Source organism: Misgurnus anguillicaudatus, chromosome 10 (assembly GCF_027580225.2).
Source record: "Misgurnus anguillicaudatus chromosome 10, ASM2758022v2, whole genome shotgun sequence".
Taxonomy (NCBI): domain Eukaryota; kingdom Metazoa; phylum Chordata; class Actinopteri; order Cypriniformes; family Cobitidae; genus Misgurnus; species Misgurnus anguillicaudatus.
The window spans coordinates 41,947,530-42,091,708 of record NC_073346.2 but is presented as its reverse complement, the minus strand read 5'-3'; the positions used below and the strand labels follow the sequence as shown (position 1 = coordinate 42,091,708).

The following is a 144,179-nucleotide window of genomic DNA, read 5'->3' as shown; positions in this document are numbered from 1 at the left end:
CCCGGGCCCGAGGCGCCGGAGCGGCGCGGTAACGAAATTCGGATATTCGACCGGAAGTATCTTCGGTCCACGGGGTCGCACGGACTCGGGGCCGGCGTCGCCGGAAAGCCCCGGGAAAGACCTTTCGAACGAGACCGGTCACGCCTCCGGCGGACGAACGCAGCGGACGCTACGGGCGAGCAAACTCCGGACGAGCGGGTTTTTTTTCGAACCGCCGTATCTCGGCCGCGGAAAGGGTCGGAGGGTCGAGGGCAGGCTCGTTCGAAAAGTCCCCTCGGGTAGAGCGACCGACCCCGAGGGCGACGTCCTGGGACTTAAGGCGCCCGAGCAGCGGCCGTGGGAAAATCCGGAGACGGCCCCCCGTATCTCCGCCGCGGAAAGGGCCAGATACTCGCGGGTGGGCTTGTTCGAAAGGGCCCCTCCGGCGGACCAATCGACCCGAAGGTCGAAGGCCCCGGGCCCGAGGCTCCGGAGCGGCGCGGTAACGAAATTCGGATATTCGACTGGAAGTATCTCCGGTCCCCCGGGCCGACCGAGGCGCACCCTCCCGGCCGCGGACCCGGCGGGTTCCCCCTTCGCGGGGGACGGTAGGGCGAACAGGTGCCATCAGGTATATAGCTAAGTCGATCGGGGTTGACCAACTGTCGGAGAGGCGAAAGCTCCAGAACCTAAGTCGATGGCAGGAGAAGCGAACGCCCCAGAACCTAAGTCGATGGGGTTGACCAACTGCAGGAGAAGTGAAATCTCCAGAGCCTAAGTCGATTGGGGTTGACCAACTGTCGGAGAGGCGAAAGCTCTAGAACCTAAGTCTATGGCAGGAGAAGCGAACGCCCCAGAACCTAAGTCGATGGGGTTGACCAACTGCTGGAGAAGTGAAAGCTCAGGAGCCTAAGTCGTTGGGGTTGACCAACTGCTGGAGAGGCGAAAGCTCCAGAGCCTAAGTCGATTGAGGTTGACCAACTGCTGGAAACGCGAACGCTCCAAAACCTAAGTCGATTGAGGTTGACCAACTGCTGGAAACGCGAACGCTCCAAAACCTAAGTCGATTGAGGTTGACCAACTGCTGGAAACTCGAACGCTCCAAAACCTAAGTCGATTGAGGTTGACCAACTGCTGGAAACTCGAACGCTCCAAAACCTAAGTCGATTGGGGTTGACCAACTGCTGGAAAATCTTTCGGGTTGACCAACGGTTGGAGAAATTTTGGGGTTGACCAACTGTTTGGTTCTCCAGAAGGGCCGGGAGGATGGGGCTCAGTCCGGTGGGGGAGTGCTTAAGAGTGGGATGGCAGGGACCGAACGGTGCGCCGGGTACGAGCTCCAGGGTGTCCGTCGCGGGGTCCGAGGTGTGGGATTTTAATGTCATATGTTTTATTAATATTGTATTTAGAAGTGTTTTCAATAACCATTATAGTATGCTGAAGTAAAAGATTGTTTGTGTTTGTCTGAGAGAGTGGAAAGTTACTGAGAGGAAGCAGCCTCTGTGTTTGCAAAAGTTACAAGGTCGTGGTTGGATTAGTGAGGAATTTGCAGGTGGCAACGGTCAAGATAAAGAGAGAGGCTTAAAAAGGAAAAGCAAACAGACAACTATGTATTAAACTAATGCTTTAATATTCACAGGATAAAATATGCAATATATTTCTTACTTAATCAGTATTAATCATTGAATAATTTATGTAATAAAGATGTGATGTTGTCTTTGATAAATGTGTATTAACCAATGAAATGAAGGTTGCATACAGAATAACCTAATGGGGGGATGGCAACTCAACTTGGAAGAACAGAATCTCTCCTGCGCTTGTTCTTTGTGTGTGTGTGTGTGTTTTCTTCCCTGACAGATGGTTTTTAATAATGATTAAAGTGTTTGCTTAGAAGTAGTATTGCAGTAAAACATGTAATATGTGTTTATCTATCTAAAGAAGTTAATGTGTGCCTTATTCATATAACCAATTTTACGAATAATGAAATGATGTCATGATATTGAAATGTGTTTTACATAATAATCACTTTCATCTTACAGCTTATGTTTTCTGATGAATAAATGAATGTTTTATTAATGATTTGAAAGCATTATTATATTCTATGTGAAGTCAATCATATGTGAAGTGGAGGAGTACTGGGGAAAAGGTGACGGGCTGCATGGCTCTCAGGGATGAGCGGAGAACAGACTTTGTTTTTTCTTTTTGTATGTGTGTCTATCTCCTGCAGACTAAAACTGGGTGTGGTGATGGAGTCAGATGTACGAGGGGAACGGCCTTTGTGGGTGGAGACTCTAAGAAGAAAGATCGACGTCACATATTTTATAAATATGCATGTTATTTTTTGAGCTGGTTGTTCATTGCTTGAAATGACCCAGCGCTGTAAAACTTTTTCATATCTGATCAATAAATAACTTAATTTTAATACCGTGTCTTTCCTCCAATTATGAACATGCAGATGGACGCCTTAAAGTCCAACAATTGGTGACCCCGACGTTCTTTGGAGGGAAAGGAGAGAGTGAGCGGAAGAAGGGTTTCACATTGAAGAAACCAGACTAAGCGAGGATTCCCTTTCAACACAAAAAGAGCACTCTATTAAAATAAGGTAAGCAGAAGCCTGTTTTATCGAATTTTGCTATTTGGATATACCAAATTACTTGTGTTGATAAGGAGATCCGAACTGAATTATAAATTTACATTTTTGTAAATTGATCTGATTGAGTGAAAAACTTTTTGAAATCTTTGAATTTTGTTATTAAATAAAAGGTTGAGGAGTCCTTTAACGCATTAGGCGTTATAAAATACCAACTTGTTGTAGCCAAAAGGAGTGAAAGGCTCTTGGATGAAAGGTCCATAAATACTGTTAATGGCGGTGTAAGTTAACAGAGTTAATTAAAAAGGTTGGAGGCCTTTAACACATTAGGTGTTATAAAATACCGACTCAGGTTATAGCCTGTAGGGGGTGTACAGCAGCCCGTGGATGTAAGGTCCACGAATACTGGAAAGAAGAAGTGACGTCTTAATGTGAATAGTATTGTTGATATATTGTTGTTATTTTTGTGACATTTCTGTGAAAGTTGTATTGTGTTTGTATTGCGGGTGAAACTACTGAAAACTACTGGTGTATATATCTTTCTGCTAGAAAAGAGTGACGTGTTGTGCTTTTTGAAGTTTTGAATGCTTGTAAATTGTGTGAAAATGGCTAAATTTAAAAAAGTGTGATGAGTATGGTTGCCTAACAGTGTATGTGCAATGGCAAAAAGGCAAGTAGTTTGGAAAGGGACCAACTGTAAAAGACTCAGAAACAGATTTGAGAAAGGGGACGAGAATCGCTTTTGTTGCAGCTGAAGTCGAGACGATTACAAAGAGAAAAGGGGAAGTTGACAGTTGTGCTGTGAGCGAGCAAAAGGAAGTAGAACAAGGAAGCACTGAGCCAGTACCCTCAGCCCCACCCATGGCTCCTCCTCAAGTGAAGTCACTATACCCCTCACTGCACACACCTCCTCCTTATGAGGAAAAGTCTGTTTCGATCTCAAAGCAACAGCCGGTGTTAACAGTAAACAGTGGTGAACTAGATGTTGAATTTGATGAAATAAAGGCCCTGAAAAGAAAAATGGAAAGATTACAACAAACAATTATGACACAGGGAGAGATAATCACAACTCTATTAAGATTACAGAGAAATACAAATGATAACAACATGGGAAAGAGATCTTGTGTATTACACAGACAGGGCCATAAACAAATCACACAAACAGAACTTGTAGAGGTAGATAAGATTAAGAATAAGCTTTTGAAACTGCAGCTAGAACAGACTAAACAGGCCAACACAAAAAAGAAACAAATGCCCAAGCAGGCCCAACCAACACCAGTAGCTATGACAACTAGTGTCCCGGACAACGTACAATATCCCAATCAGCCCATAGATCCATATAAAGGCCCATCCTATACAGGAAACCCGTGGGAAGGATATAACCAACAGAGAAGGGGAGGGCCAAGAAGGAGTAGTAGACCAAAACGGGGAGGTTTTGTCAGGAATGCATGTTATGTGTGCGGACAAGAAGGCCATTGGGCCAGAAGATGCCCTCAAAATGGGTCACAGCCCCAATATTCCGGTGTAAGGTATCCACTTAACGCACCAAATGCAAGGGGATGGGGTCCCAATAGAGGAGGTGGCGGGCGTGGAAATGGTGGTTTTGCCAGGGGACCACCAGCGCCACACAACCCATCACAACCAGATTTAATGGCGCCTATGCACCCAACATGGGGCCAAAGGGAGTGATGCGGATGAATAACGGGGCACACAGGAACCCACCATGAAAGGAATGGCTGGACCTCTCATGGACCACTTAGAGCCCTAGTGGATAATGGGCCTAAATAGTCCACCGTAAAAAAAAAATAATAAAAAAAGTTTCAACAACGGTGGGGATAATGGGTTTCTGGTAAAATTAAAAAGTGACTATCAACAAATCACTACCCTACAAGGTAGCAAACCAGTCTAGTTTGCACACATTTCTGTATTCCTCCAACACACTTATTAATAATAGAAAGGGACCTAGAAATTACAATGACCTGTCAATGTTGTAATGTGCCCCCGGACGGATGGGGCACAAATGAATGGCTAATTAAACTATGGAGAGATAGAGCCTTATGTCTGATCCAGGACCAGAGACTTATGTTATTTTTTTTATATTTTTTGGGCCTTATAAACAACAAACAATAGATAATAAGGTATGTACCAATATATAAAACGGTGCCTTAGATAAAGTTTACCAAAAAATCCTGGCCAACCAAACCTGAAATTATGTCCATGAGGGTGTAAACTTGACTGACCTGATTACTGAGGGGATGCCACATGATAGTAAAAAAAAAAAAAAAAAAAAAAAAAGGGCACAACAAAATCAGACATAAGTTGTTTACAACACCACTGCCAACTACCCGCTACTAATTACGCTATTTACGGATGGCTTTGTTTTAGAGCATCAGATGGTACGCAGGTTTTGCAGTTGTTGAACAGGTTGAAAATGATTTTGTAACAAGACTGAGTGGTAGGTTGAACGGTAAACAGTCAGCACAGAGAGCTGAAATGATAGCGGTTATCAAAACCTTGCACTACACTGGTGAAGAGAGGGTGATTATTTATAGTGACTCTGCATATGTGATTGGTACAGTATATATGGAACTGCCATATGGCAGATAGGTGGGTTTGAAACCAGGAAAGGCCGGCCTATAATAAATAAATGCTAGCGAAGCCTGACATATAATAAAGGCTGTGAAGGTACCTAATGAAGTGGTTGTTGTCAACTGCCTAATAAACCACTTATATCCCCAACCATGGTTTCCCAAGACAAAGTTTGATCTGACAAACTGACAAACACGCACTGGAATTGACATATAGTTTTGGGGCTGCTCATCGCCCCAATGACAGAGCAAAGCTGAAATAATGAACATGACTTTGACATTAAAACTTGACTTGACAAAATCTGTGCACAGACAAAAATAACATGGCTTGACGAATTACCAATTGCATTAATGTCTATTAGCTCTTCTGTTAACAGGATTTCTGGTTTCACATCCTTTGAATTGCTTACAGGTCGACAGTTTCCAGGCCCACGGAACGTCTTGGTGCAGGATATAATCCTGCCACTAACTGATGATGTTTATTTCTACAAACTAACTGCTATGATTAAACATTTTTCCTGCCAGGCTAAACGACACCGGGACAACGACCAAGCTGTTACAAATGATGATTGAATGAAAGTGAAGGTGTTCAGACGGTGCTGGGCCGAACCGAGACGGTCCAGGCCACCGAGAGTAAAAGCAAAAACCTAACATGGTGTCGAGCTACAGGTCAAAGGCGACACCTGAGTCCATCTCTCTTCTTGTGTTCCATGTGATTCTCCCAGCAGGTCTCTCACAGAAATCGGTGTGGACCTGAGGACTCAGGTCCAAGAGAGGGAGAGTGTTGAAAGTGAAAGTAAATCAGCTGGAATACAGAGAGAACAAACAGGAAGTGAAACATCAGGGGTAACACTCGCACAACACCAACAATAAAGTCAACAAACACTCTGTAAAATTGTGCATAAAAAAGGTGACATTTTTTCCAGCCCAGCAACAGAACCACAAAAGGTTGTAAGACAGAACAAACACACAGGTGAATGTGCAGTTACCCATGAGGACGACGGCAGATTGATTTTTCATTTAACAAAACAAAATTGTACTGATTTACCAATATATGAGAATTTTACCCACAGCCTCAGATGTATGAGAGAGTGGTGTGAGAAAGAAAACATAACAAGTGTATCCACTCCCCGGCTGGGGTGTGGCCTGGATAAAGTGGATTTCCACAAAGTCAAAGTGCTGGAAATCCTGACAGAAGTGTTCAGGGACCTGAACATCACAATTACTGTTTATTCATTATAATCTGGGTAGCTATATACCATATTGACCTTCGAATTTCGAATTTCTTAAGTTTCTTATATAATCTTACATTTCAATGTTTCCTTTTGAATTTAATTTCTAAGTTTCTTATAAAATTTTACAGTATTAATTTTACATTTTAATTTTCTTTTTCCTTTTTGAACTTACGATTGTTATTTGAGTATTAGCCAATAGACATAAGTGTATTTTTTCCACAGGGATGAAGCTATATGGAAATTGGAAGGTTCTGTGGGTCCTAGGGGTTATAGCTGCAATTAAAATCACCATAATATTTGGTATTAGCAATGGAGGTAATCTGAAAATTGACAAAAGGTCCGAAACTACATCACAAGATTCGTGTGTACAGAGACATGGGGGAATTGAATTAAATTACACACACAAAAAAAAAAAAAAATTCAACGACATCATACACCTTTGATTTATGCAGTATGATAGACTGTGGAGGCAATAGTAATGTCTATAGTGGTGTCCATCGGAGTATTTGTGGCCATACTGGTCACTTGTGGATTTTGTTGTATCCCCTGTCTCAGATCCCTGTGTAACAGGCTGATAGTGTCTGCAATAGAGAAAAAAAGAAAATCCACCCCCATACAGCATGCCCCTATTAGGCCTACAGAACCTAGCGAATGATGAAGAAGAAAATGTGTGACCTCTTTCAGAGGTCAAGAGAGGGAATTGTGGGATTTTAATGTCATATGTTTTATTAATATTGTATTTAGAAGTGTTTTCAATAATCATTATAGTATGCTGAAGTAAAAAATTGTTTGTGTTTGTCTGAGAGAGTGGAAAGTTACTGAGAGGAAGCAACCTCTGTGTTTGCAAAAGTTACAAGGTCGTGGTTGGATTAGTGAGGAATTTGCAGGTGGCAACGGTCAAGATAAAGAGAGAGGCTTAAAAAGGAAAAGCAAACAGACAACTATGTATTAAACTAATGCTTTAATATTCACAGGATAAAATATGCAATATATTTCTTACTTAATCAGTATTAATCATTGAATAATTGATGTAATAAAGATATGATGTTGTCTTTGATAAATGTGTATTATTAACCAATGAAATGAAGGTTGCATACAGAATAACCTAATGGGGGGATGGCAGCTCAACCTTGAAGAACAGAATCTCCTGCGCTTGTTCTTTGTGTGTGTGTGTGTGTTTTCTTCCCTGACAGATGTTTTTTAATAATGATTAAAGTGTTTGCTTAGAAGTAGTATTGCAGTAAAAGATGTAATATGTGTTTATCTATCTAAAGAAGTTAATGTGTGCCTTATTCATATAACCAATTTTACGAATAATGAAATGATGTCATGATATTGAAATGTGTTTTACATAATAATCACTTTCATCTTACAGCTTATGTTTTCTGATGAATAAATGAATGTTTTATTAATGATTTGTTTTTAAGAAAGCATTATTATATTCTAGGTGAAGTCAATCATATGTGAAGTGGAGGAGTACTGGGGAGAAGGTGACGGGCTGCATGGCTCTCAGGGATGAGCGGAGAACAGACTTTGTTTTTTCTTTGTATGTGTGTGTCTGTGTGTGGTGATGGAGTCAGATGTCCGAGGGGAACGGCCTTTGTGGGTGGAGACTCTAAGAAGAAAGATCGACGTCATATATTTTATAAATACGCATGTTATTTTTTGAGCTGGTTGTTCATTGCTTGAAATGACCCAGCGCTGTAAAACTTTTTCATATCTGATCAATAAATAACTTAATTTTAATACCGTGTCTTTCCTCCAATTATGAACATGCAGATGGACGCCTTAAAGTCCAACAACAGGAACATTCTTGACCTCTCGACTGGAAATGCGGTTGAAAAAAGAACGTCACAGCGCATGCGCAACAATATGCGTTCTAGTTAGTTTTTTCTCCTCAATAAAACAAATACAAAATAGACGGCCAAGGCTCAATAATAATGTTCACGAATTTCATATTAATAAAATAATCATGACAAACGCAAAAAAATAAAATATACAACAATGCGTAGTTATCTGTCCATGTGAAACGTCATCAGCTGACTCGTGTGAACTTACGACAGCCACCAATGGAAGAGAACGCCTGCATAATGTTTGAAATATTACTCTTATTGTGTCACAAAATGTATATTCAAAAGCTATTTAGGTGAGAATGTATGTATTAACCGCCCGCACATTTGATCTTTTTATAAAGATAGCGTTTATTAAAAAATCTGCTCCAACTCTTTCGGAGTTCTGACCCAAACAACCACCGGATACTCAGCGCTCATGTACCCCGCCCAACGCAGCTTGATCTCGGCAAGTCCTTATGAAAATCCCCGCTGGCTGTTATGTGGTAGTAGTGGTTAACAGTAGATATATTTTGGTTAACAGTAGATATATTTTGGTTACCGGTAGATATATTTTGGTTAACAGTAGATATATTTTATTTTGTTACTTCGTTTAAATTAGGGCTGTCAAAAAATTAATCGCGATTAATCACATCCAAAATAAAAGTTTGTGTTTACATAACATATGTGTGTGTACTGTGTGTAAATATTATGTATATATAAAAACACACAGAATAATATATATATTTAAGAAAAATTGGTAATATTTATATATAGAATATTTATATTTCTATATTATATAAATTATATAAATGTATATACAGTATATAAATGCAAATATTTCATAAATATATACATGAATGTGTGTGTATTTATATATACATAATATTTACACACAGTACACACACATATGTTATGTAAACACAAACTTTTATTTTGGATGCGATTAATCGCGATTAATCTTTTGACAGCCCTAGTTTAAATATAAATCGTCATTAAATTACAATAATTATGCATTTTATTTTATGGTGTACTGGTAAACGTGTTTTACACATTCATTGTGTAAGCAGTTAAGCATAATATTTACACATTATGTGTCAGTTCTAACACAAAAATGTGTTGGAATCCTTTTACACATATTTTGTGTAAAATTTTGACACATCAATTTTAAGAGTGAGATAAAATGCCATATTGTGCCATGGGATCTTGTGTATCTGAGGTCTCAGGAAAGTCTCAGGAGAGAGTGACATAGAACAAGGACCAGGTAGAGCAGCCCTAACAGCAGGCCAAGGGGAAGGAGCACATCTGATGTCATCTGAGCCATTGCACAGCGTTCCTAAAATACCAGTCGGAGAGGAGGACAACAAAAACACGATACCAAGAGTAGAGCAGAGGGAAAAAAAGGTGAAACAAAAACACGATACAGAAGAGGAGAGCTGAGGAGCAGAGGAGAACTTAAACACAATAACAAAGAGGAGAGCTGAGGAAAAGAAAATAATAAAAGACATGATACAGAAGACAACAATAGAAAAATGAAAAGCAATCCAAGTCTACAAACAGATAAAGAACTAAGGACTTTGAGGAGCAATAACCAATGAAAAGCAGTGGAGTTTGTGAGTAATAATACCATACACAGTGACAAAGTTGGAAGTGTAAGGACATTCAAGGAATTAGCCATGGAAATTGAAAATAAAGCTAATAACCAGTTTGACACTGATCAGCAACATATGGTAAATTCACACGACTGCAGTCAATAATCAAACTTCTCATCAATAAACTTTTCACCTATCCGCAAGGATCAGTAACACTTCAGCGTGGACCGGAAACACTAGTGAAAATTTATTCTACAATAATCTCAGGGGGAACAAAATCTAGATAGAAGACTAAATATACCAAAACAACAAGGAGACAAGGACATCAAAAGAAGAAAAAGGACATCAACGGAAGGGAAAAAAATATTTTGGACATTTTATGGGAAACAACAAATACATAATGAACAGCACATTGCTTATTATGCTCTAAATCAAGGTAATAATAGTCAAAGGCAACATTATATTATAGGGGTGTTCAATTTGACAAATTCTGGTTTAAATATCCATTTTATAGGGCATATTTTGGTAAATAGGCTCAATTTGGAAAGTTAATAAAAGCATTAAAAGTAGAATAACTGCAGAAATAGAATTCAAGAAAAACAAATACTAAAGATTATGAATGCTACAGTAAACCTTATGGAACTAAAGATGAGGGATATTTAAATGAAATATTCTATAACATAAATCTTGAACAAATCAAATATAAAAATCCAAGAGCTATTATAAATCCTTAATAATTTTGGCTTAAGGTATGAAAAGGGTGGACAATGCTGTAATATAAGAAGAATGTGAAAATCAGATCATAGCAGTGGACATATGAAGATCAAACAGTAATGTTAACAGACTTATTTTGGTTTAATTTTGATTTGATGGGAAACGATAACTTATGGTAGTTTTGCAATTAGAAAGGAACTATGTATGTATGGTTCTAAGTTTGAACAAAATACTGGGAAAACTAATTATAAAACTAAAATAGCTTATCCCTAAATTGGTTTGGTATTCCCATATATACGTTACAATTTAAAGGAATAGTCTACTCATTTTCAATATTAAAATATGTTATTACCTTAACTAAGAACTGTTGAATCATCCCTCTGTCATCTGTGTGTGTGCACGTAAGCGCTGGAGCGCGCTGCGACGCTACGATAGCATTTAGCTTAGCCCCATTCATTCAATGGTACCATTTAGAGATAAAGTTAGAAGTGACCAAACACATCAACGTTTTTCCTATTTAAGACGAGTAGTTATACGAGCAAGTTTGGTGGTACAAAATAAAACATAGCGCTTTTCTAAGCGGATTTAAAAGAGTGACTGTATTGTATGGCGTAATAGCACTTTTGGGAGTACTTCGATTCGGCGCAGTAACATCCTCCCTCTCCCATTATGAGAGTGAGAAGGGGAGCGGACTTTTCAGGCGAGTCGAAGTACTCCCAAAAGTGCTATTACGCCATAAAATATAGTTCCTCTTTTAAATCCGCTTAGAAAAGCGCTATGTTTTATTTTGTACCACCAAACTTGCTCGTATAACTACTCGTCTTAAATAGGAAAAACTTTGATGTGTTTGGTCACTTCTAACTTTATCTCTAAATGGTACCATTGAATGAATGGGGCTAAGCTAAATGCTATCGTAGCGTCGCAGCGCGCTCCAGCGCTTACGTGCACACACACAGATGACAGAGGGATGATTCAACAGTTCTTAGTTAAGGTAATAACATATTTTAATATTGAAAATGAGTAGACTATTCCTTTAAGCAAGAGATTAGATAAAAATTATGGTTAGAATAAATATTGATTTAATCTAGAATTAATAAATTATATTAAATATAATCAACAAAGGTTTATTAACTTTAACAAATGATGCTTTAGCAATCTTACAAAAACAATGAGATACTACAAAGGAGTATAATTTTATTGCATGGAAATTAATGTTATGCTTACATACCTAACAATACAACATCAAAATTGCATTTATTGAAGCTATCAATAAACTTAAGAGTTTTAAGTTTAGAAACTGCAACTAATACAGAAAGAAAGAATCTAAATGTGGAATTGGTGTGATGTAAAATTAGGAGAATAGGGGATTGGTTTGTCAAATTATCACAGACATATTTTGGTATGTCAAATGATCAAAGGTATAGGTTAAAGGATGAATATTATCAAATGTAAAGGATGCAAATTATCAGAGGTTAAGGATGTGCAATTTTAATTGGATGGATTGTTGTTTTACTGCGTACTTCTTATATTGAAACAAATGTGGAAATATCAAGATGACAAGTTACTTCATATAAAAAATTTCAAAGTGCATCAAAAAGAGGTTTTACAAAAGCTAGAAAATGGTAATTCTACATCAGAAAAAGACAATGAAAATAATAAGTATTGAAAAGGTATTTGAATCATCTCCACTCTTACGATGAATATTTTTATGAGTTCTGATTTTGCAGCAACAATGACATAATGAAATATATTGCATGATCATGAAGATATGTTAAATTAGGGAGCAGGTTATTTTACTTCTCCTAGAAAAGATGTTTATTCCACACTCCACCAAAGTGCGGCAGCATGATTAAGTCATTGGTAAGGGAAAGATGGCTTAGTTAGGCCATTAATTAGCTAAACTAAATTAAACTGAATTATGAAGTTGCAGTTTGGGTGAGACTTGTGAAAGTCTCAAAGGGTGGAATGAAGAAGATTTTTTAATTCAGAACTATATCTTTGGTGAACATGGTATTCAGATTCAAATATGTTTTGCAAGTATACATGTCTCATGTGTGTAAGCTGAAGACTAGCAGTCTTAAAGACTGCAATGTATGCCGGGTTTAAAATATGGGTAACTGAGAGCAGAGCTAAAAATGCATAGGCTGACATTTGAAAGGAATGAAGTCACAACACCTGTCAAACATAAAAACAACTACATGGGAGGAGTTTCAACTTTTAGAGAACTGTATATTAGGTTGAATTCTGAAAAAGACTCTTTAGTTCATACATGGGCAATATAAGGCCCGGGGGCCGGATCCGGCCCGCATAGTGCTTCAATCCGGCCCCCGCGATGCGCTCACAATTTTTATGAAACTGTCATGGTTGCAGTGTTTCCCATACATTGATTTATCTGTGGCGGGCCGCAAAGAGCTGGTTGGATTAAACAAAGAGTTACTGGGTCGTGGGTCATTACTGGGTCGGTCATTACTGGGTCCCGTTTAGTCACTATTTTATAGACAACAGAACAGATAATATGTAAAAATAGCATTCGGTTGTGTTAAAATGCAATATAATGTGACAGATGAAAGAGTAAAACATGACCCAATGATGTCACATATATGCTAATTGGCATGTGACGTCATCACCGCCACAGTATCTCAAAATCATGTGGGAAACACTGCCTGGTGGTTAATACAAAATAAAATAAAAAAGAAATAATAATAATAAATTATCTTCTCATGTCTTGTGTGTTCGTATGGTGTGTGTGTTATGATTGTTTGCACGTGGGCATATCGCTGTAGTATGAAGGACAGTTTAACAATATGCAGGGTAGAAGTTAAATTGCAATTTTCCCAAGTGTGGCCCTCCGCTTACTTTGCCAAAGTAACTGTGGCCCTCGGGCTAAAACTGTTGCCCACCCCTGCTTTAGTTGATTGGCCACCAACTTGGCCTTATTGTTGTATGCAATAAAGTCATCTTTTGGCAATGGAACCCTCTGCTGAAAATTATTTTCCATAATCACTAAAAAAATCCACAACATTGGCCAAGTATGCCTTTGAGGGGCCCCTGGGGGCCAAAAGACCCAGAGGATCCAAGACTGGGAAGGCCCCAAGTCCCTCAGTACCCCAGACCTAACGGGGATCCAAAAAACATTGTCTGCCACTGTGCAAAATAACTTGGGGCCCCTGGGTTCCCAGAGCAATGGGAAACAGTCCAAGGCTCTGAAGGCCCCAATTCCTTGAGGACCCTTTCAAACAACACCAACCCCAAGTCTCTACGACGTTCCTTGGCCGTGATGGTGTTTTCCATTTTTGAAAATAATAAATGGACTGCATTTATATAGCCCTTTTTACAGACCTATGGCCATCCAAAGCGCTTTACAATTAGCCTCACATTCACCCATTCACTCACAAATTCACCGACGGCGGTGTCAGCCATGCAAGGCGCCAGCCAGCTCATCGGGAGCAGCTGGGGTTAGGTGTCTTGCTCAAGGACACCTCGACACTTGGTGCAGTGGAGTCAGGGATTGAACCACCAACCTTCCAGTTTGTAGACAACCTACATGAACCACTAGGCCACTGCCACCCCAATAGGGCTTTCCAACGAACCTACATGCAAGTCTCTCTGTCCTTGCTCGGTAGAGAAAAAGAGGCCTAAACATAAGCGAATGAAACCTTCAAAACACACAACCACACAGCTTACAATGCAAAGGCCAAAGGTCAAAGTCAGCTCACATGGATACAACAGATGGTGTAAAAGACAAAAGTGAGACTGCAAACACACAGGCCTCAACATCTGAGTGTGTTAAATGTTAATTAAAAGCTGCAAAACACACAAGCACATAGTTACAATGCAAAGGCCAAAGGTCAAAGTCAGCTCACATGGATACAACAGATGGTGTAAAAGACAAAAGTAAGACTGCAAACACACATGCTTCAACATCTGAGAGTGTTACATTTGAATGAAACCTGCAAAACACACAAGCACACAGCTACAATGCAAAGGTCAAAGTAAGCTCACATGGATGCAAGGCCTACAACAGATGGTGTAAAGACAAAAGTGAGCATTAACATGATTGACTGTGACATAACTGTGAATTAAGACATTGCTTTAATGCAAAGATCAGATCTCGCATGCACATTGTGCAAAAATGCTACAAATTATGCACAAAGGCCCAATGACCATTATGCACCAATGACACATTAGTAATGCTTTAATCCCTTTAGATCATAGAGGTTAAAGTGTGTCATATGTGCACAATGTGCATGCAGGGCCTGTGACCACACTGTGTGTCATATGTGCTTAATGCCCAGACAGGTCCTGTGACCACACTGTGACCTTTAATAATGCTTTAATCCCTTTAGATCAGGGGTCTCAAACTCAAACTGGCTTGGGGCCATTTCTAAAAAAGACATTTCATCGGGGGCCGCAGAGCTATTTTAACATTCAAAAAAGTACAATATCTCTGTAAATGTCATGTTTAATTTCTTTTATTTAATGTATAATAATACTTGAAAATATATAAGCAGTGGTTTTATCTTTTTAATATACATTATTTTTAGTGCTGGGCAAAGATTAATCAAGATTAACCGCATACCAAATAAAAGTGTATTTTTGCATAATACACTTATATTATTTATAATATTTATGTCTGTGCTGTGTGTAATTATGTATATTTAAACACAGACACATACATACAGTATATACATTTCAGAACATTTTTTATTTATATATCCCTTATTTTTGTTTTGTGGGACATTATATAACTGTCAGTTATATAATGTCCCACAAAACAAAAATAAGGGATATATAAATAAAAAATGTTCTGTTATTAACAGTTATTAACTGATGACCTGTCTGATGATAGGGACATTCATAGACAGTATTGTATATTGTATGCCCAAGCTAATATGCTGAATCGCAAGTTCAGTATGTGTTCACTATCTGTGAAGACCACACTTTTTAAAGCTTTTTGTACTCCGATGTACACAGCCCACTTGTGGCGGCGTTATAAAAAAAGCAATATGCAGAAACTCAATGTGGCATACAATGATGGTTTGAGGCTGCACAGCAAAATCATCAGTTTTAAATCAACACTGCTGGTGTTTATATAAGTAACACCAGACCTTGTGGTCCCCATATATACACCAGCAGTGTTGATTTAATACTGATGATTTTGCTGTGTGTTCCTTAAAATGCCACGATGGGGCAGTGCGAGTCATATGTGTGTAAGTGCAAATGTTTTACATGTCCTGCTGTACTTAGGAATCTCATGTACAGGTGTATGTGTATATTAGCGGAGTCAGATAACAGCATCATTGCAACACTAGCGAACCCTGCATTGAGGGCAGTTAGGTTCACGTCGAGATTGTGGAACCATTGGCGTTTTAGTCAATGGGCCCTATCTTGCACCCAGCGCAATTGACTTTGTCAGTGACGCATGTATCATTTCGTATTTTGCACTGGCGCAAAGCGGGTTTTTCCCTCCACAGACGCACGTTGGCAAACTAGGGAATGAACTTGTGCTCCCTGGGTGGTTCAGCGCAAAAAAGGAGGCGTGCTCAGGCGCAAACCATCTCATATGCTATTTTGCAGTTTCAAAAAACAATTGCTAACAAAAAAAGACTAGTCTAAAGTCAGTTGCGCGTAGTTCATTATGCTATTTTAAGGGCGCATGCTTGACCATAATGTATAGCGTGCACAACGCGCATTGCTTATCAACAGTTATTTTTGCAAATCATAAATTGTTAAAATAAAAAATATAAGATAAGGGAAATCATAAATTGTTACAATAAAAAATATTAATACATGAGATAAGGGAAATCATTGTGGTGAGCATTGTAGTGATCGTTTTTATTTATTTTGTGTGGCAGCGTTAAACAATTATCATGCAAATAACGATTAAAATATTTTCATAAGTTTGTTGTGTGGCTGTATTACGTTTATTTTATCTAAATAATAATTAAAATGTTTTCATAAGAAACCTTCATGTATGTGAACTTGATTTGTAAGTGTACTTTGGGGTTGAACCTTGCTTGCGTTTCTTGTGTCCGATTTCAAACCCCCCAAACCCTTTCAGCGGTGAGGGTGGACGCAGCGATGTCCTCCTGTGTGCCGGCGTGCCCGATTTATGCTGGCAAGCTTGGTATCCCCCCGTCTCCTGACAAAATTGTAGTGCTTGGCGCAGCTGATGAGACAATTGCGGCTATTTCCTCCCACGCCTGTTTAACCGACGCTGATTTGGGCGGGTTTCTCCCATCCCCATACAAAACAACTTCTCTGTCTTTGACTGCTCTTACAAGAACGTGGGTCTCCTCGGCTGTGAACCGCTCCTGGTGTGCGCCTGGTAAATCCGTCATAATAATAGCAACCCGCCATGGAACTTGCGTCCTTGCGTTTAAAGTTGGATAGCGTTCTGATTGGTTTATTTGACGTTACGCCCAAACCACACCTATGAATAATGAACCTACTTCAGACCAACCCCTTATTGATTTGCACCTGGCGCAAGACTTATTTCTCTCACCGGGAAAATAGCAACAGCGCCCAAGATCCGCCCACAAAGTCATTTGCGCTTTGCACTTGCGTTTCAGATCGTTAAAATAGGGCCCTATATGTGAATATTTGAACACCTTTTTCCTTGTTGCTGTTGCTGTTGTATTTAGTAATTTTTACTACTGTAGTCATTATTCTTTATTGTATGTGTTGTATCTTGTATTTTTGTGTGTTTGTATAGTGCTATGGACCATTTATTTTAATGTTGTCCTGAATAAAGAATATGATGATGATGATGATGTTTATATATAATATATAATACATAAAACTAGAAATAAATATTTATACACATGTAAATGTTTCTTAAACACATACATGAATGGGTGTGTATTTGTATATACATAATTACACACAGCACAGACATATATATTATGCAAAAATACACTTTTATTTTGTATGCGATTAATCTTTGCCCAACACTAATTATTTTATAAAAGTAGCCTAAGAAAATTTTTCTTAACCTTATCTTTACCTAAGACCTATTAAAACCTTGCACTAAACTAACAAATTTAATTCCTGTATACATTTATAAACCATTATAAACAAATTACCACTAGTAAAATTAAGTGTTTGATTTAATTTTGATTGTTTTCAGTCATAGTATTGACTTCATTATGTTCTTTGTTATTTTTTAGTTTTAATGAATTTGTTATTATATGTGGGAAAATATTAATAAGTGAAAGTGATCCCATAACTTTTGAAAGGGCAATGCATGTTTTTAAGCTAGTTGGACAGAAAAATAATAATACTGCTCTATGTGTAATTGCATAGCAAGCTACATAATAATATATTATACTTCATTAATTGATATACTTCATTATAGCAGTATCCATACTTTTATCCTCTGTACTATTAAAGGCCACAGTGTGCTCACAGGCCCTGCATCCACATTGTGCACATATGACACGAGTAGTACATATGGGCTACACGTTGTCAAAATGATTGATGGTGCCCTTTGACCTTAGGGGAGGGGCTAACCTTTTGACCTTAGGGGAGGGGCTAACCTTTGACTTTAGGGGAGGGGCTAACCTTTGACCTTAGGGGAGGGGCTAACCTTTGACCTCTGAGGGAGGGGCTGACCTTTTGACCTGCGAGGGAGGGGCTGACCTTTTGACCTCCGGGGAGGGGCTGACCTCTGACCGGACCACCCACGTCGTGAACCTTTGACCTCCGGGGAGGGTCTAATCTTTGACCTGACCACCCACGTCGTGAACCTTTGACCGGACCTCCCACGTCGTGAACCTTTGACCGGACCTCCCACGTCGTGAACTTTTGAACCGACCGCCCACGTCGCGTTGAACTTTTGAACCGACCGCCCACGTAGCGTTGAACTTTTAACCCGACCGCCCACGCTGTGCTGAACTTTTAACCGGTACGCCCTACGTCACGTTGACATGTTTACGTCCGGGGTTATCTCCGGAGCGCGTTAAATCATGTCCTCCTACGATAAAACAATAAAAACAGTGTTTACACAAGTGGTTTTCATTAAAACACATTCCATGCTCCCATCATAATTTATATAAGGTGGGGGCCCCCCAATATGTCTAATAAAAGCCGGGAAAATCACAGTTACGAAAATCACAAACATGGATACCATGGATACGCCATGCAGCTCACTCAGTACTCCGGCGAGTGAATGGCAAATTGACTTGAATCATCTCGGTATGGCGACGAAAAAATTTAACTTTTAACATGCATTGAAATTTTAACATGCACCATTTTAGAATGCGTGACATCGTTATAATCTGCCATGCTGGCATTGAAATATTGTGAAATCCTCTCATTGATTAGTTTCATTAAACACAATTTTTTATATGAAATGATCAAAGAAATTAAATGTTCTTTCTTTTCTTTTAAACGTCATCCTGGCTTATAAGGCTATATTCATGGTGAGAATAAGCTGTAATTATATAAAGTAAGATTAGAAAAGATGTTTAAAATGAACTTTTTCTAATAATCTTAGCACTATGAATGGATACGACTGAAAAAAACATGTTCAAAAGTATCAACATAATAAAAAAGGTTTCTCACAGAGGCAGATGAAATACAATCTAAAAGAATAAAGAACAATGAATTCTGTCAAGATGAACATTTTGTAGGATTTTCTCTAGAGAGTAAAAAATTGATGTGTAATTTTTAAATGTCCTATTATGCATTTTGTATAGATGACCTGATTTTCAAAACAGAAGCTATGTTTTTTCAAATAAACTGTTCAATACAAAGATATGGTCTTTAATAATACTTACACTTACACATGCAGATTGTGGGCCTTTCCTTGAAGTTCCATTCCTGAGAGCTGCTTCCACTCCAAAGCGTAAATCGTTTTGGCAGTGCCCGTGTGAGGACCGAGATATTTTGTTTTTTAACTCGTAAAGCATGTCCAGTCCTCCAGCGATAGCAGGACAGTGTTTATACAAGGGGCCTGCATTAATGCAGCTTGCGTTGCTTTCATCATACTAATAAGTACAGCATAAGTAAAGACAAAAAGACACATATTACAAAACATTACCTGTCTATAACTGAGACTTTTAACTTTAGGTTATTAGTATATTAGGTTTAGTATAGTTTTCAGACTTTCAGAAAGAACTCATCAACTTAAAGAATAAAGCACTTATCAATTACATTTATTTTAATCTCAAAAACTCAAGTTTTCGTCTAGTATTTATTATTGCACCTGAAATACAAGTACCTGAGACATGCTCGCACTCCTTAGCCAAAACACTAAAACTTTTAGTGCTTTTGTATTTAATATAATATTTAATAATATTTGACAAATTACTCCATACAAGACAATCAAATTATATACATTCAATGAACACAACATACAAAGTCTAACTTCATCACACGCTTTGAAGCACTCATTTCTCTGTCTCTGTTGTTCTCAGTTATCAGTTGTCGGCTATGTAAACGGTGTTTTATTTTTATAAAGTGTATTAAACTCGCACTACTCTTTACCCAGAATAACATGTACTTCTTCCGTGGTGACAAAGCGAGGTACATGTGTTTTTATTAGGGCTGTCAAAATTAACGCGTTAATAACGCGTTAACGCAAATTCATTTTAACGCCACTAATTTTTTTAACGGAGATTGCGCAATTTCTGTTTGACCCTTGGTCCAGCCCATAGTTGAATGAACAGAGACGCAGACAAATGTGACTCTCTCTAAATGAGTAAAAGGTTTTCATAGAAATAAGAACATTAAGCAAATCGTCTACCAAATCCAATGCTCTAAATGCTCGTTGGACATCTGATATGATCTTTATTTATACGTCTGAGAGGTGTAACGTTACCGTCCTCCTAATGCTTAATCTAATACAAAAATGCGTCTCAATTCATTTTGGTTTCGCTTTTATGCATGACTTAGAAAATAGACTGCAGGACTTGCTTGATGTTAAAAGAGTCATTAAGAGAGATAAAGTTCGGTACCTGATTAATGTTAAAGAGTTATTAAGAGCGACAAGACTCAAAAGCGATCCCCTCACGCTGACTGACTGATATCTGAAGCGCGTGCACACAGACGCGCGAGTGCGCGACCCGGATATATAGACATCTACACAAAATTACAGTTTTACAAATATCTGTTTTGATAAGAATTCACGCAGGTAGGCTCTATAATCTGTTATGTTTTAAGTAAATGTTTGGTTAACTGTTGGGTAAAACTATCTGATGTGTAACATTATATTAGATCACTTAGATTTTAAGCAGTCTGTCTCAATGTCAATCAAACAAAAGGAAAAAAAGTTGAACATACATTGATGATGTTTTTGCTTTGTGTGTGCTAAATCTATTAGTTTTACCAGTGATTTTAAGGTATTGATGTGGTAATATAATGTATGGATGTGGAAATGGTTGTGGTAATTTGACTCTTTCAACTTCAAACACGTGTAGTTCTGTCATATTTTGTTATATTTCAACAAATCATGCATTGTTCTATGTTTTAATAGAGAATGTCAAAATATGAACAACTATTTTTTAAAAATTTGCTAATTCCGACTCAACTTGCCAGCACAGGTCACAAATGATGCAGCAGCAAACAAAAATGGAGAAAGAAAAATCTTCTGAAAGGAAAATTCATATACAAAACAATGGCTGGTGATTGTGTTAAAATGTAAACAGGCTGTTGTTAACATACATTTGCATAAAGCATCTATATATGTATATATGATTAGAATATTAAAAACCTGAAAAGTGTTAAATTAGGGTAAATTTAGAATGGATAAAAATGTGCGATTAATTTGCGATTAATCGCAGTTAACTCATGAAATCATGCGATTAATCTAGATTAATTTTTTTAATCTATTGACAGCCCTAGTTTTTATACATTGAAGAAATCAAGTAAACTTTTTATTGTAAAATAGTCAAATAAAATAGTAAGACTAAAGACATAGGCTAACTGATGATCCTTACATATGAAATACCCGCACAAAATCATCTAGGTATATTCTTAAAGCGACATTGGTTTTATTACACCATAATATAAGAATAATAAATCAGTATATACTATAAAGATTCACTTTGCTATCATTTCCAACTAATGTTGATTTATTGTGTTGTACTCAAAACATCTGAACCTCAGTCAGCTTTTTGGGGGGCTGAGCATTAATTTACTTTTTAAAGATTCCAACATCTAGTTGATTTTTAACCCTTACCTATACATGTTGCTTGGCTCACTGTAAACCCGGCATGCTTACCGTTATGTTTACCTTTAAATGACAGAGAATACAATAGCACCCACCCCACAAAAACAAAAATGTCACCACAGAAAACAGCAACAAACCATCTGGCAAATCGAGTGCTGTAGAACAACGAGTGAAATCCACGTGCCAGTTCAGATCAAAAACACCTCGCCTCATTATATACAGCTCCACAAGGCAAAACAAAGATCTCACGTAGTCCATCATGTTACACCGGCAGTTTGATTATCGTGACTTCCGTATCCTTTAGTGCACTAGAGGCATTATGGGAAATGTAGTCATTTTCACAAGGCGAATCGAACGCTGTATATGTTAAAGGTGCATTGTGTTACTTTTAAAAAAAGACAAAAATGCTAAATAATATACATAACTATATTATCAGTGGTGTATAAGGACCTTACATAATGAACTGAACTGTTTCTATTAAGAACGAGCCATTTTCATTTCCATACACCGCGGGTCCCCTTATGCGGAAGTCACCGTCATATCTCTACAGTAGCCCTAAACGTACAAACTGCTCTAAAGAGCACGTTTCTTCCCTACGTTGTCTCAGACGATGACATGTTTGTCGTGCGACAGCTACCATATGAGTTTTAAAATTGAAGAGTGAGTTGTCTGTAGCAATTCACAATCTCACCACTAGATACTACTAAATTCTACACACACCACCTTTAACTGGCTACTGTTTCCAAGATGCATTACGATCTACGCCATCGCACTGGGAGAGAGAGTACATAGTGAGACATATTATTTACCATTTTATTTGTTGTTGTTGACACAATTTAATGTAAAGTGGAAGATCTTATTAATTTATAAAAAAAATAACAGCTTAAAGATAACTATTAGGGCTAAACTAAAAAAACCCTCATATTAGCTGTGTACATTATGAAACTGATTTTATTTCACCTGTTTTACAAGTTTAAGAAAAATTTAAGCGTTCCACATAAGAAGCAAGAATTCCTTTTCCTACGGGTGCGTAGAGCGGAGAGGATGATAGAGAAAATACGGGGAAAGACTTTTCCCACTGACACTTTAATATTCTATAGCTTCATAACTCACACCGATGACTATGTGATGAGGGGCGTGTGAATTGCTATGTTTAGAGGGGACGGGTCAGGATTTTTAGGTTACAAATCAGAGCCTGAAACTCAGCGCTCTCACACCTCAGATACGACGCTCTGGCATGTTCATTTAGCGGCAAATTTGAAGGCTACTTTCAGGAATTTTCCAGTAAATTGTTTAAAGCAAAGCTTTTAACACGGCATAGCTCAACTGTGCACGATTCAAGGAGTTGCAGACGCTATTTTTGAGGACGGTGCAAGCACTCCCGGAAGCTTAACAAAATCAGGGAGAGACTTGTGGACATACATCGTGTAAAGTTGTCTACTACGCTGCAGATTCTTGAAAGGAGAGAACAAATGTCACTTGAGCGTGATCACAAACGCAAGATGCCGTGCGTGTGCGGTCCTCCAGTTTTTAAAGAAATGCTTTCAGAACACTGCAGGAGTGAGCTGGTTAATATTTTTTATGCGGTAATATCTGCAAATGCTGATGTGTGCTTGCCGCAAAATTACCGCGAAACTGATGCCGTGCGCGTAACCAACCTCAAGAAAAAAACAGATGTCGTGAAAAGTCTGGACAAATCTTTTGATAAGATGGTTCAAGTGTCTGTTAACGCCGATGAACCGATCAATGTGTTCATCAAAAAAGCCCTAGATGCTATGTATGAATGTGATGATGGGGAGGAGTTTGACGTTGCTGGCATCCTCCTCATGTCTGCATATGTGGTGGATGTGTGTGTTGCCGTGGCGACAAAGAAGGACCAAATCAATGTGCGTGGAGTTGTTGAGATTGCTGCTGACTTTCTGGTCGGCGGGAGTCTTGGCACGTGCCTGCACTTTCTGTTGTGTCTGGACGGCATCGTGGCCTTTGGTGATGGTTGGGGGCGGTGCGAGTTCCTGGGACACCTCGTGCACCTGAGGGGGCATTCACTTTTTTCACGACCTGCCTTTGGACATTTGAGCATGGTCTTTTGATTTTTCTTCGCCTTCTTTCCATCTATAGGATGTTTATTTGATAAGTTCTGGTTTAAGCTCTTAGAAAGTTTGTGATAAACGTTTGTGTGAAACTTTACCACTACATTCGGTCATTTGGACTTGTAAACATCTTGTTCATACAAAGTGTGACACTTATTATGTTATGTAAAAATAAAAGTGACTCGCATCAGCATGAAAAGCCAAATCCGCATGCATGACCTGATACAAATTTGGTGATTTTGTAACTTAGTGATTTTTACATAGACACGTCAGTTACTTTGCATAACCTGTAAAACTCTATGAAACGTGTCCTTCAATAATTGAATCATGCCAACATTTTTACTCAAGAATTTCAATACTTATCAGGACCATTTTAAGCACATTACAATATACCATCATTTATTTACCATTCGTAAAACATGCGTAGTTGCAACACTACCATTCAGTTAGACTTTACATTTCTAGAATGTGTTTTTTCTCAAAGGTTGCTTATATTTACAGACAACACACTTCATCTCAGTGTATCTTAACAATGGCAATCAGGAATACCAACGTTTGCAAACAAGCGTAGTTAAGCACTTTGATTTTTGACATGATTCACAGAAAGCAACAGTGAATCATCAAAACGTTGCTAGTTTTTTTAGTTTCTGAAAGTTTACATTTTTACTTGCAAACAAACCAGGAAAATTATTCATCTGAACACTTTCACCAAACCTATGTCTTTGTTGTTTTTATTTAGACAGTCTTTTGTTTTCGTGGTTTTGGTCTGTTCGTGTTGAATTTCTTCTGTGTATCTTCTGGAGATGGATGTGGTCGTTGTCCTTGGGTTTTCTCAGATTTCATAAACCTTTGAAACCTTCTTTGTCTTAATGCCATCAATGTATTTATTACTTATCCGTTATTTGTTATACTGTATGCCATCTTTTTTAGTTTACACCATTCATTTTTACAGAAAGTTTCAGAAACTCACATTTACATGGAATTATGATACATTTTACTTTTAATGATCTCCAGGAGTGAGTGCTGGTTTAACAGGGGTAAACTGTTATCATGCCACAATCCTGAAGGTTTATAAGTCAAACAAGAGTCCTTCAACACCTCACACCATACTGATTTCGATTAACTGAAAAATGATGTACAGACAAGTTCAAATGGTAAAAACAGTAGTAAGAAAACGAATAATGTTTAACTAGTACAATCGTCACTTATAGTTTTGTCATATGATAATGATGATATGATGTTTCATCTTTCAGGTGGTTGTCGAAGTATTTTGGCACAACTGTTTATTCCAATCTTTAAACACCTATACATTTTTTTTTTGTCTGAAGCGACATTAAGCATCTAATTTACAGCACCGCACTGTAAATGTTTAAAAAATGTATACAAAACCATCCTCACCACAATATACTGAAGATGCTGTAAAGTGTTTAAGCACATGGTACTGATGTCACATGATACATTTTCAAACAAATTCAAAATTACATTTCACTATGTTTGCATCATAATTTTTTAGCCAACTTAACAAACACTGTCTGGTTTAGTCTTATTTTTAAGCGCATTGATACCGTTACACTTAGCATGCACTGCACTTAAAGGAATAGTTTACTCATTTTCAATATTAAAATATGTTATTACCTTAACTAAGAACTGTTGAATCATCCCTCTATCATCTGTGTGTGTGCACGTAAGCGCTGGAGCGCGCTGCGACGCTACGATAGCATTTAGCTTAGCCCCATTCATTCAATGCTGCCATTTAGAGATAAAGTTAGAAGTGACCAAACACATCAACGTTTTTCCTATTTAAGACGAGTAGTTATACGAGCAAGTTTGGTGGTACAAAATAAAACATAGCGCTTTTCTAAGCGGATTTAAAAGAGTAACTACATTTTATGGGGTAATAGCACTTTTGGGAGTACTTCGACTCGGCGCAGTAACACCCTCCCTCTCCCATTATGAGAGTGAGAAGGGGATCGGACTTTTCAGGCGAGTCAAAGTACTCCCAAAAGTGCTATTACGCCATAAAATATAGTTCCTCTTTTAAATCCGCTTAGAAAAGCGCTATGTTTTATTTTGTACCACCAAACTTGCTCGTATAACTACTCGTCTTAAATAGGAAAAACGTTGATGTGTTTGGTCACTTCTAACTTTATCTCTAAATGGCAGCATTGAATGAATGGGGCTAAGCTAAATGCTATCGTAGCGTCGCAGCGCGCTCCAGCGCTTACGTGCACACACACAGATGATAGAGGGATGATTCAACAGTTCTTAGTTAAGGTAATAACATATTTTAATATTGAAAATGAGTAAACTATTCCTTTAAGTGCAGTGCATGCTAAGTGTAACGGTATCAATGCGCTTAAAAATAAGACTAAACCAGACAGTGTTTGTTAAGTTGGCTAAAAAATTATGATGCAAACATAGTGAAATGTAATTTTGAATTTGTTTGAAAATGTATCATGTGACATCAGTACCATGTGCTTAAACACTTTACAGCATCTTCAGTATATTGTGGTGAGGATGGTTTTGTATACATTTTTTAAACATTTACAGTGCGGTGCTGTAAATTAGATGCTTAATGTCGCTTCAGACAAAAAAAAAATGTATAGGTGTTTAAAGATTGGAATAAACAGTTGTGCCAAAATACTTCGACAACCACCTGAAAGATGAAACATCATATCATCATTATCATATGACAAAACTATAAGTGACGATTGTACTAGTTAAACATTATTCGTTTTCTTACTACTGTTTTTACCATTTGAACTTGTCTGTACATCATTTTTCAGTTAATCGAAATCAGTATGGTGTGAGGTGTTGAAGGACTCTTGTTTGGCTTATAAACCTTCAGGATTGTGGCATGATAACAGTTTACCCCTGTTAAACCAGCACTCACTCCTGGAGATCATTAAAAGTAAAATGTATCATAATTCCATGTAAATGTGAGTTTCTGAAACTTTCTGTAAAAATGAATGGTGTAAACTAAAAAAGATGGCATACAGTATAGCAAATAACGGATAAGTAATAAATACATTGATGGCATTAAGACAAAGAAGGTTTCAAAGGTTTATGAAATCTGAGAAAACCCAAGGACAATGACCATATTTATCTTTAGAAGATATACAGAAGAAATTTAACATGAACAGATCAAAACTATGAAAACAAAAGATTGTCTAAATAAAAACAACAAAGACATAGGTTTGGTGAAAGTGTTCAGATGAATAATGTTCCTGGTTTGTTTGCAAGTAAAAATGTAAACTTTCAGAAACTAAAAAAACTAGCAACGTTTTGATGATTCACTGTTGCTTTCTGTGAATCATGTCAAAAATCAAAGTGCTTAACTACGCTTGTTTGCAAACGTTGGTATTCCTGTTTGCCATTGTTAAGATACACTTAGGTGTAGTGTGTTGTCTGTAAATATAAGCAACCTTTGAGAAAAAACACAGTCTAGAAATGTAAAGTCTAACTGAATGGTAGTGTTGCAACTACGCATGTTTTACGAATGGTAAATAAATGATGGTATATTGTAATGTGCTTAAAATGGTCCTGATAAGTATTGAAATTCTTGAGTAAAAATGTTGGCATGATTCAATTATTGAAGGACACGTTTCATAGAGTTTTACAGGTTATGCAAAGTAACTGACGTGTCTATGTAAAAATCACTAAGTTACAAAATCACCAAATTTGTATCAGGTCATGCATACGGATTTAGCTTTTCATACTGATGCGAGTCACTTTTATTTTTACATAACATAATAAGTGTCACACTTTGTATGAACAAGATGTTTACAAGTCCAAATGACCGAATGTAGTGGTAAAGTTTCACACAAACGTTTATCACAAACTTTCTAAGAGCTTAAACCAGAACTTATCAAATAAACATCCTATAGATGGAAAGAAGGTGAAGAAAAATTAAAAGACCATGTTCAAATGTTTAAAGGTAGGTCGTGAAAAAAGTGAATGCCCCCTCAGGTGCACGAGGCGTCCCAGGAACTCGCATTGTTTTCAATCATCACCAAAGGTTATGATGTTGTCTAGATACAATAGAAAGTGTAGGCACGTGCCAAGACTCTTGTCGGTCAGAAAGTCAGCAGCAATTTCAACAATTTCACGCACATTGATTTGGTCCTTCTTTGTCGCCACGGCAACACACACATCCACCACACACGCAGACATGAGGAGGACGCCAGCAACCTCAAACTCCTCATCACCAAACTCGCACATAGCATCCAGGGCTCCCCCGATGAACACATTGATCGGCTCATCCGCGCCAACAGACACCTGAACCATCTTATCAAAAGATTTGTCCAGACTTTTCGCGACATCTGTTTTTTTCTTGGGGTTGGTTGCGCGCGCGGCATCGGTTTCGCAGTGGTTTTGCGGCGGGCACACATCGGCATTTGCGGATCTTGCCGCATAAAAAATATTAACAAGCTCACTCCTGCAGTGTTCTGAAAGCATTTCTTTAAAAACTGGAGGACCGCACACGTACGGCATCTTGCGTTTGTGATCACGCTCAAGTGACATTTGTTCTCTCCTTTCAAGAATCTGCAGCGTAGTAGACAACTTTACACGATGTATGTCCACAAGTCTCTCCCTGATTTTGTTAAGCTTCCGGTAGTGCTTGCACCGTCCTCAAAAATAGCGTCTGCAACTCCTTGAATCCTGCACAGTTGAGCTATGCCGTGTTAAAAACTTTGCTTTAAACAATTTAATGGAGAATTCCTGAAAGTAGCCTTCAAATTTGCCGCTAAATGAACATGCCAGAGCGTCGTATCTGAGGTGTGAGAGCGCTGAGTTTCAGGCTCTGATTTGTAACCTAAAAATCCTGACCCGTCCCCTCTAAACACAGCAATTCACACGCCCCTCATCACATAGTCATCGGTGTGAGTTATGAAGCTATAGAATATTAAAGTGTCAGTGGGAAAAGTCTTTCCCCGTATTTTCTCTATCATCCTCTCCGCTCTACGCACCCGTAGGAAAAGGAATTCTTGCTTCTTATGTGGAACGCTTAAATTTTTCTTAACTTGTAAAACAGGTGAAATAAAATCAGTTTCATAATGTACACAGCTAATATGAGGTTTTTTTTTAGTTTAGCCCTAATAGTTATCTTTAAGCTGTTATTTTTTTTATAAATTAATAAGATCTTCCACTTCACATCAAACTGCGTCAACAACAACAAATAAAATGGCAAACAATACGTCTCACCATGTACTCTCTCTCCCAGTGCGATGGCGTAGATCGTAATGCATCTTGGAAACAGTAGCCAGTTAAAGGTGGTGTGTGTAGAATTTAGTAGTATCTAGTGGTGAGATTGTGAATTGCCACAGACAACTCACTCTTCAATTTTAAAACGCATATGGTAGCTGTCGCACGACAAACATGCCATCGTCCGAGACAACGCAGGGAAGAAACGCGCTCTCCAGAGCAGCCCGCACGCCCAGGGCCACTGCAGAGATATGACGGTGACTTCCGCACAAGGGGACCCGCGGTGTATGGAAATGAAAATGGCTCGTTCTTAATAGAAACAGTTCAGTTCATTATGTAAGGTCCTTATACACCACTGATAATATAGTTATGTATATTATTTAGCATTTTTGTCTTTTTTTAAAAGTAACACAATGCACCTTTAACATATACAGCGTTCGATTCGCCTTGTGAAAATGACTACATTTCCCATAATGCCTCTAGTGCACTAAAGGATACGGAAGTCACGATAATCAAACTGCCGGTGTAACATGATGGACTACGTGAGATCTTTGTTTTGCCTTGTGGAGCTGTGTGTAGTAGGGCGAGGTGTTTTTGATCTGAACTGGCGCATGGATTTCACTCGTTGTTCTACAGCACTCGATTTGCCGGATGGTTTGTTGCTGTTTTCTGTGGTGACGTTTTTTTTTGTTATGGGGTAAGTGCTATTATATTCTCTGTCATTCAAAGGCAAACACAACGGCAAGCACGCCGGGTCCACAGTGAGCCAAGCAACACGCACAGGCAAGGGCCAAAAATCAACCAGATGTTGGAATCTTCAAAAAGCAAACCAATGCTCAGCCCCCCAAAAAGCCGACCGAAGTCCAGATGCCCCGAGCACAACACAACAAATCAACACCAGTTGGAAATGATAGCAAAGCGAATCCCCACAGTATATACTGATTTATTATTCTTATGTTATGGTGTAATAAAACCAATGTCGCTTTAAGAATATACCTAGATGATTTTGTGCGGGTATTTCATATGTAAGGATCATCAGTTAGCCTATGTCTTTAGTCTTACTATTTTATTTGACTATTTTACAATAAAAAGTTTACTTGATTTCTTCAATGTATAAAAACTAGGGCTGTCAATAGATTAAACAAATTAATCTAGATTAATCGCATGATTTCATGAGTTAACTGCGATTAATCGCAAATTAATCGCACATTTTTATCCATTCTAAATTTACCCTAATTTAACACTTTTCAGGTTTTTAATATTCTAATCATATATACATATATAGATGCTTTATGCAAATGTATGTTAACAACAGCCTGTTTACATTTTAACAGAATCACCAGCCATTGTTTTGTATATGAATTTTCCTTTCAGAAGATTTTTCTTTCTCCATTTTTGTTTGCTGCTGCATCATTTGTGACCTGTGCTGGCAAGTTGAGTCGGAATTAGCAAATTTTTAAAAAATAGTTGTTCATATTTTGACATTCTCTATTAAAACATAGAACAATGCATGATTTGTTGAAATATAACAAAATATGACAGAACTACACGTGTTTGAAGTTGAAAGAGTCAAATTACCACAAACATTTCCACATCCATACATTATATTACCACATCAATACCTTAAAATCACTGGTAAAACTAATAGATTTAGCACACACAAAGCAAAAACATCATCAATGTATGTTCAACTTTTTTTCCTTTTGTTTGATTGACATTGAGACAGACTGCTTAAAATCTAAGTGATCTAATATAATGTTACACATCAGATAGTTTTACCCAACAGTTAACCAAACATTTACTTAAAACATAACAGATTATAGAGCCTACCTGCGTGAATTCTTATCAAAACAGATATTTGTAAAACTGTAATTTTGTGTAGATGTCTATATATCCGGGTCGCGCACTCGCGCGTCTGTGTGCACGCGCTTCAGATATCAGTCAGTCAGCGTGAGGGGATCGCTTTTGAGTCTTGTCGCTCTTAATAACTCTTTAACATTAATCAGGTACCGAACTTTATCTCTCTTAATGACTCTTTTAACATCAAGCAAGTCCTGCAGTCTATTTTCTAAGTCATGCATAAAAGCGAAACCAAAATGAATTGAGACGCATTTTTGTATTAGATTAAGCATTAGGAGGACGGTAACGTTACACCTCTCAGACGTATAAATAAAGATCATATCAGATGTCCAACGAGCATTTAGAGCATTGGATTTGGTAGACGATTTGCTTAATGTTCTTATTTCTATGAAAACCTTTTACTCATTTAGAGAGAGTCACATTTGTCTGCGTCTCTGTTCATTCAACTATGGGCTGGACTAAGGGTCAAACAGAAATTGCGCAATCTCCGTTAAAAAAATTAGTGGCGTTAAAATGAATTTGCGTTAACGCGTTATTAACGCGTTAATTTTGACAGCCCTAATAAAAACACATGTACCTCGCTTTGTCACCACGGAAGAAGTACATGTTATTCTGGGTAAAGAGTAGTGTGAGTTTAATACACTTTATAAAAAAAAAACACAGTTTACATAGCCGACAACTGATAACTGAGAACGACAGAGACAGAGAAATTAGTGCATCAAAGCAGGTGATGAAGTTAGACTTTGTATGTTGTGTTCATTGAATGTATATAATTTGATTGTCTTGTATGGAGTAATTTGTCAAATATTATTAAATATTATATTAAATACAAAAGCACTAAAAGTTTTAGTGTTTTGGCTAAGGAGTGTGAGCATGTCTCAGGTACTTGTATTTTCAGGTGCAATAATAAATACTAGACGAAAACTTGAGTTTTTGAGATTAAATAAATGTAATTGATAAGTGCTTTATTCTTTAAGTTGATGAGTTCTTTCTGAAAGTCTGAAAACTATACTAAACCTAATATACTAATAACCTAAAGTTAAAAGTCTCAGTTATAGACAGGTAATGTTTTGTAATATGTGTCTTTTTGTCTTTACTTATGCTGTACTTATTAGTATGATGAAAGCAACGCAAGCTGCATTAATGCAGGCCCCTTGTATAAACACTGTCCTGCTATCGCTGGAGGACTGGACATGCTTTACGAGTTAAAAAACAAAATATCTCGGTCCTCACACGGGCACTGCCAAAACGATTTACGCTTTGGAGTGGAAGCAGCTCTCAGGAATGGAACTTCAAGGAAAGGCCCACAATCTGCATGTGTAAGTGTAAGTATTATTAAAGACCATATCTTTGTATTGAACGGTTTATTTGAAAAAACATAACTTCTGTTTTGAAAATCAGGTCATCTATACAAAATGCAGAATAGGACATTTAAAAATTACACATCAATTTTTTACTCTCTAGAGAAAATCCTACAAAATGTTCATCTTGACAGAATTCATTGTTCTTTATTCTTTTAGATTGTATTTCATCTGCCTCTGTGAGAAACCTTTTTTATTATGTTGATACTTTTGAACATGTTTTTTTCAGTCGTATCCATTCATAGTGCTAAGATTATTAGAAAAAGTTCATTTTAAACATCTTTTCTAATCTTACTTTATATAATTACAGCTTATTCTCACCATGAATATAGCCTTATAAGCCAGGATGACGTTTAAAAGAAAAGAAAGAACATTTAATTTCTTTGATCATTTCATATAAAAAATTGTGTTTAATGAAACTAATCAATGAGAGGATTTCACAATATTTCAATGCCAGCATGGCAGATTATAACGATGTCACGCATTCTAAAATGGTGCATGTTAAAATTTCAATGCATGTTAAAAGTTAAATTTTTTCGTCGCCATACCGAGATGATTCAAGTCAATTTGCCATTCACTCGCCGGAGTACTGAGTGAGCTGCATGGCGTATCCATGGTATCCATGTTTGTGATTTTCGTAACTGTGATTTTCCCGGCTTTTATTAGACATATTGGGGGGCCCCCACCTTATATAAATTATGATGGGAGCATGGAATGTGTTTTAATGAAAACCACTTGTGTAAACACTGTTTTTATTGTTTTATCGTAGGAGGACATGATTTAACGCGCTCCGGAGATAACCCCGGACGTAAACATGTCAACGTGACGTAGGGCGTACCGGTTAAAAGTTCAGCACAGCGTGGGCGGTCGGGTTCAAAAGTTCAACGCGACGTGGGCGGTCGGTTCAAAAGTTCAACGCGACGTGGGCGGTCGGTTCAAAAGTTCACGACGTGGGAGGTCCGGTCAAAGGTTCACGACGTGGGAGGTCCGGTCAAAGGTTCACGACGTGGGTGGTCAGGTCAAAGATTAGACCCTCCCCGGAGGTCAAAGGTTCACGACGTGGGTGGTCCGGTCAGAGGTCAGCCCCTCCCTCGCAGGTCAAAAGGTCACCCCTCCCTCGCAGGTCAAAAGGTCAGCCCCTCCCTCAGAGGTCAAAGGTTAGCCCCTCCCCTAAGGTCAAAGGTTAGCCCCTCCCCTAAAGTCAAAGGTTAGCCCCTCCCCTAAGGTCAAAAGGTTAGCCCCTCCCCTAAGGTCAAAGGGCACCATCAATCATTTTGACAACGTGTAGCCCATATGTACTACTGACACGCATTAGTAATGTTTTTATCCATTTAGATCATAGAGGTTAAAGGTCACAGTGTGTTCACATACCCTGTCTGCACATTAAGCACATATGACACAGATTAATAATGCTTTCATCACTTTAGATCATAGAGGTTAAAGGTGACAGTGTTAATAATGCTTTATCTTTGGCATAGTGTTTATTGTTCTCCAATTTACCATGTTAATAAATTTGAATTGGCATTGAAAGTTAATTATTAAGTTAAAGATGAGTTGAAGTTTTTAACCCAAGTCAATTATCTAAAGATAGGAATCACACATGAGAGGAATGTTCAAATGAACGGGCCATCATTTATTGAAACAAAAAGTAACCAAACAGCAATTTAAACATTTTAAGGATCAAGTGGATTCTAAATAAACTATTTGCAAGTGAATTAAATAAAAAAAAACAGAACATGAAACATCATAGAACAATTGAACATTTAAGCAAATACAGGAACAGCAACAGGATTGAAATTAAACTGAACAATTTAAAAACACATGAAAACAAACATTTAGGCAGAATCAGGAACAATAGGATTGAAATGTAACTATTTACACATCTGAACAAATTTCAAAACACATGAAAACGTTGTACAACAATTGATAATTTGACGGTGAACAACCGTTACTTGGCATTTTTTTAGCTTGAGTTTTTAGGGCCTTTTGGACCCTTGCCTTAGCCTTCGTGGCTTTGGTGATGCCCAGCGTTGTGTACATTTTTCGTATGCAACGCCTGTAAGACGGACCCTTTACGCTGGACGATTTGGTGTGGGGCAAACGGTGGCTGCTGCTGGTGCTGTTGACCGAGGAGGTCAGGATGGCCTGGGGATGGAACTTGAGCGTAAGGATCACCGTGGCCCTCTTGTTCTTTGGCAGGAATCTCCTGGGTGCGGGCTGGGGTTCCTCCAATTCCTGTGGAAAAGTAAAAGAAATAAAAAGTTATAATGTTTTAAGATGCCAGAGAGATAAAACACCAGAGGAACATGACATGATCGAAACTCACCTCATCCTCGTCTAGGGACGACACACCAGACTCCTGGTAAACTGGCGGCTCCTCTTCCGTACTGGTGCTTCCCCCTCCAGAGGAGCTAACTAAGGGTCCTGGAAACGGGGTTACTGGAAATGCGGAGGAGGGAACTGAGGCTACTGGAAATGCAGAGGAGGGAACTGAGGCTACTGGAAATGCGGAGGAGGGTACTGAGGCTCCTGGAAACGAGGCTCCTGGAAACGAGGCTCCTGGAAACGAGGCTCCTGGAAACGAGGCTCCTGGAAATGTGGTGGAGGCAACTAAGAACACTGGAAACAAGGTTACTGGACACAAGGTTACTGGAAATGCAGAGGAGGGAACTAATGTTACTGGAAACGAGGTTACTGGAAATGCGGTGGAGGGGACTAAGGATACTGGAAACGAGGTTACTGGAAACGAGGTTACTGGAAACGAGGTTACCGGAAATGCTGAGGATGGAACTAAGGTTACTGGAAACGAGGTTACTGGAAACGAGGTTACTGGAAACGAGGTTACTGCTCTGCTACTGTTTGGACGCTTTTGCTTACTGCTTTGCTCTATCACTTTTTATATTTTATCTTATAATTTTAACTTCAGCAAATCAGCATAGTGCTCAAACAACAAAGCTTGGCATCAACGTTAATTTACAAACTTTCGGGACTGGAGGACTACAAAAAAGTGGAATTTCTCATCCGTCTAGCCTCCCACCGCCATCAGCTTACATTCCAAAAGGAAAAACACAGCTACCTTCATTCTAAAGGATAAGAGAAAGAAATGCCTCATCAACAATCTACTTGCTGCACAAACTGCCACAGACTTTTAACAAAGGATTGCTGTTCTTGAAACAAAGTTACTTACAGGACTACCAAACCAGACGGAACACACAACAGAGCTTCGTCATCATGGACGCCCTCAGCATACAGCCGGTGAGTCCAATGAATCTAATGATCAACACACTAATCAAATGGTACAAACAGGGAGCAAGACCCAACATCACTCGAGAAATCAGACTGTCACAAGCATCACGTTTTGCCGCAATAGCTTCCTCTACCCCAGATACAGTTAGGACAAGGATTGCAAAAACACTGACTTTCTACCACCACCTATACATCTTGAGAACAGATTTGAAGTATTAATGAATATGAGTAAGGAATCCCCAAATGTGATAAATGTGACTGAACACCGATCAAATCAGCCAGCAGCTAACACTGATGCTAACTGCCGCTCAAGATCGAGCAGACAGCGGCACTCAGCGCAGAGCGCATCCGAGCCCAGAACTCTGATATTGGGTGACTCAATTATCAGAAACTTTAACAACAGGGACTCAACTACGTGCTGCCTTCCACAAGCAACCGTTTCTGATGTAAACAGGGAGCTTCAGAACATTCTGATGAAACATAAGACTGTAAATCGAGTTGTCATTAATGTGGGGAAGAATGATATTCACAAAGAGCAATCTGAACTCCTTAAGAGGGATTTCAACAAACACTTCATCAGTTCATCAGTGGACCACTTCCAGCAAGAGGGACAAATAGGTTTTCACGTTTGCTTGGACTTAATACATGGCTGCAAAAAACCTGCAACATAAAAGGACTGAACTTTATCAACAACTTCAATCTTTTCTGGAGTCAGAGACAACTATTTAAACAGGATGGCATGCACCCAAACAGACTGGGTGCAAGAGTGCTAAAGGACAATATCTATTTCTCCCTTCATCATCCTTCAGCAGTGTGTGCCAATCCACTCAACCGGAATGGCACACACACACCTGGACAGAGTATGAATGACCACAGGACTTCTCTCCAGCACCTGAATGGACATGACGTTGACATATCCCACAAGCACAGAGATAACAACACGCAGCCACAACAACCACTGCTCATGGACACAATCTCAGCTGAGTCCTGCCCACAGAGCTCACCACAGTCAGACTGTGTCAGATTAGAACGGCTCCAAGATTCAGCACCCAAGGACGACTTTCTGGAAAACAGCCAGGGAAACCAGGACAACATATCACAGCCTCCGGTCACATCAGAACAACAGGACTCCTCACTAGATATGTAATTTCTCTCTCCAGCATCCCCGCTTTTGATCTTCTCTGGAAAAACGGAGGAACTGGTTTATGCTGGAAATAAAATATCCCACTCTATTGCTGCAAGCCCCCAGATTTCAACCAGAAAACGGCAAGCCCCAAAACCACCAAAGCCAGTGGGCCCAGTTCTCCCTCCTCGTCCTGTGAGAGCTCTTCGGTCTCTGACACAACGCCAAGGCACACACCCTCCTTGTTCAGAAGAACAGCGTACTTTGATTAAAAAGTTGATTGAAGAGGAGAAAACCTATAAAGAGGTACAAAAAATGATAGGCTGTTCAGCTAAAATGATCTCTAATGCCTTAAAATGGAGAGCAAAACCAGAGAGACGTGGAAGAAAACGGAAGACAACCATCAAAATGGATAGAAGAATAACCAGAATGGCAAAGGCTCAGCCAATGATCACCTCCAGGATGATCAAAGACAGTCTGGAGTTACCTGTAAGTACTGTGACAGTTAGAAGACATCTGTGTGAAGCTAATCTATTTTCAAGAATCCCCTGCAAAGTCCCTCTGTTAAAAAAGGCATGTGCAGAAGAGGTTACAATTTGTCAAAGAACACATCAACTGGCCTAAACAGAAATGGAGGAACATTTTGTGGACTGATGAGAGTAAAATTGTTCTTTTTGGGTCCAAGGGCCACAGGCAGTTTGTGAGATGACCCCCAAACTCTGAATTCAAGCCACAGTACACAGTGAAGACAGTGAAGCATGGAGGTGCAAGCATCATGATATGGGCATGTTTCTCCTACTATGGTGTTGGGCCTATTTATCGCATACCAGGGATCATGGATCAGTTTGCATATGTTAAAATACTTGAAGAGGTCATGTTGCCCTATGCTGAAGAGGACATGCCCTTGAAATGGTTGTTTCAACAAGACAATGACCCAAAACACAACGGGCAAAGTCTTGGTTCCAAACCAACAAAATTAATGTTATGGAGTGGCCAGCCCAATCTCCAGACCTTAATCCAATTGAGAACTTGTGGGGTGATATCAAAAATGCCGTTTCTGAAGCAAAACCAAGAAATGTGAATGAATTGTGGAATGTTGTTAAAGAATCATGGAGTGGAATAACAGCTGAGAGGTGCCACAAGTTGGTTGACTCCATGCCACACAGATGTCAAGCAGTTTTAAGAAACTGTGGTCATACAACTAAATATTAGTTTAGTGATTCACAGGATTGCTAAATCCCAGAAAAAAAAAGGTTTGTACAAAATAGTTTTGAGTTTGTACAGTCAAAGGTAGACACTGCTATTTTTTTGAACACACCCCTTTCAACTAATACCCCAATTGCACAGCCTTAAGAGCGTGCATATCATGAATGCTGGGTCTTGTTTGTTTTCTGAGAATCTACTGGTAACTTGTTTGCCACGTAGCAATAAAAATATACTAAAAACCTTGATTATTCTGGTTAGTCACATTGTACTGCTATTATTTTGAACAATACTGTATATATACGTACACAGTCTGGTCCCTCTCTTACTTCTCATACAGTTTACACCGAATGACAATATATGTTTATGATCTCACTTACATCATTTAAAAGCTTACTTTCCAAGCATTAATTAGACATTTATCTTTTGTTTCTGTGACATGTATTCTTGAAGTTACAGTTAATTTTCTTACGCGTTTCTGAAATGACTTCACTGAGGGAGAGAGAACAAAACGCGCATCATGTTTATTTTCTTAATTTTGCGAAAAGCACAACATTCTGTTTTTATTGGGAGTGGACAGAAAAAAAACTAGCGTTAAAAATAACGTTTTAAATGATGTATAAATCATATCTATATGTCCAAAATTAGCAGAGTTATCTAAATCTTTGCGGAGTGATTGACCCCAGCCGACCCCAGAGTGTTAATAGTGAAGTTTTTGTCAAGCTCTGGCATGGTTGGGAGAAGGGAACAGCAGATACTATAGCAGCTTCGCACGCTATTACAGGCTCAGCATACAGTGCGCCGTAATGTTCCACCCAGCGATTTAACTGATCGTCGAGGTTTGTAAGTATTTCATCCTTTGAAGATCATAGAGGAGAAGATTTCTTCACAGGAAGACCTAGAGCTTGCTTTAGCCCCTGGTACATTCCTCCAATATTACCAGTAGCAGAGCAATGTTCTACACGCCTGCAGATGTTTTCCCAGTAGACGTGTTTTGCCTTCCGTGTTAGACGCTGCACCTCTGAGCGGATCTGCTTCCAGTGAGCGATGGTACGAGAGGAGGAGTCTTGTTTGACAGCCAGTCGTGCCGCACGCTTTTTCGCAAGAGAAGGAAGGAGAATGTCTGCATGACACCTAAACCAGTCTGGATGTTGAGTGCATGGACCTGACATGAGTAAGGTTACTGGAAGTAAGGTTACTGGAACTAAGGTTACTGGAACTAAGATTACTGGAAACGAGGTTACTGGAAATGAGGTTACTGGAAATAAGGAGGAGGGAACTAAGGTTAATGGAAACAAGGTTACTGGAAACAAGGTTACTGGAAATAAGGAGGAGGGAACTAAGGTTATTGGAACTAAGGTTACTGTAAATGAGGTTACTGGAAACGAGGTTACTCGAAATAAGGAGGACGGAACTAAGGTTACTGGAAACGAGGTTACTGGAAGCGAGGTTACTGGAAGCGAGGTTACTGGAAATAAGGAGGAGGGAACTAAGGTTACTGGAAACGAAGTTACTGGAAATAAGGAGGAGGGAACTAAGTTTATTGGAACTAAGGTTACAGTAACTAAGGTTACTGGAAATGAGGTTACCGGAATTAGGTTACTGAGGTTACTGGAAACGAGGTTACTGGAAATAAGGAGGAGGGAACTAAGGTTACTGGAATCGAGGTTACTGGAAACGAGGTTACTGGAAATGAGGAGGGAACTAAGATTACTGGAAACGAAGTTACTGGAAATAAGGAGGAGTGAACTAAGGTTACTGGAACTAAGGTTACTGGAAATAAGGAGGAGGGAACTAAGGTTACTGGAAACGAGGTTACTGGAAATAAGGAGGAGGGAACTAAGGTTACTGGAAATGAGGTTACTGGAAATAAGGAGGAGGGAACTAAGGTTACTGGAAATGAGGTTAATGGAAACGCGGAAGAGGGAACTAAGGATAATGGAAACGAGGTTACTGGAAATAAGGAGGAGGGAACTAAGGTTACTGGAAATAAGGAGGAGGGAACTAAGGTTACTGGAACCGAGGTTACTGGAAATAAGGAGGAGGGAACTAAGGTTACTGGAACTAAGGTTACTGGAACTAAGGTTACTGGAAATAAGGAGGAGGGAACTAAGGTTACTGGAAACGAGGTTACTGGAAATAAGCAGGAGGGAACTAAGGTTACTGGAACTAAGGTTACTGGAACTAAGGTTACTGTAAATGAGGTTACTGGAAACGAGGTTACTGGAAATAAGGAGGAGGGAACTAAGGTTACTGGAAACAAGGTTACTGGAAACAAGGTTACTGGAAATAAGTAGGAAGGAACTAAGGTTATTGGAACTAAGGTTACTGTAAATGAGGTTACTGGAAACGAGGTTACTGGAAATGCGGAGGAGGGAACTAAGGTTACTGGAAACGAGGTTACTGGAAATAAGGAGGAGGGAACTAAGGTTATTGGAACTAAGGTTACTGGAAACGAGGTTACTGGAAATAAGGAGGAGGGAACTAAGGTTATTGGAACTAAGGTTACTGGAAATGAGGTTACTGGTAACGAGGTTACTGGAAATAAGGAGGAGGGAACTAAGGTTACTGGAAACGAGGTTACTGGAAACGAGGTTACTGGAAATAAGGAGGAGGGAACTAAGGTTACTGGAAACGAGGTTACTGGAAATAAGGAGGAGTGAACTAAGGTTACTGTAAACTAAGGTTACTGGAAATAAGGAGGAGGGAACTAAGGTTACTGGAAATGAGGTTACTGGAAGCGAGGTTACTGGAAATAAGGAGGAGGGAACTAAGGTTACTGGAAACGAGGTTACTGGAAATAAGGAGGAGGGAACTAAGGTTACTGGAAATGAGGTTACTGGAAACGCGGAAGAGGGAACTAAGGATAATGGAAATGAGGTTACTGGAAACGAGGTTACTGGAAATAAGGAGGAGGGAACTAAGGTTACTGGAACTAAGGTTACTGGAAATAAGGAGGAGGGAACTAAGGTTACTGGAAACGAGGTTACTGGAAATAAGGAGGAGGGAACTAAAGTTACTGGAACTAAGGTTACTGGAAATAAGGAGGAGGGAACTAAGGTTACTGGAAATGAGGTTACTGGAAACGCGGAAAGAGGAACGAAGGATAATGGAAACGAGGTTACTGGAAACGAGGTTACTGGAAATAAGGAGGAGGGAACTAAGGTTACTGGAAACGAGGTTACTGGAAAAGAAGTTACTGGAAATAAGGAGTAGGGAACTAAGGTTATTGGAACTAAGGTTACTGGAAAGAGGTTACTGGAAATAAGGAGGAGGGAACTGAGGTTACTGGAACTAAGGTTGCTGGAAATAAGGAGGAGGGAACTAAGGTTACTGCAAATGAGGTTACTGGAAGCGAGGTTTCTGGAAGCGAGGTTACTGGAAGTGAGGTTACTGGAAATAAGGAGGAGGGAACTAAGGTTACAGGGAACTAAGGTTACTGGAAACGAGGTTACTGGAAACGAGGTTACTGGAAAAAGGAGGAGGGAACTAAGGTTACTGGAACTAAGGGTACTGGAAATAAGGAGGAGGGAACTAAGGTTACTGAAAACGCGGAAGGAGGAACTAAGGATAATGGAAATGAGGTTACTGGAAACGCGGAAGGAGGAACTAAGGATAATGGAAATGAGGTTACTGGAAACGAGGTTACTGGAAATAAGGAGGAGGGAACTAAGGTTACTGGAAACGAGGTTACTGGAAATAAGGAGGAGGGAACTAAGGATAATGGAAACGAGGTTACTGGAAATAAGGAGGAGGGAACTAAGGATAATGGAAACGAGGTTACTGGAAACGAAGTTACTGGAAATAAGGGGGAGGGAACTAAGGTTACTGGAAACGAGGTTACTAGAAATGCGGAGGAGGGAACTAAGGTTACTGGAACTAAGGTTACTGGAAACGAGGTTACTGAAAATGAGGTTACTGGAAACGAGGTTACTGGAAATAAGGAGGAGGGAACTAAGGTTACTGGAAACGATGTTACTGGAAATAAGGGAGGAGGGAACTAAGGTTACTGGAAACGATGTTACTGGAAATAAGGAGGAGGGAACTAAGGTTACTGGAAACGAGGTTACTGGAAATAAGGAGGAGGGAACTAAGGTTACTGGAAACGAGGTTACTGGAACCGAGGTTACTGGAAAAAAGAAGGAGGGAACTAAGGGTACTGGAAACGAGGTTACTGGAAAAGAGGTTACTGGAAATAAGGAGGAGGGAACTAAGGTTACTGGAAACGAGGTTACTGGAAATAAGGAGGAGGGAACTAAGGTTACTGGAAATGAGGTTACTGGAAACGAGGTTACTGGTAATAAGGAGGAGGGAACTAAGGTTACTGGAACTAAGGTTACTGGAAATGAGGTTACTGGAAATAAGGAGGAGGGAACTAAGGTTACTGGAACTAAGGTTACTGGAAATAAGGAGGAGGGAACTAAGGTTACTGGAAATGAGGTTACTGGAAGCGAGGTTACTGGAAGCGAGGTTACTGGAAATAAGGAGGAGGGAACTAAGGTTACTGGAAACGAGGTTACTGGAAATAAGGAGGAGGGAACTAAGGTTACTGGAAATGAGGTTACTGGAAACGAGGTTACTGGTAATAAGGAGGAGGGAACTAAGGTTACTGGAACTAAGGTTACTGGAAACGAGGTTACTGGAAATAAGGAGGAGGGAACTAAGGTTACTGGAACTAAGGTTACTGGAAATAAGGAGGAGGGAACTAAGGTTACTGGAAATGAGGTTACTGGAAGCGAGGTTACTGGAAGCGAGGTTACTGGAAATAAGGAGGAGGGAACTAAGGTTACTGGAAACGAGGTTACTGGAAACGAGGTTACTGGAAATAAGGAGGAGGGAACTAAGGTTATTGGAAATGAGGTTACTGGAAACGCGGAAGGAGGAACTAAGGATAATGGAAACGAGGTTACTGGAAACAAGGTTACTGGAAATAAGGAGGAGGGAACTAAGGTTACTGGAAACGAGGTTACTGGAAATAAGGAGGAGGGAACTAAGGTTACTGGAAATAAGGTTACTGGAAACGCAGAAGAGGGAACTAAGGATAATGGAAACAAGGTTACTGGAAACGAGGTTACTGGAAATAAGGAGGAGGGAACTAAGGTTACTGGAAACGAGGTTACTGGAAATAAGGAGGAGGGAACTAAGGATAATGGAAACGAGGTTACTGGAAATAAGGAGGAGGGAACTAAGGATAATGGAAACGAGGTTACTGGAAACGAAGTTACTGGAAATAAGGGGGAGGGAACTAAGGTTACTGGAAACGAGGTTACTAGAAATGCGGAGGAGGGAACTAAGGTTACTGGAAACGAGGTTACTGGAAACGAGGTTACTGAAAATGAGGTTACTGGAAACGAGGTTACTGGAAATAAGGGAGGAGGGAACTAAGGTTACTGGAAACGATGTTACTGGAAATAAGGGAGGAGGGAACTAAGGTTACTGGAAACGATGTTACTGGAAATAAGGAGGAGGGAACTAAGGTTACTGGAAACGAGGTTACTGGAAATAAGGAGGAGGGAACTAAGGTTACTGGAAACGAGGTTACTGGAACCGAGGTTACTGGAAAAAAGAAGGAGGGAACTAAGGTTACTGGAAACGAGGTTACTGGAAAAGAGGTTACTGGAAATAAGGAGGAGGGAACTAAGGTTACTGGAAACGAGGTTACTGGAAATAAGGAGGAGGGAACTAAGGTTACTGGAACTAAGGTTACTGGAAATGAGGTTACTGGAAATAAGGAGGAGGGAACTAAGGTTACTGGAACTAAGGTTACTGGAAATAAGGAGGAGGGAACTAAGGTTACTGGAAATGAGGTTACTGGAAGCGAGGTTACTGGAAGCGAGGTTACTGGAAATAAGGAGGAGGGAACTAAGGTTACTGGAAACGAGGTTACTGGAAATAAGGAGGAGGGAACTAAGGTTACTGGAAATGAGGTTACTGGAAACGAGGTTACTGGTAATAAGGAGGAGGGAACTAAGGTTACTGGAACTAAGGTTACTGGAAACGAGGTTACTGGAAATAAGGAGGAGGGAACTAAGGTTACTGGAACTAAGGTTACTGGAAATAAGGAGGAGGGAACTAAGGTTACTGGAAATGAGGTTACTGGAAGCGAGGTTACTGGAAGCGAGGTTACTGGAAATAAGGAGGAGGGAACTAAGGTTACTGGAAACGAGGTTACTGGAAACGAGGTTACTGGAAATAAGGAGGAGGGAACTAAGGTTATTGGAAATGAGGTTACTGGAAACGCGGAAGGAGGAACTAAGGATAATGGAAACGAGGTTACTGGAAACGAGGTTACTGGAAATAAGGAGGAGGGAACTAAGGTTACTGGAAACGAGGTTACTGGAAATAAGGAGGAGGGAACTAAGGTTACTGGAAATAAGGTTACTGGAAACGCAGAAGAGGGAACTAAGGATACTGGAAACAAGGTTACTGGAAACGAGGTTACTGGAAATAAGGAGGAGGGAACTAAGGTTACTGGAAACGAGGTTACTGGAAATAAGGAGGAGGGAACTAAGGTTACTGGAACTAAGGTTACTGGAAACGAGGTTACTGGAAACGAGGTTACTGGAAATGCGAAGGAGGGAACTAAGGTTACTGGAACTAAGGTTACTGGAAACGAGGTTACTGGAAATAAGGAGGAGGGAACTAAGGTTACTGGAAACGAGGTTACTGGAAATAAGGAGGAGGGAACTAAGGTTACTGGAAACGAGGTTACTAGAAATAAGGAGGAGGGAACTAAGGTTACTGGAACTAAGGTTACTGGAAACGAGGTTACTGGAAATAAGGAGGAGGGAACTAAGGTTACTGGAACTAAGGCTACTGGAAATAAGGAGGAGGGAACTAAGGTTACTGCAAATGAGGTTACTGGAAGCGAGGTTACTGGAAACGAGGTTACTGGTAACGAGGTTACTGGAAATAAGGAGGAGGGAACTAAGGTTACTGGAACTAAGGTTACTAGAAATAAGGAGGAGGGACTAAGGTTACTGGAAACGAGGTTACTGGAAATAAGGAGGAGGGAACAAAGGTTACTGGAAACGAGGTTACTGGAAATAAGGAGGAGGGAACTAAGGTTACTGGAAACGAGGTTACTGGAAAAGAAGTTACTGGAAATAAGGAGTAGGGAACTAAGGTTATTGGAACTAAGGTTACTGGAAAGAGGTTACTGGAAACAAGGTTACTGGAAATGCGGAGGAGGGAACTAAGGTTACTGGAAACGAGGTTACTGGAAATAAGGAGGAGGGAACTAAGGTTACTGGAAATGAGGTTACTGGAAATAAGGAGGAGGGAACTAAGGTTACTGGAAATGAGGTTACATGAAATAAGGAGGAGGGAACTAAGGTTACTGGAAATGAGGTTACTGGAAATAAGGAGGAGGGAACTAAGGTTACTGGAAACGAGGTTACATGAAATAAGGAGGAGGGAACTAAGGTTACAGGAAACGAGGTTACTGGTAATAAGGAGGAGGGAACTAAGGTTACTGGAAACGAGGTTACTGGAAATAAGGAGGAGGGAACTAAGGTTACTGGAACTAAGGTTACTGGAAATAAGGAGGAGGGAACTAAGGTTACTGGAAATGAGGTTACTGGAAATGAGGTTACTGGAAATAAGGAGGAGGGAACTAAGGTTACTGGAAACGAGGTTACTGGAAACGAGGTTACTGGAAACGAGGTTACTGGAAATGAGGAGGAGGGAACTAAGGTTACTGGAAATGAGGTTACTGGAAACGAGGTTACTGGAAATAAGGAGGAGGGAACTAAGGTTATTGGATCTAAGGTTACTGGAAATGAGGTTACTGGAAACGAGGTTACTGGAAATAAGGGAGGAGGGAACTAAGGTTACTGGAAACGAGGTTACTGGAAATAAGGAGGAGGGAACTAAGGTTACTGGAAACGATGTTACTGGAAATAAGGAGGAGGGAACTAAGGTTACTGGAAACGAGGTTACTGGAAATAAGGAGGAGGGAACTAAGGTTACTGGAAACGAGGTTACTGGAAACGAGGTTACTGGAACCGAGGTTACTGGAAAAAAGGAGGAGGGAACTAAGGGTACTGGAAACGAGGTTACTGGAAAAGAGGTTACTGGAAATAAGGAGGAGGGAACTAAGGTTACTGGAAACGAGGTTACTGGAAATAAGGAGGAGGGAACTAAGGTTACTGGAAATGAGGTTACTGGAAACGAGGTTACTGGTAATAAGGAGGAGGGAACTAAGGTTACTGGAACTAAGGTTACTGGAAATGAGGTTACTGGAAATAAGGAGGAGGGAACTAAGGTTACTGGAACTAAGGTTACTGGAAATAAGGAGGAGGGAACTAAGGTTACTGGAAATGAGGTTACTGGAAATGAGGTTACTGGAAATAAGGAGGAGGGAACTAAGGTTACTGGAAACGAGGTTACTGGAAACGAGGTTACTGGAAACGAGGTTACTGGAAATAAGGAGGAGGGAACTAAGGTTACTGGAAATGAGGTTACTGGAAATGAGGTTACTGGAAATAAGGAGGAGGGAACTAAGGTTATTGGATCTAAGGTTACTGGAAATGAGGTTACTGGAAACGAGGTTACTGGAAATAAGGGAGGAGGGAACTAAGGTTACTAGAAACGATGTTACTGGAAATAAGGGAGGAGGGAACTAAGGTTACTGGAAACGATGTTACTGGAAATAAGGAGGAGGGAACTAAGGTTACTGGAAACGAGGTTACTGGAAATAAGGAGGAGGGAACTAAGGTTACTGGAAACGAGGTTACTGGAAACGAGGTTACTGGAACCGAGGTTACTGGAAAAAAGGAGGAGGGAACTAAGGGTACTGGAAACGAGGTTACTGGAAAAGAGGTTACTGGAAGTAAGGAGGAGGGAACTAAGGTTACTGGAAACGAGGTTACTGGAAATAAGGAGGAGGGAACTAAGGTTACTGGAAATGAGGTTACTGGAAACGAGGTTACTGGTAATAAGGAGGAGGGAACTAAGGTTACTGGAACTAAGGTTACTGGAAATGAGGTTACTGGAAATAAGGAGGAGGGAACTAAGGTTACTGGAACTAAGGTTACTGGAAATAAGGAGGAGGGAACTAAGGTTACTGGAAATGAGGTTACTGGAAATGAGGTTACTGGAAATAAGGAGGAGGGAACTAAGGTTACTGGAAACGAGGTTACTGGAAACGAGGTTACTGGAAACGAGGTTACTGGAAATGAGGAGGAGGGAACTAAGGTTACTGGAAATGAGGTTACTGGAAATGAGGTTACTGGAAATAAGGAGGAGGGAACTAAGGTTACTGGAACTAAGGTTACTGGAAATGAGGTTACTGGAAACGAGGTTACTGGAAATGCGGAGGAGGGAACTAAGGTTACTGGAACTAAGGTTACTGGAAACGAGGTTACTGGAAATAAGAAGGAGGGAACTAAGTTTACTGGAACTAAGGTTACTGGAAATAAGGAGGAGGAACTAAGGTTACTGCAAATGAGGTTACTGGAAGCGATGTTACTGGAAATGCGGAGGAGGGAACTAAGGTTACTGGAACTAAGGTTACTGGAAACGAGGTTACTGGAAACGAGGTTACTGGAAACGAGGTTACTGGAAACGAGGTTACTGGAAACGAGGTTACTGGAAATAAGGAGGAGGGAACTAAGGTTACTGGAAACGAGGTTACTGGAAACAAGGTTACTGGAAATAAGGAGGAGGGAACTAAGGTTACTGGAAACGAGGTTACTGGAAATAAGGAGGAGGGAACTAAGGTTACTGGAAATGAGGTTACTGGAAATGAGGTTACTGGAAATGAGGTTACTGGAACTGAGGTTACTGGAAATGAGGTTACTGGAAATGAGGTTACTGGAAATGAGGTTACTGGAACTAAGGTTACTGGAAATGAGGTTACTGGAAATGAGGTTACTGGAAATTAGGTTACTGGAAATTAGGTTACTGGAAACGAGGTTACTGGAAATAAGGAGGAGGGAACTAAGGTTACTGGAAACGAGGTTACTAGAAATGAGGTTACTGGAAACGAGGTTACTAGAAAAAAGGAGGAGGGAACTAAGGTTACTGGAAACGAGGTTACTGGAAACGAGGTTACTGGAAATGCGGAGGAGGGAACTTAGGTAACTAGAACTAAGGTTACTGGAAACGGTGTTACTGGAAACGAGGTTACTGGAAACGAGGTTACTGGAAATAAGGAGGAGGGAACTAAGGTTACTGGAAACGAGGTTACTGGAAACGAGGTTACTGGAAACAAGGTTACTGGAAACGAGGTTACTGGAAAAAAGGAGGAGGGAACTAAGGTTACTGGAAACGAGGTTACTGGAAACGAGGTTACTGGAAAAAAGGAGGAGGGAACTAAGGTTACTGGAAACGAGGTTACTGGAAACAAGGTTACTGGAAATAAGGTTACTGGAAACGAGGTTACTGGAAATAAGGAGGAGGGAACTAAGGTTACTGGAACTGAGGTTACTGGAACTAAGGTTACTGGAAATGAGGTTACTGGAAATGAGGTTACTGGAAATGAGGTTACTGGAAATGAGGTTACTGGAAATGAGGTTACTGGAAATGAGGTTACTGGAAATTAGGTTACTGGAAATTAGGTTACTGGAAACGAGGTTACTGGAAATAAGGAGGAGGGAACTAAGGTTACTGGAAACGAGGTTACTAGAAATGAGGTTACTGGAAACGAGGTTACTAGAAAAAAGGAGGAGGGAACTAAGGTTACTGGAAACGAGGTTACTGGAAACGAGGTTACTGGAAATGCGGAGGAGGGAACTTAGGTAACTAGAACTAAGGTTACTGGAAACGGTGTTACTGGAAACGAGGTTACTGGAAACGAGGTTACTGGAAATAAGGAGGAGGGAACTAAGGTTACTGGAAACGAGGTTACTGGAAACGAGGTTACTGGAAACGAGGTTACTGGAAACGAGGTTACTGGAAAAAAGGAGGAGGGAACTAAGGTTACTGGAAACGAGGTTACTGGAAATAAGGAGGAGGGAACTAAGGTTACTGGAAACGAGGTTACTGGAAACGAGGTTACTGGAAACGAGGTTACTGGAAACGAGGTTACTGGAAAAAAGGAGGAGGGAACTAAGGTTACTGGAAATGAGGTTACTGGAAATAAGGAGGAGGGAACTAAGATTACTGGAACTGAGGTTACTGGAACTAAGGTTACTGGAAATGAGGTTACTGGAAATGAGGTTACTGGAAATGAGGTTACTGGAAATTAGATTACTGGAAATTAGGTTACTGGAAACGAGGTTACTGGAAATAAGGAAGAGGGAACTAAGGTTACTGGAACAAAGGTTACTGGAACTAAGGTTACTGGAAACGAGGTTACTGGCAATAAGGAGGAGGGAACTAAGGTTACTGGAAATGAGGTTACTGGAAACGAGGTTACTGGAAATAAGGAGGAGGGAACTAAGGTTACTGGAAATAAGGAGGAGGGAACTAAGGTTACTGGAAATGAGGTTACTGGAATCGAGGTTACTGGAATCGAGGTTACTGGAATCGAGGTTACTGGAATCGAGGTTACTGGAAACGAGGTTACTGGAAATAAGTAGGAGGGAACTAAGGTTACTGGAAACGAGGTTACTGGAAACGAGGTTACTGGAAACGAGGTTACTGGAAATAAGGAGGAGGGAACTAAGGTTACTGGAAACGAGGTTACTGGAAATAAGGAGGAGGGAACTAAGGTTACTGGAAACGAGGTTACTGGAAACGAGGTTACTGGAAACGAGGTTACTGGAAACGAGGTTACTGAAAATGCGGAGGAGGGAACTAAGGTTACTGGAAACGAGGTTACTGGAAATAAGGAGGAGGGAACTAAGGTTACTGGAAATGAGGTTACTGGAAACGCGGAAGAGGAAACTAAGTATAATGGAAACGAGGTTACTGGAAACGAGGTTACTGGAAATAAGGAGGAGGGAACTAAGGTTACTGGAAACGAGGTTACTGGAAATAAGTTGGAGGGAACTAAGGTTACTGGAACTAAGGTTACTGGAACTAAGGTTACTGGAAATAAGGAGGAGGGAACTAAGGTTACTGGAAACGAGGTTACTGGAAACGAGGTTACTGGAAACGAGGTTACTGGAAATAAGGAGGAGGGAACTAAGGTTACTGGAAACGAGGTTACTGGAAATAAGGAGGAGGGAACTAAGGTTACTGGAAACGAGGTTACTGGAAACGAGGTTACTGGAAACGAGGTTACTGGAAACGAGGTTACTGGAAACGAGGTTACTGAAAATGCGGAGGAGGGAACTAAGGTTACTGGAACTAAGGTTACTGGAAATAAGGAGGAGGGAACTAAGGTTACTGGAAACGAGGTTACTGGAAACGAGGTTACTGGAAATAAGGAGGAGGGAACTAAGGTTACTGGAACTAAGGTTACAGGCAATAAGGAGGAGGGAACTAAGGTTACTGGAAATGAGGTTACTGGAAACGCGGAAGAGGAAACTAAGTATAATGGAAACGAGGTTACTGGAAATGAGGTTACTGGAAATAAGGAGGAGGGAACTAAGGTTACTGGAAACGAGGTTACTGGAAATAAGGAGGAGGGAACTAAGGTTACTGGAAACGAGGTTACTGGAAACGAGGTTACTGGAAACGAGGTTACTGGAAACGAGGTTACTGGAAACGAGGTTACTGGAAACGAGGTTACTGGAAAAAAGGAGGAGGGAACTAAGGTTACTGGAAATGAGGTTACTGGAAATAAGGAGGAGGGAACTAAGATTACTGGAACTGAGGTTACTGGAACTAAGGTTACTGGAAATGAGGTTACTGGAAATGAGGTTACTGGAAATGAGGTTACTGGAAATTAGATTACTGGAAATTAGGTTACTGGAAACGAGGTTACTGGAAATAAGGAAGAGGGAACTAAGGTTACTGGAACTAAGGTTACTGGAGCTAAGGTTACTGGAACTAAGGTTACTGGAAACGAGGTTACTGGCAATAAGGAGGGAACTAAGGTTACTGGAAATGAGGTTACTGGAAACGAGGTTACTGGAAATAAGGAGGAGGGAACTAAGGTTACTGGAAATAAGGAGGAGGGAACTAAGGTTACTGGAAATGAGGTTACTGGAATCGAGGTTACTGGAATCGAGGTTCCTGGAAACGAGGTTACTGGAAATAAGTAGGAGGGAACTAAGGTTACTGGAAACGAGGTTACTGGAAACGAGGTTACTGGAAATAAGGGGGAGGGAACTAAGGTTACTGGAAACGAGGTTACTGGAAATAAGGAGGAGGGAACTAAGGTTACTGGAAACGAGGTTACTGGAAACGAGGTTACTGGAAACGAGGTTACTGAAAATGCGGAGGAGGGAACTAAGGTTACTGGAAACGAGGTTACTGGAAATAAGGAGGAGGGAACTAAGGTTACTGGAACTAAGGTTACAGGCAATAAGGAGGAGGGAACTAAGGTTACTGGAAATGAGGTTACTGGAAACGCGGAAGAGGAAACTAAGTATAATGGAAACGAGGTTACTGGAAACGAGGTTACTGGAAATAAGGAGGAGGGAACTAAGGTTACTGGAAACGAGGTTACTGGAAATAAGTTGGAGGGAACTAAGGTTACTGGAACTAAGGTTACTGGAACTAAGGTTACTGGAAATAAGGAGGAGGGAACTAAGGTTACTGGAAACGAGGTTACTGGAAACGAGGTTACTGGAAATAAGGAGGAGGGAACTAAGGTTACTGGAAACGAGGTTACTGGAAATAAGGAGGAGGGAACTAAGGTTACTGGAAACGAGGTTACTGGAAACAAGGTTACTGGAAACGAGGTTACTGGAAACGAGGTTACTGAAAATGCGGAGGAGGGAACTAAGGTTACTGGAAACGAGGTTACTGGAAATAAGGAGGAGGGAACTAAGGTTACTGGAACTAAGGTTACAGGCAATAAGGAGGAGGGAACTAAGGTTACTGGAAACGAGGTTACTGGAAATGAGGTTACTGGAAATAAGGAGGAGGGAACTAAGGTTACTGGAAACGAGGTTACTGGAAATAAGTTGGAGGGAACTAAGGTTACTGGAACTAAGGTTACTGGAACTAAGGTTACTGGAAATAAGGAGGAGGGAACTAAGGTTACTGGAAATAAGGAGGAGGGAACTAAGGTTACTGGAACTAAGGTTACTGGAACTAAGGTTACCGGAACTAAGGTTAGCGGAACTAAGGTTAGCGGAACTAAGGTTACCGGAACTAAGGTTACCGGAACTAAGGTTACCGGAACTAAGGTTACCGGAACTAAGGTTACTGGAAACGAGGTTACTGGAAATGAGGTTACTGGAAATGAGGTTACTGGAAATGAGGTTACTGGAAATGAGGTTACTGGAAATGAGGTTACTGGAAATGAGGTTACTGGAAATAAGGAGGAGGGAACTAAGGTTACTGGAAACGAGGTTACTGGAAATAAGGAGGAGGGAACTAAGGTTATTGGAACGAAGGTTACTGGAAATGAGTAGGAGGGAACTAAGGTTACTGGAACTAAGGTTACTGGAAACGAGGTTACTGGAAACGAGGTTACTGGAAACGAGGTTACTGGAAAAAAGGAGGAGGGAACTAAGGTTACTGGAAACGAGGTTACTGGAAACGAGGTTACTGGAAATAAGGAGGAGGGAACTAAGGTTACTGGAAACGAGGTTACTGGAAATAAGGAGGAGGGAACTAAGGTTACTGGAACTGAGGTTACTGGAACTAAGGTTACTGGAAATGAGGTTACTGGAACTGAGGTTACTGGAAATGAGGTTACTGGAAATGAGGTTACTGGAAATTAGGTTACTGGAAATTAGGTTACTGGAAACGAGGTTACTGGAAACGAGGTTACTGGCAATAAGGAGGTGGGAACTAAGGTTACTGGAAACGAGGTTACTGGAAACGAGGTTACTGGAAACGAGGTTACTGGAAACGAGGTTACTGGAAACGAGGTTACTGGAAATAAGGAGGAGGGAACTAAGGTTACTGGAACTAAGGTTACTGGAAATAAGGAGGAGGGAACTAAGGTTACTGGAATCGAGGTTTGTGGAATCGAGGTTTGTGGAATCGAGGTTTGTGGAATCGAGGTTTGTGGAATCGAGGTTTGTGGAATCGAGGTTTGTGGAATCGAGGTTACTGGAATCGAGGTTACTGGAATCGAGGTTACTGGAATCGAGGTTACTGGAATCGAGGTTACTGGAAATAAGGAGGAGGGAACTAAGGTTACTGGAAACGAGGTTACTGGAAATAAGGAGGAGGGACCTAAGGTTACTGGAAACGATGTTACTGGAAATAAGGAGGGAATTAAGGTTACTGGAACTAAGGTTACTGGAAATGAGGTTACTGGAAACAAGGTTACTGGAAACGAGGTTACTGGAAATAAGGAGGAGGGAACTAATGTTACTGGAAACAAGGTTACTGGAAACAAGGTTACTGGAAATGAGGTTACTGGAAACAAGGTTATTGGAAACGAGGTTACTGGAAATGAGGTTACTGGAAATGCGGAGGAGGGAACTAAGGTTACTGGAACTAAGGTTACTGGAAATAAGGAGGAGGGAACTAAGGTTACTGGAAACGAGGTTACTGGAAACGACGTTACTGGAAATAAGGAGGAGGGAACTAAGGTTACTGGAAACGAGGTTACTGGAAGCGAGGTTACTGGAAATAAGGAGGAGGGAACTAAGGTTACTGGAAATGAGGTTACTGGAAACGAGGTTACTGGAAACGAGGTTACTGAAAATGCGGAGGAGGGAACTAAGGTTACTGGAAACGAGGTTACTGGAAATAAGGAGGAGGGAACTAATGTTACTGGAACTAAGGTTACTGGAAATAAGGAGGAGGGAACTAAGGTTACTGGAAACGAGGTTACTAGAAATAAGGAGGAGGGAACTAAGGTTACTGGAACTAAGGTTACTGGAACTAAGGTTACTGGAACTAAGGTTACTGGAACTAAGGTTACTGGAAGGCGAGTAAGGTTACTGGAAGTAAGGTTACTGGAACTAAGGTTACTGGAACTAAGGTTACTGGAAACGAGGTTACTGGAAATGAGGTTACTGGAAATAAGGAGGAGGGAACTAAGGTTAATGGAAACAAGGTTACTGGAAACAAGGTTACTGGAAATAAGGAGGAGGGAACTAAGGTTATTGGAACTAAGGTTACTGTAAATGAGGTTACTGGAAACGAGGTTACTCGAAATAAGGAGGACGGAACTAAGGTTACTGGAAACGAGGTTACTGGAAGCGAGGTTACTGGAAGCGAGGTTACTGGAAATAAGGAGGAGGGAACTAAGGTTACTGGAAACGAGGTTACTGGAAATAAGGAGGAGGGAACTAAGTTTATTGGAACTAAGGTTACAGTAACTAAGGTTACTGGAAATGAGGTTACCGGAATTAGGTTACTGAGGTTACTGGAAACGAGGTTACTGGAAATAAGGAGGAGGGAACTAAGGTTACTGGATCGAAGTTACTGAAAACGAGGTTACTGGAAATGAGGAGGGAACTAAGATTACTGGAACTAAGGTTACTGGAAATAAGGAGGAGGGAACTAAGGTTACTGGAAACGAGGTTACTGGAAATAAGGAGGAGGGAACTAAGGTTACTGGAAATGAGGTTACTGGAAATAAGGAGGAGGGAACTAAGGTTACTGGAAATGAGGTTAATGGAAACACGGAAGAGGGAACTAAGGATAATGGAAACGAGGTTACTGGAAATAAGGAGGAGGGAACTAAGGTTACTGGAAATAAGGAGGAGGGAACTAAGGTTACTGGAACCGAGGTTACTGGAAATAAGGAGGAGGGAACTAAGGTTACTGGAACTAAGGTTACTGGAAATAAGGAGGAGGGAACTAAGGTTACTGGAAACGAGGTTACTAGAAATAAGCAGGAGGGAACTAAGGTTACTGGAACTAAGGTTACTGGAACTAAGGTTACTGGAACTAAGGTTACTGGAACTAAGGTTACTGTAAATGAGGTTACTGGAAACGAGGTTACTGGAAATAAGGAGGAGGGAACTAAGGTTACTGGAAACAAGGTTACTGGAAACAAGGTTACTGGAAATAAGGAGGAGGGAACTAAGGTTATTGGAACTAAGGTTACTGTAAATGAGGTTACTGGAAACGAGGTTACTGGAAATGCGGAGGAGGGAACTAAGGTTACTGGAAACGAGGTTACTGGAAATAAGGAGGAGGGAACTAAGGTTATTGGAACTAAGGTTACTGGAAATGAGGTTACTGGTAACGAGGTTACTGGAAATAAGGAGGAGGGAACTAAGGTTACTGGAAACGAGGTTACTGGAAACAAGGTTACTGGAAAGGAGGAGGGAACTAAGGTTACTGGAAACGAGGTTACTGGAAATAAGGAGGAGTGAACTAAGGTTACTGTAAACTAAGGTTACTGGAAATAAGGAGGAGGGAACTAAGGTTACTGGAAATGAGGTTACTGGAAGCGAGGTTACTGGAAATAAGGAGGAGGGAACTAAGGTTACTGGAAACGAGGTTACTGGAAATAAGGAGGAGGGAACTAAGGTTACTGGAAATGAGGTTACTGGAAACGCGGAAGAGGGAACTAAGGATAATGGAAACGAGGTTACTGGAAACGAGGTTACTGGAAATAAGGAGGAGGGAACTAAGGTTACTGGAACTAAGGTTACTGGAAATAAGGAGGAGGGAACTAAGGTTACTGGAAACGAGGTTACTGGAACTAAGGTTACTGGAACTAAGGTTACTGGAACTAAGGTTACTGGAAATAAGGAGGAGGGAACTAAGGATACCGGAAACGAGGTTATTGGAAACGAGGTTACTGGAAACGCGGATGAGGGAACTAAGGTTACTGGAAACGAGGTTACTGGAAATGCGGAGGAGGGAACTAAGGATACTGGAAACGAGGTTATTGGAAATGAGGTTACTGGAAACGCGGAGGAGGGAACTAAGGTTACTGGAAACGAGGTTACTGGAAATGCGGAGGAGGGAACTAAGGATACTGGAAACGAGGTTACTGGAAACGAGGTTACTGGAAACGCATAGGAGGGAACTAAGGTTACTGGAAACGAGGTTACTGGAAATGCGGAGGAGGGAACTAAGGATACTGGAAGCGAGGTTACTGGAAACGAGGTTACTGGAAATGCGGAGGAGGGAACTAAGGATAATGGACATGAGGTTACTGGAAATAAGGAGGAGGGAACTAAGGTTACTGGAAACGAGGTTATTGGAAATAAGGAGGAGGGAACTAAGGTTACGGGAAACGAGGTTACTGGAAACGAGGTTACTGGAAACGAGGTTACTGGAAACGAGGTTACTGTAAATTTGGAGGAGGGAACAATGGCTACTGGAAATGCAGAGGAGGGAACTATTCAATTCAATTGTATTTATATAGCACTTTTCACAATTGTTAATTGTTTCAAAGCAACATTACATTAAGAGATGTAGGAAGTGCATGTCCAGGTGGAAAACTCCTAGGAGAAAAACTCTTGAGATATACATATCAATTTATATATAAACACAAACACACACACACACACACAGGGGTATGTGTACGTGTAAGCGAATTAAACTGGTTACGCCGGTGGTCATTGGTCAGGCATCGACTGGGCATCATGTTGAAGGACGGTCAGCAGATCAGTGGTGTAATGGCCTTAACAGCAGCAGGAACTGGTTCTGTTTGTCTCATTGTCCTCAGGGTAGAGGACGAGACAGGGAAAGAGAAACAAAATCCTATTAGCGTAGGGGTCGTTCACATGTAATGCAAGTGTCATACAGTATTGTTGTTTAAATTAGCTCAGTTCCAGACAGGCTAACTATTCAACATTAGTATATTACCCAGATGATTTATGTGAATGCTTTGTTCTAGAGAAACTAAATATTGTGGGATAAGTACATTTTATGTGAATGCTTTGTTAAAGAAGTATGTCTTAAATTTAGATTTAAATTGATCAACTGTGTCTGATACTCGAACATTATTTGCCAAGTCATTTCATTTATAAATGCGGATACTGGAAATGCAGAGTAGGGAATTTCGGATACTGGAAATGAGGAACCAACTGCCCATGGTGGCTGACATGCTAACATCTACGGGGCGGGGGCCTGCCCCAGGCGCAGTTTGTTTTCCAAACACTCAGTTTGTGACATTTGTGCCTCATTTGAGGACTCTTGCTGGCCTCGAGAGGTCCTGAGATCTCACCTTCGTCTGCCATACAAAAGGGGTCATGGACCCTAGAAGTGCACGAGCAACCCAACTCGACTTCCATAGCGGTTGCCGACCCTGTCCCGCCCAAGACGAAGCATCTTCGTCTGTACGGCATAGAGGGTCATGAACCCTGGAAGTGCGTGAGCAACCCAACTCTACTTCCATAGCGGATCGGGGCTATGTCCTGCCCAGAGACAAAACACCTTCATCCGTCATACAGTGAGGGTTCTTAGACCCTGGAAGTAAACTAGTGACCACACTCAACTTCCATAGCCAATGGCAGCCCTGTCCTGCCTAGAGACAAAGCACAGTTGGCGGCCCTGTACCGCCAGAGACAAAGCACCATTTTCGGTCATATAGAAAGGGTCTTGAACCCTGGAAGCTGCCCCATTTGACTTCCATAGCGGTTGGCTGCCCTGTCCCGCCTTCCATAGTGGTTAGTGGCCCTGTCCCACTTTCCATAGCGATTGGCAGCCCTGTCCCGCCTGAGACGAAGCACATTCGTCGGTCATACAATGAAGGTCATGGACCCTGGAAGTGCACAAGCAACCTAACTTGACTTCATATCGGTTGACGGCCCTGTCCCGCCAGAGACGAAGCACCATTGTCGGTCATATAGAAAGGGTCTTGGACCCTGGAAGCTGCCCCATTTGACTTCCATAGTGGTTGGTGGCCCTGTCCCGCATTCCATAGTGGTTGGTGGCCCTGTCCCGCCTGAGACGAAGCACATTCGTCGGTCATACAATGAAGGTCATGGACCCTGGAAGTGCACAAGCAACATAACTTGACTTCATATCGGTTGACGGCCCTGTCCCGCCAGAGACGAAGCACCATTGTTGGTCATATAGAAAGGGTCTTGGACCCTGGAAGCTGCCCCATTTGACTTCCATAGCGGTTGGCGGCCCTGTCCCGCATTCCATAGTGGTTGGTGGCCCTGTCCCACCTTTCATAGTGGTTGGCGGCCCTGTCCCGCCTGAGACGAAGCACATTTGTCAGTCATACAATGAAGGTCATGGACCCTGGAAGTGCACAAGCAACCTAACTTGACTTCATATCGGTTGACGGCCCTGTCCCGCCAGAGACGAAGCACCATTGTCGGTCATATAGAGAGGGTCTTGGACCCTGGAAGCTGCCCCATTTGACTTCCATAGCGGTTGGCGGCCCTGTCCCGCATTCCATAGTGGTTGGTGGCCCTGTCCCGCCTGAGACGAAGCACATTCGTCGGTCATACAATGAAGGTCATGGACCCTGGAAGTGCACAAGCAACATAACTTGACTTCATATCGGTTGACGGCCCTGTCCCGCCAGAGACGAAGCACCATTGTCGGTCATATAGAAAGGGTCTTGGACCCTGGAAGCTGCCCCATTTGACTTCCATAGCGGTTGGCGGCCCTGTCCCACCTTTCATAGCGGTTGGCAGCCCTGTCCCGCCAGAGACGAAGCACCATTGTCTGTCATATAGAAAGGGTCTTGGACCCTGGAAGCTGCCCCATTTGACTTTCATAGCGGTTGGCGGCCCTGTCCCGCATTCCATAGTGGTTGGTGGCCCTGTCCCACCTTTCATAGCGGTTGGCGGCCCTGTCCCGCCTGAGACGAAGCACATTCGTCGGTCATACAATGAAGGTCATGGACCTTGGAAGTGCACAAGCAACCTAACTTGACTTTATATCGGTTGACGGCCCTGTCCCGCCAGAGACGAAGCACCATTTGTCTGTCATATAGAGAGGGTCTTGGACCCTGGAAGCTGCCCCATTTGACTTCCATAGTGGTTGCCGGCCCTGTCCCGCATTCCATAGTGGTTGGTGGCCCTGTCCCACCTTTCATAGCGGTTGGCAGCCCTGTCCCGCCTGAGACGAAGCACATTCGTCGGTCATACAATGAAGGTCATGGACCCTGGAAGTGCACAAGCAACCTAACTTGACGGCCCTGTCCCGCCAGAGACGAAGCACCATTGTCGGTCATATAGAAAGGGTCTTGGACCCTGGAAGCTGCCCCATTTGACTTCCATAGCGGTTGGCGGCCCTGTCCCGCTTTCCATAGTGGTTGGTGGCCCTGTCCCACCTTTCATAGCGGTTGGCGGCCCTGTCCCGCCAGAGACGAAGCACCATTGTCTGTCATATAGAGAGGGTCTTGGACCCTGGAAGCTGCCCCATTTGACTTCCATAGCGGTTGGCGGCCCTGTCCCGCATTCCATAGTGGTTGGTGGCCCTGTCCCACCTTTCATAGCGGTTGGCGGCCCTGTCCCGCCTGAGACGAAGCACATTCGTCGGTCATACAATGAAGGTCATGGACCCTGGAAGTGCACAAGCAACCTAACTTGACTTCATATCGGTTGACGGCCCTGTCCCGCCAGAGACGAAGCACCATTGTCTGTCATATAGAGAGGGTCTTGGACCCTGGAAGCTGCCCCATTTGCCTTCCATAGTGGTTGCCGGCCCTGTCCCGCATTCCATAGTGGTTGGTGGCCCTGTCCCACCTTTCATAGCGGTTGGCGGCCCTGTCCCGCCTGAGACGAAGCACATTCGTCGGTCATACAATGAAGGTCATGGACCCTGGAAGTGCACAAGCAACCTAACTTGACGGCCCTGTCCCGCCAGAGACGAAGCATCATTGTCAGTCATATAGAGAGGGTCTTGGACCCTGGAAGCTGCCCCATTTGACTTCCATAGCGGTTGGCGGCCCTGTCCCGCGTTCCATAGTGGTTGGTGGCCCTGTCCCACCTTTCATAGCGGTTGGCAGTCCTGTCCCGCCTGAGACGAAGCACATTCATCGGTCATACAATGAAGGTCATGGACCCTGGACACCGGAAGTGCGGAGACGGAAATTTGGGACACCGGAAGTGCGGAGACGGAAATTTGGGCTGAATGATCTACAGAAACGACTTTGACTTACAACCAACTGAATGTTGTTTTTGGACTTTACCAACGTCATGGAACAATCTCCATTATGTTTAGAACATAGAACAGTAAATCACCTGAGAGGCCCAGTTCAGATCAACCACACCATCTGGAGACTGAACCAACCGATCCAGAACACATTTGGTGGTCAGATTGAGAGATGTGTTGTAGCAAGACTTCTCTGTGGACAGACTGGACACTACAAAAAAACACAAATTAAAACAAATTGAAAAACAATACATTTATGCATAACAAAATGAATAAAAAGACTTTGATAATATTAACACATTTCAGGGTTAAATTTTAACGTACACATGTAGTACTTAAAGGTCCCGTTTATATTGATCCAATTTTTCAAACTTTAGTTGCGTAATGTTGCTGTTAAAGCATAAATAATACCTTAATAATTATAAAGTTCAACACCAAGCGAAATATTTTCCTTTATAGAATTCCTACCAACGGCCTTCTACTTCCTACCAACGGCCTTCTACTTCCTGACTGAATGTTGTCAATATTAGTGTTTTTGACAAAAATCCACCCACAGGAATACATCAGTCATCAGCTAAGCTCAAACGCTCTTGACAGCAGCTAGCCAGTCACAACACACTAAACAAGCTATACAATCAAAACACACTACACTAGCTATACAATCACAGCACACTACACAAGCTACATAATCACAACACACTACAGTAGCTACACAACCCGAACACACTACTACAGGTGTCATGATTTCGATTTTAAATCGAAATCAATCGAAATCATCCACAGCCTGGTCACGATGAGGGACAGACAGAGTTAACTTCACATCAGCAAGAGCTAAGTGCCAGTAGTAGCAGGACACGTGACATTATTATAATATACACAATATAAATAAAACTTGAGTGAAAATTAATGTAATGCGCAACTACTGTTAGAGAGAGATGTGATGCGAGTGTCACATGCGTGAGAGAGAGAGAGAGAGAGAGAGAGAGAGAGAGGTGCGGGCGCGATTGAACAGGGGAAATGTAAAAACAATACATAATCCATCATTTTGTTCATATGGGACATCATTCAAACTGCAAAGTGTTTGCGTATATTTTTGTGCAGTCACAATAAAACAAAACATTGTGCTTTTGTCAATCTTTAACTTACAACTGTCATCTAACAAAAAAAAAAAATCACACACCAAAGCAAAAAATATTCATCCAACCCCATTTACAAACTGTGTCTGTGGGTTTTCATTTCTTTCATTGACTTTATTGTATATGATAGGTTGTAGTGAGCTCACATTTTCTGCTACAATGAAGACTAAACGGTTGCTACGACTCTAAACGTGCTAATATACAAGACGGGGCTAAATAATTGACCAAATATTAGTTTAATCAAAAAATCCTAGCTTGCACTGTCTGAGTGCAGTTTTTCCTTGTCTTTTTTGTGTTTAGTATTGTGAAATTGACAAAGACCTGGTGGTTGTTTGTGAAAGCTTTACATACAAAATTAATAGGGCCTAAACATTTTCATTATTTCACAGCCTTATTATACATCAAAGTGTAATATGACATTGACAAAATATTAAATAATTTTAATCTGAAAGTCTGACAGTATTGTGGCAGTATCAGGACATCCTTGTGTCAGTTGCGAAAGGCCGGATGATGGGCCTATTTGTCCAGGGCTGGTTTTTAGCTCCAGTCCGTCCCTGTTTAAAGCGAACGAAGTGTGAGCCGTCATATTTAACCGTCTGTTAAAAAATTACACTGTAAACATTAATTACAGCTTTAACTTGTTTTTAACTTTGCAAATAAAGATATAAGCAGGATAATCCACAGCTAGCCATGCATTTAAGGATTTTAATGCACGACGTAGAGGCGAAGAACCACCCTTATGCTACATATAATTTTCAACTTAACAAAACAAATATTTTATAAAATTAACTTGTATTTATTTACCATATATTACAAATACATTTTCTTTCCGTATGGGATAATGTGTGCAGTATGCATAGAACTGTGCTGGTTAAGTGTACAATAAACATTTTGTAAAACTAATAATATAAAAAATAATAACTAATAATATAAACTGCAACATCGGCTGCGCATCGGATGATGATCATAAATATTAAAAACCCACTATTCTACAGTGCAACAGGTACTGCGAAAGATACATACAAGTGTAATCTTCATCATACCTAAAATTATTAACATGTGTGGAGTCATAAATGGCATAACGTGTTTGGAAATAATGACAGCAGAAAAATATTTTCTACATTATACAATGATAGCAATGATTAATAACTTCTTTTTACAAGAATATTTTAAGAAACCAGTCATTTTATGACTGCTATACTAAATAATCTCAGTCATAGTTACTGCTAACTGTTATGTAAGTTAGTGTCCTAGAGTTAAATATTAGTAAACTAAATATTAATTTAATATCTGAAAATACAGAACAGTAGAACACATACATCTGTGGATTTTCTCAGCAACAATGCAATTCTATAGACTTGACAAGAGGTTTTCCTGAGATTTTTCCTCTAATGTCTGAGACCTGACAGGGTGAGGATGTAGTTTGTCTTACCTCCCTTAAACTCATCATCTCTCCTTTCTACTTCCCTTTCCCTGCTTTTCACAAAACATTTTGTGTCCATCTACAGAAGCCAATAAAGATTGAGTCAAAATAATATTAGCATTATTATTTAGAAACTTTAGTTTTGTTACGCTTTCATAAGCACTAGCGTGGCGTCACCTTTTGAATGCGGTTGTGCGCTGTGAACGCAAAAGCATGCGGCCATGGATACGTGCGTGCATGCGTCAATGTGACTGCTTCGTCGCTTTTACAAGCCTTAATTGGGTAACTACTTTGCATAAAGATCTGTTTTTGCCGCTATTGTAAAGGATTGCACAAGTGAACTGCTAAAATTTAAACTTGAGATTTACACTGGGGCACGTGCCCCAGTAAAAGGGGTCTAGCGACGCCCCTGACGCGAAACATGAACATGTGTGCATGAAAAAATGTGTGCACAAGAAATGTAAACATTTATACACTGTAAACACAACCAAAGCTTCATGAACACAGGAAGAACGGGACCTTAACACAGGTGAACAAAAAATCTCTGCATGACTGAATCAGACATGTTCAAACATACCCTGGTGAAAAAATAGTATGCTAAATATATTTAATTTTGATATACTTAAGTATACTTGCAGTCACACTAATGACCAGTACACTTAAAGTGTGCTATTGATTAGTTTATTTAAAGAGTGCCATTTTGGAACAACTAATTTTGTACTTAATATATTTTAGTTGTATATTAATTGTAACAAAGTACAACTTTAAGTGTATTTAGTGTACTTTTGTGTGCTGAAGTGGAACAACTTTAAGTGTACTTAGTACAATTTAAGCACATGACTGTGTTTGTGCTAAATTCATGCTTGATAAGTGGATTTAGAGTGTGTTTTATTTATGCAAGGAGTAGGGGAGACCGGGGTTGGTTGTCACAATTTTTACTCGTGCATGAATTGCTCATCTTCAGAAAATCTTTCAGCAGTAATTCCTACATGAAATGAAACTTTGGAGTCTTGGCTTTAAATGTGTATACTTTTTACTTTTATAATGTATTGTAACAGTAAGTAATTAACCATCAAAGACACTGACACAATGTGACAACCAACCCCATCACGGGTTGGTTGTCCCTATAGAGGTTCAATAGGATTTCAGTGATAAATTGGGATCTTAAAAGATAATGTGTAATTTTTTAGTTTAAGCTAGAAATAATATGAATCCACCCCTATGATAGTTGTTATTAATGCCCCTAATGTTTAAACAATGGGATTAAAGTGGGTGATCGGTTACTTGAATAGGTTTTATGCCCAGCTGCACTATGAACTTCAGCCAGCTTCTTGTTTCCTGTCTTCCATTATTGGACAAACTGATTAATCCAGGTGTGTCTGATTATTGTTGTTGTGACTACTGAGGTCAGGCACACCTGGATTAATCAGTTTGTCCAATAATGGCAGACAGAAAACAAGAAGCTGGCTGAAGTTCAGGAAGTAGTGCAGCTGGGCATAAAGCCTATTGTCTACTGTGTTGAGAAATAAAATGAAATAATTTTTTTAGTGTTAAAACCTCTTTATTTAATGCTTTATTTTATTTTACCAGCAAACAAAAACAAACAAACAATCAGACAAACATTCTTAAAAGGTCTACATGTCCAATATTCTTATGTGACAACCAACCCCGCAAGCTATGTGACAACCATCCCCAACTGACTTCTTGACAAACATGCTAAGCTAGCTGCCACACGGCTTTAACTTGATCGCTAAAAGATGACTCAAAATAAAGCTACTACTTTTAGCTTTTTAATGAGTGTTTTGTTTTTGAATGACTAATATCCTACAAGATCTCAACACAAAAACAACACCAACATGAAAATTTACTCTGACCCATAAAAATAAAAAATTGTCTCCTAACCTCAATGTTTTGTGTCTGCTCAGCAAAATTTCAAGTGCAAATGAGTAAGCTATTAAAGGCTAACAAATTGATATCAAAATTGTACCACAGCGCCATGTAGTATGTCTGGAATAAGCAGTGTGACAACCAACCCGTGAGACAACCAGACCTGGTCTCCCCTACATTACAAATGTATTATTTGAGTGTCTTGCAAACATACAATCAGTATACCTTGAATAGACTTTTTGTGTACATTTTATATATTTTTGGCCAATACAAAATTCTAAAAACTGCCCTGCTGAAAAATGAATATGCTAAGTACATAACATTTTGTATACTTTTACATACCTGCAACTAGTAGACTAGTAATGAGTATACTTCAAGTGCGTTAATAATTAGTTAACTTAAAGAGTGCTATTTTGGGAATAGATTTCTTTAGCTGGTAACATAACCAAAATATTTTTTTCCAAATAAATAAAAGCTGATTAAAACAGTCAAAAACAATTCATTTTAAATATATTTAAAATATATTTTTATTCACAGCATTCAAAGTGTACAGTATTTGCCTAAAAATTGAACAATTACTCATTGAAGAATGTCAAGATGACTGAGTTTTCAACGTCTCTCTCTCCCAAATCAACTTTAGTCTGGCAGGTTTTGGTTCAGCCTAAGGAAATCTGAAAAAGAGAGACAATAAACTCAATTAAAAAGTGTTTAATATTCAAACATTAAATTTATTTAAGACTTACTGTATTAAATCTATAGTTCACTGGCAGAGATTGTATAGCAGATATATTTTTACCTAAACTAGAGCTTGACTAGAAAGTCATCATATATATTAAGAGTTTTCATTATAATGACTTGAATATATGGGCTGCAAAATCCTCCTTACATAAAATACTTCAGCTCCTAAAGAAAGATTTTATTGTATTAAATTTAAATGTAAAACTTGTCAGAAAGAAAATGCAACAAGCAGACAATTGGGTGGTTTCCTGGGAAGGGATTAGTTTAAAACAGGACTAGGCCTTAGTTTAATTAAGAAATATAACTAGTTTTAACAAACATACCTTACTAAAAACATTACTTGTGTGCATTTTGAGGCAAAACAAAGGGCACTGATGTATTTTAAGATATGTCAGTGCAAGTTGTTTTCAGTTTGGACAGCTTCTACATTTATTTTAATCTAGGACTAGTCTAATCCCTGTCTGGGAAACCGCCCCAATATGTATATATCTAAACTGAAGCTTGATTTACTACTACTAATGAATTATTATCTTAAGAGTTTAAAAGGACTTACCATTAGCTGCAAAGTCTTCCCTACAAATGTCTTGGAAAACTTTAGCTTCTGAAGAAAGAATGCAGCATCATTAATACTAAATACAGTGAGATAAAAGCCTTACAACCTCTAAACAGTCAATAAATGTTAACTTCACGCAACATTAAAAAAAGATTTTCTGACGCTACCTTTATTCATTAACATATACATACACATCAATACATATATTTAACAAAACAATCGGGAGTACTAATTTTCGATATAATAGGCTAACAGTGCTATCTTTAAAACTTTTAACATTAGCTATAAGCTACACAACAGCTTATCACTAATAGAGAGTTAGACACCGCGTTAGTATTGACAACATTTCGCATTCGAAATATGATACTGATAAACTTCAGAATGGTCAAACGATAATCAAATATATTAATTTTAAGATATTTTAACGTACCTTGGGACTGAATCCGTCTGTCAAGTTGAACGACTGGTAAAAATCAAAATACGTGCGTCGTGACGTCATCACACACGTCAAAGGCATTATTCAAATCTCAGAATTCACTTTTCTCTGAAACGCAAGTTAATTAATGTGTACAGCTGAAAGCGGTATGCAATTGACTCAAAAACTACAAAAAAACAAACACTCATATTCCCCTTACGAAAATTAACCATGTTTTTTTTTTTGTGTGGTAAAAGTTTAGTAACCATGTTTTTTGGTGTATTTATTATTAGCAAAACCATGGTTATCTTGTGGTAAAACACAGTTAATTGGTTTATCCAATGCTTGCCTATAGTGAAGTTAAAGTGTACCTTATTATGTTAATAGTATATTACAAATGTATACATCTATAATATAAAATGTAACTGAACATACTGCTCTCGTAATTTTAAGCCTGCGTTATTTCTCCATAAAATAATATACGTTTGTACACCCCATATACTTTCAAAATGTACTTAAATATACTGTTTCTAAAGAATACTAAATAATGTATTTTAGAAATATACTGTCAGTGCATTATTATATTGATAACTTTAAGCATACCGATAAAGTGTACCTAAAATACATTTTAAAATAAGTTTAAATTTAGTATACTTTAGAAAAATATACTTAAAGTTTTGTGAAATTTTTAAAGTATAATTTTAGAATATATGAAGAGTTTGGTTCCAAAACGCAATAAACGCCATTTTTGAAAAAAATGAGTTACTGCCAAAATCAGTATTATATCAGATCAGTAGTTAAAAGTAAATAATTAATTTTACGCAAAATCCAATACCCGCCGTGATATTCTGTCATCTTTTCTCCCTTTTTTCCCAAAATGCGACAAACGCCAGTCCTGCTTTTTTACAGAACGCAATAAATCCATTTCTGATATTACAGCCCACCAGTCACGCAATGTAAACAAACATGGCGGCGCGCTGAGTACACGAGTCCTAGTTTTCCTCATCTACTTTGTACTTCGTGATCAACAAACAAAACAAAATAATACTTTAATAGCATTGCCAAACCTGTGATGGTTTTCTGTGACGGGAAAGAAACGTAAGCCATCAACAGCTAATAATTTCCGCGAGAGGCACTCGGTTGCTTGTTCTCCAGACAGCATCAAGCTTCTCATGCTAAAACATTGTGTTCTTAATATAACAAAGTAAGTGTTTTGGTTAATGCCATTAATGTTTATTTTTTAATCATTGTATACCACTAGTCAACTAAATAAATATAAAATGGTAAAGATGAATGCACATTTATACATTGATTTAATAGATTTATAGCATTTTGAAATAAAAAACTGTCATGGATTTATTGCATTTTGTGGAAAAAAGAATTCGTTTTTATAATAAATCTTTGAAAATCAAGTTATGGATTTGAATTTTTTATGTTTTTATAACCTAAAGATGCTATGTGAAAGTTTGTAACAGAAAAAACTGGTTTTCATCTTGTCACTTTCTTGGTATAGAAAACACGTTTTTACCGAAATTTGTCAAAATGGATTTATTGCGTTTTGGAACCAAACTCTTCATATACTAAAGTATAATTATTTTGAAGTATGTTAAAAGTTTAATTGTAAAAAATACGTGCAAATATGTTGAAAGCACACTTTAAATATGTTTAAAGAAAGTACATTTCTTTGTAAGTATATTTGTAATGTACTATTGCAAAGTTAAATAAACTTGAAATACAATAAAGTATATTTGTTTTTCACCAGGGTATGGGTGAGTCTTTAAAATCAAGACCATATCTGAGTGGAGGTCCTCTTGCAAAACAAAAACCTTACCCTAATACGTTTAAAAAACACGTCATTTTATAAACATATAATCCATTTGGCGCATGCGTGATCAGTTCTGCGTTATTGACTCCTTGTTTAAGAAACTGCAATTGAAAATAGCTTATAAATGAGCACCGTATAATATAGTTGCGAAACAACATCTAAAGTGCATTACAACACCAAATAGCTCAGAATAAACCTATATTAGTCCATTCTAATATTGTTAAGATGTTTTATAATAAACGGAGAATTTAGATTTTTTATATCAGCTTTAGTAAACTTAAGCTGGGCGTATACGGTTCGAATTCTGACAGTCTGAACGTCAGAGCTCTCACACACAACACGAGTGAGTTTATGCGAAAATCATTCGGAAGCAGTAACACACGACAAGATTTTACTGTAGCCTACTACTTCAATACTGACAAGCATTTTAGGTGTGTGTGGATGAACTATAGGCTACTTTTCGTTGTGGCAGAAATCAAACAAGAATAGATATTGGCAAAGCTATTGGCTTAAGTGCAGAGAACAGCATATAATTAATGTTCTTTTGCATTTCTGTTTATGCATTTCGACATTGCAATAGGTCTACAGGGCTGTGGAGGAATTTCCTTGCCAGCGATTTTTCGTAACTAACTAGCACAGTTTACCAACTTAATAATAGCAATATATTTACTTTGCACTGTACAATCATGATAAATTATGTAACATTGTTGCTTTTTTGATATGATAGTTTAGAAACAAATTAAGTGGGCATTATTTATTTTTAAATGCAGGAAGAGCAATGTAAGGTACGTTAACGTTACACGTCGTTTCCCTTTATGATTAAAGCATTGGCAAGAAATCTAAAGCCAAATATTAATTTACAAAAATAAATTTAATATAAAGCACATTGTTAAGGCTTGTTAGCTCCAAATGTATGGATCGTCGGTCATACAATATTCAATATATTCAATATATGTCACAATATTAAGCTGTATTTGTGCACAATAAATGCCACAAACATCGCATATTAATATATGGCATTTTTCATAGTATATAAATTAACTATACATATTTTAGTCACAACTATAACTATACAACTATACAAATATGGTATGACAACAAATTAATCATTATTTAAATGAAGTTTCAGGGATAGCATATACATTTTTAGTCATTTACATTGTCAGAAATTGACAATTCCATTTCAGAACAAGCTAAGGCTACCATAACAATTTACATTATGCTATATAATGTGTTCCCTTTGGTCGAAAATATGTATAATGTACAACACACACAAAAAATACCAAATATAAAACGTTTAATATAATAAAATATTAATATAACATCTTAACTCTTGTGTTCGTTGACAATTTATTTCACATTATTATACGTGTATAAAGTGTCAAACAAAGGCATAGCTTAAATTAAACATGGACATTTTTATTCTCTGTCGACAGCCCTTTTACTATCCATTCATTTATGAAACTGTATACTGTACAGCGACTTTGGCACAGTCTGGATTACACAAAAACTCCGACATTCTTTGCACAACCTGTACTGTATATATCATGGGTCTCCGCACGAACTCTATGAATTTTAATATGTATTACATAACTTTAGTTGGCTCTTTTATGTACGTTTACATTGCAATTATAAAACATTAAAACTATTGAAACAAAAATTGACCCTCATTTTATGCATTGTGGTAGCCCTTGCTCACAAAAAGTATATAATCAAAACAGCAGTATAAAACTTTTTCTCGAGGTTTTTCAGGCAAAGAAGAGGTCGTCCGATAAATCAAGAGGAGAACATAAAATGCGTTAAGTTTTAATACCGGTGTTAATACCCGTCGGCAAATCAAACAGCGTATAACTCCCAAAACTGAACACCTACAAAACTGAAACTATCATCATTTTGTCCAGCTTGATTTGTGATTTTTTATCACAGTACAGTTTTTCACCGTAAATTTTACGTTAAGCAGTTTAATGAAAAAAACACCTTTCAACGTCTACTTTAAAAGAACACGCAGTCAGAAATCATGTCAATTTTAGGCTACTTGAATTTTGAGACAGCCAAGATTACTCTATACTCCAAATATATTTCAAAATATACAAAAAAGGCCAAAAAATATATTTGCTGAAATTTATTCTGGAACGTTTACAAAAAAATTTTTCATCGATATATTTTTTGCCCATTTTTGTAAATTTTTTAATATCTTAAAAATAAATACATTTTAAAGCATTAAATATTTTTAACTCTCCATATATTTCAATCCAAGGAAATATATTCACGTCCATTGAAAGAAAAACTGTTATGAACCTGTAAACGTTTTAAAAAGTTTTAAATTAAATATTTTCAACTTCAAAAATATACTTTATAAATTTAACTTGTATTTAGCGTATACTTAAAATATTTTTTGGCAAAGAATACATTTTGTATACAAATGTATTTGCTTACCTTGGAAAACCTATATTTTGAAATATATGTTGATAAATGAAGGTTAAAACTAAATGGGCTATATTTCCAAATTAAAAAAATATATATTAAACTGACCATTACTTTCTACAAAATGTATTTAGCATATATTTAAAATATATATTTTGGCCACAGAAATGTTTTTGGTTTTTTGCCGTATGGGTGTAATGGATCCATCTACACACTCAGACCATTTAAACGAGAGAGTTTACTCGTCTGTGACTCGTAGAAACGTTTGGTCCGTTTGGAAATATTGCCTTGTGAATGCGAACCGAACCAAAATGAAATTACAACATTGTAGCGATTTAATCCCAGGTCGGAACAAAGCAACAGGGTCTTCTTTCGAGTTTATTGGCCGTCGGCAAATCAAACTTAAATGGTGCACCGGAGTTGTTTTGTGAAATAAAAAACAAACTGAACATAAAACAAGTTAAGTTTCAATACCTGTGTTAAGCGTTTGTTGGCATCTGTCTTTCGGACGTGTTTCCTCTTAGGCTGGCCAAACTCGACTGCAACCAGCGGCCCGGCTAAATAGTGTCAGTGTCGTTTCACGCAGGCGCAAAGCAGGTGCAGACCGACGAGTCTATTTTTTGTCATAAGGGGGGGAGTACATTGCGCTTTTCCATTGCATAGTACCCCACGGTTTGGTTTAGTTTGGGTCGGGTCAGCTTACTTTTGGGAGCTTTTCCACTGGGTGCAGTACGTAGTACCCGACACTTTTTTTCGTACCACCTTGGTTGGGGTTCCAAGCGACCCGAGCTGATACCAAACGTGACGCGAAAACACTGTAGATCACTGATTGGTCTGAGAGAATCGTCACGTCATCGCTATAATGTAAAAGATAAGCTTTACCTCAATGCTAGCTTGCGCTGCCTCGAGCAAATGTTGTCATCTGCTTTGCTATAAGTTCCCAAACTCCCATTAAGCGATGAAAAACATCTACATGTTGAGAATCCGGGACACCATAACAGTTTTTTCCAGACTTGCAGTTTGTGGCGGAACATTTGCGACGAGCACGTCAGCATTAAAATTATAAATGCAACCTAAATGAGGCTCCGCGGAGCGCCGTAGGCTGACGCAGCGGGTGTTTGTACAGAAACTGTCATGTGAGACAGAGATATAGTGATACATGCGATGTGCAAACATCTGTTTTTGGTGGTCAATTTTAATTTTGTGGCGGACTGAGAAATAAATAATGTTTGGGAATGTACAACAACGCTCTCACGTGTATGATGTCACAGCAGGCAGCGCAAATACAACAACACGCCTATAATCCCTCCCACTGCGAAGTGATACTAAACTCAATGGAAAAGCTAACCAAGCCAAAGTGAGGTGAGCTGACCCGACCCAAACTAAACTAAACCGTGGGGTACTATGCAATGGAAAAGCGCCACTATGACCCTATGGTCTATATTTCTATATATCTTGTTTGAAACTATTTTCAGCGTGCCTCCCCTGTGTACGGTGCATTCCTTCGCGGCCCCCCAAAGAAAAATTTACATTTCTAAAATTTAACATTTTAATTGAACAAAACATATTAAACTATACAGTTGTGCTGTTGGTTAGTAAGCTTATTTTTTTAGGTTTAATTAGACAGAATTCATGATAAATGAATGTATTTTATAAAATGTTCCCTGGCACCATCTCGCGCCCCCTCCCCCCCTCCTGGGGGCCCCGGTGCCCAGTTTAAGAGCTGCAGAGGTTTTAATTTGGGTTTGTCATTTTTTAGAAAATGCTCAAAAATAGGGATGTCAGTATAACTGGTCCGTTCTTCGTACGTCACTTAATACATCAGAGATCAAATGAGACATCCGATATGTTCATATGTTTTACATTTTAAATTGTAGTTTATTATAAGATTGTGTTTCCTCTATTTTGTGAAGTTGTAGATAGTACACCAACAGTTTCTGATATCCTCAATACACAAGAGAGTAAAGAAATCCTCTTAGATGACAGAGAAACGGCATCTATTATTCTCGCATCTGCGGAGTCTATACAGAAAAGTATAGTAAAGAAGATAAAGATATTTGAAAATGTGCAAAAAAATGTATTTGGATATTGGCATTTTTTGTCAATGGGTCAGGGTAACATCTTTGTAAAAGCGGTTTTAAAGAATATATAAAGCTGCCATAAATGGGGGGAAAAATATCCTCAGGGGACCATGCCTTGGAACCCCTCGATTTGGGCTAAGCCCCCAATGTCTACAATGTCTGGCTCCGCCCCTGTCGAAATTTTTTTATTTGGAATATTGTGATATTTTTTTAACAAATGAACTTCATTATTTAAAAAAAATAATGTGCCCTCATAATCTTTGATCAAAATGCAAATCTCCTCCCCTCCTCAAAGCGATCTCTCTTTACTTTCGGTGATATGGTATGGCAGGTGGGTGGTGACCAGAAAAGATCGCAGCGATTAGCAATACGACCCAACTTCAAACAATCCAATCAGTTCTCGAAGCACAGATTCAAGTCCAGCCCTGCCTTATTTTATTTCAGATGCCGGGTTCACTCGGATATACGTCACCACGGGGGAAAAAGACAATCGTTACTTCAGTTTCATGGCGACTTTAAAACATTTAAAAACATGTTCCCTGATAAGGAAATATTCTGTGGATTAATCTTTTTCAGGAATTTTGCCCATGTCACATAATTTTTTTATTTTATTTTCATGCGAATTGATGTTTAATGTTCCTGACGTATTTAATTTCAGGCTTAAAATATGTATCAAGTGTTTACAAAACCAACACCTTTAGGCTAAAGCTTTAATGCACCACAATCAGCAATGACAAGTCCCTTGCTTATGACAGTAAAAACATTCCCTTACCTCTCAAGGACGCTGGTTTTTGGATTTTTTGGGGACTAGGCAAACAAGGTCTTTTCAGTGCGTGCTGAAGATAAATCATTTTTGTGCGTTAGCGTGAACTCGTATAACACCAAGACTGCTGTCTGCGAGAGAGATGTTTCTTTCTGTTCGTTCAGGTAAACAATCACATGCCATGGCAAACAAGATTAAATAATGTAGTAAATTAAAATCATCAACTTTGCTAGCAATACACCATTTGTCAAAATTAATTCCCTTTTCTCTAATAAATTCCACAAAAGTTTGATTCATTTTTTTGTGATTTCTAAAACATAATGACAGCTTTATTTAAAGATATTGAAATACAGACGGTGAACAAAGATCACAGTAACACTTCAGCATTTGCAAAAAAAGCACTACATTCTGAATTTGATGGACACAGAACCAAACATATATTGACAAAAGCGTTAAAAATTACAATTGAAATATTGTAAAATACATCACAAGTCTACAGCAGTATTTGACTTGCACGATTCAGTACACAATATGAACATACATCATTAACTACAACAATTCAAATCTATTAATTGAGATATATTACATTTAATCTCTTTTATACGTACTTTACATTTCTTTTTGTGTAACTCATTAAAACAGGCAGGCAGTGTTAACATAAATTATATGGTTTAACACATTCTAGGCAACTTTGTTGGAAAGATCATTTTCTGTTCCAGCATGACAATGTCCTTGTGCAGAAAGTAAAGTCCATATACAAATGTGTTCCTGTAGCAATGGTGGAGCATTGCATTAGCATTACAAGGTTTGAATCCCCTAGGATTAGGGATAAAAAAAATGTATATATCTTCAACATACTGTAAGTTACTTTGGATAAGCAAAAATCCCAGACCTGTGCCCGGTTGCATGAAAATCCTTAAGTGAGGGTTTTCTGAGGGGGACAAATAATTTCTTTAAGATTGTTGCAACAAACGTTTTAACTCTCACCCTTATTGGTGTTTATACTAAGCATTTTGGAAAAGTGGTTTCTATAGTTACCAAATTTGTGTACAATGAAATTTCACAAATAACAAACCGTAAAGTACTGCATGTATAAATCTTCAAAGTAATTAAAACTTTGGATTGACTGACGATCAAACCGATATTCTCCTAAAAAACGTGCATAACTTTTTTTCTAAGGGATTATTTTGATCGTTAGAAGTGTGTGTTGCTACTTACTTTTCTTAAATAACCATAAAATCAGACATCGCGTGTGACGTTAAGGGACCTGTTATATATAGTCCCTTAATTTGAAATGGGTACTAGGACTTTGTAGCAACGCATAGCAGAACTTATGGTTCCTTAAGTGAACACTTAGTCTTTTTCTTATCGAGGTTAGGAGAGTTAAGCAGGGGCGAATCTATGGGGTGGCAGCTGCCACCCCTGGGATACAGTCTTGCCACCCCCATTGCCATTTATAAATCAGATAATATTTTATAAGTATATTTTAAGTTCATAGCCTACATGTTGAAGGCCAAGGAGACCCGCACCAAACTCCTCTCAAGCAGAAATCGCAGATTTAAAATCCCTCCTGCCCCTCAAAATGGTTTTACCCATCACCAGCGACACCCATAAAATTTCACTAGCGTGGCAGCAGTTCAATTATATGTGAACCTGCCAAATCCTGGCCAAATTACAGAGAGGCAGATTCACACTAAAGTACTTAAATGATCACAGGACCTCGGCGTTCGACGAAATATGGTAGGTCACTTGCGGGAGAATTTTTACTTGAAAAATTAGAGACATGGCTAAGATCACAGACAACCTCCGCAATTATAAAAATGACTAGAGGTCACCAGTTAAAACTAATTTCATTTGAATTGAGCGTAAGCTGTACATTGTAACTGATGGTAATACTTTGCATTTATTAAACATGAGCGCTTAATTTATATTTCAAAGGCTTATTATGGTTCAGTATGTCTCTGTAACATAAAATAATGTTAGAAATATTACACACAACGTTCAAATCAGATGCCCCTCCACCGTGTATATATTTAAATAATAAATGAGTATCATAAACGTGCAATTAGTAGAATAATAGCGAAAATGAACGACTACTAATCGACTAGGAAAATCTTTGGTCGAGGGCAGCCCTAAAAACGCCGTCATTATGCCAAACTTCATGATTCTGAGTGGATGACCTATAGATAAACTTCCACACGTATGGACGTACAGTACACAGTTCAGAACACATCTAGTCCAAGTAACATTATGAGAGCAAGCAGTTCAAGTTTAGGCACAGAATCTTACCATCTTTAGTTCAACCTTCCTCAGAGCACAGTTTGTTTGGAAAGTGTAATAAAACATTATGATAAAAAGTGCTCTCTCACAGAATGCACAGTTATATTTATATGGCAAGAAATAATTGTTTTACTTGTGATTTTAACACTGAGAAACAGGCTTATTTCATATAAGCATGAAGAATTTACTTAAATCACTTGAATTTCTGGGATGATAAATATTGATCTGATTAAAAAGTATTCAAAAGGCTGTAAGTAAAAGGAGGCAGATATCAGGAATTCACTCCTTTGGAGGATATCCTTAACCTTATATCTAAGGGATTTCTTAGCTTTAGGACTTTCATGCAGCCGTGCACTGAACATATTTGAGATGCATTTAAAAACTACCTGTCAATTAGTTGTTTGACACTTTTTTGTGCGTGCAATGAGATATTTTAAGCTCAAAAAAGCTCTTTTGCAAATGCGTAAGACTAATTTGGGTACAAGCCTGGAGAAACATGACTTTCTGAGCTTTGATCATTTTAAATTTCTTGTACAAATGTAAGCAAATGACTCCGTACACTTGTACTCCGTCCAACTTTTTCCACTTTTTCATGCATTTCAAGAATCATATACAACTTTAAACCAAGCACAAATCCTTTCCAGTGGCTTCAGTTCTTGTTGTTTAGGCCAAAATCCAGTGTAACGACTAATTTCCAGTGATGAAAAAGGTAAGGAATGTGCAATACCTAACCTGCCGCTCCAGAAATGCAGACAAGTTGATGTTGTCCTTATAAAGCTGAAAGTCTAAAAAAGGGATTCTACCGTCAAGATTTCAACTGCATGAACGCATAACAGGAATTTCAGTCACTCTTCCAATGCTGCATAGACAGATCAAGAGTAACCACAGAGAATGAGTCCCAACCGGACGTTACAGCCATTCTGGGATTTCATTGGGAGTTGATGCTATGAGCGGGGCATTGTCCAGTCTCCAGCAAACTCTCTTTCACCGTCATCCTTCAAAACAGCAATAGAAGAAGAGCAGGTGTGTTAAAACAGAGCAGGACAAAGTACCAAACACCTGTTGAGATCATCATCAGACACTTACACAAACAAAAATCACTGAATGAATGGAGTGATTCATTACATACAATAATGTGTAGATTCAAGGACATTTCTGGGTTTAGTTTCAGCTTTATGGATCACATGCTTGTATGTTACTGTATATGTTACCAAAATGCATCACTTTTTAGTATCCCTGCACATGTCAGGTAGAAGTATCCATGTTTCCCATTATTTGTATAGAACTTCCAACGATCAGCATTAGTAAGTGATGCAATCACATGTTTATACAAATACAGTATGATGTAAGGGAGCAATGTTTACTCTTGGCCCAGAACAGGAGCGCATAACATTCTCAAGTCTACAGTACATGATCCTGAGATAATAACAGTCAGTATACCTTAACCTCCTAAAACCCGAGCTTTGGTTTGGCTTGCATTTTAGATTTGTGGTTAGGAAGAACCAATAAATATTGGAAGCAGTGTAAGTGTCCACGTTTGTGTACAACAGGTATTTCACTGCAAATATCTTACGAATTGCACCTTTAAGACTAAAGTCCCACTGCAACACATTAGATACATGTCCGATTTAGGACCACATATGAAAGCAGCCTGGGTCCGATTTGAAAAAAGTGAATAAAAGTAAAGGTTTATATACATCAAGTAAAAACTGTTAGTGATGTTATTGCCAGTTGAGATAATGTTCTACTGGAATTAATTAAACAAAGATGCTACAACATCAAATAAATCAATTCAGTTTCATATAAGAACCTGCGGAGGCTTTCGGCGCGGCTGATGACCTGACTGGAACCGCATCTCTCGGCCGGCGTCGGCTCGGCACGTTCTCTTGCAGACGTCTCGGAGGAATGATGGCGATCTGAGAGGTTCTGGCTGATGGCCTTAGACACGGGTGTGTTGTCATGGTTACTGGCCACAGGTGTAGGAACGCCTGTGCTGGTGCCCATGGACTTGGAGATGACCTTGAGTTTATGCGAGGATGGGTTGTAGTGCTTTGATTTGTGTTGCACGCGGCTGTTGTGTTTGAGGAAGAACTCGCAGGACTCTTGCAGAACACGACGACTTTCACTGATGGGACTGAAGTATAAAAAACAAAACTATTACACATTTCCTCCATTTTCAACATGTTTTAGAAACATGTTTAAAGGGATAGTTCACTATAAAAGGAAAATTCTGTCATCATTTACTGTTGTTCTAAACCTGTATGAATTTCTTTTATCTGATGAACACAAAAGAAGATATTTTGAGAAATGATGGCAAGCACACAGAAAATAGTGACCATTGACTTTCAAAATATTTTGGAAGTATTGTGATAAATGAAGAAAATATTTTGATAAATGATGGCAAGCACACAGTTGGCAGTACCCATTAAATTCCATCATATATTTTTATTCCTACTATGGAAGTCAATGGTCATTATCTGCTGTGGGTTTACCATCATTTCTCAAAATATCTTCTTTTGTGTTCATCAGATAAAAGAAATTCAAACAGGTTTAAAACAACATGAAGATGAGTACATGATGACAGAATTTTCATTTTAAAGTGAACTATCCCTTTAACCTCCTAAGACCCGAGCTTTGGTTTGTCTTTTTTAAGATTTGTTCCAGCTATTTTTGGGTTAGGAGGAACTAATAAACCAAATATTTTTCTGTGAACATGAAGCAGTGTAATTGTCCACATTTGTGTACGACAGGTTCCAGTTACACAGAATTAAGTATTATGGTGCAAGCAACAAAAAAATATGGTGTGGACATCCAGGTCTTAGAAGGTTAATATCTTTGCCAGTGATTTCTGCTGCCCTCTGTGGATGTACTGTGTCCCAGTATTAGGTGGGAATACAAATACAGACAACACGTTTGCCATTTTTAGTTTAAACAGCACACACAGGTTTCTAAAGTAGCAAGCTATCATCTTTCGCATCAATTCTACTGTAGACTATAATGATATAAATATGTGATGTGTTATAACCCTAACACATGGGTCTTACTCTTTTTTGCGAGTTCTGGTGAAGAATGATGCCCACTCTGAGCAGGTTTTCTTACTGCTCACCCAAAACACAGCTGATATTCCCACAATCAGCGTCATGAGATACTTCATGAGAAGCAGCGAGAGCTCAGGACGGTCCGCATCAGTCCTCTACAAACAAAACAGAAAGAACATTCAACAAAGAACTAGACGCTTGGATATACTCAGCATCTGTAAGGCAGCTTGAATATCTTACGCTGTAGGAGCAGGGGATGCCATATTCCTGACAGCGCTCATTGATCCAGGTATTCTCCCAGGTGCCACGGCGAGCCTGTTCGTACAGGTAGCAGCCGAGCAGCATTAGCAGAGGCAGAAGATACAGACCGCTGAACACTCCGATGCGGATCATGAACTTCTTCAGCTTCTCCTGGTTCCGTTCGTCGTGCTGGATCACCTGACGCACGTGGTTGAGAGACACGATTCCCGCCAGAAGCAGCGAGAGGCCGGCCAGCACCCCCACTGCCAGAGGAGCCACAACAAACCAGCGCAGCGCCGGCAGGTCGTACAAGCCGACGAAACACACGCCGCTGATGCTGTCTCCCTCAACTTTGTTCAGCGCCAACAGCGTGATCGTGAGCGCTCCAGGAAGTCCCCAGGCGACCGTGTGGAACCACACTGCCTTTTTCTCAATGGCTTCGCAGCTCCACTTGGGCCCCGCCGCTAGAAACCACGTGATGGTCAGAATGACCCACCACACCATTCCTGCGGTCGAAAAGAAATACAGCAGCATAAAGAGTAGCGAGCAGCCGCGGTTCTGGGTGCCCAGTACCACAGTCGACACGCGCCCCGGCATGCTAGGCTTGTTACAGGCGACCTGGTTACCCAACAGAAAACCAACGAAATAGATTAAAGAGACGAAACTGTAGCAAACGGCGTAGAAGATAATGGGCCGCTCGGGGTAGCGAAATCTCTTCACATCAATGAGGAAGGTTAAAAAAGTAAAGAGGGTCGCACACAAGCACACAGCAGAGCACACGCCAATGAAGGTCTTAGCAAAGTGAACTTCATGTGCTTTCAGGTACATGTTGTCACATGGAGGCGCGCAGTCTTGAGCCCCGAGAAAAGAGCCGCCCTGACTCGGGCGAGTCTTCAGTTGAAGAGGGCACCAGAAACCCAGGTCCCGATTGGCATTGAGAGAGCTTCTGGGCATGGTTGCGTCTTCGATAGGCGAAACTGCAGAACCAGCAGGAGAAAAGTGGCATGATTCCAATCTGTAAAACCAAAGATAAAACAACACACAAATCGCAGTGATTAAAGAAATACCAGCCATCAAAAGATTGAAATGAAGTTATTACCGTCGACAGTTCCACACACATAAACATACAGTATTAGTTCTAATGAATCTGGTCAAGATCATACTTTAAGACAACATGCTGTTTTAGATCATAAACAGAAACAAATTCAACATTAGGCCTGCATCGAATAATTCATCAAAAACAGTTTAAATAAACCAAATCTCATTCCACATATCGAAAAGGCCAACACGCAGGCTACACTTAAGTGAAGGAGTGGGCATTACACAATCTTTATAAAAGAAAATCACCATCCATGATCTGAATTAAGATCTTTCCCATTTTAAGATCCAGACTGAACATATAAACATATAAAGCACACAACGCCCCTGAAAATGGTGGATTTCTTAAAATTACAAAACAAAATGAGTCTTTTGTTGCTTAAATACTACTTTGATCAAAAGAATGGATGATAAACACACAAATGCTAAATGTTGCTATGGTTACTGCTGTGTCAATCATCACAGTTTCGTGTTTCGTGGACACACAGACCCCTTTTACACTGCAGCTAAATTCGGTTGTCACTTTACCTTTTAATTAGGGATGCACTGATCCGATATCAGGGCGATCAGGGCCCTTTTTGCTGGATCGGATATCGAACATACAGGACCGATCCAACTTACGATACTATGCGTTACCCGTAGTTGTTACTAACAAGCGATTAAAAGGACAAAGTATTATAAAAGCAAGCACCATAAACATTTGTATGCACTATATTTAAAGTCTTCGTAATATACTCTATAACTTCATGTGAAGGAACCAATGCACATTTAAAGATATTTAAGTTCACAGAAACTCTAACTTACTCACACTGGTTAAGTGGACAGATGAAACGCGTAACTCACAAACGCACACCCATGATAACTGTAGGCTATTTTAAAAATCTGATTTTATAAAGTCTTAGTAAGCCTTTAGATGAATCCAATACAATGTGCTGAACACAGGGCGAATCTATTCTCTTTGTTATGAACTATCCATTGCGATCGAGCGAGGATTCCCATAGAGGATGCTTCAAGAGCATCAATTCTGCACACAGGAAGGCATAATCGTAGCATACAGAAGTGGTTCTCAAACTTTTTGCATTCCTTCGCCCCCCCCACACCGCCAAAGAAAATTTATGACAAAAACAGTTCTAAAACTTCACATTTTAATTAAACAAAACATTAAATTATACAAAGTAGTGCTGCCTTATTTTTTTTAGGTTTAATTTCACAGAATTCATGATAAATTAATGTATTTTATAAAAATGTCATAAAACTAGGGCCCCCCTGGCACCATCTCGCGGACCCCTGGGGGCCCCGGACCCCAGTTTGAGAACCACTGGCATACAGGATGATTTAGGTTCATCAATTCTGCGCCCGGGATGTGCATAAAAGTTCCGGTCAAGCACATAATTCCCAAAATAACCATCTGCGCACTAAAGCTTTTTTTACTGTGACAGTTTTGCGCAATTAATGAAAATATATTTAGCATATTTATTTGATCAAACTTGCCTATTATATGTTCTACTAAACACTGCCATTTGATTAATAATTAATGTTCTTGCAACTTGTAAATCATTTTAAATTATTGTTTTTTAAATATAAAATTATACTAGATGTAGCAGAAAGCACTCTACACATTTAACAATTTTATTATTAATTCAACAATGGTATCGGATCGGTATCGGTTATCGACAGATATACAAAGCCCAGGATCGGTATCGGGAGTGAAAAAGTCGGATCGGTGCATCTCTACTTTTAATGCTTAATCCTGTTCTGTACAAAAACTGTTCAAAACCTAATTCTACTACTACCATATTGAATACAGCTGCAGTGTGTGCAGGACCGCACAACTTCTTGTCAATAATACCATATTTAAACATGCATCAGGGACAAAACATGTCTCTTTTCTGTACGCGCAGTGCAGAAAATCAATGTGAAAGAGGTACAAGCTTTTGCTCACGTTGCCAGATCTTGCAAAAATTAACAAGAACAAGCCCAGAATTTGTGTTTTCAACAGTACAGGTTCTTCGGTAGCAACTTTTCTACAATTTTTTTTGCTTTAAACAATACCTCTGTAAACAGTTGTTTATTAAAAGTGCAGAACATAACATTTTAATATTATTTTGAAATAAAATAGCTAATGCTATAGACGCTAGATGAGACAACATTGCTATGGTTACATCATTGTCAGTCATGGAAGTTTCAGGAGGGAGTATTGTTCCGTACACACATGGAACAATCATCTTGCGGGTTTACTCTCCAAACTTTGCAATTTGTACAGAGCCACAAAATAAAAATGTAGAGGATTATTTAACTACAGTTGCCACTCCTGAAACAGCATGAGTAGTGAATGAGGAGCTTGATTCTGTAGCTATTAGGGATGCAACAATACAGTTTGTCCACGGTTCAATAAAATTGTCGGTTCTTGTCCACGTTTTTTTTTTTTCAGTTTGGTTTTGATGGCTTGGCCTATTAAACTGTTTTAAAATTATTCTATGCTTAGGTAAAAGGAACAGTGAGTTGTTAAAGGTATTGCAGAGGATTTTCTTTTTCTGGGTGGATCATGAAGACTATTGGTCCTCCTAGTTGTCAATCAGGAATGTTGCACAATTGGATTTTTTTAAAAAGTGTGGAAGGCGGTTCTTTTCTAAAATTAGAAAAACATTCTCTGCTACACCTTTAAGAAGCAAAAAAACTGGTTTTACCTGTAATTCTCTTTATTCTATGTAAATGCAAAAATCATCTTACACATTTCTAGTTTATTGAATAATATATATAAATAATAAGATATAATTAAATAAAGATATATAAAAATTATATCCCATTTAAACTGGGGAACATGTGAATTCTTACATCTTACAAAAATAAACACATGTAAACATAAATTGGCCATTTTATATGCCTGTACTTACTAAATTAAACTTTACATTGTAACTGAAGGCTGTACCTTACTGCACTACTGTTAAGTCCAAATTCATTCTCTGCTGTGTAGAAACCAAAAATGCATTCCTCAATCAAGATTACCTTAGCATCATGCCAAATCTCTTCTTGATTTAAACTTTCAACTTGCGCAGAAGACGTGTCTGAGGCAAATAACGCGCAAATTTTGATAGGATTGAAAGGGGTGGTGTAGACTTATCAGTAATATGATCAACAGGAGAAAATTAGGCATGTAAACTCGTATATTGTAGTATTTTCTCAGTCAGACCAAAAAAAAAAACCTTGTGCACATGCGCACACTGCACAGTAGAATTGTGCTTATAGGGTTATATTTGAAGAGTTTGGTTCCAAAACGCAATAAATCCATTTTGACAAATTTTGGTAAAAACGTGTTTTCTATACCAAGAAAGTGACAAGATGAAAACAACTATTTTCTGTTACAAACTTTCACATAGCATCTTTAGGTTATAAAAACATAAAAAATTCAAATCCATAAGTTGATTTTCAAAGATTTATTATAAAAACGGATAATTTTTTCCACAAAATGCAATAAATCCATGACAAGTTTTATTCAAAATGCTATAAATCTATTGAATCAATAGCCTATATAAATGTGCATTCATCTTTGCCATGTTATATTCATTTAGTTGACTAGTTGTACACACTAATTAAAAATATAAACATTAATGTCATTAATCAAAACACTTACTTTGTCATACTAAGATCACTGTCATTGCGGTTACTTGACGTCCTCGCTTAACGTCTTTCACAGAGATCAGCTGTAAAATGTTTTTGGTCCTGCTCGATTTTCGTTGACTTTGAGTAAAATTATGTACAGTTTTTCATAAGATCCTCTGGGGTCAATGTGTTAGCATGAGAAGCTTGCTGTCGGGAGAACAAGCACCCGTCTCCCGAGTGCCTCTCGGGAAAATATTAGATGCTGATGGCTTACGTTTCTTTCCCATCACAGAAAACCATCACAGGTTTAGCGATGCAATTAAAGTATTATTTTGTTTTGTTTGTTGATCACGAAGTACAAAGTAGATGAGGAAAACTAGGACTCCGTGGACTCAGCGCGTCCGCCATTGTTTGTTTACATTGCATGACTGGTGGGCTGTAATATCAGAAATGGATTTATTGCGTTCTGTAAAAAAGGAGCAGTGGCGTTTGTCGCATTTTGGGAAAAAAGGGAGAAAAGATGACAGAATAACACAGCGGATATTGGATTTTGCGTAAACTTAAGAATTTACTTTTAACTACTGACCTGATATAATACTGATTTTGGCAGTAACTCATTTTTTTCAAAAATGGCGTTTATCGCGTTTTGGAACCAAACTCATCATTTACAACTTATTAATGTATCACACAATACTCTGCACAAACTGTACATTCTGCAAAGTTTGTAAAATTACATAAATGATAAAAGAGTGTCATGCCATTCGACCATTGGGTTTCCACTAGGGGTGTAATGGTTCTGGTAAAGAATTGAATCGTCCCGTTATCCTCCCATGGTTCGGTATGCAAATGCACCGAGCTACACCGCGTTTGATTCGACCACACCTCTCTAAAATAGTTTGGTGAAAAAAGCATTGTTTATGTGAGAGTACCTATCCAATAAAATCGAAGTATGCAAATCTGTTGCCAACCTCACAGTTCCTCCTCACATGTTGGTGTGTGTGTTTGTTGCGGACCATTCGGTGTGGCAAGCGAAGGACAAAAGCGCCACCACCAGCTTTATTTAAGTTTACTGCAGCAGCGATGGTCAAAAAACTGTCACGGTGTGTAAATCTGCACAGCGCGGGTGCCATATGCTCAAGGCAATAACTTGCATATAATATGACGAGTCACTTATTGCGCTGTCATCAGTGTTGTTGATAGCATGCAATCGCCGGTTAGACCGAAACACCACACATTGCCTTCTGTGTTTAAATGTTAACAAACTGATCTTCTTGTGAAAAAACTTGAAGATAGCAGAGTAGAATCTAAAAAGTAACCCAATGTTCTATTTTATGTTCATTTTGAAGGGCACTGTATGTTGGTACATTGAGTATAATAATACAAGTACTCTAAAATGTTGATTTTGGCAGAGGTTGAAAACATACACACACTGAAACGTACCAAAATCGTAACCCTAAAACCTTGACACTCACCGAACCGTGAGTAATTTGAACCGTTACACCCCTAGTTTTCACTGCACATCTAATCTCCACCAAAACTCTGACTTTCATCCAAGGATGAAGCACAAACTCAACGATGCACCCAGTGCTGTGTTGTTTGGATATATGAATGGACACCTAAAGCAACATTTGAATCACTTCGCAATGTTTAGGGTACTTTGGTTATCAGCACCCAGATTAAATTTAGTTGGATTGAGGAAAAATGCATGCATGTTTAACATATCATGTGTGTGTGTTTTTCTGTTTGGAACAATTCGAAAGTCAAGTGTATGATGCCCAGTTTTTCTCTGTAACAAATTTACAAAGTCTGTAAGTGCATGATGTCTACTGTTTTAAAATCTGCTGAGATTATAAAAGTGGTGTATAGTGAATTCCAGGTATTATAGGTGTTGTACTCGCCTGTCACACTGTAATTCTAAAGGCCAGCTGATTCCAAACGTGAGCATATCCCTGCTGCAGTCAGACACCACACGCTCGCACAGCTCTCTACACGGACGCAGGACATGCGTGTGTTCTGTGCACTCAGGAACAAATGATTGACAGAGGAAGAGATGCACGTCAGGGGAACACCGCAGGTTAGCCAAGGGCATGAAGGGCTAGACAGAGACAAATGAGAAACATTTTTATTATGACATTACATGCCACTGTCTTTTATTTGTTCTCTAATGAAATCAGTACAAAAATATGCTAAACAGAAATCAAATCTGACACGTGCATGAAATATATACTACAACAACTGATTTAAAGGCACTTCTTCTGGTACAAAAAAGTAACAAAAAAAAACTTCAATCACATAGTGGTTATTCACACATAAAATAATTTAGCTTTAAATGCAATGTAAATGATAGCGATAATGATGAAAATAATATACTGTGGTTGCATCTTTTCAGTTGAAAACACCATGTAATTTAAAATCACATCTTGTAATATATCTACAACTTATAATATTACCTATATGCTAAAAATATACTCGTCAAAAGATTTATATAAAAAAATCATCGCGTAAGTTGAAAAACAATAATGAACATAAATCCAGTATATGACCAATGATCAAAAATCTATTTCACAGAATGAGTCTTTTTATGTCACGCTAACTATATATTTTATGATATATGTTTTTCAGTTTATATTGTTTTAGGAATTTGCCCCTTACTATAGCTTTTAAAGGTCCCGTTCTTTCTTTGTTTTTGAAGCTTTGATTGTGCTTACGGTGCGCAATATAACATGTGTTCATGTTTCATGTGTAAAAAACGCATAATTTTTCACACAGTTTACTTATCTCTTTACCAGCTGTTTTTCAGTCCTAAAAACGTGCTGATGTCTTCCTTCTTCTGTGAAGTCCCTCCTTCAGAAACACGTTCTGATTGTGTCGTTTGTTTAGTGTGTTGTGATTCCACAGCGGCTTAGTTTATCAGAGCCGTTTGAACCAAAGCTGGCGACTGACGTATTCCTGTGGGCGGAGTTTAGTCTGAAACTGTTTTATTGACATCATTCAACCGGAAAGTAAAAGGCTGTAGTCCAAACCGGCCATTCACTGTAGGCTTTGAAACCAAGCTTTAGGCTTGGTTTGAAAAATGGGATCAGAAAGAACCTGACCTTTAACTAAATGCTCACCACAGTTTTAAATTATGGGCAAGTTAAAGTTAGTGTTAGAGTGAAAATGCCAAGAAGATAACAACAGATTAAGTCTTGATGGAGATAAATGTTGTTTTTGAATCAGTTATTAATTTTATAGACTATTGAAGGTATAGTATGCATTAATTGTATTATGTATTTAGGCATACAGTACATTAAAAATAGGCAATATGTAAACTGAACAGGTACAAACCTACAGGCAGGATAAATACCTGTATATGAGAGACTAAGGGCTCAGTCACACCAAAAGCGTTTATGGCAGTTGCAGGCGCCTTTTTTGAATGATATTCTATGGGCAGGGCGCGTTTGCGCGCTGTTTATGCGCGCCGAGCGCCTTGCGGTTTTCTGCCGCCTGTCGCGCACGCGTTTTTGAAGGAGCGCTGAGAGCGGAGAAAGCGCCTGACGTCATTCGCGTCTTCCATTGTCCAATCGATTGAGGGGAGAGGCGGGCCTTACGTTGTGGTCAGTGAAGTTTACAGTTGCTTTGAAGAACCGGACTCCACTCGCTCACTCTCTCCTGCGTGTTTATGCATCTCTCACCCTCAAACAAGGTCAGAGCAAGCGCCCTCTTTTTAAAGTTTCTGCTAATATGACAGTTAACAGCAAAAGAGCGCTCACGCTTCAATATTTGATTGACAAGACAGCTGACTCGGTGGTTGCTTAGCAACATGAAAAGCCGCGCCGCACTGCTCTTTTTTTAAAAAAGGCAGTGCGTCGCGCCTTGCGTTTGCAAGCGTTTAAAGCGCTTTTGGTGTGACTGCGCCCTAACCCTGCATGCTGAATTCTGTAGAAATATTTTAAGAGTTCAGAGAAGAACACCTGCTAAGGCACACAGGGCTGAATTAGGCAGATATCCCCTAATAATACACATCCAAAAATGCTTCCTTAAATTCTGGTCGCACTTAAATTTAAGTCCCCCTAACACACTTCAGTATGAAGCCATGAAAACCCAAGAGAAGAGACCAAAAACCAGTCCCATCTGTCAACTGGCTCTTAAACTCCAAGGGTCTCATTTATAAAACTCTGCATAGGATACTAAAAGTTTACGTAAGCCAAAAATGGTGTACGTCAAATAATATTCCGACTTATAAAACCATGCGTACGCACACCTGTAGGCAATGTTTCCTTTATTAATCACAGATCACTTGCAAGTGTGCATTCATGAACCAGCCTCATATCCCTCGCATTTTTAACCATAAAAAGTTAATGCATATCAACTCCTGAATGCTGATCCGCATAATAATGAGACTGGCATCCAATTATTTGTTTGCAAGATGGTATGTGGAATGTGGTCCTCCAATAAATGCAAGCCATTGGTGTAATCATCCAGTAGTGCAATCATGCACCATTTATATTCACACATCTCGACTGTATACAGAGCACCGTTTACCTCGTCTCGTACAAATCTTATTAGCATAAAATTAGAACACAATACATTAACAGATGAAACTCAAATGTTAAAAATCTGCCTTCTTAACATTAGATGGCTTACCAATAAAGAACCTATTATCAATGAAATAATTACAGACCAAAACTTAAATGCACTCTGTTTAACAGAGACCTGGTTTAAAGCAGACGATTACATCAGTTTAAACGAATCCACCCCACAAGACAATTATTACAAACACGTTCCTCGTTTAAAAGGGAGAGGGGGTGGTGTAGCTACAATATACAACAAAATATTTAAAGTAAACCATAAATCCGAACTAAGATTTAATTTGTTTGAAATAATACTGTTAAATATGGAAATAAATGATCGTAACAACAAACAGCTTTCGTTCATCTTAGCTACCATTTACAGGCCTCTGGGCCACCACACAGATTTTCTTAAAGAAATAACAGACTTCTTGTCTGAGCTTACAGTCACTGTAAAGCTCTTATCGTTGGTGATTTTAATATCCATGTGGATAACCCAAAAGATGCATTAGGACGTGCGTTAATGGATGTTCTAAATTCTCTCAGTATTAAACAAAACGGGTCAGGGCCCACGCATACTCGTAAGCACACATTAGACTTAATTCTGTCACTCGGACTCAATATTAATGATATCGAAATATCACCCCAGAGCGATGCCGTTTCAGACCATTGCCTTTTGTCATACACTGTACTTCTAAATAGGATCACTCAGTCTACAACATGCTACAGATTAGCCAGAACAATAATTTCCACCACTAAAGATAGCTTTATTAGCACTCTTCCAGACCTGTCTCAAATGAAACATGTAGCAGATAACCGTGTAGATCTGGATATTATAATAGAAAACCTGAACTAAGGTTTCCGCGGTGACAGAATTTTCTCACCGGTTAATCGGCGCATCACAAACCCGGTGATTCCGGTATCACTGGTTGGGAGGGGCTTATAAATGCGCATGCAGACGTGCACATTTTACTTTCACTTTTGAATTACGCAACTGTTTAAACTGTTAACGCTTGCGTAAGCTGCGTTAAATCGCGTATACATTTGCGTGCAATGCGAGTCCAACAGCTGGTTTAATTAAGTGCTTGAGTCAATGTGCGCATGTAATTCTCACAGAACCCGCCAGTCCCAAGCAGAGCAACCGGCTACTTTTCCATAAAACGCTGCTTGAATGATGGGTTAATTATTTTTCTTGATGAAAAACACAACAACAAAACGATCTCGCTTATATTAAACATCATATATGTATATTATAACAAAAACGAGTAAGCACGCGGCTTCTGCCATTGTCATGTCAGTCAGCCTGCCTCGCACACTCAGGAATAAATGAAATCTGACACCTGCTGCTCTGTGATGTGACGCGCGTTCAGCTCCACTGAATTCAGGCAGCAGACACATTCAGTTCTTAATGTGTTTACTCTCTCTAAGGAAACTAAATTATTTAATTACACGAATATATCAAAACGACGGTGAAAGACGGTGTTGCGGTGGGCAAGTGTTCTAACCGGTGAGAGGCTGAAGCACCGGTTATCACCGTTTCACCGACTATCGCGGCAAGCCTAACCTGAACAACGTTTGTTCTAGCACGTTGGATGCCGTTGCTCCCATTCGAAAAAAGAGAATCAAAGAAAAACCGCCAGCTCCATAGTATGACCATCATACTGCAGCTCTTAAAAAAGTAGCTAGAAAAATGGAAAGAAACTACCGAAGCACAAAGTTAGAGGCACAGTTGCGAAACTGACTAGAAACAAAAGAACAAACAGAAACCAATAGTAAACTCCAACACAATAGTAACAACTTCATGAACTTCTTTACTAACAAAATTACGGTTATTAGGGAAAACATAGATTAAGGTTATTAGGGAAAACATAGACACTACGCAAGCAGCCACCGCTCTACCCAATAGTACATTTAACACTAGATTACCATACAAACATCTTGAGTCATTTAAACCTACTACAATAGAAGAGCTCTCTAAATTAGTAACGTCATCCAAATCATCGTCCTGTTTATTAGCAGGGGTGCAAACTCATCAGGGGTGAAAAAGGTGACAAGACACAAGCGCTCTTATATAAGCGGATACGCGGCTTGCACGCTCCTCTTAAACAGAAACAGGTATATAGCGCATATAGCACTGTTGTCAACGGCTTAAAATCACTTAACTTAAAACTGCGGTGCGTGAACAAATGTTAAGCTTTATGACCACGCGCACAGCAACGTGACGCGGGTGCGTAACCTCAAATGAGAAAATACTACGAGTTAAGTATGTGCACTCAATCTGCAGACTGCTTAAACTTCGGCAGCAAATGAGGTGGCTATAAATTGTAAAACATAACCCGCCAAACTGGCTAGTAATTTGACATCGTTACCACAATAGCCGGGCATGATTTTCATAATTTCATTTACTGCTACCATGTCGCAGACCCCCCTCACCCCTCATTTTCAAAAACTCATCGGATCTAGACGAATCACAAGAATGACCTATTTTGTATCAAAAACGGTGAATTTCGCCGAAAGGTGACAAGTTTGCACCCCTGATTAGACCCTGTTCCCATTACTTACTTAAAAAGGTATTTCATGTAGTGTCAGACACAGTACTAAATATCTTTAAATTAGGGATGTCAAATTATGCAATTTCCCATATTCGATGATCATTTAAATTAACGATCAATCAATCGAATAATCGTTAACAGTAATAGTGCAATAAGCCTTTACAGCAGTGGCATAGCCAATGACATAATTCGTGTGAGGAAGCTGGCATTTTTACGCACTTAAGATTTTATTTTGTCTAATTAACATGCTAGTGGGATTGTAAAATGAGTCCATGTAGTTGGTGTTTTGATAAGAATCAACAATTTAATCTCGTAATGAAATATAATGACTAATAGACACAGTAAACTCCACTTCATAACAGGCACTCCGCACAGTCGGATGAAAGTCCGTGCGTCCATGACAAACTAAAAGTTCCATTATCATCAAGTGTTATTTTTCTAGTTGTTCACCTCGCTTTTCGAGTCATTGATACACCGCTTGTTGTAATTATATCCAATAAGCACACAAAGGGCACTTTTCCCGTTGTCACCTCAGCTGCGGCGTAGTTTCAGCAAAGATGCTTATATTATGAAGACTTCAAACTTCCATTAGAAAACCTGCAAAAGTGTTTAGCGTTTAGCGCCTCAGCCAGTCAATAATGATGATCAATGATATATGTTGCGGGCGTTCAGAGTGTAACTACAGTCAGTTACAGTTTACGTTTAACAGTTTCTTGCCAGAATTTAAGTTTTACATTTTAATCTGTTTATTAAAAACGGCTTCTGGTCTCCTTCCCTGTGTAAAGCACTGTTAGCAGCGTAGCCATGCTAATCTTGCAGGCTTCCCTGAAGAGGGTCTTTGCTTTCAGTATCCGAACTGTTTAAATTTTTGTCATCGGACCCTCTCAGATCCACTGCGGATGCCATTTTCTTGCGTTAGCAGCCAGCCTCATCTCGAATGAGGTTAAAAAGCCCAAGTGTGTGTTTGGCATCGAGCATCGCTGTGATCATGGCTAGTTTAACTTCTTCGCGCTTGGTTAGTTTTTTCACCAGCTGTGTATGTGCTTTGCGCAGGCGCCAGACACACGTGCTTGCTTTTTCGACAATCGTTAAGTTTTATCGATTTAATTCTTATCGACAATTAATCGAAGATCGATTAATTGTTAACATCCCTACTTTAAATCATCTCTAGATTTAGGATACATTCCAATAGCTTTCAAACTAGCAGTTATTAGGCCGCTCATAAAAAACCAAACCTTGACCAGGGAGATCTTAATAACTATAGACCAATCTCAAATCTACCTTTTCTTTCTAAAATATTAGAAAAAGTAGTGGCAAGCCAGCTACGCACATTCATATGCTGTCTGCATCAGATGCAGAAAAGCTTATCCATGCTTTTATGACCTCTAGAATAGACTATTGTAACTCGTTACTCGGGGGATGTCACGCAAATCAGGTAAACAAGCTACAGCTAGATATATATATATATAAGAATATATATAATTGCTCATTCATTGTTCGTCAATGTTAGTTAATAAATTTATATGATAAACAAATTTTAAATGATGCATTTGTTGGAGAGAATAATCCTGTTTTTTTTTTATTATCTGTTCTGTTGTCAGACATAAAACGAGTACACTATAAAGTAGTGAGTAAACACAATCCAGTCACACCTTGAGTTTAATCCAACCAGCTGTTCCTTTAATTCTGCTGAAATCCTGATATATAATCTCGATTTATAATTGTCTGACAAAATAACCATACATTTACATTGAAGCCTTACTGCTGTTTTCTCATCATGTCTTTTTGTGCTATGGAAAAGCATAAATAGATTAACTTTAAATTAATATATTAACAGTGGAGCGCTCAGACTGCGTCCCGTGCATTCGCAAATCCATCAGCTTTTGCGCTCTCTCTGGTAAAACGTTGCCCGCTGCATCGTGCACGCATCTCAGTACGTTGCGCTGGGTGCAGGGAGTGCTCATGGGAGTTGTAGTTTCCCAGTGTCATTGCGCATTGTTTATAATTTCGCATAACTTTTAAGAAAACTACAATTAAAAAAAAATTTCAACCAGCCAAAGTGGCTAGTGGGATTGGCTGTCTTACCCGCCACAGCCGAAATCTACCTGCATGTGGCGGGTGTCAATGTCAAGCCCTGGTCGCGTAGCCTAATAGTGCAGACAAATCGATGCAAATTCAGAAATATGACAGCATACACTGTTACTGTTACACAGAGTTATAGCATATAGCTACTGTACAGCATGATAAAGAGGGAGAGAATGCGTGCGTGTGTGTGGGAAAACACAGTCACCTTTTCAGTTATGAGGCGTGCGCTGCACGCAACATAACAGAGCGCGCATTCTGTGAATTAAGCCGAACAGTAAAATATAAATGTGCGCCCTCAATTGGATAATTTTAAACGCGCAAACACAGACAAAAAGACATGCCATCGTAGAAATAAGATAAATAACATATTACTTGAGGGCTATTTAGTTTGTTTAATAAAATAACAAATAGTTATCTGGCGCTATAAAGAAAATAAAATAAAATATACTTGACCTTCAAGGGGGGCGGGTCGAGCCGTTAGGAGGGCGGGGCGCCCCCTTATATAATGGAAGGGGAAACACTGAGATTTATAAAAAAAGATTAGCTTTACAGATTATTTCCGATAACGTACAAAAAAATTCAGAAGGAGGAGCAAGTACAAGTCACGCAACACTATACAACACTGTTTAACTTATATGTTCGTGTCATTGATATAACATGCACGCGCCTATTTCCAACATAAGACAGAAGTCTTACTTACCACATGCAACTTATGACCCGGTTGGGACTTTTTAATGAAATTCCAGCGCATCAAACACACACGCAAAACTCCGCTGCTACCCAGGTAATAAACTACATCCATTGTTTTCATAAGGCTGGATTTGTTCTCCTTTGTTGAGTTTTGAAATTAAACAAAGAACCACCCCTTTAACACATTACTAAAATCATAGCATAAATTAGTGGCATCACTGAAATTAAATAAATGTTTTATGTATCTTTAGAGCGCGTGTCTGAAATGTGCATTCTTCTCCATGCTTCCATGCTTCTCCATCTTTTCCCCTGCTCTACAAAGTGCAGAAATATTGCCATGTTAATGTGTTCAGGCCAGGACTCTTATCAAACATGTGAAGCGTGGGTCGGATTGGACATTTTAAGCCTGAGTTAGTACAACCTCCTGTTTCACTGCGAAACACAGAAAATTGCCAGGCCGCCATGGACACAACCTCCAACGAAAAGTCAAGATCTCATCAATTTAGCATTGCAAAGGGCTTTAGATGACACAGACCAAATATGATAATGATCTGATTCAATTTCTAGGAGGAGTTTGTTAAAGTACGAAGCCAAAAAATAGAACAATTTTAAATGGCAGAATTCCTGTGGGGTTTAGAGCTTGGCTCAAGAGACTTTTTCTGTACAAGCTGCTCTTTTGAATTTTTGTAGGTGGCGCTACAGAGCCATTTTAACACCCCCAGTTCTGAAGCCTATATCAAATGAACATTTTCACCACATTTTAGACGTGTGCAACATTTCATGACTTTTTGAGCTTGTTTAGGCAGTCAAAAATGTGATTCATTTAGCGATACTTTGCGAGGCCGCCACGGACACGCCCTTTAATGAAAAGCCAAGCTCATCGCTATTTATCATCACAAAATGTCTTGAGATTAGACTGATGAAATATGATGTTGATATGGTTAAATGTCTAAGAGCAGTAAGTCACAGCGTAAAACATGGTATTTCCTTCTGCCTCTAGGTGGCGCTATGACTGTAACTGAATTATGCCATGTTGATGTGTTCAGGCCAGGACCTTTATCAAACGTGTGAACAGACTATTAACCCAAGATCTTCTGAGCATTACTTTAGCATTATTTATAATTTAAAAAAAACGGTTTCACGCCCAAACAACCATTGCTTTTAATGTGAAGCTTTTATAAATTTTCAGATACATTTTTTCTTTTAATTGCTCAGTGGAACGCATGTGTTTTCACGTATGAGGATACAAATCAGAAGTATCTAAATCAACAGCAGATGTTTTCATTATTTCTTTTTTCAAAGTAACTGTAACAGTAACAAAGTGAAGAAAAACACAAGAGGACTGTGTGAATGTGTGAACATGGACTGTATTGTAGTCAGGGTTTTTCTCCCTGGAGTTTCCTTCCTTCCTGATCTCATGTTTAAAGGTTTGAACAATAGAGCCAAGGGCTTCTCTCTTATGTGTTACACGAGGCAGCGTATTTGATACGCCTACAAAAGCACCTTAATCCTTCAGTGAAACCTCAATGAGACAACTGCAGGAATGTGCTCTGTTTCACACAGAAATACTGTGTTTACTGAACCTAAACCATTCTCATACAAATACCTGAGAGTTTACATTGACAATGAGCTCAACTGGACTCAGAATACAGAGGCAATATACAGGAAGGGACAAATTCGACTGTATTTCCTAAGGAGACTAAAGTAATTTATTGTACGCAACAAAATGTTTGACTTGTTTACTAATAACCCTAGTCAAATAAACTCATCAGGAAAGCAAGATCTGTTATACTCTGGAGGTGGTTACTGAAAAGAGAACGATGACTAAACTCCTGACCATTCTGGACAACACCGCTCTCCCTCTTCTTGACATGTTTGTTAGCTTGAGGAGTCATTTTAGCTGGAGACTGATCCCACCTCAAGGCAACAGCGAGCGCTACAGAAAATCATTTGTTCCCATTGGAATAAGACTGCATGTACAATGCATCCAGCATGTGCAGAGACCATACTCTTAATATAATACAAATGTAAAACCATACACACGACACCCTTGACTGTAAAGCTCTCTAGTCACTCTTTGTGGTACATACTGTATTCTGTGTATTGCTGTACATAGTAAATTCTATTTATTGTCTAGCATATCTGTACTTTTGTATTGTTGGGTTCTGTTTGGCTGCTGCTCATGTAAACCGATTTCCCAGTGGGGATTAATAAAGTATTTATCTCTCATGAGCACGTGCTTCAGAACCAACAACATTTAGCTGATCGACATTATGAAGCCTCAAACTTAAAGGGGTCATATTAGGAGATTTTCTAAAGATGTAAAATAAGTATTTGGTGTCCCCAGCGTACGTATGTGAAGTTTTAGCTCAAAATACTCATTTATAGATCATTTATTATAGAATGTTAAAATTGCCACTTTGTAGGCCTGAGCAAAAGTGTGCTGTTTTTGGGTGTGTCCTTTAAAATGCAAAAGAGCTGATGAAATGCAAGCACTGATCGTAATGATGGTGGTTTGTTGTAATAGAGGGTATGCACGTGACGTCACCTTTGGGCAAAAGTGATTGCGGTTACGCCCAGTGAGTGGCAAAAGTTAAAGCGACAGAATTTGTGTACAGTGAAAACGCGTCGAAATGGGAGAAAGCTGCTGTGCGATAGACTGTACTAACAGATTAACAAGAATTCTGAGCTTTCGTTTTAAAGACTGCCAAAAAACACCTAAAGGAGAAGAAAATAGATTTTTCATTCCAACGTCCACAGACCACAGGTGGGTTGATAAGTTGCTAGGGTCACTATCAAGCAGAGATGGACACTACTTAGATATTTTACTTTCCTCTTAAAAGTTTTTTTTCAAGTATTTGTATTTTATCAGTGTTTTTCTTTGGAAAACATAAATTCCAAAACATATATGTTAATACTTTATTACATTTCATAAATACAAGTTTTATTAAACATCTAATACTTTCTTAATTTTACTCAAGTAAAAAGTAATTACTTAAGTATTTTTAAATACATTTTAATATGCAATATTAAAGAATACACAGTATGATTATATGCTTTAGAATGTAGTGAAGTAAAAATTTTCCCAAGACAAAAACCCAAATAAAGCACAGATGCTTGGATAATGTAACTAATGTAACTAAGTATTGTCCACCTCTGCTATCAAGTCCAACTTAAAGGCTCTCTAAGCGAATCGGTGTGTTGATTTTTCAAATGTTTTTTTCAAACAAACTGAGCGTAGTTAACTCCTCTCCCTCCCTTCCGTGCTTTCATGAACGCGCCCAAACCCAACCCCCAAATCCTTCTTGGCATTTATTGGCTGGAATACTTTGTTTTGTTTTGTGGTGCAGGTTTGGCCATTGTGTTTATGTTGAAGTTTGTAGAGCCGGTGCTGTCTACAGAGATCGCGTTTTTTTTACAGCTTGATCAGCGGACAGGCAGCAAGCAGATAGTGAGGAGATGTTTGCTTTATGTAACAAAAAATGTTTTATGGTCTAAAACGCGTGAATTCGCTTAGAGAGCCTTTAAAGGCGGAGTCCATGATGTTTGAAAGCCAATGTTGATATTTGAAATCACCTAAACAAACACGCCCCTACCCCAATAGAATCTGGACCTTCTGTTGATAGACCCGCCCCACACATACGCAACCCGGCATTTGATTTGATTTGATTGGCTATAAGTGTGTTTTGGTAGTCGGCCCGTCTAATTTTCCAAAGCGTTTTTCAAACATCGTGGACTACGCCTTTAATTTAATTTAAGCTGATAATAGTCAATTTTACTGGCATTTTTGCAGCACCCGCTATGAAAACTAGCCATTTTGTTGAACGTTTGCCACTCAACAGGACGTGCTCCGGCGTAGTCACTTGGAAAAATGACATCAATGCATACCCTCTATTGAAACTTATTTGTGCTGTCAATTATTTTTTTGTCTTTCTCTTTCTTTCTCTCTGCAGTAAATGGCAGTGCTGTGGTTGGATAGTGCAGATTAAGGGCCGGTATTATTGTAATTCGCCTTGCTACCTACCTCACAAAACAGGCAAAATATGAACGGCCTAATTTTTCACATGATTGCAAAGAATGGTTCACCCAAACAAAGTTACTGGGTTGTTCTTTTTACGTTTCTAGGTTGATAGAAGCCCTGGGGACCCAATTTTAGCCCTTGAACATGGAAAAAGTCTGTTCATGATTTGAACCCTTTAAATACAAGTGAATGATTCATGATTTTTGAATGTTGAGACTAGTTATTTATATGAAATGTGTTTTTTTTCCTTTACATGTGTCTTATACGTTTTGGCCTCCTATGAATTAGAAGAAACAATGAATTGCATGGTGAGCTGCAGTTTCAAGGATGACGTTCACCAAACCTCACCTTCATCATACTGGCAGCGATGTCCTGGTCATAATGTTCAAGCATATTGGGGAAAAACGTGCTGTTGTAAGGCATGCCATGACACCACTGCACACGCACTGGCTCACATGTGAACGAACTGTGGCTCGTGCAAGAGTCTGTCATGACTGAAATGAAGCTCAAACACAGCAGGATCCACATGATCGACAACAGCAGTCTGGAGATTCAAGGTGATCTTCAGTCAGATATCAGTCCTCCACACAAACATCAGATCCAGGTGAGCTGCAAAACAGAAACACGCGCACACATTAAAAAATGACACACAAACATGATCTCAACAGGCATGTTAAATCTTTTATTACTAACCTTCAGAAAAATTGTCATTTTAGACATCGAGTTAAATAAGAAGAAGGGACTAATGCGTTCACGGATCCCCTTACGAAAATTAACCATGGCTTTACTACAGTTAACAAAAAAACATGGTAACTGTAGTAAAACCATGGTAACCACAAAATAACCATGGTTTTTAAAAACTATAAGTTAGTTAAACAATGGTAAGTGTAATAAAACCATGGTTTTGCTGGTAGTACGTTAATCAATCCACCAAAAAACAGAGTTACTACACTTTTACCACAATAAAACCGTGGTTAATTTTCTCAAGGGTCGCGTCTTCATAAGCGATTAAATCCTTGTTTTGATTATGTTATGTTTTAACTCCACCAAAATTATTAACTTTGTAATGTTTTTCAAGGCGATACTTACGTTGTCTTATCTCTATTAACGATCACAAACAGCCTAGAGTTAACTAAAGTTACTGAAAAACATTTGTGTTGTATAAAGCTCACTCACCAGAAGAAGTAACTTATATCGCTCTTTAACATTGCAGTTTGTGTCTTAATACAAGTAACGTTACACGATGCTCTTCTTTGTTCTCAAAATGTGAGATTTATAATGAAATTCTTCATTTAACGATCCGTAAATATTCCTACAGGCCAGAAGGGAAAAGTCGCTTCGCCAGAGTTTCTGACTTCCTAAAAACAGTTTTAGCCTGCGCATGCGCAGATCGCTACTTCATAGTGTTGAACGTACGATAGCATTTATAAACAGTTGTTTATGTTTGTAATAAGATTCAATTCAATCGAAATTTGAATGAATATTAGCTGTGCGTATACCAACGTTCTGCTAGCATGTTTTAAAATCCCTGCCAAAAAAACAACAGACACCGTCACAGAAATTCTATTGGTTTTATTGGGAATTGTATTGGTTCTAATGGAATATGACCCAAAACACAGTACAGTGTAGTGGTTGTAATGGTAAAAGCTAAAGGTTCCTATTGGTATTTTAATGTAAACCATTAGAGTTTTCTGTAATAGTTTTATTGATTTTTCAGCAGGGATATAACAGAGACACTTCAACAAAACACGTTTTGGGAATAAAACTGTGATCAAAATTAGAAATCAGTAAACATGGAAACATTGTAGCTTTACTTTTTTTATTTTATTTTGAAACATTAGGATGGAAATTTCCAACTTATTTGCACTTGCTTAAGCATGGTACATGTGTCCACAATATCTGATAAACTCCATAGGGTTTGTACCAGATCCCCACATAAGAATCATATTAGGAACTTTAGTTGGAGCAGATGGTAAATTCAGGAAATTACTCATTTGCATGAGGAACATTTAGTACAGATACAAGAATTATCTTAACAACTACATCACCTCAGCAAACAGTACTCTACCAAAATATATCTTAGACTAAACTACTGTGACTTGTTAATAACTTAGTTTAGCCAAAAGGGACCCCACCCCCAAATTTAGATATTATGGAATAATTTTCTGTAAAGGTACAATGAAACAATGTGTTGTAAAATATATCTTTTTTTGTCATTGTTTTTAAAGACAATCCCTTATCTGTAAGCATTATATGACAAGCGATGAAAACACTGAAAATCAGAGACTCCAGACAGACAGCAGCTGTAGAGAAAACATTGATTAAATCTTAAAGGTTCCTCTTTTCTTGACCTCCAGCTGTTTTGTTAAGGACACGGATCGATGTGACCTCTCCATTGTGCTCAGACATACTTCTGATGATGTCATCAACCTGGGGGTGAAATGGTTATATTTTTACCAAATTAAGTCTCTCTTTTTGATTTTAAAAATTAGGAAAACCTTTCATGACCTTATTTTAATCGTATTACAGATCTTGACTCTAAACACAAGCAGCAACTTTATAAAAGGATACAATCATATTAAGTAAATACATTTTACAATAATTAACCCTTTTGAGTAGTCACACAATCTGTAACTCCAATTAAATTGTTGCACAAATACTAAGACACCCAATGATGTTAAAAGTTTTCAATGAATGATACCAAATTCACCAAACAGGACTTTCGAAAAGAATACTGTCTTTATGTTTGTAATGTCATTGCTGACAGAATTTCTTAACATTTCGTAGGTATAAAAACAAAGCAGGGCAGCGGGCCAGGTGTCACCAGCAGTGCAGGATGAGAACAGATGAAACACTACGGGTCTGATCTGCAGTCTCATGCTGATGTGTTTATCTAGCGAATCTCTAGCCCTGATCAGACCACTGACAGATCCACCAGGCGAGAATGATTCGCAACTGACCTCAACTTCATTAAACTGCAGTGTGCCAATAACAATGACACTTACCAAGACCAACACAAGCTTCAAGTGCATCTGCATGTGAGATCAGCCCACTGTGAAAACAAAAGTACAAACAACATTCAATACGTTTGTGAATGTTTTTTATATAATCTTTTATTTCTACATGGTTAACCAAACGTCCAGATTCTGGAATGTAAAACAATGAGATTTAAAAAACAGCAGCAGTTATTTATTTCAGTACACTTGGTAAATGCAGTACTTATTTAACACACTAATTTTGAACTCGGGTAACTTTACAAAAGTTTTGTCTCGAGTACTACTTAAAAAGGCAGGATAGGCAGGAATTATCTATAAAACTTTAACAAATTTGTTTAAACTGTCTTTATATACAAATACATAATTAAAATGTAAGTACTCTGAAAAAGAGAGTATATAACTCGAGCGTCTGTAGACCTCTCACCACTGTTTCGAAACAACTACTACTACTTCTTCTTCTGTTGTTTAAATGGTGGTTGACAAACCAACTAAAAGTGCTTTTTCCAGCACCTACTGAATTGGTGTATGGAGCACTACTTGGTTGAAAACATTTGGTGAGAAAAAAAAAATAATTACCAGTTTTGTGTTTTCCTATTTTCATATAAACTTTGATGTACAACCACATGCTGTCTGGGTGTTTCCTACCTGTACTTTTAGATTTTCATTGATCATTTCCACATTAATTTCCTCTATTTCCAAATACCTTTCAGCAGCTCTATGATTTTAATTCTCTCTGTCCGACTTTCCGTTTGTGCCGAGCAGTTAACCACTTCAACTATAAATGCTACAAAAGACATTTTGTGAATCTCTATTGGATCTTTCTCAGTCTCTTCTATGCTTTTGTTCATTTTCTGAGGTTCAGCTTTCTTCATTTCTTTTGTTTCTTGTTCCACTTTCTTCAGGGCCTCAGAATATGTTAACCCATTTTCCACTCTTACATTTTGTATTTTCAAGACTTTTTGTCTCGCTTGACATCCTCCGTACCCTGCGCTATGCTCTCTCTCCCCCACCGTTACAGCATTTAGGATTTACTCCTTGTTCGCATTTACTATAATCGTGCTCTCCTCCACATCTTTGTTTCCCCTTTATTCCCCTTTATGTTTTGTTTTGTTATGTTTCCTACCATGCGCTGTTGCAAACCGCTGCCCGAGCCTGTGTTTGTTCCTTTCGTCGAAACATGAGACTTCACAACAACTCACAGAGGAACATTTTAGTGCATCTGTTTGTGACCTTTCCGTGATGCCCCTTTCGAAACAACACTGCTGCTTCATCATGAGGTGAGGTGTTGCTTTTATCTTCTTGAGTTTACTGACGGTTCATGGTTGGCAAACAACTTTTAGTTGCATTACCGCCACCTACTGATTAGGAGTGTGGGTCAGATCAGGACTTTATCATTTAAATACTGCAACAATAATCTAAGACCCTTATCCCCTCCCCTTTCCCCCAAAAAATGCTTATCAAGTCCAAGTCTAGACACCAAACTTTTCCTCTCATTAACATATTTAGGATACTTTATTATAACATTGTTCCAAATTTTCCACCTGACTGCAATGTTCACATTTTCCTGTTTGATGTCTCCCTATTTACATTTTATTTTTAAACATTAACCCTATTGTCTTTTACCGTTTTCTGTGTGTTTTGTTTTGTTAATTTTGTTTTTAGATTTTACAATCTCATGGAACAGATGGAAGGTTTTCAGGGAGCCCTTGACATTTAAGGGTGGTTTCCCGGACAGGGATTATCTTAAACCAGGACTCGGCCTTAGTTTAATTAGGAAATATAACTAGTTTTAATAAACGTGCCTTACTATAAACATTACTTGTGTGAATTTTGAGGCAAAACAAAGGGCACTGATGTATTTTAAGATTTGTCAGTGCAAGTTGTTTTCAGTTTGGACCGTCCTAAAAAAAAATTAGGACTAGTCTAATCCCTGTCTGGGAAACCGCCCCTTAATAGTTTTTTATTCCAGGAAAACATGGAATCTTTTTTTGTGAATTCATTAAATGTTCTTTTATAAGAGTTGCAGTATTGCTATTTGTTATTTTACATGGCATTATGGATTCTATGAAATACCAACAGATAAAAAATCAAAACCGGACTGTCCCTGTTAGAAATCATATAATGGGCCATGGTTTGATCTTCCTTCATTCAAAACTAACACAAAAATGAGTCAATGAGCACAAAATGAAGCTTCAGCCATGACAATCCCAGTCCCCTGACCTGAACCCTAAAGAAAATGGGTTGGATGAACTGAAGAGAAGAAGCACCAACATGGAGCTGGAATCTGACGGGGATCTGGAGAGATTCTGCATGAAGGAATGATCTCTGATCTCTTATCAGGTGTTCTCCAAACTCTTCAGGCATTATTGGTGAAGACTCAGAGCTGTTCTCTTGGGAAAAGGAGGTTGTAAAAAGAATTGAACTAAAGGGTATGTATGATTAATTGTGAGCAGTGTGTATTAGAGAAAAAGATTTTCCCCCACTTAAATTTATTATTTTGTAGATTTCTTTAAATAAAATATCAAAAGTATTAACGATGCAGATTTATTTTCGCAGCCGCATTTTGGTCATATATTTCCAAAGGGTATGAATAATTTTGAGCACGACTGTATCTCCGTGGCCGTGCTGCTGTAACAATGTTTCTTTTTCACCAGCAGGTGTCGCCGTCATTAGATTTGTAGTCAACACTTCGCAACGGGGAATTCAGGTTCGATTGATTATTAAAACTTTTCACAAATTTGCAGATCATCTTCTGACAGTAGAAAAAGAGCATAACACATATTGCTCGACCTTGTGTGTGACAACGTAAAGGGTTTGTGTTACTATAAGCCTGGTGTTTATTTGATTTTATTTTTATTTAACTGGACTTCATTTCCCATCAGCCTTCAGAACCGGAAGTGAGTTCATAGCGCGCACACGTGTTGTGAAGAGTCACGGACTGCAACGAAACTCACGAAGTGTGAGTTGCTTTACAAATATTACACGGATATTTCATCGCATTTAAGGTAAATTCTGTATGTTCTGTTACAATTTTCATGATATTTAATTAATATTCTTTCAAACGTTTAACCTTTTGTTTAATAATACATCTCTCTGGATAAAAGCGTCTGTCAAATGCCTTAATGTCGAAAGCCTGTATATATATATATAGTTTGTTAAATATGAAGAGTTTGTTTTGTTTGTTCTGACTGTTTTCAGATGACTGGAGCAAAAGACCGAATGAGACAGAAAAAGATGAAAAATCAGCCGAGAAATGTGACGTACAGCGGCACAGGTGATGGTTTTGTATTTGTTTCTCTTCGCTGTTGGAAGGCTGAGATGATTTTGATGTTAATCGAGTTTTCGTCATCTGCAGGTCGCGGTGTGGAAAGAGGACAAGGGTCACAGGTCGGTGGCTGGGTCAGAGGTCATCAGGCTGGTGGTCAGGGTTACAGTCAGGATCTGCCCAAATACATCACAGGTGATCAATCTCATTACGCCGATATTTGTCTTCATTCACACTGATGTTGTTCCTAACCTGTATGACACACAAACACATTTCTCTTTTCCATAAATTGAGACCCATCAGTGCTACCCGAGTAAGTTTTCTTCTTGTGTACACTACAAGTTAAGTCTCATTTATCTATATTGCACTTTATTACAACGTTGCATTGTTTCAAAGCAGCTTACATTTTAATTTTCTAACTTATACTATATATTATTATTTCAAATGGATTGTCCTTTTAAATAGCTTATAATCTAATATAACTGTATATAATTTTTCATTAACCATAAAACACATCAATTAATATAAAGAAAAGGTAATATTTTAAACTAGATTTATTTCAATCTTACATGCCAGTGGCCCTTAATAGAAGAAACAATGATACAAGAGCAGGAGTTTTACATAAAGAATTGCATTAATACCCTGAGCAGCAGTGTAAAAAGCATAGAGACGTTATATCAACATCATCAAAGTCCTGCTATAGTCAATAATTTTATCACTTAAACTTTTACATATGCTATTATGATGAATTTTTAAGTCAATTGTGTAGCTTGGACCATAGATATGAATATGTAAATTAGTCCTTGTCTCCACCCCTGCACCACCTTGGACCATTGATAGATATATATATATGTAATGGTAACTGCTACACTGGGCAGTTTCAGACACTTTTCAAACTTTTAAAGCACGGAGTATAGTCTCTTTTTTATGTGTATTGCCAAGGCGGAATGCACAGCCTTGCCAAGCATATTTTATTTGACTCGTACGTGTATACAGACTCTTAACATTTAAAATTGCAATAACATTTTACAAAGTCCTGGCACTTTCACTTATTTAGACTATATTCATCAAAGTCAGTTACGAGAATCAAACCGGAAGTGTACTTGACAAGACGTGTTTGATTTGTAGGCAACCGGATAGAAGTTTAAAATTTTCAGGCTCTACCCGTTCCCCACATTCCCTCATTTTGTTAATTGGTCTTCCACTGAAGATGGTCGGCTGTGCAGGTTTGAAATAATGTGAGGATTAGTCAGTGATTTCATTTAGGAATTGATTTATTTCCACCATTGCAGTGTGTATGCGTGTGCGTGTGTTAACAGTAGCAATGTCATGTTTCCTGCAGCTTCTCACTTTGCTAACGCTCGTGCAGCTGAAGTCAACGCCATGCTTAAGGCCGTCAGTAAACCTGCAGGCAGCTGTCACGTATTCAACGCGCTTCCAAAACACATGCGCAGAAGAGCAATGAGCCACAACACCAAGAGACTGCCGAGTCGTCTGCGAGAGGGTGCTCAGAAACTGGTAATGCACACGCTAGACCCCTACATGCTTAATGACACCGTGATTGCAGAAGTGTTTGTTAAAGTTGCTGTGGTTTGTGTGAAGTGAAATTCTGTGGTCGTTTCTTTGTTGGTTTTGTGCCTCTGTATTTAGATGGAGCGCAGTCAACAAACGGCAGAAAAAGAGAAGAAACAGACGCCCAAATGCAAGAGTCGTAAGGCTCGTCGTCGTCATGGCAACCTACTTCTGGAGTTTAATCGCCGACAGAGGAAGAATAAGTGGCTTGAGACGCATATTTGGCACGCCAAACGTTTCCACATGCTGAAAAGATGGAGCTACTGTCTGCCTCACAAACCCACCGCAAAGACCTTTAGATCCAGTTACAGAGCCATGAACACGCACGCCTTACTGCAGGTTACACGCCCACCCACACGCTGTAAAGCTCAAGTAGACCTTGATATAATAATCTGTATTAGCACAGATCTGCTTTTAGGTCTAAACGCTCTTAACAGGTGCCTTAAGCAAACAGCACTCACACACTCGCAGTGTGCTGTAAAACTACTGAAATATCATCATCTCCATACTGAAATTCCTGATGAGCAGACAGTCATCTTTAATGAGTTGTTAAAGGTATAGCGGAAGATTTTCGTTTTCCGGGTGGATCACCTATATTATTGGTCATCCCAGATGTCAATCATTCTGATGATATGTTGACGTATGTGCTCGTCCCTAGGTTCGCTTTCTGCACATGCGCACTTTCACGTGTATGTGTGTTGTGCTACGGTTTCAATCATTCATTGAAGCTTGCGTTCTCACTGTGTGTTTTTTTTCTAAATGTCTGAGGGTCGCAAGAGAAAAAGTGTCTATGAATTGTATGACAAGAAGAGAAAGGCCTATGAAGAAAGAAACAAGACCAGAGTGTTTATGGGAGACTATTTCACACGCTGGCCGCTGGCGTGAGCTAATAGGACAGGTTGGGCTTCCCAAGCAAAGTTTCTACTGGAAAGGTACATTTTGTCATGCTATTTGGAGAAATCCATTTAAAATCACTGCTAGTAAAAGTTGATGTAAGCTATGATTAGCGATGCTAGCCCTGGCACAAGAACCGCGCAGACACGGTAAACATGCCGACAGCAACTTGTAAACAGAGCGAAGAGAAGAACTGAGCTCCTGCATGCTCTCGCTCTGTCTCGCGTGTGAATTTATTAAAAAATGTGGAGGGGCGGTTCTTTTAAATAATTCGGAAAAATCTTCCGCTATACCTTTAAGGTATTGGTATCTGGGATGCCGTCAGCCTGAAGAAAGTTGTGTACAGTGTGAGTTTATAAAAACTTAATTTAGCTTTAGTTTAGCTTAAATGCATGATGTGTGAGTTCTTATAAACAAACCACTGTTGAGATTGTAGTTTCACTTGAAATGAGCAGAGGCTTAGACCTTGAAATGGTGTTTTGCTTACGGCACGACTGAACGAACAAGAATTATTTTGACAATTTTGTGCTTTTAATAGTTTAATAAACACAATGTTTCAGCTTTAAGGTGTTTGCAAGACAAATGCACAGTTGTTTGTACAGTTGTTTTAATCAAACCATTTGCTGCTTGGTTAGGGTTAAAACAGCTAAAAGTGTTTGATTACTAAAAATAAGCACAATATACAGTGTAAAAAGATAACAGGCAATATTAAATCAAATGAAAGACAAAGATTTAAATGCTCAGGAATATCAAGTTTACTGCTGGAGACGCAGATTGTCATTTAGGCCTAGTCCACACGGACACCGGTATATTTATAACCGGAGTTTTCCCTAAAAAAAAAAATCCCGTCCACACATGCTCGGTTTAAATTAAATATCCATCCACACGATAAAGCAAAAGCACGCTATCAAGCGCTGTCAAAAGCATGCCACACCAGCAGGCGGGGATATAACCTAAATCGTGTTCCACAATATAGTTAGATAACTGAGCATTTATCTGTATACATGTTAGAAGCTCTATTGGCACAGTTATTGTTAGCAAGATACGTCCGCCATTGCTCAGAATCTTCAACAAAACAGTCAGCGGTGCACAATCTTGACGTCAAACACAGCAGATAACGGCGCACACTCTGACGTCGCAAGGCAAAACCCCCGTAGTTTTACTCTCTACACGACACCACTGTTACCGGGGTTTCTTCAAAAGCTCACCCTGTCCGGGGTTTTCAAATATGCTCGTTTTCAGTGCCCTGATACTGCGGTTTCGTGTGGACAAACCGCGTGAAAAAACTCACGGTTATAAAAATACCCGTGTCCGTGTGGACTAGGTCTAAGTCACTCGAATGCTTCTTAGGTTTTTCTCTGTCAGGATTTGAAATGTGTAGTTTGTATATGGACTCTCTCCTGATGTCTTTTTCAGGATTTGTCATATTTCTGTTGTTTGGAGCTTCAAGGTCCTGAAGAACAAATACTGAGAGCTCTCGGACGACTCGCCAGCAAGCACACAGGTTTGTTTGTGTGTTGGTGTCAGCACATGCCGTGTAGTTCAATAATCATGTCGTCTCTGAACTGTATGTGTTTGTGTTTTCTAGGTCCCACGTTTGCTGCCGAGGTGTTTCTTTCAGGTGCGCGTCAAGGCAACGTTCATCTCTACAGAGCGGACCGGTTTCCCCATGGTTCTCTGGGACCCGCTGACTTCCTGTGGAGGCCCCGGGCCCCTAATATATCAGACAGACAGCTGTGGATTTGGGTCCATCCAGCCCTTAAACCGGTGAAACATTTGTTTAACATCCATGACAGATGAGTGAAGTAATGTTATGAAGTACAAACTGCTGCTTGATGATAGGAGCAGGAGACATCTGCATATACTCTTGCTCTACTGAAATGGTTAGATCAGTAGAGACGTTTGCTCAAACTTTATCACAGCAATCCTATGTGATTGCAAGAGAGAGCCGCACGGTACAGTAGTCAAAAAAATTATCAAGGTTATCCGAAGTCAGCTCTAAAAGGAAAAATCACCCAATAAAGCTATTACATAGCTATGATACACATTTTTTCAGGACATTCTCACGACCCAGTGGCAACTCGTCCACAGTCCGGTACTGGATTGCGACCATGTGGCTGGGGGCTCTTTCCCTGCCAGCGTTTAAAAAAAAAAAGTTGTCAGCAAGTCTCTGCTTTCAAACAAAAAATAACCCGTTTCATCTTAACTTGATTAGTTCTCTTTTTTATCAGCCCTGCAGTCTGCACAACAAACTTGATCAGACATTCATCACCCGATCACAAAAGTCTGTTAATTTCATATGGTTACAGTTATTGTTTTCATTAGCCAACCCCAAGTTAAATACCAAATTAAGATCTTGTTTATGTATACTTTCATCCTTTCTTGTTTGATGCTTTATAAGATAAGAATAAAAAAACGAAATCGGTATCGAAATCGGCCATGAAAATCAAGATTGTTTATCCCTAATTTTTTCTGCAGTTGGGTGTTTTGTACATGTATGTAGTAAACCTAAAGGTTTAATAAACACAAACTAATGCGCTTTCTATATGACGCACTTTAGATAATATTAAAGGAGCATTTCACCAGTAGAAGCATTAATCTTTATTGAAAGTGTGTCATATTTGTAGTCAAAATGTAACACATTTAGAATTTGGTGCCTATTTGACTGAGAAAAGGGGTGTTTGTAGTCTTACCCCCTCAACAAAGATATTGGACTTCCTTCTTACAATGATGCAAAATGATTTTTTACATCAAAGGAGGAAGTGCAACACTGAAATCTGTATTTCTCCCGTCTCAGTGGCAACTGAGGAAATGATGCATGATCATTCAAAAACATGATTGGGTTTCTAACTATACAAAGATTAATGCAAATGGGTGAAGTTTCCCTTTAACCCTAACATACAACATAAATGTATTATACAACATGCTTATATCGGCACAAAATGCAAGACTTAAACTTAGTTATGTACTAGTAAAGTGATTCACATAGTTGTGAGGATCGGTTGGTTGGCATGGCGTGGGTGCGCAGACTTTATCTGTTTGTTTTTGAATCATGCATGTTAACGTTACTGATGTCATACGCCGGTATGCGTAGCCCAGTGGTTCTCAATCCTGGTCCTGGAGCCCCACTGCTCTGCACATTTTGTATGTCTCTCTTATCTGATGGACAATGAGATCTCTGCTAATGAGCTGATGATTTGAATCAGCTGTGTTAAACAAGGGAGACATACAAAATGTGCAGAGCAGTGGGGCTCCAGGACCAGGATTGAGAACCACTGGCGTAGCTCAACACAATGTCAAACACGCACTACGTCTTTCTCATTCGTCCCCGCTCGCGCTGTGATGCACATATTCTCCGAGATGCACTTGAAGGCCTTTTGCGCAGCAAATTTTTTTTTTTTTTTTTTTTTGGGCGACCTAGTTAAGGCGGTAGGGTTTCCAAGCTTAAGCGGGCTGCCTTAAAGGCGGAGTCTACGATGTTTAAAAGCCAATGTTGATATTTGAAATCACCTAAACAAACACGCCCCTACCCATATATAATCTGGACCTTCTGTTGATAGACCCGCCCCGCACATACGCAACCCGGCAAGGATGTCGGTTAGTAGACACGCTCCTTACTGCTGATTGGCTATAAGTGTGTTTTGGTAGTCGGCCCGTCTCCTTTTCCAAAGCGTTTTTCAAACATCGTGGACTCCGCCTTTAATCGAAATATGCTGCTGGAAACCCTGCTATCAAAATACCTTTTTTTCAACTGAAGAAAGAAACTCATACAGGTTAAGAACAACATAAGGGTGAATGTTCTTGGCCGACCTTTCCCTTTATGGGACTCCAGTATGGGTGTGACAGCCATATTCTGCTGCTGTCTGGACCTAATCTTGTTTTATGTTTAGATTCTGCATGATTAGGATTTGTCAAAGTCTCTCTCTGACACTGTCTGGGTGTGTGTGTGTGCATGTCAGGATGTCCTCTCTGAACTGCTGCTAGTATGTCAGTGTTCTGACGTCTCGTCGACCTCTGAGGAGATTTGTACTGTTGAAGAGACACTTATAGGAAGGAAGAGGAAGAGAGACGATGAAGATGGCATTGATGCTCCCGCTAGAAAGCTTTTGGGTGACGGGATGCGGGCCGCTGGGACACCTGTGCGTTGGCGGTCCGCTGATACTGCCATCACAATCAGGTAAATGCAAAACATTGTTGATGCTTGATGCTGTGAATATTACTGAGGGTTTGTTCCTGGCTGAAGATAAGGTGTAGGTGGTGCTATCCTGATGCACAAGTGCATGTGTACCGTGGCTCAACAACACACTTTACATACAACATTTTAGTGTTAAATATTTAAAGGATTAAAGAAAATGACAGTTATTAACTTTTTGTTTTATAAAGGATTCAATTAATTTAAAACAACATAGCAGCAGTGTTCGTTTACAGTTAACACACATTAAAGGTGTTAAAAATGAAATTAAATATACATTTTGCAGTGTTTGGCAGTATTTGGTGATTTACACGGTAATAAACATTATCTGTCACCCCTGTCATCCTTTCATCCATTCTTGACAAAGAAAACTAATTTTTCTGCATCCATTGCTTAATGTTATAAACAAAAAATTATGTTTTGTTAAGATCCTATCATTTGCTTGACTAACAATAGTGTTATATTTAATAATCATAATGAAGCACTTATAGTTTCGTCTACTATAGCAGCTAAATTCTCTGACTTTTATCTTTGCTTTTATATGAATGTATTCCTTTATGCCAGTCAAAACGACTGGTTTTATAGATAATGATTTAACCAACTTATATCGCAAGTAATGCAAATTAACGAATTGTTTAAAAGTATGTTTATATATTTATAGAAGAAAACTTTCTTGGAAGGCATTTTGTGAAACTTGTGAAAATCACAAAAAATTCTGCTGGGCAACTTAAAAAAATGTAAGGTCCTTGTGTTAAAATATGTTCTTATCATCTTAACATTTATTACAGCTCTGTTAATTTAAAAGTTTTCAGGGCTGCTTCTGTAATTTTCTCTATTAGACAAAAGTGAACTCGACGGCATGACAGATTCAGGCTAAATGCAATCATGATCAAATCATGCACAAGGTTGTTTCCCAGACTCTGGATTTTTTTCACTCCTCATTTAATCATAATATTCTGTTTAGCGACCTCACTATGGAGATTGTGCGTTATCGTCTGATCGGTCCTCTGGCTCACTTGGTGCTCACAGACACACTTCAGCCAGCCAATGAGGTAAGAGCTCAGTGATGACTTTTCACACTCATGTCACCGTGTCTTTTACATGCAGGTAATCTTATTTCTTTCTACAGGATAAAGAGACGGTCGAGCCGTCTGGTTTCTGGTGGTCTAATTACAGTAAAGATCAGACCAACATGAGCGTCCATCAACAACAGAGAGGCACATTTAATCTTCTGAGAGGTGATGATGATTAATATCGCATGATAGTCTGTGTGTCTGTTTAGATGCCCTATAATTTACAAACACGGCTTTAAGGCCTGTTCACGTGATCACATTTTTTATTTCAATCAGACTGACGGCAACATTGCCACAAAACACATTTGGGATGCGTTCTGGGAAAGCCTGTCGAATGTCACGCTGGAAAATGTTCAGAAAATAAGTCAAATGTCAGTTTTTTGGGTCAAATATAGGTTTTTATTAAATTATTATTCTGTAACATTTTGTCTATCATCTCTGAAAATATCTAGGCATAATTCAAAAAGCGATTTATAATGACAAGCTGAAAAGACTGCGTTTTTAATGCAATAGGATCCACCCGGACCGGCAGAGGTGCAACACAGTCGCTCATTGCTTTTGCTCTCTTAATGGTTTACCTACCAAAATAAACCACATACCATGTAGATTGAAGGTGTATCAATGCAAACCCCACACCAGGGGTACTGAGGGGCAACCTTCTGATATCTCCAAAAGGGAGTAAATCCCATAGACCCTCACGTTAAAATGCCCAACTTTAAAGGCTCTCTAAGCGAATAATGTGCGGCGTCACTTCCTGTTGATGTTTGAACTGTTTTCAAACAAACTGAGCGTAGTTAACTCCTCCCTCTCCCGCCCGTGCTTTCATGAACGCGCCCCACCCCCAAATCCTTCTTGTCGTTTATTGGCTGGAACACTTTGTTATGTTTTGTTGTGCTAGGTTTGGCCACTATGTTGATATTGCCGATATCGCGTTTTTTTACAGTTTGATCAGCGGACAGGCAGCAAGCAGATAGTGAGGAGATGTTTGCTGTATGTAACAAAAAATGTTTTATGGTCTAAAACGCGTCAATTCGCTTAGAGCGCCTTTAAAGTAGAAAATAGTATCTTTAAAGCCTGGTACAAAATAAACAGTTTTTAATAAACATATTAAAATGTAATCTTAAATTCTGGCATAAAACTGTAAAATGTAACTGACTGTCGTCACACTCTTAAGGCTGAACGCCCACAAAGTATATCACTGATCATTATTGACTGGTTGAGGCGCTACACGCTAGCCAAGTTGACTGTTGCGTGTTTTTTAACGGAAGGTTGCCATCTCCATAATATAAGAAGCAGGTCTAAGCTTGGAAATAATTACAACAAATGGTGTATCAACGACTCAGAGAACGACTCGGGTGAACAAACAAAAAAATAACACTTGATGACAGTGAACCTATTTTGACGTGGACTTTCATGCGACTGTCGCAGAGTGCCCATGTGAAGTTATACACTGTGTCTATAAGTCATTATATTTCATTACCAGATATGATTTTATCAAAACACCAACTACATTGACTCATATTTAGACAAAATAAAATCTTTTAATTCGCGTGAGGAAGCTGGCGTTTTTACACACACTTCATGTCATTCGCTATATGCCACTGCAGTAAAGGCTTATTGCACTGTTAACAGTTATTCGTTTTGTTTGATTGTTAATTTAAACAATCATCGAATATTTGAAATTGCACAAATTGACATTTCTAGTTTACAATAATGTTCAAATGTTCAAAACAAGTGTGTTTCTTGGGGTCAAAGTGACCATTTTGTTTCTTGAACAACATGTATAGTGAATAAAATAAGTCTTTCACCACATTAAAGTGACTTTTAATACTTTATTGTTGTGCTCTTATTTACATCGTCTCTCTTTAAACTCATTTTCCAAAAATTCCAACTTTAGATAACCGTAACGTTTGTTATGAAGGAAACAAAAACAAATTTGAAAAAGCCTTTCTAATGGTATTAAAGGCGGAGTCCACGATGTTTGAAAGCCAATGTTGATATTTGAAATCGCCTAAACAAACACGCCCCTACCCCAATAGAATCTGGACCTTCTGTTGATAGACCCGCCCCACACATACGCAACCCGGCAAGGATGTCGTTTAGTAGACACGCTCCTTACTGCTGATTGGCTACAGTGTGTTTTGGTAGTCGGCCCGTCTCCTTTTCCAAAGCGTTTTTCAAACATCGTGGACTCCGTCTTTAAAGGGGACATTCCAGAAGACGTTTTTAAGATATTAAATAAATCTTTGATGTCCCCAGAGTATATTATGTGAAGTTTTAGTTCAAAATACCCTATAGGTAATTTATTGTGGCATGTTAAAATAGGCACTTTATGGGTCTGAGCAAAAGTGCACCGTTTTTGTGTGTATCCCTTTAAATCCAAACGAGCTGCTCAGGTGGGCGGAGTCTCAAGCGCTCGCGCTGTAGACATGACAGAGCATCAAGAGGAAGATTCTCTCACGAAAGAAGTTAGTGAGCGATGTTCAGCATTATATATTTCAGGGATGGGCAACTTTGATAATGCCGAGGGCCAGCATTTTTTTTCTTTATACCAAAGGGGGCCGGAACCACACGCACAATTTACATCATTCTTAATTTCCTTTATTAAGAAACTACAATTTACAATTAACCTGTCTTTAAAGATTTTAACTATAAAACTTAGCAATTATGCTAATTCTAAATAATAACTTTATTTTCAGTGGACAAGTATTTCAGATAAAACTTCTTAACTGCATTGCTTTAACATCTGTAACAAGCAAGGCACTTTTAAATTAGTATAGAGGAGTTTCTCATGATCCCGCCCTTTAGAGAACAAAATTATTTGAAATAAATAACACATAAATTCAAAACAAAATATATCTAAAAAAATTTAATAACAATGTATTTTACCTTTCAAATCTGAGAGCAATTCTGGCCCAAGTACGACCCGTCACCCAAACCAGGCATTGGTTTTAACCCGACTGGACCCGAATCAGTGGTGTAGTCTAGATTTTTGCAGTGAGTATACTGTGATTTTCCCTCCCAGCCTCATACTCAACCGTCATAGAGCAACAACCCATAAGCACCACCACACTTACTAATGCATAGAGTATGTGTCTACATATAATTATGAGCATTCTGAAAGACTGCTGATATGTTTTCAACATGTCAATTTATTGTATTCATTTATTATAAACAACACATATAGTTAACAGCCAGTAACATACAGCTGGGCAGCCTTTACTTCCTCTTACAGCAAAGGTTGCTGGCGATTTTCAATGAACATTTAAGAGTGCAGGTTGCAACTATTATTACCTAGTAACCATTTTTTCTTACTACCATAACATTTGTGCAGTTCTATCAAGCCCCTATTTCACCTGGATTGTGGCAATGATCTTGGGGTAGGGCAAAAAGAAGAGCAGTATAGGGTGCCATCAGAGATGAGGGAGGGTAGCCTGCTAGTCTACAAAGATTTCCATAAATGTTTATACTCTGGTGTCTGAGGTGTGCATTGCCTCCTTGCTTGTGTGCTAGAGCAATGGTTTTTCAACCATGTTGTAACATACTTTCTTGGCTCAAAAAGTCTTAGAGGGGGCCCATTAATGCTAATCATCATCAAATTACTTACATTAGACAACAACAGTGTAGATCTTTTGTCTGTACATATAATGTTCATGAGACTGAAGCCCCTTTCACACTCGGCTGTGCTGCAAGAAGGGATGGTCTGGATGCATCGTATGAGTGGTTTTATGCTTTCGGGCACACTGTCTGGGTGCTCAAGGAAATCTCTCATACCATTAACTGCTTGCTGTTCACAAAGATTAAACCGTCTGCACAGTCGTTTGACTTGTGCTTTACCATGCCGTACTCCAGGTGTTGGTGGCCAGTTTCCGTTATCTAGAATTCTGAGATAATGAAGCATTTCACCTTCAAATGACAGGCGCTTCTCCATGTTGTTGATCAGACTTTGCAGGAACTGCTTTGCATTGATTGGTGTGAGCTTTCCATTTGACTCCAGGGGAACTGATCGAAAACGTCCCAAAGATTGTGCTGTCAGTGCCTCCTCTAATTTCTCTCCTGGCATGTCTTTGAATGATGTCAGCACTCTAATGGTGCATTTTAGGAGCTGGTCTGCCCTCAACAGTGTGACTGAATGTGCCTGGAGTTGCTCAGACAGGTTTGCAAGTTCAGACAGTGCATCATACATGAGTCCAAGGTCACACAGGAATTCCTTGCTTTGCATACGACATGCCAGGCCTCTGTAGGTTTGTCTTTCTTTGTTGTTTCTTGTTTGGTCTCCCGCAGCATTTTCAAAGTGTCTGTTAAGTGCTTCATATGATCTCCACACAGCCTTTACAGAACGGAAACTGCTGGCCACCCATCGTGTACTTAAAACTCTGCCAATTTTCATTACTTGTGAGCCCACTTCTTGCGCTGCTTCCAGAAGCTCACATACATTTTTATTGGACTGACTGTAGAGATTGTGGATCTTCTCCATGAATGCTTTGAAGTGGTTGACTGCATGAACCTCATCCACAGCATTAGATACTGCCAGTTCCAAACGGTGGTTCAAGCAGTGCCATGTAAAGAGGTTAGGGTACCTTGCAGTCAGCCTGGTTGCCACACCAGAGTTCTTGCCTAACATAACACTGGCTCCATCAGAAACAAATGACACCCAGTTCATCTGAAGACACTCTTTACTGAAGCCTGCAGTGTCCAAACAGTTAAGTAGAGCTTGTTCTATATCCTCTGCCCTTTGGCTCTCCAGCTCAACCAGCTCCAGAAAAACAAATTCAGGAGTAGCTCCATCGAATGAGGCTTTAATGTTGACAATCATGGCAGATTTGTGGCTGAGAGATGTAGCCTCATCAATGAGAACAGACAACTTGCTTGAAGATGATATAATACTGTCAACAATTTTTTTCTGCATCTCTTTTCCTATGTGTTCCACAATTTTTGTGGAACTGTATCTAGAGTGCAGACTAGTGCCCATGTTGACACCATTTTTTTCCTGAAGCTCAGTCAAATATTCATGGTCAGTGAAAGGTCGGTTCATCTTTGCAAGACAGTATGCTGTTCTAAATACAGCATCTGTCTCAGCCAAAACAGTGTCTGACACAGTTCTCATCAAATTTCCAAATAAATCCTGTTCACCCTTTTTAGTGAGCTCTTGGGCTATTTCATGCGCCCTGGATGTCTCATGTCGTCTTATCTTGTTCCTCAAAGAGGCCAGAGATGTTGATCTGTTTGTGTTTGAGGGCTGTATCTTAGGCCATGTTTACATTAGAGCATTTGCGTTTTAAAACGGCATTTTAAAATGAAAACGATCCTCGTTTATACTGCCATTTTAAAAAGAATCTTCATCCACACTATACACCACCATAAACGCATGAAACATGACCAATCACGTAACTGGGCATGCGCATAAAAGTGTTAAATAACTTATTACTCTAATAATAGCTTACCTTTGCACGTTTACGCAGCCTAGGGGGTGTGCGATATTGACAAAAATTCATACATGGGTCCTTTGCTGGCAACTATAACAGACACTATTTTTGAACCTATAAAAATGTGTTTGGGAAAGTCTTATACTGTTCTATTTCCCCCCTACAACATATTAATATGATTAATGGGTTAATTTTGATTAAAAGGTCTTTATTATTTAAAAAGAAAGCATTCAAGTGAACAGTACTAAACAGTAGCGAACTTGAAGCAAAAATAAATTTCAGCAAATGCAAACTTCAATCAAACAAAGTAAGAACTGAAGTATTGCTTTAGACTACCAGAAATGCTTATTGCATTAATTTTTAAAAGTGTGCGAGGTCCGTGCACGTCCTCCGCTAGCAACGCACAAATAGCTAAAAGCCAAGCGCCTAAACGAGCATTATAATAATGACGTTGAGTTTATTGTTTTTATTAATTTATATTCACAAAACGTATCATCAAAACATCGATTTAAATTAAGAGACAAATTAACTGAACCGAAATTCATTTTAAAGTAGCAAACAAAACTTACATTAAACTGGAAAATAATGTCTGACACATTACAATTCTCCCTTTATATTGGCCTTTGCAACACCTATATGGCATTTAAAATTACAGTCTATCTTTCGTAAGCTAACTAAATTTAAACAAAACATAAACACTTATACTGTTCTAGCTCCCCCTACAACATATTAATATGATTAATAGGTTAATTTTAATTTTATAACTAAACAGAAAGGTCTTTATGATTTAAAAAGAAAGCATTCAAGTGAACAGTAAACAGTAGCGAACTTGAAGCAAAAATAAATTTACGCAAATGCAAACTTCAATCAAACATAGTAAGAAGTGAAGTATTGCTTTAGCCTACAGAAATGCTTATTGCATTAATTTTTAAAAGTGTGCGAGGTCCGTGCACGTCCTCCGCTAGCAACACACAAATAGCTAAAAGCCAAGCGCCAAAACGAGCATTATATTAATGACGTTGAGTTTATTGTTTTTATTAATTTATATTCACAAAACTTATCAACAAAACATCGATTAAAATTAAGAGACAAATTAACTGAAACGAAATTCATTTTAAAGAAGCAAAGAAAACTTACATTAAACTGGAAAATAATGTCTGACCCATTACAATTCTCCCTTCATATTGGCCTTTGCAACGCCTATATGGCGCTTAAATTACAGTTTATCTTTCGTAAGCTAACTAAATTTAAACAAAACATAAACACATTAAACCCAACAATACTTAAACATTAATATAAAACAGACATTATCTAAAAGGATACATGTTAAAACAATCCGATATAGCGTGTATAATAGCTGGTTGGTAGATGTTTACTATTTTCGGCAAAACCTCCGTTACAAACCAATATATGAATAAAATAATTTTTACTTTGAAAATGATGCGCTGTCACGTTAACATCAGCTGTTCGTTTACATAAGACTCCATCTACGTTCATTTACACTCAGAGCAACGTCTGAGTTCTCAAACTAAAACAGGGTCTTCAGCGTTTGCGAACGAATCCGTTTATGAGGGTCGAAAATGGTGATGTAGTGTAGATGAAAGGCGTAAACGTAGCAAAAGTAACGCGTTTTAAAGCATAAACGCATTAATGTAAACATAGCCTTAAAGTTTACCCACTCCTCAGACATGGACACTCTTTGTTCTGTGAGGATGCCAGTTGATTTTGTTGCACTGCAAACAGCACAACCTGGAAGTAAACAAAACCATGACTAATTAGCATCATCATAAGTTTGTATCTATATTAGCACCTTGCACCTATATTAACATCTGCTGAGCAGGGCCACATTTTAATTAAAAATATTTTATAAACTGTTTATAATCTTCACACCATTGAAAGAAAAACTAAAAGAAGAAAAATGTTCCTCTCTTAATTGTTTTTTTCTGATAACTAACATTACCATATAGTAATTTATTGGTGTAAATTAATGAAGCCTTAAGATAACATTGAATTAACTGTCATTTGCATTGTCACTGAAATTCAATAGTTTATATCAGCTTTGCATATGTGCTGATATATCTACCTAACTTTCTGTCCCTCCAGTCTAACCAAGGATGCCTGATTTTAAATTCCCTAGCCTGACTCTCAGTCCACAAGGCTGGCCAGGATTTGTCTTCCCTCTCGTCATCTAAAACAAGGAAATGTAATCACGCGCACGCACACACAAAACACACGCGTGCACAAACACCCACAAACACACGTCTAGTAGTTATACTACAAAAACATGGCTAATTTACAACTCAGTATACCAATTATCGCCATTTACGTTAATGAAAACGTATTTGCTACTTTTACTTACCAGGTAAAGTCACAGTACAATCTGGCTCATTTTCTGTAACGTTAGATTCTTCTGCAACGTTCGTGTCATCTGTTGCAGTGTCATCTGTTGCAGTGTCACCCGAAGCGGCAATAACTTCATGGGCAGACTTACGAAAACAGTGAAAGAGTGTAGTCTGAGTTTGCTTTCGTTTCATATCTACATTGACATTGAGTTCATTTAAAACTTGCGCCGAGAAAAAACGCCGTTCCGTGTGTTGCTATTTCGGTTTGACGTCAGATCCAGGTCTTCTTTTTCTGTTGTTTAAATGGCGGTTGGCAAACCAACTAAAGGTGCATTTTCCGCCACCTACTGGATAGGAGTATGGAGCACTATTTGATTAAATACGTCAGATCCAGGTCACAGGCCACGGAAGCCCAAATATGGTTCAAACAAGATCAGTGCGATCAGTGCTTCGCAAGTTCGCAACACAGACAGGGTGATTGATTTATGAATGAAAGCATGAAAGTTTTGTTATAAAACGATGTTGTTACGTATCTCTGCACTTTTTTCAGTGGGTATACGGAAATCCGTGATCTTTTCTAGTGGGTATACGCCGTATACCTGCGTATCACGTAGACTACACCACTGACCCGAATGTAAACTGACGTGTGTGCAGGCTGCAGCCCCGGTGGCCTCGCAACAAATTTGGCGAGCTGCTCCATTTGTTTATATGACGATGACACCAAGGTAACCGCTAAAATTTACATTTAAAAATATCTGACATGTCTGTGTGAACTAAAATTGCAAACAGAGGAGAGGTTTGAAAAGGACATTGACACACACATGCGAGAGTTCAGGGCGTCTCGGGTCCGTTTGGCAAAAACACATTCATTTTAAATAACCCGAGACCGGATTATTGTACCCGACCCGTGTCCGAGGCATGCGTGAAACTTTTAGACCCGAACCTGATCGGGTCTTGGGTCGGACCTCGGATTTTCGGACTCTGTGAAGACCTCTTCTTCACATAAGCCCAAACACGGGACTATGCTTACTGTGAGGATCCGCGGGACCTAGCGCCCCCTCCTGGTTGGGAGTATTTACGTCCTAATACAAAAATCATCATTTTAAAAGTATTTGATTATGTATAATATGGTCCAGCGGGCCGTATTAGAAATTCCCCCGGGTCGTGTGCGGCCCTCGGGCCGCCAGTTGCCCATCCCTGATATATTTGAACAAGTTTAAAAAGTCAATCATCTGTTTTATGCATACTAAGTACATGTTTATCAGCAGATGGGGAACATTGTGGAATAAAAATAAAGACTTTTAGGTCTCATGCTGCTTTTAAACAGGCACAATGATTTTCAGCATGTTACAAACAAAAAAAGGGGTGTGATTCTTCCGGATAAATCCGGAATTTTGGCTTTTCCGACCTGAAAATGAGGCTTTCGTAAATCATGCAAATCCAATATTTTTGTGTGTGTATGTGGGGGGGGGGGGGGGGGGTTGCAAGGTACCATTATAAATAACCTCATATCATTCCGCAAGTATTTATTTGTCACGATGGAACTTCATTCAAAGCAGAGCTCACAAGCTTGCAGTCGGATCTCCGGTGTGTGGTGTTGGCTGCGAATTAAAAAAAATCATGTGTTCGCCTGCAAATAGTATGAGAGGAACACATCTTTCACTCTCAACCAAACTAACAAACCAGCGAATCAGAAGTAGAATAAGTAGGGTCTTTGAGGTGTGGCTGAGATCCAGCTGCAGATGCCGCGAGCCCGCGGAGAAGTCATAACAAGTTAACACTGTCAACAGGATGAAGATTAAGTAAATGAAGCCTAGCCTAGGTAAGACGACCTTATATATAAAGGACTTAAATCAGTGGCGCTGGGCATGGATAGAAGGAATAGGCAGAGACAAACAGCAAAATTAAGAGAACCCGTCAGGTGTTTGCTGCTTTGACAAAACTGTCCGTTTCAAATCAGTCTATGCCAGTAATATAAATATCAGATTTCTCGTCGAGGTGAAATGCTGTCTCGAAATATCAATATAAAGTTGCGTTTGTGTCAAAACGTTGCTTGCAATTATTATTCTGTAATCACTTACATTAACGCACGCATATGCGCAAATCGGATCCAACGTCATCCTGATGAACACACGCCTGTATTTGCTCCTCTTAATGGTTTGTGAATCTTGCGATTACAGAATAATATAATAACAAACAAACACATTCATGGATCTGGTTTGCCCGTGTGCGTGTGTGTGTGAAACGCGTAGCTCGACTGTGCCAAAAGAACTATGCAAAAGACAAATGCACTTGACTGCCTTTCCAGAAAGTCACAACATTTGAATTAAGTAAGTTTAATGTAACAGTATCCACTTTTTAATTCAGCGTTCAAATGTTGTAATCAATAATTAATCTGTATTAAATGCCCCCACTAATTATTCTATAAACATTAAACATGTTTTGACCAATGGCAAATCATATTTATCAAGTTGTGTAAGTGGCTTGTGTGCCTTATGCAACCAAAGATTTTACTAAAAGGGCACAAATTTATTAACAAAAACATAAAAATCCTCATAGATCCAGTCACTTATTTTTACTCTCAAAATGCACCACACTGATATATATTTACCTTTAAATGCACAAAGTGACTGATTTTGTTCAGTCTGATACAGTGGCAAGGCTATATAATGGTCAGGGTGGCACTTGCCCACGCAGATTGACAATTGGCCACTCAGATCTATCAATTTTAAGCTCAAATTATATTTCAACTGTATTTCATTTTGTGTGTGTGTGTGTGTGTGTGTGTGTGTGTGTGTGCATGCGTGCGTATGTATTTTTCATGTTTTCTGGGTTGGTAGAAGCACTGGAGACCCGATTATATTCATGGAATGCCCCCTTTAAAACAAATTTCATCATGTGATGGGTTTTCCCAGGTTGAATAACAATTTTAAAAATGATTTTAATGCCATTTTTGTTTGCTTGTGGTCATTATGAGAATGTCTGTGATGTATCATCATTTGCATAAGTGTGTGTGTGTGTGTGTGTTTCAGGACTTTGCTCAACTGGAGAGCTTCCAGCAGGCTGTGTGTTGGGACTGACTGTAGAAGACCCAAGACTCACTTTACCTAAGAGATGTGGTAAACCTGTTCCTGACCTACAGCAGAGCCCAGGTACGTGCTGTGTGTGTGTGTGTGCGTGCGTGCGTATCTGTTAGACCCTGAGCTCTGGGGAGCCTCTGCGTGCGTTTCCATGCAGATGAACCAGGTTCAAATCCTGGCAGGATCTGATCTGAGGTCTGTCTGTCTCACACACGTTCAGCACTCGGTCTCACTGCAGCAGTGAAAGGAAATATTATGAATACTATGAGTATTTGTCAATGTGTTTGCAAGTGTGTGTGTGTGTGTGTTTGTTAGATGACGGCCTGGTGAGAGATTTGGTTCTTAGAGGAGTTGCAGCTCATTGCAGTGATAGCGTGCTGTGGGATTCATCTGTTAGACACAACGTGACACACAACCGAATATCCGAAAAGGTAAATAAACATGCGTGTGAACTCACGCACTAACTCGTGCTACAGAATAAACAAGGGTTGTTCGGATTTCAATAGGGATGGGCAATATAAACGATATGCAATATAAAGATAGAAAATTGGCATACGATAGAGATTTTAAATCTATTGCACTATCGCGATAATGCGTGTTGATGACACAATCTACCCGCGAACTTTAGATCCACGAGCTGCAGCCGAATAAACATGGATGAACGCGTCAGCGAAACAGAGGAACTCGTGAAAAAGACCGATGCACCATCTATTTTTTGGATTTAGGCCATAGGTTACATAAGTTAACTGCTGCTCCACGCGCAAAATTGGCAGTATGGTCTAGTAATTGTGAAACATGCAGTATATATGTATATGCAGTATAGTCCCCACAAGCTTTAAAGTGTTTAGTGTTATAAAAATAATTAACTGTGTTTTTTAGCAGATAGATCTTGTCGGCTTTATCATTTTAAAAGTAAACACAAAAAAAGTCTGGACACCCCTGCTGTAGAGTGTGTCAGGCAAAAGTTCCAGCTAAGAGAGGTAACAAGACTAATCTGGCCATAACGGTTTACTTTTACTTACTTTTTTAGCAGTTTGGCTTTTGTAAGGGTCTATATAACCTGTTCTGAAACGAGTCTATTGAAATTATTATATCGCAATACATATCGCTATCGCAAGAGGCTGCAATGTAAAACGCAATATGGATTTTAGGCCATATCGCCCATCCCTAGATTTCAATACCAGTATTGGAAATGGGGCCAGTAGCACAAAAAATTCTGTCATCGAATTAGGCAAGTACTTGAACCGATCCAATACAATTTTCTTAAACAAGCCCTAGTTATTCCCGCTAAAGTTAACACTGCAAAGCAAAACCCATTTCTTCTTCACTGCTCTGAATCCAAACACAAGAAGTTGCCACAAGTGACTGCTGTTTAAAGCGGTGAAGAAATGAAAACGTGCAGCTGTATGGCCGCTGTTTGGCAGTATTACAGACTAGTAAAACGGTGACGTGTCTCATATGTCATGCTGCAATTTTGATGGGTGGCATCACCCCCAAAGAACAAGAATGGTACACTCAGGTCTCTGTCTGCACATTTTTTTTTGTGCTTTTGTATTTAAAAACTGAAATAACTTTTATATCTAACAAAATTGTTTCCTGGATTTACGTTTTAGAGTGATTATTTTGTTTAAAAAAAATTATACTCAAATTCCCTTTCAGTTTACAGTGATAAATTTGTGGCTGCATTTGAAGGTTTTTTCACTTAGGAAAATAAATATTATAAAACGGGCAGTTCTGTTCCTTCAGTCTGATTGGTTGAAACGTGTTCTGAGCTGTGATAAAATACCCCCACCGGTTAGGACCACATTACATTGTATCAATGCGCCACTTCTGCTGTAGCCCCTGATTTATGAAAATAAACACCACAATTTTTAATAATATTTTAATTTTTCAATAATTCCACAATTAATGACGCTATCAAGATAAATGTCAATACATATTGTTGCGTTATCTCATCAATCCAGAGGTGTAAAAAGTACTCACAAATGTTACTCAAGTGAAAGTACAAGTACTGAGTGTAAATTTTACTCAATTAAAAGTAAAAGTATCTGGACATAATTATACTTGAGTAAAAGTAAAAAAGTACCACATTAAAATTGTACTTAAGTATTAAAAAAGTAACAGGAAGAATGAAAACGAGAGATTCATGTTTAAGCTTTTAATCTCTGAAAACATGAAGTGAATGAACCACATGCAAGGTTTTATCCTTTACAACTGTTTGTTTTTTACGGTATTTCATTCATCAAACTATAAGACTACTACCTAATTTACAACATGATATAACAAGTTCCATGGTATAGTCACAGAAATTTTTGCTCATTTATGCGTGTCATTGTCGCGGATCTCCGCGTTTTTCCGTGTCTGTGCCGCGGACTTTCTTTTCCGTGTCAGTATCACGTGTTGATTGCTCGGTTGTTTTTCCTATTTTTAAACCATTTTGCGTGGGTTTGGGGTTAGATTGGGGTTTGGGTTAGGATGTCCCTTTTACTATTGGTTTATACTATTTTTTTTCCAGACCTTTAAACAATTGTCACCTGATGTTAGGGTTAGGAGTTGGATTTTGATGTCATTTTATGTTACAGAAAGTCGTTCTTACCCCAAACCCACGCGAAAATGATAAGAAAATAGGAAAAACAATTGAGCAAACAATACGTGAAACTTCCACGGAAAAGAAAGTACGTAGTACAGACAGAGAAAAATGCGGAGATCTGTGAATGACAATGAATTTCAGTATGATTTATAGTGTTATAAGCACTCATTTATCAGTCTCACGGTCTTCACGCTTTCGTCACATGCACGTCTGAAAGGGTCAGTCGTCACCCGAGCTTAGAATCTGTGGTGAAAGGAAGCGGTTCTGGCAAAAGAGGCTTTAAAAGACTCTGGTGGTGATTTTGCTTTATCTGCACACTTGTGCTGTTGAGCTGTTCTATAAACACAACATGGCTCTTGTAGTCGCGTGATGTGGCTCTTTATCAACATGGCTGTGTGATTGAATCCTGTGATTGAATCGTGCCTCTGGTCTAATCACAGCTGTGCTTTAATAAACCATAATGCATGTTATCAATGGTCCTGACCTGCACTTTATCTATTGGTTCAGTTTAATTCAGAGACTATTTGCATTTGTAACAAAAAACTGTAAAATGTTATTTAATTTGTGATGTGTACAGCTTCCATTCTATTCTCTCAGATTTACTTAAAATCATTCCACAGAATTATGAAGATTTTGCCCAAAAAAATGTCCACAGAAATGGCAAAAAAGTCTGCAGACTCTTTCTGGCCTTTCTTATCAGTTTTTGTGGCGTGCTTCATACTTACTTATTATTATTCATATTGTGTGTGTGTGTGTGTGTGTGTTTCAGGAGCTCAACAGGATGAGGAGTGAGATGTTGGTTCCAGGTTCGAAGCTGAAGGCTCCTCCGCAGGCTCGTGTTCCAGTACTGTTGGTTCATCAGTCAGGTCGTGTGCATGGTGAGGATCGGAGACATTGGGGATCTGGCTGGGATCTCCTGCTTCCGAAGGGCTGGGGCATGGCTTTCTGGGTCCCTCTGGTACAGATTTTACATCTAATCTTTCATGACTAATTTCTCTAAACAGAGATTCTTTTGCTGAAATTGTTCTTATTTTGACATAAATAATCAGTTTGTAAACCCTCAACATTTCAAGAGTCTGTAGTTTCACTGATGTCTCTTGCAGGTATATCGGGGCGTTCGTGTTGGCGGCCTGCACATGAGTGTCATGCATTCTCAGTTTAAGGGTCAACCTCATTTCCCCCACGATTACCCAGATTGCCCTGCAGGGACCCTGTTTCAATCAGAGCAGGAGGCGGAGCTTATAGACAAGTTTAAAAGGTGAGGAAAACCTTTTGTATAAACCTAATAAAAGTGTTTTGATCATGTAAATTCACTCGAGTGTTTCATCGCTAGGCGTCCTCCATCGAAGCGCACTAACTACATTAAACATGGATGCCTTGCGCCGTTCCGTTGTCCCTGGCAGCAGCTGACGGAGGAGTGGGAGGAGTTTGTGAAGCTGAGCAAAGAGACCACGAGCAGCTGCAGAACCGGACCACCAGAATTCACAGTACTGAGGTTAGACTCTAGATTTATTATGTTGACACGCAATCAACACCAAATCAAACTTAAAATCACATTAACATTTAGTCATTTAGCAGACGCTTTTGTCCAAAGCCACTTAAAAATGAGGTAAACAATAGAAAAAACAACAATGTGATTTTAGCCGATTTGTTTCTTTCTGTATTTGCTCACTAACTGAACTGGATGTTGTCTTTGTTGTAAAGAAGTGGGTAACGCTGTTGGCCGACATTTCTGATGTAGGGTGTAATTGTTTATAGTTCTAGAACCTGATATACTTTCAGACAGGTAAGGTCGTCTCCTTTTCCATGTAAATGTACATGTAGTAAATGTAGATGTGTGTGTCTGAGAAAAGAGCACTGACTGATGACTTTAATAGCTTATGAAGAACAAATCTCTGTCATTTACTACAGCAACATCATTACTTTCATTTGTGCTTTTCAATCGAGGACATTTTTGTGCACAGCGGAGTGCCTTTCTAGGCTGAAGTTTTGCATGTACTAGGGATGGGCATTCGATTAAGTTTTCTTTGTCGATCGTCGGGAGAATTAACGATCGACTATCGATTAATCATTAATATTTTTATAATAAAATTTGTTATTTAACTTTTATACTTAAAAAATGCAATGAATACAAATATACAGCGTGTTTTTCCTCGATGAGACCTTTATTACAAGATCAACTTGTGGCAGACAGTTAAACTATGTTTCAAACATATATGTGCGTGCATGTGCGGTGCTCTAAAGCAGCGGAACCTGCAGCTGCGAGCCAGCGTTCTTAAACACAGACCTCATTAGTTCCAAAATAAATAAAAAAACAGATTCATGTTTAACATTAAATTAAACAAAAAAAACATAATACTTAAATCTGAAAGGTTTTGTCAAAATGTAACTCAAAATTATTCAAGCCAGAAGAAAGTGCAAGATATTAGCCTTCCTAACATTAGGCTATAACAAATTAGGCTACTTAAAGCCTCGTGAAAAATAACTAACTTTGGTAACTCGCATAAAACTTCTGCACCAGTCTACTGATTTTTTTTTAGAAATAAAAGCATGTTTTGGGGTCAGACGCGACCGCAACCCATGGTGACCGTCAGTCCAGCCGCCGCCGAAAACAGCCGCTCCGAAGAGACTGACCGGGATGCACAGGTACCTCCAGCGCTAACTTGGCTTATTCCGCATACAGAGTATGTGTGAAACAGCGTGCGTTTTGTGAGCCCTATTCACCATTGTTTAATTATACTAACATAGTCTTTTAGTTTTTATTTGTTGTAAAACAACAGTAGACACAAATTAACTATGGTCTCCAACTCCACAATATAGCCTACCATAACCATGGTATTTGTAGTAAAATTGCGGAAATACAAATCGTTTTTATCTGAAAAAAAAAAACATTTTCACAATGATAAAATCATGGCTAATTTTCCTAAGGTAGTAATTACAAAATGATATATGTTTGAAAGACGGAGATGCGCACCTGTCAATCTATTACATAACAGAGCGAGGCCAGAGACAAACGTGCTCATAAACGGGAGTAATATGGAATAATGTGTGCATCTTTGAATAACTGTAAGTATACATTTCGTTTAAATATATTTTTGTCATATAAAGTTTTGAGACATGGCCTAATAATGCTTTTTTCACTTTTATTGCTCATTTAGACTTATTGTGCGGGTAACAGCGTTTTTGACGCATTTACCTCAGAGATTATTTTAGCAATGTTGCTTTTTTCCGGTAATAATAATACAATTTATATTTCAATCCTGTTTCATTGTCTGTTTATTCATTTCATTATGCTGTTATGTTAATGTGAGGATATTTATTTGCCATATGAAACATGCCGTTATATGAATACTTTTGTATAATATTCAAATTATATGCGGAATAATGTGTGCATCTTTGAATAACTGTAGGAATACAGTTGCTTATTTTTGTCATAAAGTTTTGAGAAATAATAATATTGTGAGGATTTATTTCCATATGAGACGCTTTTTGTCGTTGAATACTCTCGTTTATTATTTGGAAATCATACATAGTAGGAAATATATAATGTGGAAGGGTAGACTTGCAAAGTTACTCTGCTTATTTTTATTTATTATATATGTGGAGATAAATAAAGCATTGCAAAACTGCTGATTTGATCCATTCAGATCCTGAACACCAGGCTAGAGATTTTAAACATCCTTAATCCACACTTACTAGTCTGTCAAATAATATCTAAAACATTTTGTTTTGTGAAAAAAAAAGATGCTTTGTTCTATTGTTTATGCGTAAAAGTGTTCACAGAAAGTGTCACATGAACGTTTTATATGCATAATAAGCGGTCAGCAGCGCACTGCAACGGGTGCTTGATGGATTCGCGGCACACATACGCAAACGCACTGCATGCAGAGTATTTGTGAAACAGGAGTTAGATAAAAAATGCATTAGATTAATTGATAACAAATGAACGTGATCGACGAAATTCTTAACAATCAATTATCGATCGTCGATTAATTATGCCCATCCCTAGCATGTACTACAATGACATCATCACAACATGTCCGTCCACTCCAACTCCACGTGACGCTGTAGCCTGCATGCATCTCTGTTGTGCTGAAAGTTTCACAAATACATTTGACCACAAGATTGTTTTTCTAAACCAACTAGTTTTGTTCACGTCTGCTGTAACGTCACGCTAATCGTGTGTTTCAGGAGTCGGACTGCTTTGAGGCAGCTGTCGGCGTGGTGTCATCCTTGCTCTCGGGGTCGACGAGCGACCCGTTCGGTGTTAACGCCCGAGGCGGCCGCAGCGCTGCAGATGGAATGGGGCCAGAGTCTGATTTGGGTGCGATTGCGTTTGTTGTGTAAGGGACAGCCGGCTCTACATGCCATGGTTTGCGTCCCCACGATCTCTGATCTTCAGCTTCTGCTTAAAGACCGACGAAGCGGCGGCGCCCTGGAGCCCCTGCACAAAGACCACGTCAAAAACATGCTGAAACACAAGACCAGGCCAGCGTCTAAAGACTTCACCTCAGCTCTACCCAAGGACGGCAGCGAGGGTTTGCCCGTCAGGCTTATGAGGGGCGTGTGGCCACAGCCTTTGCCCAGCGTGTTGTCTCACTGCAGTCGGCTGACGCTGGGCTGGGTTCAGAAAGGTGATTTCTCTCTGGCAGCCGGTTGTGGTGAAGCTCTGGCCTTCATCAGCGTGTCGGGGCTCCTTCACATGCTGTTGCAGCAGCCGCAGGAGCAGCGGGGCGTAGTTCTCCTGCGAAACCCCTCATCACTGCAATATCGTTACGCTCAGATCAACATCGATATTTAAACATCACGTGATCAATTAATAAGTTGCCGTTTTGTGGACTTTGTTTATTCAGCACCTTGAACTCTTTGATGTGTATTGGTGATGAGTTATTTAGATGTCAGGTTTAAGTACTGACAGTTCATTTACTTTCAGTGTGCATATTTGTGAATTAAATTTTGATAAAAGTCTTCTGTTTCAGCTAATGTACAAAAACATTTTCGTTAATTAATAAATCTTCCAGTAATGTGTGCATGTTATTGATTCTTATGCTGTCGTTATGCTTTGTGTTGCCCTCAGATAACAAGTCCCCAAATATGGAACTCTTACAATAGTTTATTAGATCTTTTAAAAAAGTAAAAAAACAACAACACAATACTCCCATAACATTTAGATTGTTATCTCTTCACAAATAAAACATTTTCAGATGTTCTCAAACATAAGAATTAGTTGCTGACACACACACGTACAGACACACACACACACACAGATGTTAGTGTGATTCTCTGTTCCTCCCACTGAAAGTGGCGCTGCGACTCTACGGCTCGTCCGTCTGAATTCCACTGTTGCACGTGAATTTAGACGCTAGAGTCCCAAATTTTCTGTCATCTGATTGCGGCTGCACTTTATCTGTACAACTTTTGCCTAAAACACAAACAGAGTCACTTTGCAGCTTAAACTTTGTGCAGCTAAATATGTAGACTGCTGTCAGTCACTACCTGGAATTTGGCCCATTGAAATAAACACGCTGTCCATCTTGATTCTGGGTCGAGCTCTCGCAATTAGAAACACTCCAGTAAATGCCAGCAGACATCTGAATCATCACACACACACAAAATCTTAATCACACACAGGAGTGCTCTGTATAAATAGTATTAGATATTAATAATTCAGATGTTATTAGAGAAGAGCTCACCCAACTATAAACATGATTACGTGAATCAAAGACAATCCGTAGAATTCTTCGTAAAATAATATCCCTGGAAATGGAAAAGAATCTGTTATGTGTTGTTTTTGTTGTGTGGAAGTAGAAACAAAGCCAATGAAGTCTAACCTGCAACAACAGCGCTGGCAGTAAAGAAAACGTAATTGATGGGCACAATCTCGGTGGCATCAAACATCTTCATGGCTTCATTCAGAAACCTGAGAAAAACAACCACGAATTAACAACGTTCTTCTGAGAATGGTAAATGAAAAGCATGTTTTCGTACGCACTTGATCTGAAAGGCACAGGACGTGACCATAATGATGAACATAATGTAGAAGATGGGATAGGTCAACTGCAGGTGACTTCCACGGACCGTCTCCGTGATCATTCCTGATACAGCTTTCACTGAGATGACCGTCAATGAAGCTGAAACAAAAACATGTTCGGTTAAACTCTCTTCGCTTTATAGACAAATGGATTTAGGACAAAAAAATTCAAGATTGAGAAGAGTGGACGTACATTATTAAAAATAAAGGTGCTTCACGATACCATAGAGAAAAGATCATTTATTGGTTTCATCAAACCTTTAACTCTTTCACAAAAGCCTCTTTGTAATAAAAAACAGTTGCATATAAAAATAAAGAAATCGTTCCTTTAAGAACTTTGACTAAATTAATCTTTGAAGAACCAAAAATGTTTCTTTTATGGCATCACAGGAAAAAAACTTTGATCATGGATGGGCCACTGTCCTGCAGAGTTTACTTCCAACCCTGATAGGTTACATTATATATAGGTTATATTTTTATTCATTTTCTTTTACTTGGGTTAGGGATGTTAAAGAGCATATCCAATGGACATTGGTTATTGTTGTCTTTGGTAGCTCCTGAAAGCTTCATCATGTATGAAAACAGCACCATGTCAGCGTAGATCATATAGAACCGGAAGCGATGTACTATGGTTTAAAGGAATGCGGAAGTAAGTTGCGTGCATACCCCATTAAACACCTGAAAAACCAAATCAAAGTCTTCAGGATTACCCCTGAAATGAAATGCAGGTGTGTTTGATTAGGGTTGGAACTAAAATCTGCAGGATCCACGATTCTCCACCCCTGTTGTATAAACATGAATAGCAGCTGTTATGCTGCGAACACACCATAGACTGTAAAAAAGATGGACGACGCCTGTTCGCTCTCTTCCATTGGTGAAAAGTGAAGCCGCCAGTTGCCCGATATGGCGCTGACATCTTGGGTCTTGAGTCTGCGCAATAGCGATTTTGGGACCAGTCATGCACAGTAGTGAGCAGGAAGGGAAGGCGCGAAGTCGAAACCCCGCCCTCGCTCTTTTGTAGAATGCGCATATCACACGATATCACAGCTGTCAATCATGACGTGACACCACCGTTTTTATATCATTAAATAACTAACTAAACACAAACCTATTTTAAAAACAAACATTTGAATAAACATCAGCGTGATAAAAAATACAATAAATGACAGAAACCAGCTTCGGAACAAAGATAATTGAAGTGTAATTAATTTTTTTAGTTGGTCTCAAGTCCCATTGAATAACATGGGGAGGCGGGCTTTATGACCTATACTGGGACCGGTCACTGGGGGGCGATCGAGACGTTTTGGCTTCACTTTTCAGGGCTTGTGCGGCACGCTTGGTACACACCAAACGCGAACCATCATGCTCCTCAGCCTAAATTACCTGCGGGAGTTAACTTTGTGTCATGCAAATTGTTGAATATTTTGTTGAATATCAGTTAAATATTTTCAACTTGCGCGAAGACACGTTTGAAGCGAATAGCGCGTCACCCTTTTGCTTCATTCCCATCACCCCGCTCGAGTTTGTGTATGTTCATGTCTTTGCATTGCCTTTGGCTATGTCTGAAGAACGCATACTGTGACAGTATGTACTGAATTAAATGAAGTATACTCATTGACCGTCAAAATAATATGTATTATATAGTATGAATATGGAAAGTATGAATGAATTTGGATGTACTACATCCGCTATGTTGAAACATCACATGACACACGTTGACATAAGTCGTTAACTGAAATGATGTTAAACTAGTACAAATTAACCACAAGAGACAGCTGTTTAATGTATTTGCATTTGAACAGAGCCGCTTTTGGACCTTTTTGAATAAAACAACACCTCTTCTTCTTTAACTCCTCCCGGGGGCTCACTGGATAGTTAAGTATTCATCGAATGAACACTTCAGGATATTGGCGGAAGAAGGAGGTGATCCGGGTACCTTTCGCCTACTGTTTTTAGGAATCATATGAATTTAGAAATACTACTCGCCTCGCCTACTGCTTTACAAACGCAGCCCTCATACAAATCATTAAATTCGTGTTTGGTGTGTACGCTCCATTAGGCACAATATGTCATTTTCACCACTAGATGTCGTTCAACAACAACATGATGATGCTGTGAAAGAGAACGGGTTGATGGGAGTTGTAGTCTTCACTTTTACTGTCAATAGAAATTGACTCATAATTCATGTTCATGGATTAAGTATTCCATTATAATCTAAGCTCACAGTGTGCTAGACATTTACCTTTTATTAGCAGACAGATCTGCATATTAAAACTAACTATAGTGAGAGATTTGCTTTCTAATCGCTCTTGTGATATTGTGCCGTCAGGACGATTGGACTGTGCAGTGAAACATGAGGTCAAATACACCATGATTTCTAAAAAGCAGGAACCGAGGATCACCCTTACATAACGCCATTGACAAGAAGTGACCCTGTGAACGGTGTTAAAACGGCTAATTCTCTAAATTCAAACATTGTTGAAAACATTTGGGACAATTTAAGTAAACAAAACATATAACAGTGGATATTTTAAGGCAAAAGTCTTGAAATGGAGTCCCTTTAATTGTTATTTAACTGAATGAGGTTTTGAAATGACTGCATTTGTAATTTTTTCTTACCAAGTAATGCCACCAAGACCATCATAATTATGATGTGATGTATGTTCCTACATTTATACAAATACATCAGGACAGCAAAGAGAATCGCCTCAAACATCTGCAGACAGACAGACAGACAGACAGATTCATTGTAAAATACTGCAAAGCTCAAACACTGACAGTGTGACAGCAGTCCTAGTGTGATGGTATAAATGTAAAGTAATGGGTTCAAACTGTACCACAAACTTACAAAATAAATAAGGAACTGCCAGCTGACAAGCGATCGCTCCACCATATTGGCTGTTACATGTGGGGATGAATGAGGCGCAAATGTGACCAGGAAATAAGTGCCTGTCAGTGCTAAAACGACACCTTAAAAAAAGAAAAACAGCATTTCATTAAGACTGACAGTTATTTTTAGTAGATTTTACAAACAAACCTTAAAGAAACATTACTGTATTTGTTAAATTATACATATATAGTACAAGGTGTTTTTAGATTAAGGCAGCTCAACTATGCATTATAGTCTGGGACTAGCATTAGACCTGTCAAGGAACCCCCCCCCCCCCTTAATCTGAACACTCGTGATCCAGAGAAAAGCTGTGTTGTGTTTTGGTAATTTAGTCACACCTATTAAGTAATTTATAATCAACAGCTTACCGTGCATTAAAGGGTTTAAGTGCATGACGCGTAGGCGGAGAAACACTCGACGCGCAATATTTAACAGAATGGGTCAAATTAATTATTTTTGTTAGTTACGGCACATAGATCTGCCCACTTTAAATCAGTCATAAGGTAGGGCAATAAGATTACATTTATTTTAATGAATTATTTCTTTTTTTAAGAGAGAGACAGATTGTGTGTGTAATATATGCAACTGGAATTTCTAATTGCCGAAGTTCAATTCAAGTATACTTAAAACAGGCACAGGAATGAAGCAGTGCTTTAAAATTACATTTATTGAAATGCATTAATGCAGTTAAAATCGAAAATCTCCCTGTAGTCAATCATTTTATCAGTTAAGCGCAGCGCTTGCATTTGAAACAACTGAAAACCACTTAAAGAAAAAAATGCCTTTGTGTACACGCCCTCGTAATTTGGGCCTGGTGACCTTTATGGAGCGATCACACTAGACTTTTAGTTTCATTGACTTCCATTCATACGCATGCAAATGCGTCAGACTGGAAACGCAAGCTCATGCCTACGAAAGTTCAAGTCTGGTGAACTCTGACCTGCAAATTCGTATCACGTGGAGACATTTGACCATTAGAAAACAGGTACGACACGGCGTGACCTTCTCTTTACTAAAAAGCAAAGATGGACGAAACGCTTAACGCCCATATTCACAGCCACGTCCTAAAAATGTTTGCGTACTCAAATTGTCTAGTGTGACTGCCCCTTTAGTCAGCAAACATAGAGGGTAAATTAATTTTACCATTGAGAATCTGCAAGAATTAGCCGAAACTGTACGATGTATGAAGACCTAATTTTCCGGCATTCTCTTATTAACATACTAACCCTGAACTTATTGGAGCAGTTTCCCGGACAGGTCTTATCCTAGTCCCAGACTAAAATGCAAGTTTGAGCTGCCTTCATTTAACAACACCTTGTCCTGACTAATTTTAACATATATTGGTGCCATTGTTTTGTCTCAAGATGCACACCTGTAGTGTTTTTTTGTAATGTATGTATGTATGTAAAAACTTCTTAAATGACCTAATTTAAATAAGGGTTAGTCCTGGATTATCTTAAATCCTGTCTAGGAAACCGCCCCATTGAATTAATGTGAACTTTACCGAGAATATCAGAGGCACGTATCGTTTCCTTGAGAAACACCACAGAAATGAAAGCACTTGCTGAAAGAGAAAAACAACCCTGTAAACAGCATTTCAAGAACAAATAATGAAGAACTGTTTAATAATTTTATATCCTTTTGGAAGGAGCTTACCGATGACAGACACGCAGCCGAGGGGCGCGATAAGAGATGCGGGTGCAAACCCATAAGCAGCAAAATTCCCCAGTTCACCCAAACCCATCAGTAAGATCCCACACCACCACAACCGACTGGTGTAGTACGGCCGCGTTCCTCGCTGCGACTGTCGCACGTGTGTGTATTTCTGCACAGCAAACACCAATGAAACTACAGAGATGACCACCAAACACTAAAGCACTGAACTCAAACCCAGACGAGTGTGTCATGTGTTACCTGGATATTCAAGGAGATGCTGATTAAAAAGTTGCCACATACAGCGATACAGATGCCCACAATATAAACCTACAAACAATAAGATGACAGAGACCACTACAATTAAAATGATCATCATGTCACTGCGTCAATATCATTTGTTGGTCCTCAAGCTTCAGTTGTTAATCCAAACCCTAATCCATCTTTAATGCATTGTGAGTTTATCTTCAGATTAATGGCCTGTTCCTGGAGATCTACTGTCCTGCAGCCCTTACGAAAATTAACCATGGTTTTATTGTGGTAAAAGTGTAGTAACCATGGTTTTCAATTGATTACTATGAGCAAAACCATGGTTTTACTACAGTAACCCTGGGTTTTTTGGTCTCAACTGTAGTAAAACCATGGCTAATTTTCGGAAGGGAGAGTTCAGCTCCAACCCCAATGAAAACCCCCTGAACTCCTGCTAATCAAACTGTTCCTGGTTACCCTAAACTTACAGGCAGGGTTGAAATTAAAGTATGCAGGAGAGATGATGTCGTCAGTGAGCTCTGCTGTAGAGTTGATCTACTTTAGATGAATAACTCAACGTTACTGCAGCGTCTTTAAATGTACAACTACTTGTTTGGGTTAATGACTGTAAACTGTTGAGATTAATGTTAGCAGGTGACTGTTGTTGTGGTGTTCATTTATCTTTAAATATGAAATATTGTTAAGTGTAGGGGCTTTTTTTGTACCTCCATGTTGGATCTTCACCTGTTGTAACCCAGAAGGTATGTGAAGAGAACAGAGAGTATCATGCTAAAAACACAGCAAAAGTATCAAGTAAACAGAAACACAAATTCAACGCATCCATGTGTAAATTCACATTTCAGACTTCATGTTAGACCTTTGTTAAATACTCCAGAATAAAAGTCTTTAACAGAAATGTAGAAGTTGATTCTTCTGCAGGCCACACACAGATGGCACACGATGCCAATGACGTGAAACTGTTTTTGCTCTCTGTTACTTTCTGAAACAAAAGCTAAATAAAAAAAAAACCTTCATAAGATCCTTGACAAAAAGTCAGACGTTTAGCATTCTATAAAATCATGTGATGGTAAAGGAGTTGGTATTTTATTGATTTGCTTTGATTTTGATATCTACATCATCTGAACTACATTTCCTTCACCATTAACAACAGATAATCTGTTAAACTAAAAACCAAATACAATTAATGATAAAGTTAACAATGTCCTCATGCTTTAAAGAATTAGTTTATCTAAATAATATAATCTGCTTTTGCAGTAGTGTTTAAACACATTGACAAATTGAATCTACTTACATGCCATTTATAGGAAAATGTTAAAAAACGTAAAACCCAAATTTTGTTTAGCATATAAATATCTCTATATGTAGAGATGTTATTCAGCACTTTTGTCATCATTTTGCAATATTGCTCAATATGACTGTCAAACTCTGACACTGTTAATGTATACAAGGCTGAAGTAATTTTACAGTTTAATGATAAACATCCACACAAATAGTCAGTAAGGATTATCTATGTGGTTTCCTGGATAGGGGTTAGACTAGTCCTAGACTAAAATAAATGTAACAAAACTGAAAACAACTTGCACGTACATATCGTAAAATACATCAGTGCCCTTTGTTTTGCCTCAAAATGCACACAAGTAATGTTTTTAGTAAGGCATGTTTGTTAAAACTAGTTATATTTCATAATTAAACTAAGGCCTATTTCTGGCTAAAGATAATCCCTGTCCGGAAATTCCACTCCATATAGAGATTAATAAAAACATTATCCTCATAAAATACTTACCGATCCTTTTGGAATAAGCGTCAGTGTTGGGCTCCTATGTAAAACTGTGTTTGTGTATGTGTGTTTGTGTGTTACAGGACTCTTTGTGTAGAGAAGGACAATAGTGTGTGTGTGAGAGAGAGTTGCAGGAGGGGTCCGTGATGTGTTGGATGGACAGTAGATCTATTCTTTTACATTACACCACATACTTGCATAATGACGTGTGTCTGCATATTAATAAAAAGACCCTGCAGGCCGGCCTCAAATTAAAACATGATTATAAAAATATGATTATAATCAAAATGATTGTAAGCGTTTATAAATCATATTCTTCTAGATTAAAATGAAAATTTTGTCATTATTTTCTTATCCTCATCAACACAAAAGAAGATATTTTGATAAATGATGGTAACCATTGAATATTTGTTTTCCTATTAAGTCAATGCTGTGTGTGTGTTTACCATCATTTATCAAAATATCTTCCTTTGTGTTCATCAGAAAAGGAAACTCATACCGGTTTACAACAACAAAACGATGAGAAAATGATGACAGAATTTTCATTTTTGGATAAAATATCACTTTAATCTGCTAAACTCTTCATGAAGCTGTTGAGAGCTGTAACCAACAGTTTTCAGTGTCTCTTACTTTCTAAGATCAAATGCCCTCACCCAGACTTTACTTAACTAGATAAAAAACAAAACAAATATACTGAGATTACAGCTGACGATCATGAAATATGTTATAGAAGTCACTTTTGACTGTTGTTAACATCATTAAATACAAGGCAATGATCTTTAAAGCATTTGAAGCACATCAAATATGCCAATGAAAGACACGCGTAACGTTAGCAGATCTTGAGAAAATTGCCATTTCATTCTTCTCTCGTGATATCGCTTTCATTCTTGAGCAGACTCGTGCGCGCTCCCGCGGCGCGCGTGTCGTGAGACTCGCGCGAGAACATCGCGGTGAATTTCTATCGCTGTAAATCTCCTCACATTTGTAAAAGCGACATGTAATAACAGAGAACGGATTAAAGCCGCTGAAGGGGAGGAACCGCTGATCTGTAGACGTGAGCTTTTTTCTGCTTTCACTGTGAGGATATCTGCTGTCTGTGTTAAGTCTAGGGCGTGTTTACAATACAACGACGTCATGTGTAAAGGTCTTTCTCTGATGCCGTTCTTCAACAGGGCATTTGTTTTCAAGAGTCAGCACACCAGAGTCACGATGCTCTCTCAGAAACGTGTTTTTACTGCAGGTGTTTACTGAGGCTCAGCTATGACTGTACAGGACACATGCGCTCCAGACGAGGGCGCTATAATATGCATTAATGTCGGAGGCTTCAGGCGACGACTTCTATCCACGCGTCTGTCTCGGTTTCCAGAGACGAGACTTGCGCGGCTACTGCACTGTCGGTCCAAAGAATCGATCCTCGAACTGTGTGACGACTACGATGACCTCGAGAAGGAGTTTTACTTTGACCGCAATCCTGCGCTCTTTCCTTACGTTTTGCATTTCTATAACACGGGAAGACTGCACGTTATGGGTGAGCTCTGTATTTTTTCCTTCAGTCAAGAAATCGAGTACTGGGGAATCAACGAGTTCTTCATTGACTCTTGTTGCAGCAGCACCTACCACTGCCGCAAGATGGAGCCCGAGGAGACGGACTGGGACGACAAGAGCGAAGACGGCAGCACGGCATCGTCCTTCGACGAGATCCTCGAGTTCTATAACGATGCCGGAAAGTTTGACAAGCAGCTTCTGGGTAGCGTCCGTCGCAAAGTCTGGTTAATGTTGGACAATCCCGGGTATTCCCTGCCTAGCCGGTTCATCAGTGTTTTCTCTATCCTGGTCGTGCTGAGTTCCATAGCCACCATGTGTATGAACAGCATGAGCGAGTTCACTTTCCTGGACAGCGACGGCAGACCCCGCGAGGACCCGCGCTTCGAGGCCGTGGAGCAGTTTGGAATCGCATGGTTCACATTTGAACTGGTGGCCAGATTTGCTGTAGCACCAGACCTTCTTCACTTCTTCAAACACCCGCTGAACCTTATCGACCTGGTGTCCATCTTACCTTTCTATCTCACTTTGATCATTAACCTGGTTGCGGAGAGCAGCCCGGCGCTAGTCAACCTGGGTCGAATGGCACAGGTTCTGCGGCTGATGAGGGTCTTCCGCATCCTAAAACTGGCCCGTCACTCCACTGGCCTGCGCTCCCTCGGCGCCACGCTCAAAAACAGCTATAGGGAAATCGGGCTGCTGCTGCTGTACTTAGCCGTCGGTGTGTCGTTTTTCTCCGTCATGGCGTACACGGCGGAGAAGGAAGACAACGAAGGCTTGAGCACCATTCCGGCCAGCTGGTGGTGGGCTACGGTGAGCATGACCACCGTGGGCTACGGGGACGTGGTTCCTGCTTCGGTCGCAGGGAAATTGATGGCCTCAGCTTGCATCCTGGCAGGAATACTAGTTGTCGTGCTTCCAATCACTTTGATATTTAATAAGTTTTCTCTGTTTTATAAGAGACAGAAACAGCTGGAGGCCATCATGAGGAGCTGTGACTTTGACGCGGGAATTAAAGAGGTTCCTTCCGCCAATCTGAGGAATTATTACGCTCGTAAAGTGAAAACGCTCATGGCCAGTCTGTCCAACATGAGCCGCAGTTCAGCCAGCGATCACAGTTTAACCGAGTCTTTGCATTAGACTGGAAATGAGTTGTGACTTGACTGTGCGATTGTTTTTTTCCTGGATCTCAAACACACGGCTGCTCCTCGGCTAGATAAATAATGTGTCTCACTGTAAGGACTGCGTAATGTTACGTTGGCTGTCTGTGATGTTTCTGGGTTCAGAGCTGCATGTCACTGTATATGAAGCTTTGACAATGTTTCTGTCACGACTCACACACCAAAAACATACAGTAGTCCCTAGGTTTACCAGTTATAATATCACATGTTTTTAACGAACAGGTCAATCTTTAGCACTGATATTGAAGCATTTCCAGCTAATTGTTTTCGATCCTGTTCCAAATCTTCCTGTTTTGAACACATTTTTATCTGTAAGGTTCCTAAAGGTTCTGCTTACTTTGCTTCAAGATATATTATGCATTAAATCTTCAATAAATTAACGAGATGTTTTTTATACTGAGATTTATTCATGCATTTATGACCTCACAAATTGACTCTTGTAACTCATTGCTGGGTGGGTGTCCTGCAAGCCAAGTAAATGAGCTTCAGCTGGTTCAAAACACAGCAGCTTGAGTGTTTACTACAGTAGATCAAAGAAATACGATCATATAAGCACAATTTTATCATCACTGACTGCACTGGATCCCTATTAAGTACCGCAAACACTTCAAAATCTAACTGATAACTTATGCTGGGTACACACCAAAAGATTTTTTTATATCTTATAAGATTTTCAAAATGTGATTAACACATCATGGCACACCACACACAATAGCAACAAAATAGGTTAAATCTAGAATTTTTTATCCTCATGTTTGTGTCTAAGACAGCACACCACACACAAGCAGATTATCAACCAGAGTCTCGACTGTGAACACAGGAAATCTTACGGAGATCTCGCGAAACTTCAGAATAAGAATGGCAGACGGTATGCAGAAAGAAATGTCAATGATATTGTATGGAATGATTTACACAGAAAATTCAAGGAATAAAAGAAAAGGGTTTGGGTCAATTCATGGAGACAGCGGGAACATGGGCTGTACAAGTTAACAATGCATCAACATCACTTAGTTCTTCGACATGACTGTTCTGTCTTCCATCATCTCGCTTTCTGATTGGATATTGGTTCTTTTTACATGATAAAGTTTTTTCACGTTTGTGCTCAGGGTTCCCCCGCACACATCAGGATTTCTGTAACATGTTTAATATTTACTATTCGCAGATCAGGTTCAGACACTCTTAACACACCTCACACCGAGGGAGAATCTGATAAGATAATCTGTAGAACCATCAAGATAATCAGGACATAGCTAGGATTGTCAGAAGGGGGGAAATCGGCGCAAAATCAGTCAGATTATCTTTTGGTGTGTACCCACCAGCATTATAAAGCTTTATACCACGGGTCTGTTGAATGCTTGATTCCGATTGGCTGAGAAATATCCCACAGGTGTTGATTATTTTTCTGTAAACCACACACCTGACCTTTTAAATGTTTATAAATAGGCACCAGAGCAATGTTTGTAGTAACCGTGGTATAAGCGGAACAATCGACTGAATTATTTGAACATAATGCACACCTGCGGTGTTGCAAATAATTCAATGGCCCATCATCAATTATTTCTTACTTAAATGGTCTAGCATCTCTTTATCTTTGTGAATTACTATCAGAATAAAATCCATTGCCTACGTTGCGGATGCACAATTTTGGTCTAATAATTCCCCGAATATCAAAATCATCTAGAGGTGGTCGATTCTTTCGCCACTTAGCACCTTTCTATCCATGTTCAGGATTCAGATACACTCGAAGTCTAAACTAAAGACTCATCTGTTGAGCCAAGCATTCAGCCACTTCAATTCCTCAACCTTTTTATGCTGCATTAGTTAGCTTGACCAGAACTGAACTCACACATTCATTGATCCGTATGCCTGTAACATTACACGCTAGCAACTTGTTTTGTCACAGGGGACACCGACAGATTCACTTCTGGTTAGGCCTGATATTCATCACAGTTTCTGACCAATGCTCCTCCTTGTGATGCTAAACTGATGGCTACAATCGATAACTTGGCCATTACCATTGAGTTACATATACTATAGAATGTGTATGTCAATGAACATTTGAATCGATTTTCAATGGTAAGGGAGGGTACATATAGACCAGTTCAAATGATGCAAACAACACTGGTCCAGAAACACCTCCTGTCACAGTTTGTGACAGTTATTTTTTTATTTTACATATATCATTATCTTTAAGATGTTTGTTTAACTTCAGTTAATTCAGGTTTATATGTTCTGTTGGTTTATTTTATCCCAACGTTTATCTAGTGTTAAAAAACGGAAACAGGAAGTGCTTCTGGACCAGTGTTGTTTACATCTTTTGAACTGGTCTATAAACAGGTACTGTCGTAATCTGCAATCGGATTGAGTTGGTGCACATCCAGTGAGTGGACTGTCATCACGTTCTGGCTGTGTGATTTTAATACAACAAACATCACAAGCGTATGGATGTGATGCTCGCTCTGCTTCTGTTGTGCCATCGTTTCCACCCGCAGTATCCCATGGGAGCGTTGTCACGACGATGTGCTCTGTTTCCTTGGAAACAGGTTGTCTGGTTCTTCTGCTCTTAGTGTCTTTGTCACACCCTTGGAGAAAAAGAGAACCTGCAGGAAAACAGTCATGGGGCGTTTCTTCTTCTTCTGCATATTGTTTGTTAGTTCAATTGAGTCACTGTTAAAGGAAAAGATTCTGTTTGTGTTGAAACCAGCATGAATGGGTAACAGTTCAGAACAGTGCACGATAGGTAGCATATCAGGGTCCAGACAGAGCAGTGCACAATGGGTATCGCATCATAGCAATGCATCATGGGTAATCCTGCAGTCATAGTAGACTTTGAGCATGCAAATATTTGTCGGATGTTTCTGCAAATCTTGTCAATATAAGATATCTGCCTTCGTCCATTTATGCGAGTATAGAGAAAGGTCCCACTGTAATCTACTGTTTTTTTACTGCTCACATATTTCATTATTATTACTCTTTAAATGTTTGCGCCGAGGTATGTCCCGTGGTGTATTAACATGGTGGCTATAGTATGTCCGAATTCCTCCATACTACCCATATTCATACTATGTAGAATGCTCTGTTTAAATTCTGTACATCCTCTCACAGAATGCGATTTTGGATTCCGATTACACAGACTTTGTAGATGTTATCATGTGTCCTCTCGTTCTCTCTCTTCAGAGGCGGTCAGACTGTGTCTCCATCTAATGGTCAGAAGATGCAGTCCAGCAGCTGTATGAAGACTAGAAAGGTTTTTTATTTCACTCCACACAAGTGCAATGGCACTTCTTATTTAGGCTTATTTACAGGTACATAACACTGTATTAAAATTCAACATAATTTCAGTTTAACATAAAAAATGTAGGCCAGATTGCATAAATGGAAAACTGATAAAAAGTTGTTACAGTTTGCTGAAAGATTATTGAAACATTATCATGGATTTTTGACGAAACATCTGATTGATCAAATTGTTCACAATAAGACCAGGAACGTGTAAATACAGAAGGGTTTGATTTTATGTTGACTTTCACATTTGGCTGACACACAAGCCTTGATCTGGAAAGGAGCTAAAATTACAGGACAGAGACGTAAAGAAATCCTGTAATAGGACTAACCCTGAACTAATGCAGCATACAACTAATTCAATAAATTTCCAGGAGTTATGTAAGTGCTGTTGTCAGGGGCTTTAGCACTGTATATTTTTATTTTAAATGATTATTTTAATAAATATTATAAACAAATTGAAATCACTTCACGAGTGCAGTCATTTTTAAATGACAATAAAAGCATGTTACTATAATTTCATTGGCTCCATCCGAGTACATTCCAAGGCAGGAATGTGCATGTCCGAATCCAATGTTAGGTTTACTTCCTGACTCCTGAGATCTTGTCCCACAATTCTATGCGTGTGTGCGCATGGGGAATGTGATTGGTTGAGCCTGATCGAGTTCGAAAAAATCCAATGGCAGCCAAGAAAGCGGCTGGAGCACAAATTTAGTGTAAATAAATGTATATTTTCACTTTTTACACCTTTTAATTGCATTTCTAGCGAGGAATTAGTATTGTAGTTTTCAAATATGTGATTAGTGTTATCACAAAGGCGCTCTCTGTTTATATTTCAAACACGCTGCCTTTGAAGTGTGTCTGAAAGCATTTTTCTTAGCTGCCTTCATCCCTCCGAAGTCATTACCTCATGAGGCAGCGAGGCAACAAGTCAGCTGCCAAAGTCTTC

At 39.2% G+C, this 144,179-nt stretch overlaps 5 protein-coding genes across 11 annotated transcripts; 2 read left to right on the top strand and 3 right to left on the bottom strand.

Moving 5' to 3' along the window:
- Positions 1-33,993: 33,993 nt before the first annotated feature.
- LOC141367385 (uncharacterized) lies at positions 33,994-35,298 on the bottom strand. Its single transcript, XM_073872738.1, has 3 exons — positions 35,268-35,298; positions 34,543-34,835; positions 33,994-34,451 (listed from the first exon to the last, which is right to left on the bottom strand). The coding sequence occupies exons 1-3, from the start codon at positions 35,296-35,298 to the stop codon at positions 34,092-34,094; spliced, it is 684 nt and encodes a 227-aa protein (XP_073728839.1). The 3' UTR covers positions 33,994-34,091.
- Positions 35,299-74,410: 39,112 nt separating this feature from the next.
- Positions 74,411-101,499, bottom strand: fzd6 (frizzled class receptor 6). Its single transcript, XM_073872665.1, has 9 exons — positions 101,297-101,499; positions 100,183-100,229; positions 98,354-99,607; positions 97,526-97,786; positions 85,178-85,374; positions 78,582-79,596; positions 78,348-78,496; positions 77,114-77,437; positions 74,411-76,298 (listed from the first exon to the last, which is right to left on the bottom strand). Exons 4-9 carry the CDS (start codon positions 97,703-97,705, stop codon positions 76,232-76,234), a joined length of 1,932 nt encoding a protein of 643 aa, XP_073728766.1. The 5' UTR covers positions 97,706-97,786; positions 98,354-99,607; positions 100,183-100,229; positions 101,297-101,499; the 3' UTR covers positions 74,411-76,231.
- A 1,539-nt stretch (positions 101,500-103,038) lies between these two features.
- pop1 (POP1 homolog, ribonuclease P/MRP subunit) lies at positions 103,039-129,635 on the top strand. Of its 3 annotated transcripts, none has more exons than XM_055211698.2 (16): positions 103,039-103,178; positions 103,372-103,447; positions 103,529-103,633; positions 104,781-104,956; positions 105,089-105,349; positions 107,321-107,408; positions 107,493-107,671; positions 109,864-110,081; positions 111,061-111,148; positions 111,226-111,334; positions 121,970-122,089; positions 122,333-122,448; positions 125,377-125,565; positions 125,711-125,865; positions 125,941-126,102; positions 128,799-129,635. In XM_055211698.2, the coding sequence occupies exons 2-16, from the start codon at positions 103,372-103,374 to the stop codon at positions 129,406-129,408; spliced, it is 2,652 nt and encodes an 883-aa protein (XP_055067673.2). In that variant the 5' UTR covers positions 103,039-103,178; the 3' UTR covers positions 129,409-129,635. The 3 variants fall into 3 exon arrangements, with proteins under 3 accessions (XP_055067673.2, XP_055067672.2, XP_055067674.2); XM_055211699.2 differs by having other exon boundaries at positions 103,056-103,132; XM_055211697.2 differs by having other exon boundaries at positions 103,372-103,633.
- Positions 129,636-129,700: 65 nt separating this feature from the next.
- Positions 129,701-137,380, bottom strand: LOC129448964 (NIPA-like protein 2). Of its 5 annotated transcripts, none has more exons than XM_055211706.2 (13): positions 137,235-137,380; positions 136,308-136,442; positions 136,156-136,219; positions 135,443-135,511; positions 135,185-135,353; positions 135,033-135,092; positions 133,487-133,608; positions 133,258-133,354; positions 130,600-130,738; positions 130,439-130,527; positions 130,301-130,364; positions 130,104-130,198; positions 129,701-130,029 (listed from the first exon to the last, which is right to left on the bottom strand). In XM_055211706.2, exons 3-13 carry the CDS (start codon positions 136,159-136,161, stop codon positions 129,923-129,925), a joined length of 1,017 nt encoding a protein of 338 aa, XP_055067681.2. In that variant the 5' UTR covers positions 136,162-136,219; positions 136,308-136,442; positions 137,235-137,380; the 3' UTR covers positions 129,701-129,922. The 5 variants fall into 5 exon arrangements, with proteins under 5 accessions (XP_055067681.2, XP_055067683.2, XP_055067682.2 ...); XM_055211708.2 differs by having other exon boundaries at positions 136,156-136,174; XM_055211707.2 differs by lacking the exon at positions 136,308-136,442 and having other exon boundaries at positions 136,156-136,174; positions 137,235-137,354.
- A 714-nt stretch (positions 137,381-138,094) lies between these two features.
- LOC129448963 (delayed-rectifier potassium channel regulatory subunit KCNS2-like) lies at positions 138,095-140,344 on the top strand. The gene is made up of 2 exons (XM_055211703.2): positions 138,095-138,282; positions 138,401-140,344. Exon 2 carries the CDS (start codon positions 138,489-138,491, stop codon positions 139,908-139,910), a length of 1,422 nt encoding a protein of 473 aa, XP_055067678.1. The 5' UTR covers positions 138,095-138,282; positions 138,401-138,488; the 3' UTR covers positions 139,911-140,344.
- The last annotated feature ends 3,835 nt before the right edge of the window (positions 140,345-144,179 follow it).

Bases quoted from the DNA above. Each gene is read 5' to 3' on its own strand.
- pop1 (XM_055211697.2), top strand. From the start codon at position 103,372: ATGACTGGAGCAAAAGACCGAATGAGACAGAAAAAGATGAAAAATCAG. The intron at 103,634-104,780 runs GTGATCAATCTC...TGTTTCCTGCAG, and splicing joins TCTGCCCAAATACATCACAG to CTTCTCACTTTGCTAACGCT. The intron at 126,103-128,798 runs GTTAGACTCTAG...CGTGTGTTTCAG, and splicing joins CCAGAATTCACAGTACTGAG to GAGTCGGACTGCTTTGAGGC.
- LOC141367385 (XM_073872738.1), bottom strand. From the start codon at position 35,298: ATGAAGGTAGCTGTGTTTTTCCTTTTGGAAT. The intron at 34,836-35,267 runs GTAAGCTGATGG...CCTTGTTTCCAG, and splicing joins TGTGTTTTTCCTTTTGGAAT to TGTTCTTAGTTGCCTCCACC. The intron at 34,452-34,542 runs GTGAGTTTCGAT...ACTTTTCCACAG, and splicing joins CGTCCCTAGACGAGGATGAG to GAATTGGAGGAACCCCAGCC.
- LOC129448963 (XM_055211703.2), top strand. From the start codon at position 138,489: ATGACTGTACAGGACACATGCGCTCCAGACGAGGGCGCTATAATATGC.
- fzd6 (XM_073872665.1), bottom strand. From the start codon at position 97,705: ATGTGGATCCTGCTGTGTTTGAGCTTCATTTCAGTCATGACAGACTCT. The intron at 85,375-97,525 runs GTGAGGTTTGGT...GTCTCTGTCTAG, and splicing joins TCGCTGCCAGTATGATGAAG to CCCTTCATGCCCTTGGCTAA. The intron at 79,597-85,177 runs GCGAGTACAACA...TTGGTTTTACAG, and splicing joins TTAGAATTACAGTGTGACAG to ATTGGAATCATGCCACTTTT.
- LOC129448964 (XM_055211706.2), bottom strand. The intron at 133,609-135,032 runs GTAAAGTTCACA...TCTTTTTTTAAG, and splicing joins ACGTGCCTCTGATATTCTCG to GTGTCGTTTTAGCACTGACA. The intron at 130,739-133,257 runs GTAAGAAAAAAT...TTTTTGTTTCAG, and splicing joins GGTCTTGGTGGCATTACTTG to CTTCATTGACGGTCATCTCA.